This window comes from Amblyomma americanum, chromosome 11 (assembly GCF_052857255.1).
Source record: "Amblyomma americanum isolate KBUSLIRL-KWMA chromosome 11, ASM5285725v1, whole genome shotgun sequence".
Taxonomy (NCBI): Eukaryota; Metazoa; Arthropoda; class Arachnida; order Ixodida; family Ixodidae; genus Amblyomma; species Amblyomma americanum.
In genome coordinates this window covers 96,795,392-96,939,570 of record NC_135507.1, presented here as the reverse complement: position 1 = coordinate 96,939,570, position 144,179 = coordinate 96,795,392, and the positions used below count along the sequence as shown (strand labels likewise).

At 48.2% G+C, this 144,179-nt stretch overlaps 1 protein-coding gene across 1 annotated transcript; it reads right to left on the bottom strand.

The window, feature by feature from the left end:
• Positions 1-24,291: 24,291 nt before the first annotated feature.
• LOC144110677 (acetylgalactosaminyl-O-glycosyl-glycoprotein beta-1,3-N-acetylglucosaminyltransferase-like) lies at positions 24,292-131,367 on the bottom strand. Its single transcript, XM_077643733.1, has 3 exons — positions 130,652-131,367; positions 91,280-91,510; positions 24,292-24,642 (listed from the first exon to the last, which is right to left on the bottom strand). Exons 1-3 carry the CDS (start codon positions 131,219-131,221, stop codon positions 24,307-24,309), a joined length of 1,137 nt encoding a protein of 378 aa, XP_077499859.1. The 5' UTR covers positions 131,222-131,367; the 3' UTR covers positions 24,292-24,306.
• Between the last annotated feature and the right edge of the window lie 12,812 nt (positions 131,368-144,179).

Genomic DNA, 144,179 nt, shown 5'->3' with positions numbered 1-144,179 from the left:
AAGGGAGTGCCTTGAGCAGACACATGGGGTGGCGAGGTGTGTAATGCAGCGCGTATTGGGCGTATGAAACTGCCGTATCTTAATTCTGTCCTACAGTCTCCGCCGTAAGTAGTAATAAACTAGCAACCGTAAGTAACCTACAGCTGCTACAGCAGACGAAACGAAAACGAAACTTTCCCAAGTTTTCTTGTACACGTTTGCATATTTCAAATTTTGAAACAACAAAAAGAGTTTGGTGTAATGCTCAAACATCTTCTTGGATGTTTAAAGTTTAGAAGTCTATATTTAACGTAGCTATATTGAAAATATTCGCTTAATTTTCAGTAGCGCAAACAACTAATAAGTACAGGCAACTATGGGAGTAGCAAGATGGCGCTGCCCGAGTGTATGACAACCTCTTCTCCGCGCTTTACCCCTCTGTGCCGCTGCTGCTGCCGCTGCCGCTGCTGCTGCTGCTGCTGGTGGTGCTGCGGCTGCTGCTGCTGCTGATAGAAAGAAAGTAAGAAAGAAAGAAAGAAAGTAAGGAAGAAAGAAAGAAAATTGAAAGAAAAAGAAAAAAAGAAAGAAAGAAAGAAGGAAAGAAAGAAAGAAAGAAAGAAAGAAAGATAGAAAGAAAGAAAGAAAGAAAGAAAGAAAAAGTGCAACGGGCCTGCCTACTGGCCCCGAGCCGAGCCACGCTCGCTGCCGCATGATGAAAGTAGGAGAGTTAAAGGTTAGGAGAGCTAAGATAGAAAGAAAAGGCTCGCTATTATGCTACGGGACGATCCCGGAGGCAGTGAAATTACGGGCCGACCCATGCCAGAGTACTTCAAGCCGAGCACTCCGCCATATTCTAAAATTAAGTTTAAAATGTTGGGTCCAAGGACCCTCAGCAGATATTAAATTAGGTATCAGGTATCTGCGCTGTCTCCCTTCACACCTCGGTTTCTGACACGTCAGCTCTCCGCTCCTCGTGCTCGCCACGCTCTTTGTCGCCGTCGCCTCGCACACACCCTTCGCACGCGCACACGCGCAACGCTGGGCTGGCACGCGCAGAGCTCCGCTGTTCGGTGCACCACTGTCGACGCATCGCGTTCGGAAATCCTCCGAGGATCTTTTGTGCACGTCACACAGAGCTGCTCTGGGCACCTCTGCATCCATGAAGGAGAACACTAAAATTTTTCTTTTTCTCTCTTTTCAAGACGCGCTTCATGTCTTCAGTTATTTGCTTCAATTTTTTTGGCTCGAGTTCTACGAAGGCGATTTCTTAAATGCAGCTTAATCAGTCAGTTCTTTTCTGGCGATCATGCGCATCTCCTGATTACACCATGGCTTAGATCTGCGTCGGGACTTCATTATCTATGATGGCACATATTGATGGCGCAACTCGAGAAGTTTATTTTTAAAGTGTTCCACAATGCATGCACATTCTCTGTTTCCGCTAAAGTTTCGAAGATTTCGCAAGTGCATTTAAAAGTGCTATATCATTTGTACGGGATTTTTGATAGCTGTAAATGCGCCGCTGAGCGGAATTGGCAATTTTTGCGTAGTGCAAATTTTTCTCGTAACGAACAACATCGTGGTCACTAATGCCTGGGAGTACTGCAGGAGTCCTCGCTGCCATGGGAGATTTTGCGAATAACAGATGTAAAGTAATAGTTCCACGCGTAGGCAGATGGACCAACTGAGACAGAGCATAAGAGCAGCAAATTTCCAATATTGTGTTGGTTGACGCATACTGTACTCTAGAAGTAGGCCCTTGATCCCCGCAGCTAACTTCAGGAAGGTTATATTTACCCTGGGTTCGGTTGCGTTTCATGTCGTAAACAAGGCAGCGTGACTGAATTCCGCAGGAAGGAAAATGGGGCTTTCCAAGGCTAGAGCCACCCTGAAGCTATTAGGATGCTTGTCTGATTCTCACTTCATTCCGCAAAGCCTGTGTTTATTGGCACATGCAATTATATTGCCGCGAATCTTTGTCCTGATCGTTTGTTCATTCTACAGAGGAGGCGACACCACGTGGCTTTATTGCTTTGCTTGTGATGCAAGACTTGGCCAAATTTATCGCGATTGATCGCAAACAGGGGTGGGGGGGGAGGGGCGATTCTAGTTTGTTCCAGAGTGTTGCAACTTTGTACGCTGTGTCTCCTAAGTTCGCTATCAGCTATAAATTGAGCATGGTCGAAAGCGGCGGGGATTCTGTTCGACTACCGCCGAGCACGCTTGTTGCTTTCTCCACCACCGACTGATTCATTCCATTGTCGGCTCAGGTCAGCGCCAATAAGCAGTATACATTTAACTAGGTAGCTTTGAGGAGGACGTGTCGCAGAAAAGCCGGTGTCGGCGTTGCAACACGGTAACCTCAAAATAAAAAAATGTTGCGGAAATATGGGGAATTTAACCCAGGTATTTAAAATTGCGAGCCGAGGACGCGGAGAACACGATACGAATGCGTACATGAGTACTGATGCGTACATGAGTAATACGGTGGCAGCACTGCAACAGGCTGTCGCATTCAACTCTTAAAGGCGAAGCTTAAGCGTCCTCCAATTTTTATAAGCAGTTTTCGCTGTCTTTCTCACTGCTTTCACTGCTTGGACTGCCGTCACCACTGCGTGGATATATGGTGTTTCTGAGGAAGACGCATAAGCAAAAGGCAAGTGAACAGCAGCAACAAGCCAGCGGCAAGTAGCCCCTTCGCAGCTTTGCCAAAGAGACGACAGGCGGCGCAGCTGGCACTAGGCTATATGCACTAGCCATATGCACTATCCCAGAGGTCCAGAGGCAGTCAAGCGGGATGGGAAGGAGAGTCGGTGAGACTAACCGTGTAATTAGGTTAATGAGTCGACGACAAGGACACGGAGTAATGGAAGTTATCCGGGAGGTGTACGAGGTCAGCTCGCACCCTTTTGCACAGAATGACAGTCACTATACGGTGGTGCCACTGGCAAGAGGGTGGGTAATAGGATAGGTCGCCAGGCAAGAGCGTTTTTGGGGGGACCCAGAGCTCTGAGGGAACCAGTGTACACAACGATGAACGAAGGTCAAAGAGACGATAGAGCCATAGAAGAAGAAATAGACACAAGCGCCAGGGCACAGTTAATTCAGTATAGGTTACATTAACATGTAAGGTAGCAAGAATAGGTAGAAATGGGTGGAAATAGAAGAACAGTTAAGGCAGGATGAATTAATGGTATATGGGTTTCGGCAACACATCTTAGGGACATGGAGCAACCATCGTGTAACCCGGACTGCACATGGAAATATTGCAATGGAACAGAGGGCAGCAGAAATGGGGTAGAATTAGGACAATTATTCATAAAAGTATGAATTTTCAAAGGGTTAAACAGGAATGCAAGGAACATTTATGGATAAAAAGAAAAGTGGGAGGAGAGTAAACGCTCCTTGGCTTTGTATACCTGTGGACAGGAGCTAATGCCAAAGAGGAAAACAAGAAAATGGTAGAATGTATCGCAGGCGACATTGATGAGCTAGGAGGACAGGGCGAGGTAATCATATTAGGCGACATGAATGCACCCAGAGAAGACGTGGATGGGTACACAGATTCGACAGGAAGCATGCTGCTGGATATGTGTGACAGGCGTGATTACGTTGTATGCAACAGTGCCAAGAAGTGTGAAGGGCTCATATCATTAGAGACAGGGTCTGCACTCGACGGTAGATTATGCACTTAAGTCACATAGGATGTATGATAGGTTAGGGGTAATTTGCATAGATGAACATGGCTCCAAAAGTCAAGGTAGTGACCACAAACATATCAAGTTGAGTTTCAGCAGAGAAACCAATGTATGACTGAAGCGAGATGAACAATCAGAAGGGAACTTTTTCTCATAAAAGCAATTGGAAGCAGCAGCTGAAAAAATTGAGAAAGTAGTTTTCGAGGAAAATGAAACAGAATAGACTTATAGCAAATTAACTCGATTACTTGAGCTAAAGCTAGCTAAGGTGCGAGTCAAACCAAAAGGAAAAAGAAGACGCACACCCAAGAGTTGGTGAGATGAGGCGGTCAGGAAGGCCATACAGAAACGTCAGGAACCATCCAGAGAACACAGATATTCGAAGAAAAGGGGGGAACCAGAAGCTGAAGTAGACAGAAAATGGGACACTTTCATAAAGTGTAGAAGAAAAGCATAGCCTTTGATCAATGAGAAAATTGGAAGGGTGCCCAATGGATGTCAGATGTAAGTAAAAAGGATAGAAAAGCACCTTAGAAATTTTGGAAATATGTTAACTCCGTGAGTAATAGAAGTAGGCTAGAGCAAATGTTTATTGTATTGTTACAGATCAGGATATACGGCTAGAAGGGGATGAAGCAATGGAACATATAGGAGCAAGGATGGCAGAAAAAGTTAAAAAGAAAGAGATGTTGCACATAATTTATCCAAAGAGGACAGACCGGTTTCCGCAATTGTTTCGCTTGGGCAAAGAGAGTGGGAATGGGCCGGGAAGAAGGTTCCTATAGAAGCACGTCGATAGGACCAGATGGTATTCCGATTACGTTAATAAAGAAGCTAGGACCAAAATCTAAGCAAACATAGAGGTAGCGAACAAAATAATAGCAGATGGTAAAGCCCCCGATGTATGGCGATTAGGCAGGATGAATATGATAAATAAGGGAAAGGGGGACAAGGCTGACATGAACGACTACCGTCCCATAACAGTGACGTCTGTGGTTTACAAGGTGGTGATGCAGTTTATAAAGGACAGACTGCAAGCTTGGGTGGAGAACGAGGGTGTGCTAGCGGAGCTACAAAATGATTTCCGGAAGCAAAGTAGGTTGGAGGACAATCAGTTTTCATTGACGAAGTGTATAGAGATTGCTGAAAAGGAACACAGGCCCCTATGGCAAGCATTTCTGGATATCAGGGAAGCCTACGACAACTTTATTCAAGAGGGTTTTGTGGGGCATACGGAGCACATTGGAAGTGGAAGATGGAGGGATTAATTTTAAAAAAGACATATATAAAGGTAACAGACTGCTTATAAAATGGGAACAAATGTATCAAGGCCTATAGAGATACAGCGGGGGCTTAGGCAAGGATGTCCTCTGTCTCCCTTGTTGTTCATGTACCCACAAATTTTAGAGACCAAACTAGAGAGGAGCGGACTGGGCTTCAGACTTTTTTGTTTTAAATAAGGCGAATGGATTAAAGAGTCATTACCGGGACTAAGGTACACAGATGATATATTGCTAATGGCTAACAATAAGGAACATTTGGAGAAGAAGGAGCGACATCTGAGCTAGTGGTAAGGCATCATGGAAAAGTTTATATAGAAAGTTTCGCTCATGCAGGACCATCATATTATAAAAAACTCTGGCTCAAGCAGTGACCACCATATTATAAAAAACTCTCGCTCATGCAGAACCACCTCTCTTTATATTCGGCGGCTTTGTAATAAACGCCCAGTTACGAGTAAGCGCCTGTGTTGTCTTATTTACCTTGTCGTTCGTCTTGAGTGCGCTAAACTTCTCCGTGATACATTTGCAGAAGTTGATAGACATCTGCGGTACGGAGGGAGATTGATTAGGTTTCAAGTTAAGTATGGAAAAATCTGCATTCATGACATTTAACGATGAGGTCGGCGAGCATAGAATACAGGAGTTCATGCTAGAAGTAGTGGATGAGTACAAGTATCTTGGGGTGTGGACAAATAAGCGTGCGGAGTATTTGACAGGGCGTGAAAAATATGTAATGAATAAAGCAAGTAGGAATGCAGAAGTCATGAAAAGTAGGGGACTGTGGAATCATAATAGGTATGAAGTGGTAAGAGGGATCTCGAAAGGGGTGATGGTTCGTAGCCTGGCTTTCGGCAGTGTGGTCCTGTGCATGAGACCGGATGTTCCAGAAAGGTTAGAAATCAAACAACGCGGCGTAGGGAGGCTAGCATCGGGAGCACATGGCAATACACCAAATCAGGGTACAGGGTGATATGGGATGGGCGTCGTGCGAGAGCAGAGAAGATAGTAGTAAGATAGCATTAAAGAAGCGACTAAGAAAATGGGGGAAAAGCAGTGGGCTAGGAAAGTTTTCAGGTACCTGTACACAAGGAATGTTGACACGAATCGGAGAAAGTGAAATAAGTTTATGAGTTCATGGAGAGTTAACGTCCCAAAGCGACTCAGGCTATGAGGGACGCCGTAGTGAAGGGCTCCGGAAATTTCGACCGCCTGGGGTTCTTTTACGTGCACTGACATCGCACAGCACACGGGCCTCTAGAATTTCGCCTCCATCGAAATTCGACCGCCGCGGCCGGGATCGAACCCGCGTCTTTCGGGCCCGCAGCCGAGCGCCATAACCACTCAGCCACCGCGGCGGCTGAAGAGAAAGTGAAATAGAAAATTCACAAGCAAATATGTGGACAGCAAGTTGGGGGGGGGGGGGCAAATCAGCAATTATCGGTTAAGAAAAAGGTTAAAGAAACAGGGAGAGCTCTGTGGAAAACAGGAATGCTGACGAAATCAGCACTGGGAGCATGCAGTATCTTGAAGCGGGAAATTTCCGAAGAAAATATCTATGATAATTGTAGGGGAAGCTCTTTGTGGAAAATAGGAGACGGCCCCGTAGGGACGGAACAGAGCAAGTCGAGGAGCTGACGCCGCGAGCCCGCAACGCGACACCCACCCGTGAACAGGACCTGACCAAGGTCACAAGGGGCTCTCTCTCTCTTTCTCCCGACTACCAAGAACCGCTCGGGGTGCCCTCTTTTCTCCACTTCTCACTCTTCCCTTTTGTATTCTGTACGTGTTTTGCGTTCAACTTTGACCAGTGTAAGTAAAGTCAGTGTGAAAGTCAGAGAGCGTCGTTTTGTGAGGCTCCAGCGCGCGCGGCCTCGCCGCCCGAACGAGTCTTGCGCGCAGTTTTGGCTTCAATGTAATGCGACTCAGTCGTTGCTTGCCGAGGTGTCAGCGGTCACAGTAACGGAAGAAATAACATTTTTTGGTGTCGAAACCTGGGAGCAATTGATTGACTGTGATCAAGAACGCCATGGAACGACTCCACAAGAAGCAAGCCGCACTACGACAATCGGTCGACAAGTTCATCACAGCAGCGAGCACACTCCTGCATGAGCCCGCAGTCCAGAGCGGTGAGCTTGAATAGCGATTTGACCTGCTTGTCGAGCTATCAAAAGAGCTTGAAGCAGTTAATGACAGCATTGAGAAGAAAGTAGACCTGCAGGAACTCGACGCCGAATGAGATGCCGTATCTGTCTTCAGTGAGAAAATCAGTGCCACGAAAACACGCATCAAAAGAGGCCTACGTAACCAAACCTCGAGCGAAGAGAGGTCCACAACCCATCAGTAACGGGGGCTCTTCCCGAGCCTAATTCAGTCTTCAGTGAACACCGGCATAACCACGAGCCAGCTACCGTCGACAGCTACCAAACTTCCGAAGCTGGAAATCGCCAAGTTTGGAGGAGACTTGCGGTCATGGCAGAGGTTTTGGAATCAGTTCGAATCAACAGTTCACAAGAATGAAGTTATTTCGCCAATCGCTAAATTCCAGTACTTGACGAGTTACCTTACAGGAACGGCGGCCGCGGCCATCGAAGTCTATCCCATCAAGGCCCTTATGGAAAGATTCGGGAAAGAAGAAGTCATAAGCGAAGAACACATGTCACGGTTGCTCGGTGTTCGCCCGGTACACAACCTCCACGACACAGAAAGGCTTAGGACTCTTTATGACGAAATCCAGACGGGAGTCCGAAGCCTCGAGCACTGGGAGTTACATCGAGTACATATGGCGTGTTGTTGCTGACTGACTTGAGAAAGAGCGCTCCCGATCAGCTATGTCTTGAATACTGCCGGAAGAAAGCTTCCGCTGAAACAAGTCCCCGAGACGACTTCCAAGGTTTCCTAAATTCTTTAAGAATGGAAGTGGAGAACATAAAACGAGCACAGTACAGCAGCCGCCAGTCGCAGAGCACTGGTGTGAAACCGAGGGAGTCAAGCCTGAAGGGAAAGACGCCTTCTGCAGCACTCTTCGCTGTAAAGGGCAGATAGTGGCAATGCTCATTTTGTGGTGCAGAAGATCTCTTTCCGCAAGAATGTGTGGCCCCGTTCCGCTGGAATAAAAGAAAGAAATCATGGCCAAAGAGAGACGGTGCTTCAAATGCGCGAAAAAGAACCATCGGGCAGTCAAATGCCGAAGAGCCAAGTGGCTTAGTGTGCGAAACGCTCGGCCCAGCACGCTACAGGCGTCTGCGAATTAAACAGGTCGGCACCATCTCATGCAAGAAACGTCCCTGCACCTCTTGAGCCTATCGTTCAGTGATCGTTACAGATGGCACAGACTAACTTCACTCCGTGCGTGCTCCTGCAGACACCACAAGCCTGCGCAGAAGCGAAACAGAATAGCGCCTTGGTTAGAATCCTGCTCGACGGTGGCAGCCAAAGAACTTTCGTAAAAGAAGACGTTTCCCGGCGTATTAAGCTTCGAGTGGTGGGCGAAGAACGTCTCTCGCCATTCACACCGTTGGGACCACAAATCCACGCGTCAAAACTTGCAACAGAATCGAGTTGTGGTTGCGAAGCCGGCATAACGACAACATAATTCGAGCCGAGGCCCTCGAGGTTACTGAGATTTCCGGGGACTTTATCCAACCAGCGGATGCATCCGCTACAAGCCTAGCTGCCGGCCAAGGGCTCCAGCTCTCTGACCTTGTTCCTGGCGACCATTTACAGAACACCAACGTCTGTATCCTGATTGGCGCTGACCGATACCGGGACGTCATCACCGGAAAAGTCAAGCCTGTCAGCGACAAGCTCGTTGCCGTGGAGACCATCCTTGGGTCTTACAAGATACAGTGTCGAAAGCAACGGTGACAACGTGTTTAACGACCCCCACCGGAGTCATGCGCGTCTTGGTTACCACTCAGCAGGACAACGACAACCAATCCATGCAGCTGAAATAATTTTGGGAGCTGGAACACCTTAGGATAGTCGACAGTGAAGCCACAAATAAGGAAGGCGAAGTACTTAAAGACTTAAAGTGTGGGGACCTGCCCTGCAGCCCCCTGAGTTTGCTTTCCCGCGAGGCACCATGCAGCGGCGGTCTCACCTCGAGGCTGAGCGCATTCCCTTGCGAGTTACATTAACTGGCAAGAGAGGGCGCCGGCATCGCTGCGCGGAGACTGCCAAAGCCCGCGCGCGGGAGGGGGGGCTTCGGCTGGGATCGTCGGCCTGAGCGGACGCGTCGCTCGCGGCTCCGCTCTTCGCCGGCGGGGCGAAGAAGCGACGGGGAGACAGGCTCCCGTACTCGTCCCGTCCGGCCTGCGGAGTTTATATCCCTTGCCCTAGCGCGGGCGAACATTCGTTCGGAACCTTGCTGGTGAGTCGGACGACCTCGATGCATTAGCGTACCTTGTCGCTAGCTGGCGTTATTGTTGCTGTAGCAATAAATGCCTGTTTTCGTCAGCCAATGTGTCGTTCCTTTGTTCCCCCAGAGCAAGGCCCGCGGTGGTCGGCGAGCGCTCGGTAGCGTACGCAATCACGGAGTGGGTCCGGGCGGCTTTGAACCGTGTCAGCCGCGACTGAGTGGGGAGAACGTATTTATCTCCCCAGTCAAACTCCTCACCTGGCGCCCAACGTGGGGCCTGCTCTTGGAACATTGGACGACTGTCGGTTCGGTTCGGGGAACGCTCCTTGCCCGGACTTGACAAGTGCTAGGCCTAGAGTGAATTTTGATCGCTAGGACCTGCGGCATGCTTTCTTGAGTGCGAGTATTGCGCTGCAGCATGTTTGAACTTTCCGACATGCTCAGCAGATTTTTCCCTGGAGTTTCTTCGTGAGAATCACTTGGTCCGCATCGAGGGAGCGGGAGGCCTAGCGCCCGCCGAGTCGCCGAACCCGAAGCGAGTGAGTACGGAAGCCGCGTGGGTGGTCCGAGTTTCTGTATATATTTTCTCTGTCTCTTTTTCGACTCTGGGAGTCGTGGCTCAGGGAGCCGGGTGGCCTGGGGCAACGGGTGCCGCTACGAGCTCGCTGGTATTGCAGCTCGGCACCGGGCGCTCCGACACCGTCCGATACGGTGGGCGCCAACCGCTCAGAAGCTGCTTTGTGCACGGAGCGGGGTAGGACCACCCCACAAAGCTGACGTCTCCTCCCGGCTGCGCGCACATAACCCGTTTCGGGTCTTTGTTGTGGTCACGGTCGTTGTCGGAGTGATAGTTAGGCCTGAGGCTTTTCGGAGCTGCCTGCACCACGTTAAAAGAGACGCGACCACCGGACCGTGTCGTTGAGAGGGGGCGCACTTTGCTGCCCGCCCGGTTTTTTTTTTGTTTGTAACCTCGCACGAACTGAGCAGTCTCGTTCAACTCAAGAAAGGGCTTTGTTCACTCGAACTTTGCGTTTGCACAGCCACCGACAAGTTTTTCTAGCGAGTTAGGCATTGTGCCACGAGGCACTTGCGGATGCCGTTTCCCCTCCCGTGACCTACGTTAAAGGCACGTCGAGAGCGTTTCGGCAATTTTGCAGATTCGGTGGAGCCACTCAGGCTTCCTGTCCGGTGCACATCGTCTCGCTGCCACCTGCTGCGACGGAGCGGCCTGTATCCTGTTCGCCGCATCCGTCCGGGGGAGCTGTGGCGAGACCAGTGAGCAGTAACCTCCGGCTGCTGCTGCCCTGGCGACCACTGCAGGATCCTGGCCTGCAGTTTTCCCACCGGCCTTCGATTCGCGGGCCTGCGGACACGGTAGTCTGCGGGCCGTGCGAGTCGTCCCAGCGGAGACCTTCATGCCGCCTTCGGAATACCGCGGAAGTCTGCGTGGACGCTGTCGGAGTGACCTCCGCTGCAAGACGTGCCTCAAGGACATGAAGACCAGGAGGCTCCTCCATAGCATGTACTTTCAGGCGCGTGGGTCTATTTAAGGTTGGGGGGATGTGGGGACCTGCCTTGCAGCCCCCTAAGTTTGCTTTCCCGCGAGGCACCATGCAGCGGCGGTCTCACCTCGAGGCTGAGCGCATTCCCTTGCGAGTTACATTAACCGGCAAGAGAGGGCGCCGGCATCGCTGCGCGGAGACTGCCAAAGCCCGCGCGTGGGAGGGGGGGGGGGGCTTCAGCTGGGATCGTCGGCCTGAGCGGACGCGTCGCTCGCGGCTCCGCTCTTCGCCGGCGGGGCGAAGAAGCGACGGGGAAACAGGCTCCCGTACTCGTCCCGTCTGGCCTGCGGAGTTTATATCCCTTGCCCTAGCGCGGGCGAACATTCGCTCGGAACCTTGCTGGTGAGTCGGAAGACCTCGATTCATTAGCGTACCTTGTTGCTAGCTGGCGTTATTGTTGCTGTAGCAATAAATGCCTGTTTGTGTCAGCCAATGTGTCGTTCCTTTGTTCCCCTAGAGCAAGGCCCGCCGTGGTCGGCGAGCGCTCGGTAGCGTACGCGATCACGGAGTGGGGTCCGGACGGCTTTGAACCGTGTCTGCCGCGACTGAGTGGGGAGAACGTACTTATCTCCCCAGTCAGACCACACACAAGAAACCGTCAATTACAGAGATGGTCATTATCAGGTGGCCCTGCCCTGGTAAGACAATGCCTCAAATTTAGCTGACAACAAAGGGGTAGCTGCGAAGAGGCTTCAGTCATTAATCGCCAAGCTGATGAGAAGTTCAAAAGAACTTCCATTTGGGCTAGATGGTTCGTTTCGATCCAGAAAGGAAAGCAGTAGCGCCGAAAAACGCACAGACACAGTAGAAGAACGACGTAGGACGAGCGCTAGGTCCTAGGTCGTTCTTCTACTGTCTGTGTGTTTTTCGGCGCTACTGTTTTCCTTTCTGATGAGAAGTGACGACGTCATGCAAGCTTACGACCAAGCGCTGCGAGAGTACTTGGTTGCCGGACATGCCGGGGGGGGGGGGGGGGGGTCAAAGGAAATGGTGAGTCCCCAAAGGGTCCTATTTATTACCTCCCGCATCGAGGCGTTGTCAGACCGTGAAGCGAGACATCCAAGCTTAGAGTTATTTTCGACGCGTCCTCGAGCGCACAAGGTCAGCTGTCGCTCAATGATGGTCTGTTTGTTGGACCAAATTTGAATCCAAATCTCTCACACATCTTAATCAGGTTCCGAACCCACAGCATCGCTATCATGGCAGATATAGAAAAGGCATTCCTCCAGGTGCAGGTCGCCGAGAGTGACCGTGACGTCCTGCGATTTCTGTGGTAGGAACGACCTGTATGAATGACCTGTAAGTGGACGATCTAGTGGCGGGCGCTAACACCATAGAGGAGGCTGAGCGTATCTGTGAAGAATTGCAGTGCATTATGAACAAGGTCGGCATGCATCTGCGCAAGTGGCGATCGAATGCGGTAGAGCTTGTAACGATGGTATTCGAAAGTGATAACGCAAGAGGCAGCTTGCCGGAGCTCACGACGACAACGATCCTCGGTGTCGAATGGAGGCCTCACGACGACTACTTCGTGTTTGAGATCAACACCGTAATAGATTTCTTGAGAGCGCGGCAGGACACGAAGAGATCTTTGCTACAAGCGTCAGCGCGTATTTTCGACCCTTTCGGGTTCCACGCCCGTATCTCCACTACAGCGAAAAAATTTTCAAACCCCTTGGGAGCGCGGTACAGACTGGGATGAGAATCTGCCTGCAGACGTGTTAAAGAAATGGAACAGTTGGTGTCAGCAGCTTCCTGAGCTTCGGCGCATTTCGGTACCTCGAAAAATTGCCCGTAAGGGAGAGTATGCCGAGCCGGAGCTACACGTTTTCTTTGATGCGAGCCCCAAAGCGTACGGTGCCGTCGCTTACGTGAAGACAAAAAATGAAGACGCGAGCTTCATTGTATCCCTTTTGTGGCGAAGTCAAGGGTGGCTCCGTTAAAGCGCTTGTCATTACCGCGGTTGGAGCTAATGGGGCTCTAATTGGAGCCCGGTTCACCAAAACGCTTGTTCAGGATGTGAATGTGACAGCCCTTTAAGTGCATTGCTGGTGTGACTCGAGTGTTGCTCTGAGCTGGAAAAAGAGCTCTTCCTTGGGGTGGGAAGCTTTCATTGCCAGCCAAGTGCAAGATATTCAATCTCTTACGGATCCTTCAGTCTGGAGGCACTGCTCTGGAAAGAAAAACCTCTCTGACTTTTCGACAAGGGGCATCATGCCCTCCAGCTTGATTGAGAGTAAAACTTGGTGGACTGGACCCGATTGGCTGAACACTTCAACAGGGTACCCCACGGTTATGCCACAAATGGATAGCAATATTTGCGCAGAGGAGGAAATGATCGTCCAAGTGCCCAATACAGTGAGCTGCAGTGCATCGGAGCCATTGCTAGATATTGAAAACAGCAGCTCCTTGACCAGAGTCATTCGGGTAACAGCCTGGATTCAGAGCTCTCTACATAACTCTCTGAACCCTTCACAGAGACGAAAAGGAGAGTTAGAAGCACCAGAGCTGGCGGAGGCCGAGAAGTACTGGCGTTGGCTCCACAAATGACAAGCTTCTCGAAGGAAATAAGTGCACTTCAGGCGTCAACTCGACTCGACAAGAGATCGCCCATCCTAGCTCTCAACCCCTACCTCGATGCTGATGGTTTACTCAAGGTTGGCGGTAGATTTCAATATAGCGCCGAAGGGGAAGAAACAAAACATCCAGTGGTAATATCTTGCGCACACTGGTTCGCATTCTTGCTCATCGCTCGCGCGAGCACATGCGCTTGCTGCATGCTGGAGTGCGAGACACGCTATGCCACCTCCGTGAGCGCTACTGGGTGCTGAAAGGAAGACAAGCTATAAAGTCTGTCATTGGGAGCTGCGTTCTATGCCAGAGACAAAGTTGCCGTCCCGCAGCTGAATCCGTAGCCCCTCTTCCACCTGAACGTGTCACAAAGGCTGACCCCTTCAATACCACACGTGTCGACTTTGCGGGGCTGCTATTCTGCGATGAAAATGGAGTGACACGCAAGGCGCACATCGCTCTCTTTACATGCGCGACAACCAGAGCAGTCTATCTCGAGCTCGTGAGAGACCTCACATCCAACTCTTTCCTGAAAGCTCTCAGGAGGTTTGTTTCTAGACGTGGGGTGTGCAAATTATTCTGATAACGCTCCGACTTTTAAAAGAGCGTCAAAAACATTTCAGCCATGTTCAGGGCAGCGAGGGAAATAGAGGTCCAGGCGTATCTCAGCTAACGCCGAATGTCCTGAAGATTCATTGTGGAAAGAGTGCCATGGTGGGGCGGCTTCTGGAAAAGAATGGTTCGGACCGTGAGAACGTGCATTCGCAAAACACTCGGCAGAAGCTGCCTGGATTTCGAAAGCCTCCACACAGTTCACACAGAGGTCGAGGCGGTCGTAAATTCCCGTCCTCTCACATATGTCCACTCGGATGCGAGGGAGCCAGCTCCTCTAAAACCCGCTCATTTCCCTGTTGGACGATGGCTAACAGCTTTGCCATCCACGACTGCGACCACTTGACGCGTGGAACGCTGCATAGAAAATGGAAGTAGCGCGTCGCACTTGTGGATTTGTTTTGGAAACGGTGGAGGTGGGAGTATCTCTTAGAACTGAGGTCCGCTCACTACACCAGGCCTACACAGCAGCGAAGCCTACAGAAAGGCGCTATTGTGCTCGGCGAAGAACGGACGCCCTGCCAGATGCGGCCGATGGCGAGAGTCAAGGAGACCTTCCCAAGGAGGGACGGTAAAGTGCGCGCTTGCAAGATTGTGCTCCCAAACAGAGGGGAGATGCGTCGACCAGTGCAGGCCCTTTTCCCTCTCGAACTCCAATGTTGGGATGAGCTGAAGCTCATTGCGGGGGAGGATGGGGAGAATAGGAGACGGTCCTGTAGGGACGGAACAGAGCAAGACGAGGAGCTGACGCCGCGAGCCCGCAACGCGACACCCAGCCGTGAACAGGGCCTGACCAAGGTCACAAGGGGCTCTCTCTCTCTTTCTCCCGACTACCAAGAATCGCTCGGGATGCAATCCTTTCTCTCCCTCCCATTTTTCCATTTTATATTCAAATCAAATCAAATCAAACCAATTTATTCAAACATCCTGGGATGCTTAGGGGCACGGACAAAAAGCCAAAGGTGGCTTGACGAGGTCCGTGCCCCTTACAAGGCATACGGTGGAATACGCGGAATGTTTAAAATACAGGAAGTGAAATCAGCAGAAAACGGAGGAAACGCAGAAAACGCAGAAGACGCAGAAAACGCAGCTGCCCACAAGGCAGAAAGGCGTACAAAATAAAAAAAACGAAAATTGCAGATAACGAAAGGCAAACAGAAAATTGAGGTGTACGGATCATGAAAAATGTAGTGCACAAAAGTGGCTAAGAATAAAAAAAAATGCATGGCACGAAAGTGAAGTGAAGAAAAAAAAACGACAACAAAATAACACACATCTCTGTAACTGCGCTTATTTCACAAACAAAATAAAGAAACTCATAAAATTGCCACGTACATTTCTTTGGTTAGAGAAACATGCTGCGCAGATCCCTGAACGACTTGTTGATGACATCTCGGTTATCTTCACCCGACAGTTCGTTCAGGATAGCTGGCAGACGATATCTCAACATTTGTTTCCCGTAATTTGTGCGACATACATAAACTTTCCATTTTTCCGGATTTCGTGTACAATAAACAGGATAATTGGTAGCAAGTGCGGCTAGCACTGCTAAAGAATTGTCGTGTTTAATTATTTCTGACTTGTAGTGACGGATTAGTCTGTAGGAATATAAAGATTCTATACCGATTATGTTAAATTTCTTAAATAATTCGGCTGTGTGTGAATAACGAGGAACTTTTGCAATAATGCGGATAGCACGTTTCTGTAAACGCAGCAGTTTATTAGTATTATTAAGCGTAGTGGTTCCCCAGACAAGCGCGCCATAATTCATTACCGAGGAAAAAAGGGAATTGTATAATAATACGTTAACTGATATAGAAAAAGATGAACCGTAGCGACGCAAATAGCCAGTCGTACGCGAGAGCTTCCCGGAGAGGTAGGAAATGTGGTCGTCCCACGACATATTTTCTGAAAAAATGACCCCTAGTGTTTTAAAATGGCGAACCACTTCAATTGTAGTGTTTATTGCAAGGGATGGAATACAAATATCTTTTTGACGGGGATGAAAGATCACTGCTTTTGTCTTTGCAACGTTCATCTTTAAGTCATTCTCCGTTGCCCAAGTATGTGTTTCTGTATGTGTTTGTGTGTTTGTGTTGAACTTTGACCAGCGTAAATAAAGTCAGTATAAAAGCGAATGCCACCGAGAGAGCGTCGTTTTGTGAGGCTCGCACGCGCGCGGCCCCGCCGCCCGAACAAGTCTTAAGCCCAGTTTTGGCTTTAATTTAGTTCGGCTCAGTCGTTACTTGCCAAGGTGTCAACGGTCACAGTAACTGACGTTCAGAAGAAATAACACTCTGCTTTTCGAGGCCAAGATGTGATTTTTGCGGATTAAGACATAAAGAGTCAGGTACCATGAGATGGACACGTTGTGCGGTGCGTGTGGAGAGACTTTTCTGTAAAGGGCTTCACCCTACAGTGGAAAGCAGCGGGGCTGATTTATTCAAAGCATTGGGGTTTAAGGGCAGTGAAGGAAAAATAGATTTTAAGCGGGTAGAAATGACCAAGCGAAGGTTATCAGATTGGCGGCTAAAATCAAGGCAAGAGCAAAGTTTACGAGTCATGGCTAGGTAGGTTGAGCCACCGCCCGATTTAAAGAGTTCAGCTTTATCCATTCATCCATTACGGCGTATACAATCCGTCTGCCGTTGCTTTGAAGCATCGTGCCCAGGATGCGTACTTTCTGTACTGCAGGTACCTGGAGGACGGTTGACTGTGACGCGGATGATGGGGTTAAGGAAACCTTTCGGATGGGTGGCAGCTGGGTGAAGAAGCAGGAGCTCGAATTTGGCGGAAGAGAGGCCGATAGAGGAAGCATGCGCCGCCACCGTGCCCACTACAGCTTGGAATGTGTCTTCCATAGCGCCGACATTGCCCGTGGTGGTCCACAGAGTGAGGACCTCCACGTAGGAGGAGTGGGAGTGGTTGGGGATTTGCGCGAGCTGATGCGCAAGGGGGAGCAGTCCAATATTAAATAGCAGCGGCGTGAGCACTAAGGGTTGCGGTGTGCCTCGTCTGCCGAGGAGGAAGCAGGGAGATGTGAGAGAGCCTAGGCTGAGCTTTGTCGTGCTGTTGCGGAGAAAAGCGGCGATGTAGGAGCGGGTAGGCAGGAAAGTGCCTCCACTATTGCCGAGTTATGCACATGTTGTTGTTGTTAGCCTATCAAAAGGTGGCACATACCCACACTGTGGGATCGGCCAAGAATCGGGTGGCTATTCACCTGAACGCAGTTAATAAAAAGGAAAATCACGTGGGAGCATGTTCTTCCTCATGAACAGAAAAGGGATGAGAGTTTTGATTTTAAAATTTTAAGAATAACAATAAAGGGAGGGAATAAGTAATAATGATTAAGTCAAAATGTAATAACTGATTGAAAAGAAAAGTTTGGAACACTTAGCAAGGCAGTCGGTGAGATTCTATCAGGAAATTTAGAACAGCGGTACAAACAGATCTGTGGCTGAACCCAAATGTGGTGGCGCCAAATGATAGCAAGAGCGGGCTGCCCAAACTAAGGCCAAGATGCTACAAGGGCTCCTCCAGCAACCTTTTTCTCAGAGAGTTTAATCGGCGACAATACAGCTAAAAATATTCTAAAGATTCAGGCTCACGGCAATATGCACAAAGGGGAGAGAGCGCCAAACCCGACTTGTGTAAATAGAAATTCGGAGAGATGCGGCAGCGCAGCCTCGTCAGTGTTATCAAACGCTTTAGTGAGAGCCAGAGCTAGCAAGGCTCTGGTGCGCTTGCGTTGTCTTGGTCCTAAAATGTCATCGAAAAGGTGGAACATAACGTTCTGGGTCGAGAGGTGGCTTTGGAAGCCTAACATGCTAGGGGGGAAGAGGTCACTTGTTTGCATGTAGATTTGTAGTCTGTTGAGAGCTACATGTTCAGAGTTTGCCGAGGCAGGATGTAAGGGAAATGGGCCTGAAAGTCTGAAGATCGAGAGGCTTTCCCGTTTCAGAATGAATGTGACTTTTGCATATGTCCACTGTGCAGAGAAGATGCCTACCTGCCAGTGTTGGCTGAAGAGGTCTGCGATGGCCTGGATGGAATGTTAATCTAGATTCCGGAGCATATTGTTGGTTATGTTGTCCGCCCGAAGCGCAGAGGTAGTGCGAAGTTTGAGCATTGCTGCGCGTATTTTCCACACCGATATCTCGGTGTCCAGCTGGGTGTATGGGTTCTCGTTGTTGGTGAGGAGTGGGGTCTTGGGGGTGGTGGTAAAGGGCTGGTCCTTAAGGGCTTGAAGTAGGTACCAGTCTTCAATCTGCAGCTTGTGGAGGATGCGCGTGACGTTGTCTGAGCTTTGCAGCCCAGTGTTGAAGATCGTCTTTGTGTTCGGGGGCAGAGTTACGGAGACGGCGGAACTTGTCGCAGTCTGTGATTTTGAGCTTCCTTTTCAGGGAGGGGGCGACCGCGCAGAGCGAAAAACGGGTAGAGAAGGTGTAGTGGTCGCCAGGCTTCTACACATTATAGAAAATAGGTAACCGATTACAAATACAACTAATCCATCTGAAATCTGACTGATTACTCTGTGGAATGACCTCCTCAGAAACTAACCGAGTAATTACAGAACAGTAATAAAAGTAACTGAATAATTACAGAACTGTAATATATTAGTACTGCGTTGCGTTCCTTTGAAATTTTTTGCGATAACACAAACTCAAACTACGACAAATCTGTGTGGCTTGCATAAGATTTTTTACACTTGTTAAAATTCAACAGGAGTTGTTTTCAAGATTGTCGGCCCTGATTTTGCAGTTTCTCCGCGCGAAGACAGACGCTACACTGAACATTTTCGTTCGCTGGACGGTAAGGATGTGTTATACCGTAATAACACCTTGCGCACCAGCTCGCAGTTGCGCAATGCTTCGTTGGCAGTTTCTACGTCATCTGTGGTGCGCCGTGCTTCGTTGTCGGTCAGCTTATGGGTATACTTTAATTCTATTTAGAATCCACAGCGATAAACTTCGGTGTTGAGTTTTATGTACAGAAGTCCGGACTATGTGCAGGTTCCTCGGTTGCTCTAGTGCTGTGTGGGGTACACGTGTCAGTGATTCACCGAAGAATTCAAGGAAACCTCATTGGCCAACATGTGAGAAAGGAGTACCACAGCGTGGATGTGTTACCTACCTTGTCTTTTTACAAGAGATGCAACCTGACAGCATGGTGACTACCACTAATGAAATCCCACAGATCTACAGCCATAGCCAGGTGGACTCGAGTTCACATGTGAGTTTCCTGCTGACCACTTGATGCACTTTTTGGATGTCTTCGTTAAGATCTTAGTCCCACGTGTGCTGGATGTTAACCCCATGCCCAAGAAAAGTGCACTGCCTTTCGACAGCGTTCATTCTATGCTGGTAAAACGGGTTGTAGGTGGCATAAACTTTCAAGCAGCTTTCAATAAATTTATCCAGTACCTTTTGAGTCAAAGCTTCGAATACCAAATGGCTCGCCTATTAAGTGCTGTTTGTACAAGTTCATTTATTTTCATCATTTGTGAAAGCCTGCTGTGGAAAACAACGAACAGAGACCGAAAAGCGAAGCATGAAGCGAACAGCCAATTTATTCCGTATTTACACAGGCCCCCGCGCAATATTAAGATGATGGCAAATAGATAATACATCAACATGGTTTTCTCTGCCCTTTACAAGCTTGCCAAGGTGTGTGGGATACTTGGTGATCTAAAGCACGTAACCTAATACTGAGAACCAGGTCTGAGAAGCGCATTACTAAGTACACAAAATGCAGAAGCAAACTTATCAATAAGATTCCCCCAGCATGCAGTACTGTTTACAATGGACAAACTGGAAGATGCTATAAAGACAGGGCTTAAGAACACAAGCTGTACTTAAAATAAATATTGCGATTTATTGGCATGCCGTTGTAACAGCTGTTGTGGTAAACCGTTCCTCAACAAACCCGAGTTCCTTGCATAAGCCAAAGACAAACTGGAGCGAGATATTATCGAAACCTTTCTTATTTCTTAAGTGCGAGAGGATTTTGTCAGTACACCCTCGGTTGCACTGCTTGAAAAAATTGGCAGTGGCTTAGCTCGGCTATGACAGGATACACGTAGCGAGAGGTACGTTTCCCTGGCTGAGCTTGCATGTGGTGGTCATTGCATGTTCAGCAATGAGAGGCATTGGGTATACATATGTTTTATTCATTTTGCTTGACAAAGACGAAGACTACCCGATGATCTGTGAAGTAGCATGCAGCAGTCTCAATTTTGTCTGTACAGTATTTCGATTTGGTATAGCCTCTTTGGTATACAAGATCTATAATAGTTCCCCCTTGTGTAGTCTGGAGGTGAGGGTTCGAAGCTAAATTAAAGTCAAACTTTTAATACACTGAATAAGAGTTCTGTTTCCTGTTGAATTTAAATCACCGAAATTCACACACAATTGTGAAACCGTGCCGTAGGCTGGTATACACATGGCCACCACATCAATCGTCTGCTTGACAGATGTTCCCGGTGACACATAGACTCCTTGGATGATAATGCCGCTCTACAGAAGCCTAATACAGCAGGCTTCACCAGTATTCACCGCGATCGAAGGAAGATGTCTGACGGCGGTGATACCTTGTTTCACGTACAGACTCCAGCGTTCTAATTTGGTTTAAGCCAACTGCCATGCGACAACCTCAGGATCGGAAGAGTTAATGTTCTCTTGTCTATACCGCCGTTTAGCCGCAACTGGATTCTACTCCTCGGCATGCATGTCAAACGTTGTGATCCCGTTACATCTCCGCCTCTTATACGCAATGCTGCGCATGCGATGCGCGGTTGGGGTGATAGAACGGCGTGCGGCGAGGCGTCGACGAAGAACGCGGCGCAGCAGTGGGGTCTCTGGCTACCATGGGATCGGCGCATGCGTACCACTGCTCATCCGCGTGACGTCACGCTCGGCTCCGACGGTGGAGCGGCCGCGCGGCCGCGGTGGCGGCGAAGCGCACGCCGCACCTTGCTCCTCTCCGGTTGGGGCGCATGCGCACAACTTTCCTCTCCCATGCACCGCGAAATTCCCAACTGGCAGCCCAGTGTAGCTCTCGCTACAAAAGAGCTGAGATTTTTAAACGAACACGTGTAGGCAGTTTCTGCGGAAGGAAATTCTTTCCGTCTCTTCTGCGATTTTCATGTCATTATTACCTTTTGCTAGAATCAATTTATTTTTCATTTTTGTCACTGCTTTGCTACGAATAGTTTTAACTGCCTGAACTGGTTCATTGTTTTCGCCTTTCCCCTTTTTATTTTGTGACGCAGCCTGGCTAAGAGATATACAATTCGGCGTTCATAAACACAGTTTATTTTTTGTTTATTCCAGGTTATAAGCCGTTTTTATAACAATTTTCTTGTTTTTGTTGTGTAAAACTATGGCGTGTGCTGTTAGTAAGCAAATGACTGCACGGAGTAATTTAGGTTTATAGCATGAGCGTGTGATAGATGTTGTGCGTGGGTGACGGTTGTGCCTATAAAATATGTCCCTTTGAATCAAAATCACTCAATTGGTAGCCAGCGCCCGTCTAGTGAGCATTCCTTCTCGTCGTCCATGCCATATCTTTGCACTGTTTCTAACAGTTCAAGGACAGAAGTTTCTTTTTTTTTACAACGAATTAGCTAGGCACGGCGCATTGCATGAAGCAGCCGTAGATGGCGCCAGCCACATCTGGAACGAATAGCGCTGAACGTGCAACATGTCTGGCAGGCATGTACACCTTCGAGCGTGGCCGAACTATTTGTCGGAATCACATCTTCACGGACGTTTCGCCGCGGTAGCCTTTTCTACAAACAAGTAACTGATTACCGGTAATCGATTACAGAAAAACAACCGATTTACACGGTACGTTACCGTTTGAAAAGTAATCAGTGGATTAAAATTTACACAAAAATGTTGTTAATTACGTTCAACTCTATTGGTCGCTACCTAGCGAGATCTGTGCGTTTGTCCATTGGTAGCGGGAGATGGTCTTGTTGAGCGTGAGATCGGAACTAGTGGTCAGTTGGACACTGTTCCCGATGCGTGTTGGGTGTAGGAGATCACTGACGAGAGCTGCCGCAGGGAAACTCACAGCAGTAATATTTCTCCTTGCTGAGAATCTAAAGGCGAAAAAAGAAAAATTCAGCGATATTTTTAGTTGCGCATCAGATGCCCCTATAAAAGGTAATGGAAAGCTGCTTCGTTCACTGAACGGACTTCAATAAATAAAAGAAACATCGCAGGTGCTTTTCTACGGATCGTTATGGCATCAGGTGTACCTAAAATGAAATTAATGCACACAACTGCGCATATAGCGTGGTTTGCTGGCTGAGCATGGCAGCGAGCGTGCATAGCGTAGCGACAAGTGAGTCAGAGCATGTCACAAATCCTTTGTGCTCCTGTTGCACCTCAAGCTAAATGTAAAGCGTCGTGTCGTACGAACAAGTTAGCAATCACAGATCTACCATTGGCGATCGGGGGGAGAAGCGGGCGCCATCTTTCATTGCAAAGCTATATGTGCACATGCGTACATTATTTTCATTTTAGGTACACCTGCGGCCTTGCAGTGCGTAGAAGAGCATCCGAAATATCGCTTTTATTTATTCAGGTCCACTGGGTGAACGAAGCCGCTTTTTATTGCCTCTTACGTTGGCAACTGATGCCACACTAAAAAGTCGGCTGACTTTTCCTTTTCTCGTGTTTCATTTCTGGACAGGGAGAGAGAGTAAACTTTATTGTTCCAATTGAGAGGTTTGGTTGCGTGCCCGGAGACTTCCGATGTCTTCCAGGCTGAGCGTGGTTGGCGCCCCTAGTCCAAGGCACCACTGTCCCTGGCCATCCGGCATGCGTGGCTCACTAGGTCCCTTTGGACCTTAAGCTGCCTGCTGGTTAGCCGGTCCTCCCACTGCTCCGCATTTGGGTCTTTATTATTTCGGAACGCTACATTGTGTGTACATTACTGCCGGGTGTTTCGCTATGGCAAATAAAACACAGTGACATCCTAGCGTCGCTCACACTAGGAACCGAAGTGAAATTCGCTTCCGTCGTTAAGGCTAATCGAGTGTGGCTGAAAGCGACAGTTCAGAAAGCGACGAAACTCGGAATATGGACCAATGCGCGTACCCGTGACAGAACAGTGGTGCGCCTCTGCATTCATCGAGCAAGCAGACTTCAGATCCCGCTTGCAAATGTCCACGTAGAGCCCGCAGTGACATGAACGAAGCGTGTGTGGCACTTTGGGCCATTTGTGGCCGGGCGACCTCTAGCCGCTTGTGGAGAGCCCTGTGGGCGTGGATAAAGTATGATTTTTTTTTGCTTTGTATATTTTGGCAGTGGTCGCTCGCGCATTGCCAGGCCAATCACGCGCGAGCAGAGCGAACTTTACATTTACAGCGCCGCTCTGGAGCGCCCGTTCGTGGGTTGAGCCGCGTCGCCGCGGTCGCTGTAACCGACGCAAACCATAGTCGCGTGACTCGAATTCGAAAACGTGGCGCCTCAAACAGGTAAGCTTCACTAGCCACTGCACTAGGGCACTAGGCTATCGCCACAGCAAATCATACCTCATGTTTAACTGCAACATACTCTCGCGCTGAGCATAGCACATTGTCGTATTCTTCAAATAACACTGCCATCGGACTAATATACAGATTCTCGGGGGCTATGCATTGCACACCGTCGTCTTTACCAACTAACACGGCTGTCGAACTGATATCGTCGCCGGATGGGCCGACGAAAAAGCAAAGCAAGACAATGAGCCTACAGAGCTTGAGACACCAACAGAGCTGCGCTCAAGTTTATGCGCAACACAAACGACGAGGGCGAGAACGCAGAGGACATATACCGTACATCAACTCTTGTACGCTGCTCTCAAATTTTGCATTAGGGAGAATCGTTATCGTCCTTTGAGTTTTTTCGTGCATTGTAAACAGATCTCACCTGTCATTCTCGCTATCGCTCCTCTCTGTACTTCTCGTTCTCCCTTCCCTGGACCGTAGACTAAGTGACACGCCCACTGGACTAGACTTCGAACACCCTGAAGAGGAAATAAAGTTCTTCACCTACTCCGTGACTGCCTATACCTTTTATTTCCGCCGGCGAAGCTCCGAAGCTTAAAATATTAGACATCATTTTCTTCCTTTTCGTTTTTTTATTTATTAAACCAACAGATACCAAACACCTCAGCAGTCAGTGTCGGAGAATCCGCTTCAAACCGCAGGCTTCTCCGCTATGACGTATTTCAAAATAGGTGGGAGCTTTCCTTTAACCAAAAGAGGGTGCTGCTCTGGCATCTTTTGTCGACACTTCTTCCAGAAGGGCTGCTCTTGTTCGGTTGAACAATTCCACGTAGTCCGTGCTGCCGAACCTCGGTGACAGGTCCAGCGTCTCACCCGCCTCCAGTCTCTGGCTCCATAGTACCAGGCCCCACTGGCTGCGACGGCCAATGCTCAGGCCGTACTCGAAGTACTCGTGCGTGAACATACAGCTGCCATTGAAGATACAGTCAGTCTTCACAGGGTCCCACTCGTATCGCTCGTGTATGTCCACGTGGCCGATGCCGTGGACGAGCGCCAGGTCGCCCGTCGCGTAGGAGTCGTCCTGCACAGAGAGCCGAGGGACAACGTCATCCCCTATCTCGCCAATCAACCCTGTCCTGTTCCAGCCACGCCCACCGTGTTCCCACGAATTCTGTAATCTCAACCACCCACCTAACACTCTGCCGCCCGCTGCTACGTTTGCCTTCACTTGGAATTCACTCCGTTGCCCTTAAGGACCAGCGGTTATCTTGCCTTCGATTTACGTCTGCTACCCAAGCCTATTTCTTCCTATTGATTTCGACTAGAATGCAAGTAACATGTGTTTGTTCCCTCACCCGCTCTGCCTTCTTCTAGATTTCTTAACATTACAACACCTATCATTTTTCTTCCCATAGCTGGCTGCGCTGTCCTTAATATAAGCTGAACTGTTTTTCGTTAACCTCCACGTTTCTGCCCCATAGGTCAGTGCCGGTAGGATAAAACTGTTGTATGCTTTTTTTCTTGAGTGACACTGGTAAGCTGCCATTCTTGATCGGAGAGAATCTGCCATATGCGCTCCACGTCATTATTATTCCTCTAGTCACTTCCTTATCATGATCCAGGTCAGTGGGCACTACCCGCCCTAAGAAGACGTATTCGTTTACCACTTTCAGCTCCTCAATAATAATTGAGAACTGCTGTTTCCTTACCAGAGCGGGAGCATTAAATTGGTTTTCTGAATGTCAATTTTTAGACGCACCGTTCTGCTCTGCCTGTGTAACTCATTGATGGGGCTCTGCAGTTCATCTCCTGAGTGAAACAGCAAGGCAATGCCATAAGCGAATTGCAGATTGCTAAAGTATTCTGCACTAACTATTATGCCCTACTGCTCCCAATTAGGCTTTCAAATTCCTCCTGGAAGCAGGCAGGGAATAGCATTGGCGAGATCGTGTCTTCCTGACACCTTTTCTTATTAGGGTTTCATTGCTGAATTCATTAAGAACTATGACAGCTTTGTAGCAGTTAGATATCTTCCAGTACATTTACATAAGGCTCGTATACACCTTGATTTCGTAATTCCTGCATGATTGCTGCAGTTTATACGGAGTTAAATGCTTTCTCGTAATCAATGAAGGGTATATAAAAGTTTTTTGTTATATTCTGCTCATTTCTTTGCCAGGTGATTGACAGAGTCCATGTGTTGTACTCTGCAGCAGACTTTTTGAAAGCCTGCCTGATAACTGATTGATTGAAGTCTAAGGTTGCCCTGACTGTGTAAGAATCAGAATTAGAATCAGAATCAGTCGTAATTTATTTGTATATTTTATACGTACATCACATCATGCAGATGGATGTCCCGACGTCAAAGGCTGTAATGGGACCTCCTAATCAAATACATCATGTAAAACATTTACCAGCTTTGACAGATGAGATGAATATGAGAAACTGAATATATACATATGGTATACAACTTAAAGCAGACTCCGCCGCGGTGTCTGAGTGGTTCTGGCGCTCGGCTGCTGGCCCGAATGAGGCGGGTTCGAACCCGGCCGCAGCGGTCGAATTTCGATGGAGGCGAAATTCTAGAGGCCCGTGTGCTGTGCGATTTCAGTCCACGTTAAAGACCCCAAGGAAGTCAAAATTTCTGGAGCCCTACACTACGGCGTTCCTCAGAGCCTTAGTCGCTTTGGGACGTTAAACCCCCATAAACCATAAACCAAACTTAAAACAGACACACGGGATAGAACAAAAACACTATTAAAAAGCTATTACAAAGGACAACCAAAAATACTGAATTATAACGAAGGTTAGAAGGCAGTACGAAATGCATGTATGAAAAAAGAATGAATTAATCACAATGAGGGCTCTTAGCAAAGAAGTGCTCATTTAAAGTGTGCTTTAAATATGAAGATGCAATTGGGATTTTTTTAGTTCAAAGGGTATAGTGTTCCAGGCAGCAACTCAGAAGAAATGAATTGCGTGTTCCTGTAATTGGTGCGTACTTTAGGTAGGACAATATTGTTACTGAGTGCAAACCGGGTTATGTTGGTGCTTACAAGATAACACTGTGGTATGAGAGGAAGAGAGATTAGATTGTTGACAAGTTTGTACACGAGAATGCCAAGAGAATATCTAACAAGCTGTGATACGGAAAGGATGTTATGTTCCTGAAGAATAAATGCTGCATCGATGTAATAGGAACTCTAGGTAAGCATACGAATGCCTTAATTTTACGTGGTTCCCCAGCATACTATGCATTAACTGATGTGTGGGTGTATAAATGTGTAACATAAGGATATTAATGTGCTTTTAGAGAAGTACGGACGGGCTCTAATAAGGCTTCTCAAATCGTATGCCATTTTCTTTATATTGGTTATGTGCTTAAGAAACTTTAGATTGCTGTCCAAATACACACCCATAAATAAGGCAAAATCATTAGTCCCTATGACATACTGAAGAGTTGAGACAGGAGGAATGGAAAGTGACCGGCGTTCATGCGAGCTGAAAACAACAAACATCGTTTTGCTAGAATTCATGGTCAAACTGTGTTGATTGCACCAAGATAGAAGGCTGTCCAGGTCATGATTAACTTTTGATACGAGATTAGTAACGCTTGAATCTGAGTTATATATTGTGGTGTCGTACGCATATAACATGCACTTGGAGGTACCGATGCACTTTGGTTAAGTGTGAATATAAATTAAAAAGAGGGGACCACGAATAGAACCTTGTGGTACGTCCAAGTTTGTAAACACAACATCAGAGTAGGCATCTGAAATAGGGATAGTTTGCGATCTATTTTGCAAGTAATATTGTAGCAATAATAACTAGGGGCCGGCAATACCAATTTCTTCGAGCCTAGTGAACAAAATTGCATTATTATTGGTGTCAGAAGCTCTAGAGAAGTTTATAAAGACGGCTCTTGCAAATTGTCCCTCATCACTGCCAATTTCTAATTTGTCTGTAGTAGCAAGTTCAATAGAATACCCAGAACGATCACCTTCGCAAATATTTTGCAGGCAACGGACGGTAAGCTGATCGGTCTTCAGTTTTTCAAGTCCCGATGTCTCCTTTCTTATGAATTAAGATAATGCTAGTTTTCTCCCAAGCTTCTGCTACGCTCGAAATCATAAGGAATTGCGTATATAGGGTGGATAGTTTTTCTTGCTGAAACTCCTGTCCGTCCTTCAAGCGATCTGCTGTTACCTAATCCCCACCAGTTGCTTTCCCCCTTTGCAATGCTCCTAACGCTGTCTTTTCTTTTTCTTTTTTTTTACTGCAGCGATGTCCAATTGCTGTGCGCTACTGCCACTCTCATTAGGGTTCTGATTACATTGGCTACTGTATATAATTGTGTAGAACTGGTCGGCTACCGTATCTTATCCATACTGCTAAACACATTGCCCTCTTTACTCTTAGCGCATATATCTGGTTTTTACCTATGTGTAGTTTTGTCTTCACGGCTTTTAGGCTACCACCATTCATTACAGCATGGTCGATTTTGTCCATATTAAACTTCCTTATGTCGGTACCGCGTGCTTATTAATAAGCTTTGAGGGGAGCAAGACGACCAAGCAAAACATATGTCGGTGCTAATGCAGGGGTACGGTAGCACTTTTCTTGTAATATACCTGCGCATTATGTGCGGCATTTTGTCGGTAAAAAACCATGAGAATACCCTCCGTGTCCCAGAAAATGGAGGTAGCGATAAATTCCTCATTTTCGATGTTTTTATTTTCACTTCAGTCTCGGTACAAGTGGTGCATCGAAGGTTGGCCTTAATTGAAGATCTGGAACTAGCATGCTTCCTGGTCGGTGCGAATACAGTTCCTTCGAATAGGAGCTAACACTACCTTTGTTGGTTTTGCTCTCTCGTGTGATTACTGAGCATTCATTTTAGGGTACCCTTCCTCATGTGCCGAACGAGATACCCTGCTAAGGAGCACGCTATGCAAAATAAGTACACTACATTTGAGAAAGAATACACAGGCGGCGCAGTCAGGATATGAAGCATAGTGCAGTCGAGAGGCCTTTCTCGGCTTCTTTTAGGCTGCCTGCTTCTGCCTAGGGAGTATGATGAAATCGCACCCCTTTGAAAGCTCTCAAAAAGGTGGGAGTCAGTGTGAACACGCTTTAAGGTGAAGGTAATAAAATCAAACGAGACAAGTGCACCGCAAATCTTTTAAGCTAAGCACATAACATCGGCATTACTGCCACCAGTACATAATAAGTCACACCTTATTTTCCTCTGTGCTCGGGAAATCTCAAGATTTTCTCTAGACAGCACATTTCTCAGCACACAACCCAGATGTCAAAACCCAGCATATATACGCATTTTGATTATGTTTGGGAACCTAAATTATTATATGCAAAGCGTCTGAATGCAATCGAATTCATTATTAACTCTCAGTTTCAGGAGGACTTCAAGACGACGGCATGCGCACATTCATGTGGCCGCGGAACATGTTTTGCTTTCGCGTCTCGCAGCTGTTACTGAATGAAGTCTTGGACAAGGGCACGGCCGGTCTCGAGGGGAGCGCGCTTTTCTTCGTACGGCCTTCGCAATGTTTCCGCCTCCCGCCGCCCCTCGGTGGGGAAGCCACTGCCCCACCGCTCCGCCGCTGCGACCGCCGTTCACTCCGAAGGAGAACGTGCTCGCTTCCAGTTAGGCCCATGTCAGTGGTAACCGTCAAGGCTTTATATTTTGCCTCTTGCGCTTTATGCAAAGACCGCGTAGTCCGCCCCTTTGCCATGGGAGAAACCTGAAACAACGGATTAATGTCTCTCCTTGAGCCCGACTGTGTATAGTCGAACGCATGCTTCGAGCACAGACGTCAACACGTTCTGGCCCCTTAAATGCGGCTAAAAAGCAAGGCTATCTGCCCCTGTAGTTCGTCTTCCGGCAGGTTCTTTATGAGTGTGTAGAATGATATGCGGCATGTAATCCTTGGATGGCAAGTTTCAAAGAGTGACGGATTCTGCAGAGCAAATATAGCTACTCAAATTTCAAGCGCAGCTGCTTTAAGTTTGCACAGCAGCGGCATGAGCAAAAATTCATGGTGCTACCAAGTACAACGGATCATGTCATTCGCCAAAGGAACGGTTATAGACGGGGCACAACCCTGGCTGCAGGAGCAGAGCACGTAGCAAGCACGCGACGCCCAAGATTTCCTCTTGGAAAGGCATTTTAGAGGTTGGCGGCGTCTCACGACCGCCCGTCCCACCCCATGACAACTCTAAAATTAAGCCACTTGCTTACAATAACTTCAAGCATGAGCTAACCTCCACCAAAGCAAAGTTAGGAACTGCGCTCTGTCTTAATAAAATCGGCATTTACGAGCGAGCAGGCTTATGAGAGGCGATGACTACCAGCTTTGCATTATTCTCCTGCAATTCTGCAGCCTCGTCATCGTTTTCGATAGACCTCCCGTGAGCATGAACTTTCCTCACGTCATTCAGGAAACAAAGCAGCACCAAAAAAACTTTTCCGCAACTTAACGGACTTAAAATAAATTAACGGCTTAACTTACTATGTAAGGAACTAAATATGAACATTTGCAATGCTTACATGTTAGTAAAAGTTCCTGAATTTAAAAGAAAAGAGGACATTGGGCACACGAGTGCATAATCTGAGGTCTTTTACAGTGATATTTAAACCAAATATTTTAGGAAGTTTCAGGACACTCCGCAGGATGAATTTCATTCATTCATATTTCTATTCATACACCGAAGTGTACAGGAGGCCAAGGTAAAAGCCGTTCTACGACGGCTTGAGGGGTCCCTGGCCCCCAAATACAGTGGCAGCGGAAATCATAAACACATCAAGAAGAAAAGATTACAGCCTTATGCTACTTGTAGGTGAACATGCACAAACATAGAAAGATTATACAGAGATTATACAGATAGATTATATACACAGGGATTATACACATTATACATAGAGGATTATGAAGTACATACATGTATGCACCAAAACAAGAACAGAAACATCTATGACGACAATCAGTTTGTAAATAGCTGTTTAAACTCAGAGTTTATTTCACAAGATCAGTGCCTTGCCTATTGTAATCATTTAGAAGCCTCGGCAAAGTATTCTTGACCATTTGTGTACCATAATTGGTGCGGCAATTTGGGATTTTTCAGTATTCTGTATTTCTTGTAGGATATGGCAGATCGTTTTGCGTCAATCCTGCGACGTCCACAAGGTGGGTTACCGAGTGTTTTGCGCTAAAATAGAACACGCGAGACAGTACATAACGGTATAAATTATGTGCTCGGTGCGCGTTGAACTGTTTAAAGAGAGGGGCAGACGATTCTGTATATTTTAGATTTGCAATTATCAGTAAGATTCTTTTTTGTAGTTTTAACAGCCTGTTTAAATTTGTCGTGGTAGTGGTGCCCCATACTAAACAGCAGTAATGTAGAGAGGACACAAAGAGAGCATTATATATCATTAGTTTTACTGATTGTGGAAGGCAGTAACGGTGGTGATTTAGTATTCCAGTGATCGAGCTTAGCTTCTGCAATAAGTTATTTACATGGTCATCCCATTGTACATTCTCTGAAAAATAAACACCCAAAACCTTAACACATGTAACAATATCTAATTTACAATTTCTAAAGGTGATATGCTGAAGGCTAATGCGTCTGACCTTTGGACTCAAGATCACTGCCTTTGTTTTTTTAGTGTTTATTTTTAGATGGTTATTGCTCGTCCAGGTATCAAGCTTTCCTAACACACTATTCGCTCTCACTATTAAATCAGTTTCACAAGCTGATGGGATAAAGATACTCGTGTCATCCGCATATATGATTAGCTTAATTCCGGGACAAATGTGGGTTATGTCATTTATATAAAAATTAAAAAGTAATGGTCCGAGAATGCTTCCTTGCGGGACGCCTGCAATAATTTGTTGTTCACTAGATATGAAGTCAATTACTGAGACAAACTGTATCCTGTTTGAAAGATAGCTATTTATCAACTTCAAGGGGAGACCGCGGATTCCATAATGGTTTAATTATCAAGCAAAATTGAGTGTCTGATGTAGTCGAATGCCTGGGTGAAGTCCACAAAGATACCAGAAACCAGCTGTTTATCCTCAAATTTCTGTAATATGTATTTCTTTTGATCCATGAGAGCAAGTTCAGTGGACATAATTTTTCGAAAACCGTTTTGGGCTTTAGTTATAACATTGTATTTGCTGCAGAAACAAGTTGTTCGCTTGAACAGAACATTTTCCAAGCCCTTTGAAAATACAGGAAGAATAGAAATAGGTTGATAGTTTGAAACGTCAAGACTATCGCCTTTCTTGAAGATAGGCAAGACACGTGCGACTTGCATTTTGTAAGGAAATATGCCGGAAGAAATACACAAGTTAAAAAGGTATGACAGGACTGGACCGATAATATTATTACGTATTTAACAGGTCTGACCTGCACACCAACAGAGTCGCAGCTATGGGAGTTTTTCAGGTTTAAAAATGTAGAACTGACTTCAGTTGCATCTGTTGGCTGCAAAAATAAATTGTTCGGATTTTCTGGTCCTAGTATAGAACAAGTTCCATGTGTTACAGCGCTAAAGTCTCGGTGTAAAAAATAGCCATTGAACGTATCGACCATATTTTGTCCATTCAACACCTGTCCAACATGAAAATTTTTGTGACCATCTTTGTATTTTCACTTCGCCCCATTAGAGAATTTAACTTGTTCCACATAACCTTTAAACGCGCCGAACAAGAAGAAAAAACACGAAAATAGTATGTTTTCCTTGACTTCTTCAGTTCTTTGTTTAGAGATTGCGAAAGTATTTAAAGTTGGCAAGATCTGCCTCTTCGCGGGTACGCATGAATTTTTTAAACAGACGGTCTTTCTTTTCAATTTTTCTCAGAAGCGCGGGTGTTATCCATGGCTTTCGACAACCTTTTCCTCTGGGGGCAGGTTTGTAAACAAAATACTTCTTGTAGACTGAAGTGAACGAGCACAGAAAAGCCTCATAAGCAATGTCCACGTCAATGTCGCGAAAGACATTGTCTAAGCATAATTAACTAATTTCTAGGCGAAAAGCATCAAGAGATGCCTGGGAAATAACTTGATAGGTTGTAGCCACAACTGGAAAACAAAATCTGGAAATATTCATATCCGTGCTGCAGCATATCGATAAATCATCGCTGACAGAATACACGAGCACGCAACATTTTAATGGAAGATGGATCACAGTTAAGTATAAACAGATCTAAGATCGTTTATGAGTAAAGGGTGATTCGCATGGTTGAGCTTATAAGATTTGCACAGCCAATACACAAGAGCATATTTTAAAATTCAAGCTTCTGTGTGCTGGTGCAACCCATGTCAATACTAAAGTCACCACCAAGAATATTCTTGTATTGATTTTCATTAACAACTGACAACAGATTTTCAAGAAAATTAATCAGATAACTCATACAACCATCGGGAGGGCGGTAACAAACAGCGATGACAAGGGCATGTACCTGTACACACACAACCCATTAATTGCGGGTTACACATGAATACTCCGAAAGTAAGGTCGCTGGCAAGGACTCAATCACAAGTAAAGACACGCCTCCTCCCCGGCGTATGGACCTTTACAAGCAGGAGGATTTCTTCCCTGGGAGCTGGAAAGTATTTGCACTGTCGGACTGCCATGTTTCTGTGAACATGAGAACGTCAAAATAACCATTTACCTTCTGAAATAAGCATTCGAGCTCAGAAACTTCGTGACTAATTGACTGCACATTTAAATGAAAACAGTTCAGGAGACCCTTTTTTGTAGCTCCAAGTGTTGCAACTAAATCGTTTAATGCTACCTGGCCCGGATGCATGGCAATTGGACAGAAAAAAAAGTATTCTTGATTTGCGAGAGCAAGCTACGTTGGAAGGTCAGATTGGCTTCGTACCAAGATAGCCCGGTCACCGTCTGCCTTTCGTAGGAAGATTTTGCCGTTCCTATGCCATGCGTAACGGTCACCGTTTTCTTTTGCCCAATCCTTCACTGTGCGAAGCAGCTGGCGGTTTTGGTTCGTCATGTTTCCTGAATGAAAAGACCAGAATTCTTTTTCTTCAGCTCATTTCTAGATTCAAGCCATTGATCCCTGACAGCTTGGCTCGCGTATAGAACAATAATACCGGGTGTTCTGTCATGCTTAGCAGGCAGGGGCTGTATAGCAGAAATATCCATTTGAGAGATGTTCGATATGCCAACCAAGTTGGCAATGCAATTTTCTTTACTAAATTTTCATTTTCTGAGACCTTTACCTCATGAACATCCAGGTTTAATCGCCGCCTTCTCCATTCCAAGTCATGTAACTCAGTCCTCAGTCGCTCACTTTCCTCGCCTGTGCTTTGGACCCTGCCTTTAGAGCTTCCACTCTTCTACGAAGCTTTTTTGTGTCATTTTCTTGTGTTGCCACGCGAGTTAGCAGCTTATCATATTTATCGAACATTAACTGCACAGCTTTTTCGATGTTAGGTACGGTTTCTTTCACGGGCATTAGGGCGTCCAATTTCTGATTAAAGCACATCAAGATAGACCTGAGATCATTTATTTCATCTGACATAGATTTTTCGGTCTTTTTTTTACGTGGACAACAAAAAATGGCGCTCTTTATGGTAGTTGAAGTCATTCATTGGACATACATAATTTCTTAAACTGCAATACTCAGTGTGAGTCAATATATGTGGCAGCTTACGCCGCTTGTACTGGTAGCTTCTGTTACGTTCTGTTAAAGTTAGGCCAGAATGACGACAAGGAAGCTTCCGTCCAACTCGAAAATTGTTTACTGGGCTAACTCGTGTCCACAAACAGAAAGCATGCAGTTCGGCGGCGCAGCGATAAAACAAGTGCTCGGTCAACGAAGGTCAGAATGACGGTCGCTCTTGGCCTTGCAAAATTTAAAGGTGACAAGAAACTTGAAACACGTTTGATGCGATTACGAGAATTTTGAACATGAAGGGATCCTTCACCTGGCTACAGTCATTCTAGAGAATTCTAATGGCCTCTCGTTTGATAAAAGAAGCGGAAATGCCGCAGGAAATTGGCTAATTCGAGCAGAGAACAATTCATAACAATGCTTCTTGACACTTGCTCGCACATTAGTAATTAGCATTATTTTCAGATATCGATACAGGCCTCTCGTTTAAAAAACTTGTGATGTATAAGAGGGTGAAAATAAGTTCTTTCAGGACGTGTGAAAAGCGATATCGGCGTAATTAAGTACTGCATACACCTCCCAGCAATCAATTTAAATGACAGTTCAACGACTCAGGTATCGTCTCAAGACACCAGCTACGGCGCTATCGGGTTTACAGCTCAAGCGTCGTAATTTTTTCCGCGATAGTACATTTTTATGGGACGAGCAAAAAACTTTCGTTCTCTGAGTTTTCATTATCTTTCCCTTAGCATTGACTTGTAATTTAATCACGGGCTATGATATATAGGAGAGGAAGTGATCAGAGAATTTTACATCTGGATTTCAAACCAAAAATGCTGGAAATAGTGGTGAGGAATGGGAGAGTGATTCCTCATTTTAAATGTCTTCAAATTTTTTGACGAAGAATCTGTGCACAAGTGGACCGTGTTGCAGATGCGCAGCTTAAGCATCTGCATTTTGTTATCTTTCATTTCGGTGCTGCGCTCACCATGAACCAGCGGGCTACAGCGCGAAACCAGGCAAAAGCCACCCGTCACCGCAGATGCAGGCGGGGAGCGAGCGGTGGGGTCGTCGCGCCTCTAGCGGCGGTGGGAGGCGTAACTCCAGGAGAGAAACTCGCATTGCTTCCGCGGCGAATGCGAAGGCCGTATGAAAGAGCACGCGCGCCCCCCTCGAGACCGGCCGTGACAGGGGTAACATTGGTTTCTGTCGTTCTGCTGTTGATTTCTGTCGGTGCACTAGACGAAAGCGCAGAGCCAGAAATAGATGAACCAAAAACCTACCCACACCAATCAGGAAACCGGTCACCATTGAATTACACCTCCCCCCCCCCCCCACACCCAAATCTTAAAATCGTGTACACCACCAGAGTAGGAAGACGGCCAGGGCTCTGGCTCTCCATCGCAAATATAAGCAGCAATCGGGTCTCATCTACGTCGATGCGGCTGAGTATCCATCTCTCCAGAGATGATTTGCAGTGGTACGGATTCCGAGAACACATGCCACAGTCCTGTCAGCCTCCATCCGTGTACGTACATCCGCAATGACTGAGGCAGCAGCCATTCCTTTAGCTATTAGAGACCTACAGGCAGATATTTTCAGTGACTACAAGACTGCCATACACGATTTCACAAGACTGCCATACACGGGACAGAATTGCACAATACACTCTTAATATTCCTGCTGAAATACCCTCCCCCGACAGACACACTGAACTTGCTTGGGTGCCGGTACACTCTGGCAAATCTGGAGAAGAGGCGGCTCACCCGACAGCCCGACGCTTAGTCAGCACGCTCACAGAACTCATAGAGCACACAAACCACCCAAAACCACCGCCTCTCCCGCAGTAAACACAGCCGGAAAATACTTGACCGCCTCAACGTTAATGCAACTGACGACGTCCAACCCACGGCGCCCATTCCGATAGGGGTCCATAGCGGCCTTGTCATCAAAGCAATCGACGAACGCGCCGCCAGCGCAAAGCCCAAGCACTAGGTGTCACATATCTTGCCGACGAGCGCGCAATAAACGTAGACACGGCACTGCAGAATGCCACCACATACGTGGCTTGAGCAGGCACGCCACAATCTACTCTCGTCCCCTCCGCCACAATGTGAGCCCACTCCACCGCGGGGAAAGAAACCGCATCGCGCTGGCCATCGCTGACTCACGTACGCGCACAGTCCTAAGCGACTCTAAAAGAGCGATACAAAATCACTAGGCAGGTTTTACCTGCCACCCTCCTGCACGCATCATTCGTGGCTGCGCTCTCGTCTATAAGATTGACCTAGCCTGGGTACCCGCCCAAGAGGAAAACTCCGGAAACGAAGAGGTCGACCGGCTAGCCCGAGGCCTAATCAACAGTGCAGCCATACGCACGCGTCCAGACGCTCTTGCCGAGGCTGCCAAGACTTTTGCCGAAGTTTCCGACCTCCAGTGTTTCTGGGTTCGAGCACGACTGCGGCGGCTGTGTTTCAATGGAGGGGAAACGCTAAGGCGCCCGTGTGCTGTGCGATGTCAGTGCGTGTTCGAGATCCCGAGGTGGTCGAAATTATTCTGACGCCTTCCCTTACGACACCTCTTTCTCTCCTTTCTTCTTTCGCTCCCTCATTTATCCCTTCCCTTACGGCGCCGTTAAGGTGTCCGCCGATATGTGAGAGTAATACCGCGCCATTTCCTTTCCCCCAAAACCATTTTTTTTTACAGAGAAACGAGACGCCGATTCCCGCCTAACCACCCCGGCTCAAATCGAGCGTAAGCCACACTTCTCCGCACGTTGCAGACACACTCGATCTTTAGCCATTATAGACTGTCACTCATCACAGACGGGGAATACGACACCACCTGCCAAAATTGCAACCAGGGAGAAATCGCCACCCAGGCTCATATCTTCTGGGGTTGCACGGGAAGCCCACCCTCATGAACCGTATTGCCAGCCCCTCCGAGGGGGGATGGAAACAACTCCTGAGAAGACTACACAAAACCACCCAACGGGAACTCGTTTCGTGGGCTCAGGACGGTGATGGTGGTGGCAACAGGCTATACAAGACAAAAATTATAGTCGGACTATAAAAAAGAACAAAAAATAGCGTCCCTGCCTGCGCCACTACAATAAAAGGGACAGGATATATGCTTGGATCAGCCCGTAAGAGTCTGGTCCTTGCAAGCACTAGGTGAAGGTACCTAGTTTGGAACCCCAGTGGTGGTGGCCACCGCGCAGGGGCGCCCTACTAAGGCTTGTTGGGTCTGTAGGTTATGGCAGCCGAGCAGGGTCGCCTACCAGTCTTCTCGGGTTGGGTTGGGACGGGGATAATAGCTTGGCTGGAGGGGCAGGCCCATGCCATGTAGTAAGTGTCCGAAGGTACCGCTCTACAGTGCGCGCAGTTGCCGATAAAGGAGGGGCCAAAATGTCTTAGGGCTGCCGGGCACAGCTATCTATTGTTGAAAAGGCCGAGAAGCAGCCGATCATCCGCCTTCTTGAGGCCTTTACATGGGCGAGGGTAAACGCGATGACTATATTGATAGTATGTTGTAATACCTTTGAAGGTATATACCGGTTCGAAATCGGGTTCCTGATCAGGTGGGGAGGAGAACAAATCCCAATGAGAGTGCGCGGGCGGCCACATCTGCTGCCTCGTTTCCTGCCAACGCCAGAAAAGGAGGGGCCCATATAAGGTAGCGGAGTGCAGGCCCGTACGTCGTCATCAATTTAGGTAGATTAGATAGGCTAGGAAGGGAGTACAGACTTGTACGACGTTGCGACAGGCCCTTTGCGAGTCGGTGATTATGTATTTGAATCGGAATGTTAGACCACGCGAGCAATCGCGACCTCTTAATGTGTTGCACCGCATTCTCTGAAGGTGAGGCCGTTATCTGTGTTGCTGTTGGTGATTACCGTGGCCGTGTGCCATCCCCGTGGTGAGGGCTGTAGGCGCCCACGTAGTACACACCTGCTCTGTTGGCATAATGTCAGGCTAGGGCTTCAGCTCGTGCCAGGCGCCGACCATTATGATCTTCATGTGACATGTCTGGAAGAGGTCGCACACGGAGGGCGCGTCTCCGCAGTTCTTGGATGCGAAACCTGTCTTCAATGGGAGTTGTGTTTTAAGTACGGAGTCGAGGAAGAAGGCGGCGACCCAACTCCGACTCCGGGAGCGTGTACTGGTCAATAAGGCGCTCCTCTCGGAGCTCCCGGAAAGTATTCACCACCCCACGGGTTATTAGACGGCTCTTTGATATAGTGATCGGGAGGTCCAGGGCACGCTTAATAATTTTGCAAAGGATGGCCTCAAGGGCGTTCTTATCTTGTTTCTGTAGGAGGAGATAAGGCGTCGAATAGAGAATTCGACTCATCACGAGTGCGGTTGCCAGCCGTAACCTCCCGCGTTTGTTTAAGTCGCCCACACCTGGGGACCACACCAGCCTCACCTGCGCTGAATCTCAACATTCTACGGCAATAAGGTTGTTTCTCTCTCTCTGCTGGGCGGTGACAACATCCGCTCTGGCTTAATGCTCTCAAATGGGCTAGTTAGATTACGGATCTCGACGTGCATAGTAACATGCTCTAAAAAGACAAGGACACATAACGAAGCGGCAGGACACACGCTCAACTTAAAACTGATATTTTACGGAGCAGTGATTACGGGACCGTCTTAGCGTGTGTATAAATATTCCCAACACGTACTAAAATAACAGTTGCAAGTTTACTGTGTATTCTGTCGGTTCCTTGTGTGTCCCTATCTTTTTAGCGCTAATTAACATCTCGGAATCCTCTCTGGGAACAGCCAGGGACAGCCTCACCATATTTCATGATCCGACCCACCACTTCCGCCTTGGAGGAACGAAATTTCCTCTTGCGAACAAGAAGCTCAATAACGAGCGGGAAATCACCCATAGGAGATCCCAACAAAAATCCTTCCCTATCATGGCAGCTCTCTCCCTTAAATCCCAAATCAATCTTCTCCCGAATGCACACTACGGGACGAGAGAGCATATATTCTAGGGATGCAAGGAGGACCCCCCACCGCCTGAATTAGGGCAGCTCCTGCTTCCAGACAACTGGGAAACACTGCTACGCAGCTCGGACCTGGTAATACAATAGTGCCTCCTCAAGCACACCTATGAGGTTGGCAGTAACCCGCCGCAGAGGCCCATAGGTCAAGGCTCACGTGTACTGAGCCGGAGTACCCGGCTTGGAACCTGACTGCGGCGGCCGCGTTGCAATGGCGGCGGTTGCAAATGGCTGTAAGTGCGGTGGCGGCGAACCAACGTGGTTGTTGTGGTAACGTGTGACCTTATGTCGTCTCGTCGGAATGCGGTTTACCCTGTCGTCAAAGGAGAAAGCGACGGTGCGATGGGACGAGGGCTCCCAAGTGAAGCAAAGAGAGGCGACGAGCGTGGAAGAGGCGTCAATGGTTTCGCATTCTCCTAATGCGGGTCGACGCAATGATCTCTAAAGTTTTTGTATTAATTGTACTATCGAGGCAAAGGTAACAAACCACGTTTAAGTTCCCGCCTGTGGTGCTGTGCGTGGGTGCGCCCCCTGACAAAGCACTTCTGCCGTCGAGTCCGACGCAGCGGGCCGGTTTGGACACTATATAGGATTGCTTTCGCAGGTGCGTCTCGACGCAGAGTGGCAGGGGTCGGAACATGGAGGGGGGGGGGGGGGGCGGATATCTGTTAGTTTCTTCTTTTATACAATGCCCTCTTCCTGAGTGACGTACATTATTGTTGTCTCGTGTGGAGCACATCTGCTACCAACCATAAGTGGATTATTTCTGCTTCAAAAAAAGGTTATTTGTAATGACCCGCCGTGGTGGCTCAGTGGTTAGGGCTGTCGGCTACTCATCCTGAGTACACGGGTTCGAACCCAACCGCGGCGGCCGCGCTTCAATGGAGGCGAAACGCTAAGGCGCCCGTGTGCTCTTCGATGTTAGTGCACGTTAAAGATCCCCAGATAGTCTAAATTATTTCGGAGCCCTTCACTACGGCACCCCTTTCTGGCTTTGTTCTCTTAGTACCTCCTTTATATCTTCCCTTATGGCCTGGTTGAGGTGTCCGCAGATATGAGAGACAGATACTATGCCATTTCCTTCGCCAAAAAAACAATTTTCATTTTTTCTTTCTTCTCTTTTCTATGCACCATTAGATGCGCATTCCGCAGCTCTTTTCAAACGTCTCAGTTTACCAACGCTTTACTCTCTGTTGTACATCCGGCTCTTGCTAGTCTACCGTAAAGACCAACAAGAAAACATGTCATACAGTAGATTGCAACCTTGGTCCAGTTGATAAAAAAATATGCCGTCACCACCTGGAAGACGCTGGAGTAACGAGCGTTAGCTGCTTGGTAGCGCAATATACTGTCCATGCGATGTATTGCCACGTGTTTAGACGAATTTTACATACCTCACGGCGAGTGGGCGCCTGCCGCCTTGAGGTCGGATATTTTGTGACCAATTTGGGCTGAAAAAGATTCTCGTCTCTTTGGAGGGCCATTTTTCCTTACATCATGGTGGTAGGCGCCCGGAATGAATGAACGAATGAATGAATGATTGATTGAATGAATGAATGAACGAATTGTAGATTGGTTTATTGGCACGTTGAAAGCGCCGGCGACGAAGACCTTAGCACACGTAATCTACGAGCCAGCGAGGCGAGAGACTGGGACACAAGCGGCAGCGTTCCAGCACGAGCATCCGACGGGCTTCTTCTTCTTTACCTCAGTAAAAGAGGGTGCGAGCGCTTCGTCGTCGTTGGCGTCAGTGCTGGATCATCTTCGTTCCAACTGCCCCGGCAAAAAAAGGGAGCCATCCTGGCGGCTCAAGGCGAGGAGACGACGAGGGGGCTGTAAAAAGCTTCAAGCGGCTGACATGAACGACGTTGCGGCCACGGCGGCGATGGTCCGAAGAAGGTGTCACCGGTTCAATAATGTATTTGACAGGTAACGTACCCTCTAAGATGCGGTAAGGGCCGATGTCGGGGTTGTAGGGAAGGGTTGTATCCGACATACAAGGAGGTTCGCGCCCGAATAAAAGAAAGAACGGGGAAAAGCCGGTGGTTGCTTGAGAGGCGGTGTTATATGCATAGGTGACGAACGGAAGAACCTGATCCCAATTAGAGTTGTCGGAGCGAATGTACATGGCGATCATGTCCCCAAGAGTCCGGTTGAATCGTTCGGTAAGGCCGTTGGTTTGAGGGCGGTAAGCAGTAGTGGTGCGGTGGACTGTGTGGCACGCAGCGAGACGCTCGCGAAGAACTTCAGACAGGAAAACACGGCCGCGATCACTGAAAATACTCGAGGACCGCCGGGACGTAGGAGAAAGTGATGAAGAAGGAATAAGGCTACATCGCGAGCAGTAGCCGCAGGAAGGGCAGCGGTCTCAGCATACCGAGTGAGGTGGTCCACGGCGACTTTGATCCAACGATTCGCAGCGGTCGTGAAGGACAGTGGCCCATATAGGTCGATGCCCGCACGATCGAAAGGGCGAGCCGCACATGGTATTGGCTGTAACGGGGCAGTCGAAGGGCGAGGTGTTGACTTCCGATGCGGACAAGCAGCACAGGAGCGAACGTAGCGACGAACGAAGTTGTACATGCCCCGTCAATAGTATATCTGGCGTAGTCGCTTGTACGTTTTCAGCGAGCCGGCGTGAGCGCTCTGAGGGTCGGCATGGTGGTGTTCGCAGATCTCAGATCGGAGATGTCGTGGAATCACAAGAATCCACTTTCGGCCGTCTGGACGATAGTTACGGCGGTACAGAAGATCGTCGCGGAGGGCAAAATGGGAAGCTTGGAGACGAAGGACCCGAGGGAAGGAGGCCACAGAGTGCGCACGAAGTACGTAGAGCAAAGATGAATTCCATGGGTCTTGTCGTCCATGGTAGTGAGCGCTGCGAGTACGGAATCAGATATTGGCGAAGAGGGCGCAGAAAAGGGCAGTGGCGAGCGTGACAAGGCGTCTGCGTCGCAGTGCTTGCGGTTCGACCGGTGAACTACAGTAATATTTAATTCCTGAAGACAGAAGGCCCAGCGGCCAAGGCACCCTGAGGGATCTTTTAGTGAGGCCAGCCAGCACAAGGCGTGGTGGTCAGTGACGACAGTGAACGGACGGCCATATAAGTATGGGCATAATTTTATTAGAGCCCACACTACGGCGAGACACTCCTTTTCCGTCACGGAGTAGTTCGACCCAGCTTTGCTGAGGGCACGGCTGGCGTACGCAACGACGTATTCAGAAAATTCGGCCTTGCGCTGGGCAAGCACAGCGCCGAGGCCGATTCCGCTTGCGTCGGTGTGGACCTCAGTAGGAGCACTAGGGTCGTGACGGCGAAGGAGAGGTGGTGAGGTCAGAAAACGACGGAGCGCAGCAAAAGCGTCGTCGCAGGCCGAGTCCCACGTAGACAGGTCGGCGGGACCATTAAGGAGTTTCGTAAGGGGCGCGACGATAGAGGCGAAATTGGGGACAAATCACCGAAAATAGGAGCCGAGACCCACAAATCATCGCACCTGTTTTGTAGAAGTCGGTTTAGGGAAGTCAGCCACAGCACGGAGTTTGTCAGGATCTGGCAGGACGCCGTCTTTGGAGGCGAGGTGGCCGAGTACTGTCAGCTGCTGGGCGCCAAAGTGACATTTTTTGAGATTAAGCCGAAGACCAGCATTGGTGCGGCAGCTCAGTACCTGGCGCAAGCGCCTGAGATGCGTCGGAAAATCGGGCGAGAACACGACATGATCTAAATAGCAGAGACAAACGTTCCACTTGAGGCCGCGCAAGATGTTGTCCATCAGTCCTTCAAACGTTGTGGGAACGTTACACCGGCCGAATGGCATCACGTTTAACTCATGGAGTCCGTCAGGGGTGACGAACGCCGTTTAGGACGGTCGGACTCAGCCATCGGGACTTGCCAATAGCCGGAACAGAGATCTAGGGAGGAGAAGAAGTCGGCGCCTTGCAAGCAGTCAAGGGCGTCATCAATATATGGTAGCGGGAAAGAAGTCTTTGCGCGTAATTTTGTTAAGCCGGCAATAGTCCACGCAAAATTGTTTCGAGCCATCCTTCTTTTTCACCAGGACGACTGGGGATGACCAAGGACTGGCGGATGGTTGAATAATACCGCGTTGTAGCATGTCGTCAACTTGCGCAGTTATGGCGCGGCGCTCAGGAGGCGACACACGGTAGGGGCACTGGCGGAGAGGAGCATGGGTGCCGGTGTCAATGTGGTGCTCGGAAGTGGTCGCACGGCCCAAACAAGTGGACTGGTAGTCAAGCGATGAGTGAAAGTGGTGCAGCAGGCAAGAAGCTGCGCGCGGTGAGCCGTGTCGAGAGCGCGGTCAATGGAACGGTCGAAAATGTCCGAAGACGGTGGGTTATCTGGAGTAGCGCGACATGGGGTGAGGGCAGCGAAGTCGGCACTGGAGGAGGTCACATCAGCGTCCAAGGAAGATATCAATTCAGCGGTTTCAAAATGGCCGATGCACTCGCCACGGAGCAGGGAGAGCGCGGAGAATGAGGTGTTAGAGACGAGAATGGCGGCAGCACCGTGGTGAATGTCGATGACGGCGAAGGGAGGAGATATGTGTCGGCGAGAGGCAAGGATGGGCGAAGGCGTGAAGAGAACAGTGGCGTCAGAAACAGAGGCGGCGCAAACTGGGACGAGGACGGAACTGTGGGTGGTGGGGGGGGTATGTCAGTGTCCTCAGCGACAAGCTTAGCAGCACGGCGAATCGGAGGCTCGTCGAAGGGCGCATCGCAGAGCGGAGAGAAGACGAAGTGCGCACGGGCACAGTCAAAAACGGCACTGTGGAGGGATAGAAAATCCCATCCAAGAACGACGTCAAGCGAGCTTGCATGGAGGGCTAAAAATTTGACAACATATAAACCGTCGGCGATGACGATGTGTGCTGTGCAAGTGGCAGAAGGATCAACGGGCTCGGCGCTGGCTGTACGGAATGAGAGTTCAGAAGATGGAGTGGTAACTTTGCGAAGCCAGCGGCAGAAGTTTTCGTGAATTACAGAAACGGGTGCCCCAATGTCCACAAGCGCAAGTGTCTTGACACCGTCTTCAAACCCATCAAGAAGATTCGGCGCAGAAAGACGAGGACTTCAGCACGGCGATGAGTGCGCAGTTCGTGCCGCAGGAACTGCGGCTGCTAGTTTTTCGAATCGGTGGGGAAGTTGCGAGCCTCATGGGTGACAGTGAGCGGCGGCGAGGGGAAGGCGAGCGGTGGGAAACGTAGGGCTGGCGACTGAGCTCGCGGTCAGGACAGATCCCATGAGGTGGTGGTCCGAAAGGTGGGCGAAAGGTGCGGTCTACATCGGGGTAATCCGGCAGAGCGTGGACAGGCGCATGAAGAATGCGTCGACAGAGACGCGCAACGTGACCCGGAAGATTGCAGGCGTAGCATATCGGTCTATTGTCCGCTGTGCGCCAGGGGTTGTAGGTAGCGGGCGTGAAGCGGTTTCGTGGAGCAACAGGCGCAGGCACTGCTGGAGGAACGTACGCATAAGCCTGCGGTCGCGGTGGTCGTGTGACAGCTTCGGCATACGTGAGAGGAGCGGGAGCGGGGGCAGGCGGCACGGCAACTGGAGGACCGTAGCTCAATGGGGCAGCAACAGGGGTTGGCGGGATCGGGAGAAGACCGACCTGGGGAGCCAAGGAAGCTGGTTGCCGATGAGTAGGGAGTGCATCAGCGACCTCCTGCGTGATGGTGTGCCAGATTTCAGCGCTGAGGGCGGGCGGTGACTGTTGTTGGCGAGATAGGAGCGAGAGCTGTCGGGCGACGTCATCCCGCACGAAGTCTTTTATGGTAGCAAGTAAATCGGGGTTAATGGCGAAGCCGGAGATGTCGGCAGGCGGCGGAGGCCGACGAGCGCAAAGACGTTTCTTGCGCAACTCGTCGAAACTTTGGCACAGGGTATACACCGAGGCAACGGTGGTGGGGCTTTTCGCCAGCAACATCTGAAATGCATCGTCGTCGATACCTTTCATGATGTGCTTGATCTTGTCAGCCTCTGACATAGCCGGATCAACACGCTAGCAGAGGTCAACTACGTCTTCAGTGTAGCTGGTTATGAGAGTCTGGTCCGTGTGCTGAGCTCGGACGCGCAAGCTTTGTACAGCGCGCAGTTTCCGCACGGCGGGAAGGCCGAAAACCTCCGCAAGTGTGCTCCTTAGAACGGCCCAAGTGGGAATGTCGGCCTCGTGGCTGCGGAACCAGAGGTTCGCGACATCGCTAAATTAGAAGATTACATTGGTAAGCTTGACGCGGTCGTTCCAGTTGTTATGACGGCTCACCCGTTCGTACAATTCCAGCCAATCTTCCACATCCTGGTCGCTGTGGCCGCTGAACACAGCGGGGTTCCGCTGCCGGATGGCACCGGAGCAGGTGACTGGCTGCGACGGGGCGGCGGGCTGTTGACTGGCCTTGGTCGTTGACATCGGGATGGTGCGGCTGAGAAGGTCCACGGTGATGGGGAATAGGGGAACGCAACAACCTCAACCAAATGTCAAAGACCAAGGCCTCTTCTTCTTCTTCTTTACCTCAGTAAACGAGGGCGCAAGCGCTTCGTCGTCGTTGGCGTCGGTGCTGGATCATTTTCGTTCCAGAATTAATGAATGAATCGAAACTTTATTGCCAACCGAGAGAGAGAGAGAAAGAGAAAAACATTTATTGAAATCTCAATGAGATTAGCGGTGGGCCGTCGTCTTCATCGTTGACGTCTGGCCTCTTCGCAAGGTCGGGCCCCTATTCCAGGGCTCCACTGAGTCTTGCTGCTTCGCATGCGTGCTGCACAAGGGCCCTTTGGGCTGTGAGCTCGCTGCTGGTGAGCAGACCCTCCCATTGCTCCGCACTCGGGGTTTTGAGTTTGTGGAATGCATAATTGCGTTTGCACTCCCATGTAATGTGGTATAGCGTGGGGGTTGCCCCGCACCACGGGCATGTGTCCTTGAATTGTGTAGGGTACATTTTGTGTAGAATGTATAGGTTGAAGAATGTTCCTGTTTGCAGTCTCCGCCAGTTCACTCTTCGCCACAAAATCCGCGGTCCCGGAGGCGGGTACGGGATGCTCCGCAGACTATGGACAAGTGAAAATTCACTACTTCTTCATGGTCTCAGCCGCTAGACGGGTGGCTTGCTTCTGTATGGCGGGGTCCTTGTTCCGCAGCAAAACTTCCCTGGCTTCTCTGCAGTTGATGTTTAAGCGGGTGCCCGGGGAATCGGCGCATTCCTAAATTATGTGATGAAAAGTGACCCTTTCACCGCAGTTCGCCATGAGGTATGAAATTGTGAGCTATCGATTGGTCATCGGTTAAATGATTATAAGCAATGAATTTAAGCCTAACTATAAATATTAACTTCATTAGTTTTTTTTTTATTTGGTGTCTTACATGTTCTAATCATCTAGACGATTCCAAATATCTAATTCGTTTTAGGATGAACTGATTAACTACTTAGAATAAGCGGGTAACCATAATCACGCGACTAGTTAATTATGACGCCACAAAATCAGCGACCTCAACAATCATTCATTAATTCGATATACTAATTACGTCACCAATCAATCACCAATTGGGTTGCTATACCAGTTTATTATGTGGGCCGCCATCTTGAATTCCTCGGACTTGGAAAATTTCACGCCGAAGGGAGGTGGTAGCAGACAACACGAAATCGAGAAAAGTGACGAAGAGCTAACGCTCTTAAAAACTGGCAGTGGCTCAACCTGACTGAGCCTGGAATCAGGCGAAAATCAGGGGTGCTTGCTAGGTGTCTGAGGCTCGTTCATGACAGCCCCGCTCGCTACAAGCACGCGACAGCCGTTCTACAAATGTGGATACAATGGGTAGAAGCTGCCCCCTAGCCTGATGCTCGGCTAGTAAGGGGTGAAATGCTTTGAAAATGGGTCTTTGGACCCCACTTTGAGTAATCGAAAAATATCTTGTCCCATGGCGCTGTTTGGCCATAGACGCCCTTGCGCCATGGTGGTGGTAGTGGTTTTTATTAAAATGTTTGTAAAAAGGAAGGAAAAGGTCACCATAAACAATCCATAATCATCATGAAATGGGGATATCCAAAGCGAAAGCCGTCGGCATTCATTGTGTCCATTGGAGTTGGCGTTGAGAACGTTCTAGACGCCGGTGATTTTGAGGAAAGGATGAGCGCATAACTTACTCCCTGGGTTAGTGCACGTCTATATCACGCTTTGACATCGCGACCGCCGCACATCAACTACCTGCCAGCCATCTGCTCCTTGCTCTGGAGGACGTGCGTGCGGTCATCCACGACCATCTCCGAAAGCATCACCCCCACCCCCGCATCGCAGGAGGTGAGCACATCGACAGCATCACCGGCTGTCGCGCACTTACGCGGTCGCAACGTGTAATGATCCTCCGCGCGCGTATTGGCTGCGTGTGGCCCGGGGAACGACGGGAGCGTCACGGAATCGTGACGAGTGATGTGTGTGACGAGTGATGTGTGTGACGGATGCGGTGCCGTGGAAACACTACAGACCCGCCGCGGTGGCTCAGTGGTTAGGGCGCTCGACTACTGATCCGGAGTTCCCGGGTTCGAACCCGACCGCGGCGGCTGCGTTTTTATGGAGGAAAAACGCTAAGGCGCCCGTGTGCTGTGCGATGTCAGTGCACGTTAAAGATCCCCAGGTGGTCGAAATTATTCCGGAGCCCTCCACTACGGCACCTCCTTCTTCCCTTCTTCTTTCACTCCCTCCCTTGTCCCTTCCCTTACGGCGCGGTTCAGGTGTCCAACGATATATGAGACAGATACTGCGCCATTTCCTTTCCCCAAAAACCAAATATTATTATTATTATTAACACTACAGCACCTGCTCCTTCACTGTGCCGCGTTCGCCGATGCCCATCGCGATATGCTTGCGGCCTATAGGGCGCTCGGCATACTACCAGACTCCCTCAAGACGCTATTGTGGCCGCAGGGCAGTGCGCGCACCTGTGAGCGAACCTTGGTGAATCTCTGCGAATTACCCAAACAGACGTCCTTGCTCCGCCAGGCAATTACACGCAGTGACTGAACGCTCCGCGAGTTCTTCCTTGGATGGTTAACAAATGGACGCCCCACTACAGTTGTAGCCAACACAGTGTTGTGCGCGTGTGTTTTTATTGCTCCATCATGAAATAATCACGCGCACAACCTGGACACATTTCTTATTGTGTAAATAGGTTGTGAATATTACCTCTCCCCATATCCTCTCTTCCTGTCCACTGACCTCTTTCATTTCATTTCTTCATTCTGCCTGCTATCCTTTATTTCCGCTGCCCCAGCTCAGGTGCTTCAGGGACTTTTCGAAAAGATTTCGCGATCTTTCCAAAAACCTGGGATGGCCGCTGCTTGAAACCAGAAGAAAATACCTGCGTTTGTCGCTATTTTATATCTTTTACTCTACAACAGGCATCGACAAAGATATCTAAAGAAACCAACATATGTATCTGCACGAACGGACCATTCCCGAAAAGTGCGTGAATATGCTTGCCGGATAAACTTACTTAAGAACAGCTTCTTCCCTCAGACAATACATGAGTGGAATTGTTTGCCTGGGGAAATTGTTTCCGGGACCCCTTCGTATTTTATCCAGGATCTGAAAAATATTCTTTTTAATGGGTCTTAGCACTGCTTTTAACTTCTCATGTCTGTTTTTCCACTTCCCATGATGCAGTGTGATTAACTGACGCAGATATCAAGACAACTACGTGTATACGTATCGTTTTCTTTTTCACTGTTTGTTTCCTGCCTTTAAAATTGCAGCTGAATTTGTATTATATATTATCGGTGCACTCATATTGTTTTTTTTTTCTTTTCCCCCTATACTAATGCCCGCAAGGACGCTGTAGGCATGTAAAAAAAATAAATAAGTATCGATGGCGGATGCCGGGGATAGCAAAAATCTTTTCCTTCCTTTTACTACTTACTACTACTTACTTCCTTTACCACTTACTACTACCACTGCTTGGCGGTGGTGCGAGAGATGTGGGCTGCCTGCATTAGCGCTGACAGCGTTGCGTCAGACATGCGGCATTGCAGCAATAGGCCCCAGCGTTCATTGCGTGACCAGCCACTCGCGAGCAACCATTAACTGCCACCCGCCAGGGAGGCAGGATGGGCGCGCTGCCATCCTATGTGCGGGACGCAATCAAAGCAGACTTTTGCAGTTGGACACCACCACCACGTGCATGTAAGCGAGATTGAGGTGTCCACTGACCCACGGAGCCAGTTGTGCGCGTTAAAATTAACGGCCTGTACAACGTCGTCAGCGCCAATGAACGCCGACGGCACACTTGTTTTCTTTTTTTACGAGAAAATGAAATGGCGCAGTAACTGTCACATCTTGGTAGACACCCGAACCACGCTGTAAGGAAAGGGATTAAGGAGGTAGTGAAATGAGTAAGGAAGAAAGAGGTGCCGTACTGTAGGTCTCCACCTAGGGATCTTTTAACGTGCACTTACATCGCATAGCACACGGGCGCCGTAGCGTTTCGCCTCCATTGAAACGCTGCCGCTGCGGTCGGGTTCGAACCCGGAGCCACTTGAAGGTCAATCTTAGTTTTGGTTACGAGGAGTAGAGCTTTTGCTCTAAAACCGTTCTTTGGCAGAATATTTCGTGCTTAGCAACGCTAAACCACCACCCATTTTTTTTCGCAGGAGATTGGAGGTAAGACGCATGTCTGGATAAATGTCATGTTGGGTATTTTAAGGTTGCCGTGGGAGCAAAATATGAACGCTTGTTTCCTGATAGCGGTCCTGTTTAAGAGCGTTGTGGTGAACTAGAGTGTTTCACTGTAGTACACTATAGCTCTATTGGTTGCCTTCCGAGCCTATGAATTATGCTGATTCCGCGGTTACAATCCAAGATGGCGGCCTCCATAGCAACGATATTGAAATAAATCGTTAAGCTCTACTTCTCGCGTTTCGGGTCACATCTTTATTGGTTATACCGCGACTCGTAACCCAGTGGTTGTCATTGTACCCTAGGTGGTTACAGAATGGAATAAAAAAATTGCTGTTGGTTAAGCTCCGGCTAAACCTAGTGTCTACGCAATAGCGAACCGCTGGTTAAACGGGTTCCTTTAGTTTGGTAAACTCCTTGTTTGAGGAGCAAGACAGTTCTCGCTTCTTGAACTCTCTGCTGACCCGCTTTGTACCATGCTACAGCTTCGTGTTCCGTCGATGTGGCTTCGAATAGCCTTTGCTGCTGTGGTACTGACTACGTGCGCTGACATTCTGCGTCTTCACGCATCGCGCATCTGACTAGGGGCCATTTTGCACCCGCTGTTTACATGCAGCCGAGAAACGGCGCGCAGCACGTGCTGTAGTTGGTGTTCTTCAGAGTTGCGCAAGGGTCCGCCATCATGTTTCAAGCTGTGCGGGAAATCCACTTCTCGTGCGTCCAAGGGCTGCTTTCATGGGCTTCCTGTGTGCAGCGCTTGGGTTTGTTTTTGTAGCGATAGCTACGCTGCAATACTTCTTCGACCCTTAAGCGTGGCACCACTTGAGCTCCGTGCTGGCGCCGTTGGTGACGTGGTTATTTTTGTAGCGACAGCTACACTACGCTACTTCTTCGACCCTTCAGCGTGGCACCACTTGAGCTCCGTGCTGGCGCCGTTGGTCACGTGGCGGTTTTTGTAGCGATAACTACACTACGCTACTTCTTCGACCCTTCAGCGGGGCACCACTTGAGCTCCGTGCTGGCGCCTTTGGTGACGTGGTTGTTTTTGTAGCGACAGCTACACTACGCTACTTCTTCGACCCTTAAGCGTGGCGCCACTTGAGCTCCGTGCGGGCGCCGTTGGTGACATGGTTGCTTTTGTAGCGATAGCTACACTACGCTACTTCTTCGACCCTTAAGCGTTGCACCACTTGAGCTACGTGCTGGCGCCGTTGGTCCCGTGATTGTTTTTGTAGCCATAGCTACACTAAGCTACTTCTTCGACCCTTCAGCGAGGCACCCCTTGAGCTCTGTGGCACCACTTGAGCTCCGTGGTGTCGCCGTTGGTCCCGTGGTTGTTCTTGTAGTGATAGCTACACTACGCTACTTCTTCGACCCTTCAGCGAGGCACCACTTGAGCTCTGTGGCACCACTTGAGCTCCGTGGTGTCGCCGTTGGTCCCGTGGTTGTTCTTGTAGCGATAGCTACACTACGCTACTTCTTCGACCCTTCAGCGTTGAACCACTTCAGCACCGTGGTGGCGACGTTGGTCCCGTGGTTGTTTTTGTAGATATAGCTACACTACGCTACTTCTTCGACCCTCCAGCGTTGCACCACTTCAGCACCGTGGTGGCGACGTTGGTCACGTGGTTGTTTTTGTAGCGATAGCTACACTACCCTACTTCGACTGTTCAGCGTGGCACCACTTCAGCACCGTGGTGGCGACGTTGGTCCCGTGGTTGGTTTTGTAGCGATAGCTACGCTACCCAACTTCGACTGTTCAGCGTGGCACCACTTGAGCTCCGTGCTGGCGCCGTTGGTCACGTGGTTGTTTCTGTAGCGATAGCTAAACTACGCTACTTCTTCAACCCTTCAGCGTGCCACCACTTGAGCTCCGTGGCGGCGCCGTTGGTGCCGTGGTTATTTTTGTAGCGATAGCTACACTACGCTACTTCTGCGACCCTTCAGCGTGGCACCACTTGAGCTCTGTGGCACCACTTGAGCTCCGTGGTGACGACGTTGGTCCTGTGGTTGTTTTGTACCGATAGCTACACTACGCTACTTCTTCGACCCTTCAGCGTGGCACCTCTTGAGCTACGTGGGGGCGACATTGGTCCCGTGGTTGCTTTTGTACCGATAGCTACACTACGCTACTTCTTCGACCCTTCAGCGTGGCACCACTTGAGCTCCATGGTGGCGACGTTGGTCCCGTGGTTCTTTTTGTAGCGACAGCTACACTAGGCTACTTCATGGACCCTTCAGCGTGGCAGTGCTTGAGCTCTGTGGCACCACTTGAGCTCCGTGGTGGCGACGTTGGTGCCGTCGTTATTTTTGTACCGATAGCTACACTACGCTACTTCTTCGACCCTTCAGCGTGGCGCCACTTGAGCTCTGTGGCACCACTCGAGCTCCGTGGTGGCGACTTTGGTCCTGTGGTTGGTTCTGTACCGATAGCTACACAACGCTACTTCTTGGTGCCGTCGTTGGTTTTGTACCAATAGCTACACTACACTACTTCTTCGACCCTTCAGCGTGGCACCACTTGAGCTCCGTGGTGGCGACGTTGGTCCCGTGGTTCTTTTTGTAGCGATAGCTACACTACGCTACTTCTTCGACCCTTCAGCGTGGCACCACTTGAGCTCTGTTGCACCACTTGAGTTCTGCGGTGGCGACGTTGGTCCCGTGGTTGGTTTTGTATCGATAGCTACACTACGCTACTTCTTCGACCCTTCAGCGTGGCACCACTTGAGCTCTGTGGCACCACTTGAGCTCCGTGGTGACGACGTTGGTCCAGTGGTTGGTTTTGTACCGATAGCTACACTACGGTACTTCTTCGACCCTTCAGTGTGGCACCACTTGAGTTCCGTTGTGGCTACGTTGGTCCCGTGGTTGGTTTTGTATCGATAGCTACACTACGCTACTTCTCCGACCCTTCAGCGTGGCACCACTTGAGCTCCGTGGTGGCGACGTTGGTCCCGTGGTTGGTTTTGTACCGATAGCTACACTACGCTACTTATTTGACCCTTCAGCGTGGCACCACTTGAGCTCCGTGGTGGCGACGTTGGTCCCGTGGTTGGTTTTGTACCGATAGCTACACTACGCTACTTCTTCGACCCTTCAGCGTGGCACCACTTGAGCTCTGTGGCACCACTTGAGCTCCGTGGTGGCGACGTTGGTCCCGTGGTTGGTTTTGTACCGATAGCTACACTACGCTACTTATTTGACCCTTCAGCGTGGCACCACTTGAGCTCCGTGGTGGCGACGTTGGTCCCGTGGTTGGTTTTGTATCGATAGCTACACTACGCTACTTCTCCGACCCTTCAGCGTGGCACCACTTGAGCTCTGTGGCACCACTTGAGCTCCGTGGTGGCGACGTTGGTCCCGTGGTTGGTTTTGTACCGATAGCTACACTACGCTACTTATTTGACCCTTCAGCGTGGCACCACTTGAGCTCCGTGGTGGCGACGTTGGTCCCGTGGTTGGTTTTGTACCGATAGCTACACTACGCTACTTCTTCGACTCTTCAGCTTGGCACCACTTGAGCTCCGTGGTGGCGATTTTGGTCCCGTGTTTGGTTTTGTACCGATAGCTACTCTACGCTACTTCTTCGACCCTTCAGCGTGGCACCACTTGAGCTCCGTGGTGGCGACGTTGGTCCCGTGGTTGGCTTTGTATCGATAGCTACACTACGCTACTTCTTCGACCCTTCAGCGTGGCACCACTTGAGCTCTGTGGCACCACTTGAGCTCCGTGGTGGCGAAGTTGGTCCCGTGGTTGGTTTTGTACCTATAGCTACACTACGCTACGTCTTCGACCCTTCAGCGTGGCACCACTTAAGCTCTGTGGCACCACTTGAGCTCCGTGGTGACGACGTTGGTCCCTGGTTGGTTTTGTAGCATAGGTACGCTAGGCTACTACTTCAACCCTTCAGCGTGGCACCGCTTGAGCTCTGTGGCACGACTTGAGTTCCTTGGCGGCGCCGTTGGTCACGTGGTTGGTCACGTGTGTTGTTCACGTGGTGCAGCCGTTGGTCACGTGGTGCGGAGCAGCTGCTGCCAGCGGCGCAGAGCGCTGCATCTGCAACAGCAGTGTGCCTGTGTCGTATCATTTGGGACGAAGAGGAAGGAACGCCCAGCGAAACGGAACGGCGAAACACTTTGCAATTCGACTGATCGAATTCCACTCGGCAAGGTGTAGGTATCGCGTCACTCCAGGTTTAACCAGAGCGAAACCACAGCCTTTTTTTCGGGACTGCGAAAGACTTACTTTGCAATTCGACTAAGCTAGTTCCACTCGGCCAGATGTAGGTATCGCGTCACTCCAGGTTTAACCAGAGCGAAAGCACAGCCATTTTTTTAACTGCGTACAAATTGCTCTAGATTGCATGTTTATAAATATAAACACCGAAAAGTAATGCCATTTGCCGAGGGTGTGTATTCAGTATGGAGAAAATCGCCAAAGGTTAATAGCAAATAGCAGTCATGACAATCTGACGAAAGATACTGGAAACGGTCTGCGATTTTTTTTACTGGAACAGTTTGAGATGAACGGGCAGTGCCGTTCCGGATGAGACAGCGTATGTACCGTGCTGTCTTCCTGCGTGCGAGTTCTAAGAGAAAAATGAAGTATAGGGATTAAACGTGACATTGAAGACGCCGACCACAACAAAGAAAAGAACACACAATAGGGTCTTCAATGTCACATTTTGATTTACCTCGACCAGACGAGCTTTAATCCAACTCTTGATTTCAAGTATAGGGTGAATTACTTTTTTCACAACTAGCACCGCCTGCCCCGTGTTTTGTGCGAGTTATGCGCAGGAAACACTAAAACGCATCTCCCTAAAACCACATTAAAATATTTCTGCAGCTTGTTGCAGGCAAGCAGATTATTGCAACGCCAATGCTTTGAACAGGGGAGTTCGACATAATGAATAAGTTTAAAGCTCAATTGCTTGCCCAGCAACATTTCACAAAATGTACCCCGTTGCTAAATGCAGTGAAATGACGATTCTTTAATGTGCCTTGAAAGTACACTTTAACGTTAATATTATTAACTTTCCTAATTTTTATTAAAAAGCATTATCTTTTCACCTTAGTTATTAAATTAGAATAGTTGTTGACCACTGTGGCAGGTATTCCTGCTTGCTTAATACTTATTGTTTGTAAAAAAAACAATTTAACGTTCCGCTTAGCACTCTTGCACTTATTCTTCGTCGATTCGGGCTTAGGTCGCAGTATCAAAACATTTAGCGGCTCCTAGGTTTTTTGAAGCAGAGGTTATAGAATCATTTGCTCTCGTTTAGCTGAAGTTATTTGCGGCATCAAGATTAGAGAAAACTTCTTTACATGTGATTTTTGCCTATGCTATTCATCAGCCTCCCACGTAATTCTTGTCAAAAGGACTTTAAGGGCATTTTTTACTAAAAACAATACTGTAGCACAGGCAAAGGAAGTTTTTACGCAGATAAGACTGGCATCGAAATGTAGCAAAACTCTGCATGGAATTTGCTTATTGAATATTCATTGTACCTTATATCTCACCTCTAACCATCACTACAGAAGGCTTGAAGCAGCAGTAGTGTAAGCAGAGCCTACGCAAGCATAGTGCTGAAGTGTTGCAGGTGCAAGCTGCAAATCTGGCAAAATTCTTATGCAGTGATACTGTTACGGCCGTGGGTTTATTCTGACCATGACGGGCGACTGAAGCCAGCTGGGGCCTACTTGCCCAGTACGAGGCGCATCCACCTCGTTCTCCTCATCTTCTGCGTAGTCGGCGATACCGACCAAATGAACTAAGCATCGCCTCTTTATGGGCGTCACACTTCCCCCTACGTAGCCGAAGCCCGCAGGGCGAGTTAAAAAGCACCGCGCGAATGGTAGGGCTTCAGCCGGACAACATGAGTCACTTCAGTTCGTGCAGAACGACGGCCGCTTGTCGTGAATAGTGCCATGCGGTAATTGAGCTCGCTAATTTGCTCAATATTTATTTATTTATTTCAAAATACTGCAGGCCAGCATTGGCCCAAGCAGGAGGGGCATGAAAAAACACAAATCACAACAATACGTGAAAACATTTTGTGTTAAACACAGCAAAAACTAAACCAAAAAGATGAACATAGCAAGAGAAAAAAATACATGTTGAAAAAAGCGGAAAGATAGAGTTTCTTCCTTTTTAGTCGAGCAAAAAGTTTTTAGCTCCTCTTCCACGTTAGGAGAGTTAAAAATCGATTCAGAGAGTGCGTTCCAATCTGCTATTGTTTGAAGGAAAAACTGTGCTTAAATGCACTTGTTTTGGCAAAAAGAGGCTGTAGAGTGCTCCGTAATATCAATCAATCAATCAATCTTTATTTTCATTCTGTCAGTGATACAGAAAGAAGGACTGTGACAAAAAGCTGTTTTTCAGAACAGCTTGACTAGGCCACAGCCCCATGGAAAAATTTCGGAGCGGTAACAGCACTACCGTAAAATAAATCAAAAATTGAAACTTAACAGACTATAGGGCACACACTAAGTAAAGTTATAACCAGTATAACCTTCGAGCTGTGGAGTGCTTGAGGAATGAAGGGGGAGAAATGCTATGCTTACCAGCTATAATTTTATGAAGGACAGAAATACGTTTAACTTTTCTGCGTGTACAGAGTAACGGAATGTTATTGTCTTTCATGAGCTGTGTTGGAGAGTCAGACCTTCTATATTTATGAAAAGTGAAACGTACTGCCTTCCTCTGGATGAGCTGTAATTTATAGATATCTTTCTTGATGTGCGGGTCCCAAATTTCAGAAGCGTATTCAAATTTGGACCTGACAAAAGTTTGTAAGCCCAAAGCTTAATATTTTTAGGAGTATGTTTTAATTTACGTCTCAAGGAACAAAGCTTAGAGTGTGGGATTGACATGGGGAGATAAGTACTTTCTCCCCACTCAATCGCGGCTGACACGGTTCAAAGCCGCCCGGACCCCACCCCGTGATCGCGTACGCTACCGAGCGCTCGCCGACCACGGCGGGCCTTGCTCTGGGGGAACAAAGGAACGACACATTGGCTGACACAAACAGGCATTTATTGCTACAGAAACAATAACGCCAGCTAGCAACAAGGTACGCTAATGAATCGAGGGCAGCAAGGTTCCGAGCGAATGTTCGCCCGCGCTAGGGCAAGGGATATAAACTCCGCAGGCCGGACGGGACGAGTACGGGAGCCTGTCTCCCCGTCGCTTCTTCGCCCCGTCGGAGAAGAGCGGAGCCCCGAGCGACGCGTCCGCTCAGGCTCATTATCCCGGCCGAAGAGAGCCCATCTCCCGCGGGCAGGCTTCAGCAGTCTCCCGCGCAGCGACGCTGGCGCCCTCTCTTGCCAGTTAATGTAACTGACAAGGGAATCCGCTCAGCCTCGAGGTGAGACCGCCGCTGCACGGTGCCTCGCGGGAAAGCAAACTCAGGGGCTGCAGGGCAGGTCCCCACATCCCCTCAACCCACGCGCCTGAAAGTACATGCTATGGAGGAGTCTCCTGGTCTTCATGTCTTTGAGGCACGTCTTGCAGCGGAGGTCACGCCGACAGCGTCCACGCAGACTTCCGCGGTATTCCGAAGGCGGCGTGAAGGTCTCCGCTGGGACGACTCGTATGGCCCGCGGACTACCGTGTCCGCAGGTCCGCGAATCGAAGGCCGGTGGGAAAACTGCAGGCCAGGATCCTGCAGTAGTCGCCAGGGCAGCAGCAGCCGGAGGTGACTGCTGACTGGTCTCGCCACAGCTGCCCCGGATGGATGCGGCGAACAGGATACAGGCCGCTCCGTCGCAGCAGGTGGCAGCGAGACGATGTGCACCGGTCAGCAAGCCTGGGTGGCTCCACCGGATCTGCAAAATTGTCGAAACGCTCTCGGCGTGCCTTTAACGTAGGTCACGGGAGGGGAAACGGCATCCGCAAGGGCCTCGTGGCACAATGCCTAACTTGCTAGCAAAACGTGTCGGCGGCTGTGCAAACGCAAAGTTCGAGTGAACAAAGCCCTTTCTTGAGTTGAACGAGACTGCTCAGTTCGTGCGAGGTTACAAAAAAACGGACGGGCAGCAAAGTGCGCCCCCTCTCAACGTCACGGTCCGGTGGTCATGTCTCTTTTAATGTGGTGCAGGCAGCTCCGAAAAGCCTCAGGCCTAACGACCACTCCGACACGACCGTGACCACAACAGAGACCCGAAACGGGTTTTGTGCGCGCAGCCGCGAGGAGACATCAGCTTTGTGGGGTGGTCCTACCCCGCTCACTGCACAAAGCAGCTTCTGAGCGGTCGGCGCCCACCGTATCGGACGGTGTCGGAGCGCCCGGTGCCGAGCTGCAATACCAGCGAGCTCGTAGCGGCACCCGTGGCCCCAGGCCACCCGGCTCCCGGAGCCGCGACTCCCAGAGTCGAAAAAGAGATAGTAGAGAAAATATATACAGAAACTCGGACCACCCACGCGGCTTCCGTACTCACTCGCTTCGGGCTCGGCGACTCCGCGGGCGCTAGGCCTCGAACTCCCTCGATGCGGACCAAGTCATTCTCACGAAGAAACTCCAGGGAAAAAAAATGTGCTGAGCATGTCGAAAAGTTCAAACATGCTGCAGCGCAATACACCTCGCACTCAAGAAAGCATGCCGCAGGTCCTAGCGATCAAAATTCACTCTAGGCCTAGCACTTGTCAAGTCCGGACAAAGAGCGTTCCTCGAACCGAACCGACAGTCGTCCAATGTTCCAAGAGCAGGCCCCACGTTGGGCGCCAGATTTGGGGTTTGACATGGGGAGATAAGTACTTTCTCCCCACTCAATCGCGGCTGACACGGTTCAAAGCCGCCCGGACCCCACCCCGTGATCGCGTACGCTACCGAGCGCTCGCCGACCACGGCGGGCCTTGCTCTGGGGGAACAAAGGAACGACACATTGGCTGACACAAACAGGCATTTATTGCTACAGAAACAATAACGCCAGCTAGCAACAAGGTACGCTAATGAATCGAGGGCGTCCGACTCACCAGCAAGGTTCCGAGCGAATGTTCGCCCGCGCTAGGGCAAGGGATATAAACTCCGCAGGCCGGACGGGACGAGTACGGGAGCCTGTCTCCCCGTCGCTTCTTCGCCCCGTCGGCGAAGAGCGGAGCCCCGAGCGACGCGTCCGCTCAGGCTCATTATCCCGGCCCAAGAGAGCCCATCTCCCGCGGGCAGCCTTCAGCAGTCTCCCGCGCAGCGACGCTGGCGCCCTCTCTTGCCAGTTAATGTAACTGACAAGGGAATCCGCTCAGCCTCGTGGTGAGACCGCCGCTGCACGGTGCCTCGCGGGAAAGCAAACTCAGGGGCTGCAGGGCAGGTCCCCACAAGAGAAAGCGGCTGAACAGATCTCAGAAATATGAGTGCCCCAGGCTAATCGGTTGTGCAGAGTAATTCCTAGATATTTATATTGGGAAACCTCTGTAATGTGGCTGTGGTGAAGGCAATATTGATAATGACTATTTTTTTTTCTCGTAACTCTGACAAGTACACTCTTATCTATATTTAAATCCATGTTCCATTCCTTGCAGCAGTGACATATTTTGAGCAAAGACTCTTGAAGCAATTGATGGTCTCCAATTTATGTTATTTCTTTATATACAACGCAGTGATCTGCGAACAATCTTATTGACACAGACGGAGGAATGGTATCTATTAAATCTGTTAAATATATTAAAAACAGCAAAGGTCCTAACACACTACTCTGGGGAACACCGGAAGTAACCGGAAGGGATTCAGAAAGAGTACCATTCACATCAACACACTGAGTTCTACCACTTACATATGCTCTGACCCATTCAATAAGATAAAACGGTATACCAAGTTAGTGTAATTTATAAAGGAGCATTGAATGAGGAACCTTATCAAAAGCTTTAGCCATATCCAAAAAAAGAACAACAATCTTTCCCGTGTTGTCCAGCACTCTAAGAAAATCATCAATAGTCGTAACTAGTTGAGTGATCGTCGACATACCGTTCTTGGATCCGTGCTGAAAAGGTGGCAGAATATTTCTTTTATTTAAAAAGTCAATTATTAAGCCGGCCACGATGTGCTCTAAAAGCATACAGGATGTAGAGATAATAGATACCGGTCGGTAATTAGTTACGAGTAACTTGTCTCCTTTTTTATGAATTGGCAAAACACGAGCCTTCTTCCAATCTTCTGGCAATTCACTGGTTTGTAGAGACAAAGTGAAAAGTTTAGCCTGATGCTCCAAGATCTGCAGCGCGTAACGCTTTAAAAAGGCATTTAGATTGTCGTCCAGACCATGGTTTTTCCGAATATTTATTTTACGCAGCAACGAGAGAGCCCCTTCTGTGGAGATAACAGGAACGTCGTGAGGATCCATGGGTTGTTTGGGGGCATCAACGACCATATCTGAAAGGCTCCCGAAAACACTTTGAAAATACCTGTTAAACTGTTGAGCTATAACCTTCACATCAGTGACGAGGCTCCCATCCTCGCTTCTAATTTCTTTGAAGGCTTCCTTTTGTTGTCCAAGTATCGCCAAAATTTGCTCTGCTCTGTTTTTTATGAATGAAGGAAAGGTGACCTTAAAGTAATGTTATTCTGATGTAGACAGTGCCTGTGCTGATTCATGTTTTAATTTCTGCAAATACTGCGAAGATAAAGAGGGATGTCACCTAAGACTTTTAAGTCTCGGCTTCATATGAATAATATCACGACTCACCCAGGGGCTCCGACGATTTTTTCTAATTTTTCGCCGAGGTACAAAATTTGTAACGAAAATTTGCGGTGCAAAAATAAAATGCCCTTCTTGAGGAGTTCCCATAAACTCTGTGTGCCACCTTCATTGGTACACATCAAACACATTATCCAAATAGTCAATAATAGAAATATCGTCAGAGCAATCAAAATCATGGACAAAGGCAACAGACAAATTTCGTGTATTTTTAACGTGATCAGTAAGACAAGAAAAAAAAGCAGCAAATGGTGATCCGAAATACCAGGCTCAATTCTCAATTCTCCATTAGAGAACAAATCACTGATAAAAAAAATCCAACAGAGCATTTTTACGGGTGTAGTCACTCAAAATTTGGTTAAGGTTTAAGGCTAACATAATGTCCATAATTACATCACAAGAAACACAGGTCCCGTAAATTAAACTCCCCCAGTCCAAGCCTGGTATACTGAAATCCCCCGTCACAATCACATTAGTTTCACGCTTGGCTAGCAGGTGATCATATAAGCTCTGAAGAAATGCGTTTTCAGTGTGAGAAGCGCGGTAAACTGCACATTATAAAAAGGTCAAACACCAACACGACACATTTAAAAACAGACTTTCATGAACAGGAATTTGGTCGAGAACAGTAACCCGCAAAAATGACTTCAAAATTACTGCGACACCCCCGCCCCTTGAACTGCGATCCGTTCTAAAGATGTGATAGGCAGGGGGAATAATCTCGTCATTACTTATTTTATCATGGAGCCATGTTTCTGAAAGAACAAGAACGTGTGGGTAGTAAGAAAGTAGTAGTAGTTCATGCGCGTCAGTTTTGTTCTTAATACTTCAGGCGTTAAGGGACAACACGCGTAGATCATGTGCTTGGGCCCGCGACCGCCATCTTTCAGAAGTCTCGCCTCCTCTTATAGGCACTGGAACACGTGAATTCGAAGCATCGTCCCACACGTAGTGGGTGTTATCAATACGCAGTTTGTCATGCAAAAGGGAAACCTTTTTGCGACTATGTACTTCAATTTTTGCAATCAGCCAAAGTAATTTACGTCTTTTAACTGTCTCCGCAGAATAATATTTTTGGATAGACACTCCGGTCCCCTCTAGCTTTCCAACACTGCTCCAAACCTGTTGTTTTTCTAACTAATCCTGAAAGTATAAGATAACTGGTGAATTCGCACCTCGGCGACCTAACGTGCGAATGCGGGCAACAGAAGTATACACGTAAGTCCAAGTTTATCGTGAAAAACTTCGTCGATCACCTTTTGGCGCAATATTTCTGCAGTGTCGTTTTCTTCTTTTTTAATTCCAAACCTACTCAAATTGCTCCTGCGACTTCTATCCTCTTTATCAACCAACCTTGCACTCTGATTTCAATGCTGCTTGGACTTCTGCTAAGCTTTCATGTAGGCCATCTATTTCCTTTGACTTTGCGGCTATTATTTTCACGTTTTGCTCGAGTTCGTTCACGCGCACGCCAAAGTTCGCAAGAGTTTTTTTCTGTCTGTTATAGCCTACTGATTACTTTGGCCAAGTCACTGCGTATAGCTTGCTGGCCTATAACAAGTTGCTGAAGAATTTCAGTGACCGAGGGATCTGGACCAGGGTTTTGCTCAACGTCTCCGCGAAGCAATAGCATCGATGTACAGAAACACTCATAAGCAAGGGTCAAAACCATATGTGGGCTCGGCATAACGACAAGACGCCTTTCGTCACTTCTGTACGAACAAACAGTACTAACCTCGACAGTAAGCAGGAATCTTTGTGTTAGCGACATGATCCCCGCCGCCTCGCCGAGCCCACTGGTGGAGTAACGCTGGGGACAGTCTTTTATAACCCATGCTGGAGACGCCACTGATGCGCGAAAATCCTGGAGTGGAACACTGCGCATCTCAGGCAGAAAGTTCGAATCCGGTAAAGGGCAGCTTTCACCGACGGAGCTATCTTTCCTGTTATCCGATCCCAAGTGGCGACACGTGCTTGGAATCGTTGACGCACTGGCTGTGGCAAACAGGGCAACCTGGACAGTAAGCAGGAATCTTTGCCTTAGCGACATGATCCCCGCCACCTTGTCGAGCCCACTACATAGGGTACGTCGTAGTGACACAGCACGGAAACCATGACGTGAGGAACCAAGACATTCTTCATGCAGGCCAAATGGTTCGGCTCCACAGTGGCAACAGACACGTCGAGAGTGGTATCGGGCAGGAAACCGGCCCGCATACAGCCGAAGGAGGAGGCACGAGAGTATCTCGGGTAACACAGAACACACACTCTGCACTGCACGAGCCTTCCGCAAGGCCAGTGGTGAAACATTTGCCGACGCTGAGCTCACCGGTGCAACAGTCGACGTTAGCGCCGCACATCTGCAAAAAGTCGAGGCCAAGAATAACGGCGTGCGTCGACCGGACGAGCGCCGCCATTTCCATGCTCAACACTTCATTAAATGAAACCTTAAAGCTACACACTCCAACTGCAGGCAACAGCTTCCCACTCACACCTCAAAACTGGACATTTTGTTCCTCCGAAACAAAAGTTTACGTCCGAGGCGACACTTAAACGCAGCAGTCGTAACTGAAACAGTAGCACCGGTATCCATAAAGCCATCACAGGTACACCATTCACTAGCACATGCACTTTGTTCTCTAACATCACTACAGGCAGGGGTATCTCTTCCGGCGGCAGACATCCAGTGACCTCAGCCCCACCAGTCGCGCCGATTAGTTTTCCGGTGGAGGGTATGCGGAGAGGCGTCGGGATGACGCGGAGCGACGAGTGCGGAGGGCAGGAGGCGGTGTCACACTTCTATCCGATGCCGGAGAACGAGTCCGCATTTGTGCAGGCCATGGGTTGCTAGAATCAGGCGGGTAGGATGGGTACCGAGATGAAACGGGTTGGTAATCCGGCCGCGAAGGATAGACAAAGGAGCCGTAACGGGATTGGCTGTCGTCGGCGGAGACAAAATCGCGAGGTGTGACCGGGTTGACCGCAGCGGCAACACACAAGAGAGGATGGATGGATGGATGGATGGATGGATGGATGGATGGATGGATGGATGGATGGATGGATGGATGGATGGATGGATGGATGGATGGATGGATGGATGGATGGATGGATGGATGGATGGATGGATGGATGGATGGATGGATGGATGGATGGATGGATGGATGGATGGATGGATGGATGGATGGATGGATGGATGGATGGATGGATGGATGGATGGATGGATGGATGGATGGATGGATGGATGGATGGATGGATGGATGGATGGATGGATGGATGGATGGATGGATGGATGGATGGATGGATGGATGGATGGATGGATGGATGGATGGATGGATGGATGGATGGATGGATGGATGGATGGATGGATGGATGGATGGATGGATGGATGGATGGATGGATGGATGGATGGATGGATGGATGGATGGATGGATGGATGGATGGATGGATGGATGGATGGATGGATGGATGGATGGATGGATGGATGGATGGATGGATGGATGGATGGATGGATGGATGGATGGATGGATGGATATGGCTGAACCCTTTACATCGGGCGGTGGCTCAAGCCACCTAGCCATGTCTTGTGAAATTTTACTCCTGTCTTGCTTTTAGCCACCAATCAGACAACCTTCGCTTGGTTACTTCTAACCTCTTAAAATCCACTTTCCCTTCACTATCCCTAAACCCCAATGCCTTGGGTAAGTCAGCCCCGCTGCCTTCGACTGTAGGGTGAAGCCCTTTACAGAAAAGTATCAAGTGTTCAGCTATTTCCTCCTCTTCTCCGCACGCAATGCACAAAGTGTCTATCTCCTGGTACCTGACTCTATACATCTTAGTCCGCAAAACTCCAGTCCTGGCCTCAAACAACAAAGAACTTCCCCTACAATTATCATAGATATTTTCTTTGACAATTTCCTGTTTAAAGGTCCGGTATGTTTCTAGTGCCGATTTCGTCAGCATCCCTGTTTTCCACAAAGCTCTCTCTGTTCCTTTAACCTTTTTCTTAACCGATAATTGCTGATTTGCCCCCTTACTGCTGTCCAAATATTTGCTTGTTAATTTTCTAGTTCGCTTTCTCCATTTCGTGTCAACATTCTCTACATACAGGTATCTGAAAACTTTCCTAGCCCACCGCTTTTCCTCCATCCTTCTCAATCGTTCCTCAAATGCTATCTTACTGCTAGCCTCTCTGCTCTCGAAAGACGCCCATCCCATATGACCCTGTACTCCCTGATTTGGTGTATTGCCATGTGCTCCCAAAGCTAACCTCCCTACTCCCCGTTGCCTAATTTCCAGCCTTGCTTGAACATCTGGCCTCATACACAGGACCGCATTCCCGAAGGTCAGGCTAGGGACCATCACCCCTTTCCAGATCCCTCTTACCACCTCATACCTATTGTAATTCCACAGTGCCCTATTTTTCATGACAGCTGCATTTCTACTAGCTTTATTCATTACATATTTTTCATGCTCTGTCAGATACTCAACACTGTTATTTATCCACACCCCAAGATACTTGTACTCATTCACTACTTTTAGCACGAACTCCTGTATTCTATGCTCGCCGCCCTCTTCCTTAAATGTCATGACTGCAGATTTTTTCTTACTATACTTGAAGCCTAATCTATCTCCCTCTGTACTGCATATGTCTAACAACTTCTGCTGGTCTTCCTTGTTGTCAGCCATTATCACTATATCGTCCGCGTATATTAGTCCCGGTAATGTCTGTTTAATCAATTCCCCTTGCTTGAAAAAAGATAGGTTGAAACCTAGTCCGCTCCCCTGTAGCTTGGCCTCCAAACCTAGCAGGTACAACATGAACAACAAAGGGGACAGAGGACATCCTTGTCTAAGCCCCCGCTGTATCTCTACAGACCCTGATACATTTTTTTCCCATTTTATGAGCACTCTGTTACCTCTATATATATCTTTTAAAAGATTAATTACTCCATTTTCCACATCCAATGTGCCCAATATGTTCCACAAATGCTCCTGAGTAACGTTGTCATAGGCTCCCCTAATATCCAGAAACGCTAGCAATAAGGGCCTATGTTCCTTTTAAGCAATTTCTATACACTGTGTCAATGAAAATAGATTGTCCTCCAACCTCCTTTGTTTCCGGAACCAGGAACCAGCAGCAGGCAGCGCCGGCAAGTAGTCATCAGACGAAAGGCTGGGCCGAAAGTTTTCATCGTATGTGGCTAGCGTAGGCCGGTAAAAGCGGGACTGGAGTTCCGGGGCCATCGCGGCATGTTGCTCGGCCGTAGCCTTCGGGGTACCCGGTGTTCCTCAACGTCCGCTGCGCGTTAAGGGCGGCTGGCAGACGAGGGCGCGTGGTAAACACAGGAGGGAGAGCTGAGGAATTCGGTGTAAGTTCCGGCGGCCTGGTAAACTTCTCGCGAACGATCGGGCGGATTATGGAAGCCACATCACATGACGATGGTGTGTCTACAGCGGCCACTGTCGTCACCCCGGCCAAGCGGCCAAATTTAGGTGTGATGTGACGCATTTTTAGTGTCTCAAACGTGCGGCAGTGCTGGATGACGCCAGACACCAACTCTAGACTTCATTTCCCTATAATAATATTATAGACGTCTTCGGCAAATCCTTTAATTATGTGGCCAACTTTGTCCTCTTCTCTCATGACAGGAGAGACGACCTTGCATAACTTGACGATTTCCTCAATGTATTTCGTACACGCCTCACCGGGAGCTCAGCCCATTGCACAAGCGATTGTTCAGCACGCTTCTTTGCGACTGAGTCGCCGAAGCACTTCTTCAGCTCTTCTACAAAGCGGTTCTAAGTCATGACAGTCCTCGTGGTTGTCATACCACGTTAGGGACGTGTACGTTAGGGAAAACACGACGTTGGCAAGTCGGGCGGAGGAGCCACACTTATTGTAGCGACTCACGCGTAGGTATTGGGTGAGCCATTCATCCACGTCGTCTCTGGTTGAGCCTGCGAATGACTGGCTCCAGGTATTGCTGCCACGAACTGCTGGGCACAGACCTCGGAGCGTAGCCGTCCAGGGACATCATGGGCACAGATAGCGGCAGACCAGCAATGTACTGAATCCAGCGATGGTGAAGCAGGGGATCCGTCTTCGGGGAACCTGTGTACCCGGCACCTCTCACCAATATGTTAGGACCGTGTGTTTATTCTGATCATGAATGTATAAAGAAAGGAACGCCGACCAAAGGTTGTTGTTCAAACGAAGACGTTTCGGCTTCCATACGGAAGCCTTGATCACTAGGCGGAAAGCCCAAAGCACCAAGCTCAAGTGCGTCGCAGTAATCGCCTCAAGCATCTTGGGTACGTAGGCGGGAGATTGCCTGCGTTGTGGTTAAGGGTTTTTTCTGTAGTTTGGATTATCAGTGATTCCAGATGTCGACGTGACAGCCCATTCTTTTCTCTTGCGATTATTGATGCTTCTTCCCAGGCTATATTGTGCGACGCGGCTTCCACGTGTTCCGTGAGTGCATTAGACGCAATCTTCTTGTTCCTTGCGTCATTCTAGTGGTCCCTCAATCGCTTTTAGAAATTCCCGCTCTCGCCGATATAGCAGTAGTCGCAGTCTGCGCAGGGAATCTTATAGATGACGCCAGGAAACTTCTCTTCCTTTATCTTGTCTTTAACGGCCACCAGCTCGTGCCTCAGCTTGCACGCGGGAACGTGAGCGATGTGCACACCATAAGTGCGCAGAACGCGAGCCGAAGACTCGCTCACGCCCAGCACAGAGATAGCTGCTCGGGCTCGGCAAGGAGGACCAACTGATTCAGACGGGCGTGATGACCGTAGGAGGACAGAATCCGTGAAGTGCTTGGGGTAGCCGCATTCACTCAGTTCTTGGCACACTTTGCGTAGGTCAGCCGCCCGATCTTCTGGCCTCGGGCAGATGTTTTTGGCACGTCGGACGAGGGAAGCCACGACGGAGCGTTTGTGGCAAACAGGGTGAATAGAATTAAAATGAAGGTACCGGCCTGTGTGGGTTTCCTTTCTATAAACTTTGAGAGTCGGTTGCCACGGCGTTCAACCAAAACGTCCAGGAAAGGAAGACAGTGGGCAGTCTCCTCCTATACAGTGAACTGAATGGAATATTCCATGCTATTGATGTGATCTGTGAAAACACCTAACGCTTCTTTTTTGATAATACTGAAGCAATCATCGACGTAACGTACAAAAACCTTTGGGTGCGGCTCGAAGATAGCCAGTGCGCGGGCTTCTATTGCTTTCATGGTAAGGTTTGCAGTTCCTACCGATATAGATGCTCCCATAGCGGGAACAGACTTTAGATTAGATTTCGTCAGACTTTATATTACATTACGCTACGCATGGCCAACCTTTCATCACTCAAGTGCGCCAGTACGTTTCGCTATTCATGCGACTCTCTGCTTTCAAAGCCCATCAGGATTTTAACCTCATATGCAAGGCTAGGAGCCTCATTCCTATATCCCTCCGTCTGCTGCGACCTGTTGACACGGCGTTTGTGCACAGAGTGGTATCCAGAGCGGAACGGCAACTGCTTCAAGCCAGGATCCTACATTGCAAAGCCTCTATCAGGCAACTGCAGAACGACGTCTTCTTTGCTCGTCGCCGCCTCGAGCACCAGTGTCCCGAGGACTTCGCCAGCATCCAGTTACATGTTAACTACAAGGTGAGCCTCCAGTCCCGCCAGCGAGAGTTGTCCCATCAAAGGAAGTTATCAAGGCTGCTGTCTTGCGAAAAAGTGTGTGCTCCTGGCCCATCCACTTCCACAGTCCACAACCTGTCTTCATACAGGCCAACTCGAGAAGAACTCGCCGTATTTGAGCTCGGCGAGATCTGTGGCGGATGCAAGAAAAATGGTTTGTGCTGTCGAACGCGCTGTAGGCCTTGTAGATAACAACCGCCGAGATGAGGCCCGAACTTGCGCAGTCAGCATCCTTGCCAAGCTTCTGCGACACACTCCTACCCCCCCTTCTTTCCGAGGAGCGAGATGCTATCAAGAGACTGCGTAAAAACTTGGACATTATTATACTTCCCGCTGACAAAGGCAACGCCACCGTCATCCTGGACAGCAACGACTACGTTGAGAAAATGACTGACCTTCTGCAGGACGACAGTACGTACTTGCCGCTGAAGCGGGACCCTACGCTCAAGGAAGAAACTTGCAGATTCTTTTGACGGACGTCTTCCAATTTATTCCACCAGAGCACAAGTCACTTTATTTCAAGATCCTCGGACACAATGGATTAGCTCCCGCCTTGTATGGTCTCCCGAAGTTCCATAAGCCAAACGTCCCGATGCGAACAATAGTTGACTTTACACGGTCGCCCTTGTACCGCTTGTCGGGCTACTTGCACAAGGTTTTTGCGCCACTCGTTGCAAATGGCTCGACTTTCATACGTGACTCTTTCGATTTTATTGAAAAAGTACGTGACGTCACGGTGGAGGACGACGAGATCATGGCGTCCTTTGATGTGAAGTCACTGTTTACCAGCGTTCCTGTGTATCTAGCTGTGGAGGTGTGCCGCTCAGCGCCGCAGAATGACAACGGATTGTGTGAAAGAACCCCTATCGAGGCAGCAGACCTTCTGAAGGTTTTGCAGTTCTGCCTTGAAAACACGTATTTTATTTTCTGGGGTGCAGCCTATAGACAAGTTCATGGCACCGCTATGGCAGCATCTATATCAGTAACAACTGAAAACCTTACCGTGGAAGCAATAGAAGCCCGCACACTGGCTACCTTCGAACCACACCCAAAGGTTTTTGTACGTTACGTCGATGTTTGCTTCGGTATTATAAAAAAAGAAGCGTTAGGTGCTTCCCCAGATCACATCAATAGCATGGAAGATTCCATTGAGTTCAATGTATAGGAGGAGACTGCCCGCTGTCTTCCGTTCCTGGAAGTTTTGGTTGAACGCCGTGGCAACAGACTCTCTTCCAAAGTTTATAGAAAGGCAACCCACACAGGTTAGTACCTTCATTTTAATTCTGTTCACCCGGTTTTCCACAAACGCTCCGTCGTGGCTTCCCTCGTCCGACGTGCCAAAAACATCTGCCCGAGGCCAGAAGATCGGGCGGCTGACCTACGCCAAGTGTGCCGAGAACTGAGTGAATGCGGCTACCCCAAGCGCTTTGTGGATTCCGTCCTCCAACGGTCATCACGCCCATCTGAACCAGTTGGTCCTCCTTGCCGAGCCCGAGCCGCTATCCCTTAGGTGCCGGGCGTGAGCGAGTCTTTGGCTCGCGTTCTGCGCACTTACGGTGTGCACGTCGCTCACGTTCCCGCGTGCAAGCTGAGGCACGAGCTGGTGGCCGTTATAGGGAAGATAAAAGAAGAGAAGTTTCCTGGCGTCATCTATAAGATTCCCTGCGCAGGCTGCGACTACTGCTATATCGGCGAGAGCGGGAATTTCGAAACGCGATTGAGGGACCACAAGAACGACGTAAGGAACAAGAAGATTGCGTCTAAGGCACTCACAGAACACGTGGAAGCCGCGCGTCGCACAATATATACTGGGAAGAAGCATCAATAATCGCAAGAGAAAAGAATTGACTGTCACGTCGATATCTGGAATCACTGACAATCCAAACTACAGAAAAAACCCTTAACTACAACGCAGGCAATCTCCCGCCTACATACGCAAGAAGCTTAGGGCGATTACTGCGACGCACTTAAGCTTGGTGCTTTGGGCTTTCCTCCCAGTAATCAAGGCTTCCATATGGAAGCCGAAACGTCTTCGTTTTAACAACAACCTTGGTCGGCGTTCCTTTCTTTATACATGAATCTTCTACCCAACCAGAGGAGTTTTTGTCAGACTTTAGATTTCATTCTGATCATAACGGGTGACTGAAACCAGCTGGGGTCCGCTTGCCGACCACGAGACGCATCCACCTCGCTCTGCTCAACTTCTGCGTAGTCAGCGATATCGACCAAACAGACTAGGCGTCGCCCCTTCATGGGCGTCACAATATTTTACAAATACTGCTTAGAGGAACAGGTATAGGCTCAAATTGGTGTCCATGAAAGGACACTAAAGGAAAGATACAGACAAACAAGATTTTCTTTGTCTCTTGTTTATTTGAAAATATATGTAACGAAGAAAAAAGAGTGATTTGATCAATGTAAACAAATTTCAAGGCATGCAGTTTGCTTGTTTGTGAAAAATGTTTTTACCAATGTAGTTCTAATTCCGCTGTCGAAACAGGCAAATGTTGGTTGTGATGGCACTAGTAGAGCTTGGAACATGTTAGAAATTTTTTATTTATTGATCAATAACGTAAGCCTTTCACAGCAGCTAACAGGTGACGGCACACAATAATGCAAGGATCATTACAGAGGAATCTTTTGGTAACAAGCAGTAATGCAGCAGCATCGACATTGACAATACAGTAAAAACACACGTCAGTACCCTAAGTATGGAAACACAGGTGATAGGTAGGCCACAGTGAAATGAAAATAATATTCGGAATCATTGTGCTCATGATTAGAACCTGCCACAACACTGATATTTCGTTCAGGCAAAGACTGCATATAAAATTCCTACCCTGAGAAAAACGCCTCAGCAGACTGTGCATTAGCAATGTTGATTGACAAACTTTTGCACAATCCAACAAGAGAGTGAGACAGGCAGAAAGGCAGGGAGGTTAACTAGGCAGCGCCCGGTATGCTACCCTACACGTGGGAAGGGGAACGGAGGGAGAGAGAAAGGGGAGAGAACAAAGGGACATGATCACTTTTCCACAAAAACAGAAAAAGGAGTAGTTGTGACTGTTACATTGCGACAGAAATGGTAGAGCTCATTTAGTGTGATTCGCTCTACGAGAGTGGAGTATGGCAGGGTTTAAGTAGCCATTTTTATTACTCTCTTTGTAATGCAGTTGGAAAAAAACTTCAAACAAGGCCACTTTCGCCGAGTAGCCAGTGTAGGATATTTCACTTGGCTTTGGAGGGCAGTGACTCTTTGACAATTGCAATATTTGGAGTACACAAATCTAAGTGTCATATTCTGTTCCTTTTCTTATGCCTCACCAAGGCATACAAGTACTAAGGCAATGTAATACCCATCTGTTATCTTCCTGTAACTGCCGATCTTTCAACACGCTATCATGAACAGCTGATGTGCATTAAAACCACTGTTATTTTATGCCTCATGTGCTCTCAACCCTAAATCCTACTTGTGATTCGTTTATGTGGTTTAACGTCCTCAAGCAACTTACGTTATTCTTAGCTTTTCAGCGCTTGTGGGAGTTGTCATAGAAGCAAATGCGAGCGATAATTCTAAAGCAGCTATAATCATGCACTGGAGTGCCATTCATCAGCACGCACTGAAGAACTGCATAGAAATAGGAAAATAAACGTTATCAAAAGATACCGAAGCAGACGTCACAGCAATTAAAGCAAAGTTGCATTAAACAGCCCTAAGTTATGCATCGAAGTACAGGGTGTGTATTGCGCAAGACTACCGGGAAATGAATATACCTTTGTCCGTAAAGTTCCGAGACTGAGTCCATTAAAAAAATGCGTTTAACATTGAAATCCTTTGTGCAGCACCCCATCGAAATAGTCTTCCTTGCAGTCTATACACAGCTTCCAACAATTCCTGAGGTGTTGGAAACAGTTGGAAAACGCCTGTTTTGGCAGGGCTGTCAGCTCCTTTGTCGTGGCGTCTTGAATGGCCTCCACGCTCCCCATTCAGCAACCCTTGAGGATTCTCTTCGCAAGAGGAAACCTGAAAAAATCGCATGGGGAAAGGTCAGCGAGTATGGCTGATGGGGAAGTACAGTAATGCTATGCTTGGCGAAACATTTTGTCACGCTGAGAGCAATGCGCGGGCTTGTGTTATCATGGAGAATGCTCTTTTGTTCGGATGCCCATAAATCAGAGCGACGGCATCGCAGGGCATTTCGCATGTGTTGGAGCACGCGGATACAAAACTCCTGATTCACCGTCGGTCCTTGTGGGATGAATTCATGGTGTTCATACCTCTTGCATCGAAAAAAACTATCAGCATCGTCTTTGTTTGGTCTTCTCTCGCCGCACCTTTCTCGACGCCGGACAGCTTGTGGACCGACATTCGGCGCTCTGCCTCTTTGAGGACCGTATTGAAAACACCATGTTTCGTCGTCAGCAATGATGCTGTCGACGAATGCAGCATCCTTCTCTGCCTCGGAGAGCCAATCAGCGTTCGCTCATGCCCGCGTGTCCTTCTGGTCCTGTGTGAGGGAGTGCGGCACAAGCCTAGCATTCAGCTTTCGTTTCCTCAAGTTCTCACGCAAAATTTGGTGCGTGTTGTCTTACTAATGTGGAGAGCATCTGATAGCATGCGGACTGATTAGGCGCGGTATTTCTGTAAGATTTCCTTGATCCGAGCCACGTTGTTTTCAATCCATGAGGTTTAAGGTCTCCCCTGCCTTGTGTCGTCTTCCATCGATGTTCTCCCCAAAACGAACCCGTTGTCCGATTCGAAAACTCGCGCCCGAGATAACCTCTCGTTGCCGTAAGCGTCACGAAGGAGTTCATACGTCTGTGTGGCTGTCTTGCCAAGCTTCTCAGAGAAATTTCTGTTTACACGCTGTTCGAGGTGGACGTCCATCTCTCCACATTGTAGAATGCGCAGACAAGCTTTATAAACGGTGGCGCAGACGACTAGTGACAACGTATTTTACATGTAGTGCCATCTAGCGGCTGCCACATCTAATAACATAAATAGCTCAGGTTAGCCCGAATAGATGGCGCTACAAATACGCACCTACTAGCACTAACATTTGGTTTGGGGAATCATTTCCAGCGAAGGGAATAAATCAGTCTTGAAGCTTTAAGGACAAAATTTGTAGAAGACCTAAAAGCTTGTCCTATACTTTAATGGTTAACATCTTAATTTTATACCTGTTAAAGTAATCCATCACCATTATCTTAGCTCGTCAGTGCTTTTTCAGGTAGAGTGGTATTTGTTAAACACTGCTATTGCAATCCTTTCTTCGAGAAACACACAACAGCTTGTTCTCCGTTGTCCCTCGTTCAAGACGCACTGGCGACTTTGCGAAAAACACCTCCCACGATGTCCTGCACGTCATGCGCGATAGCATTACACTAGGTTATGCCAGGTTCTCGTATACATAGCACAGAGTCCAAGTGCCTGTCCCGGCCAAAACATTGAAGTAAATATTGGAAGCCATGACTAATCAACATTACAACTTCATACCTTTCCACCTGAAGGCCCTCTGTGGCTTTGCATACTTCCTTTATCACTTTTTAAAAATTACCACTCAAATTGGTTCTCTTCTAGAGGCAAATGGATGCACACATGTTTACCTGGAGCCTTTGGGTGGTTGCTAGAGCGCCCAAAAGCATGGACGTCTCAACACTGACGTTTCTTTTGCCTGTGCTACATAGGATCAACATACTGTAATTGGTTATTGCACGCCATTTCATTAGCTAACCCCTCAATTCTGACTGAAATATCATTTTATCATTTGGCCATGGTGTTTGCAAGATGTATATGTTACTCGAAAATTCCCATGAACTCTGGGATGTCAACGCACATTAATGACCTCAGGTAACCAGCTCCTTGCACAACCCTGTACTACGGCATTCTTTTGAGTAGACGCGCCGCCTGAGGATGTTGAACCCTAAATACATTGTGTTCCGAGGGCCTGCGCTTCTACAGATGTTTTTAAAATCTAAGTTGGACAGGAAGCTAGAGAACAAAGTTTCTCTGCAACCTGGAAAGCTACTTAGGAGATACATAATCCCTCACCTGAGCCTTCAGACAGCCATTGCTGAATTATTGTGTACGGAATGACAAGGCTAGCTGACAATCTGGCTTAGAATGCGCATTCCTACACATTATAAGCCACACTTGCCAGGCTCGCGCAGTTTCGACAAAAGTTTTGCCCCCCTCCCTATTCCTTTCTTTTAAGGCGAACCTCATTCTGCTCAAAAAACACGACTTATCGCTTTTGATGCTATATTGTGACACTTGGGAAATGCGCTGAGAGACCCGCAGTTGCCTTCAACGGCCTTCTTCGAGCTCTCCACAGTCCACTCCAAAAGGCCAGCTTGATTATCCCGAACGAGCTGAGCGCAGTGCGCGTGCAGCAGCTTCAGAACAGGGTCCGAAGGAACCTTAAGTGGGTTTCGCCCTTGAATTGCATAACACTTTATGGTTTGGTTTGGCTTATGGGGGTTTAACGTCCCAAAGCGACTCAGGCTATGAGGGACGCCGTAGTGAAGGGCTCTGGGAATTTCGACGTCCTGGGGTTCTTTAACGTGCACTGACATTAACGGCCAGGGCCACCAGTTCAGGGACCTCCGAACTTTGCTTTACAACACTGGCAAGGCACTGCTGACACAGCTTATAGTTGTGTACCACAGCCCATAGAACATAACCATCAAATTATTATAGGCTGTCTTCCTCCTCTTTACACAACTCTAGCACGTCATCTAGACTCATGTCCAACATACTGTCAACAGACGGCTCAGTTTCCTTCTGTCTACTCATCAAAAAAGGTAGGAGGTCATGAGAGTCGTAAGTTGAGTACGTGTCAGGGCGACTACGGTCAGAATATTGTGCAAGAACAATTATAATGTGCCCTTGAACTCTATTGTCCATGGAATCGGTGACTTTAGTCTCACAGTGCTGAAAAGGTTTTCGAGAGCATCCTGCCTCAGCCTGCTCAACACAAAGAGCGTAAAGCTATGCTCCACAATGTAGTTTTGCCTCAACGGCAAAGCACACAACGTTGAGGGTACAACACCTGTTTGAGCAGGCCTCCACGACCTTTTCCGAGCTTGTCCATGATAGAAAAATATGAAGACATGACCAGAAATTCAGAAAGGAAGGTTTTAGCTTTATCAGCTGCCTGGGGGCAGATTTCATTTAGAGCAGTTTTCGTTGACCGTGAGCTCATGATGGTAAACCACCTGAAAACCTGCTCTACGAAAAAACCTGTTGTGAGGGCTTCCTTGAGCAGGCGGTCATTTTGCACTAGGTACCGCAGGCCCGCAGCAGTGGCGTGGTGCTAAAGGGCATGTGCTGATGCCACATTCATTTTTTCAAATGATTTGGGTTCAAGTCACGCAGTTTCAAATTAGGCATCAGCTTGATCTTGTGTTTGGCATCAATTTCGCACGCCTGTTCACATACGCCATACAGACCTGCAGAAACCAGGAAAATCCCGATGGTCCACAAAACAAAATATGCTTGCATGGTTACACTGCTGCATTTCCTACTACGGAAATACTTCTGGGCTACAAGGTAAGTTGTCGGCCGAGTTGGTTTCGATATTCCATGACTACAGCGCAACGAACGGCACGTAAAAGAAGGACACAGCCAGGAACACAACGATGTGTTGTGTCCCTGCCTGTGTCCTTCTTCTACGTCCCGTTCATTGCGCTGTAGTCATGGACTTCTGGGCTCCTTAGCTGAAGGTAAAGGTAGAGGTCCACGAGTCTGAGCAGGTGCATACAGTACGAATAGCCTGCTACAAAAGAAAAGTCAACATTTATAACACAGGAAATAATATATCTGCATTTTGCGCTTAGCTTACAAAAATGTAAGAAAAATAGTAGTTCTTATGAAATTGCCTTTTTTAAAACCTCCTTTTTATTGCGTACTCACCCATTCAATTTTCCCAGCGAACACTCCAATGTGAAGCAATAGATGTTCAATGTATTTGAAGCAAATGAACTGTCATACAGAGCACCATCTGCAAAAACATTCAAGTTACTCTGTAATTTTCATTAGTCGCTAAAAGAATAACTTTTCTGCACGCGATCGACTGACACTTCTTTGTGGACTGTGCTCCTAACACCTAGCAATCCGCAGCTCACAATATACCTGATAGCACATCCTTCTTATTATTCCCGCTTTCTACAACTACGATGCTTGCTTTATCGTGTGTCAACGTAGGCATTCTACAATTCCAATTTGTGCTGCCTACTGAAGCACGGAAGTAATGTGAGTGCACCGCGCCTTTAGGAGCATCAGCTAATATATCTGAAGCTGAATGGAGAGCAAAAGTCAGAACATAAGATAACGAACAATGACTTGTGATCTAAAGTGTAGAGACTTGTGCTCGTCAAGGCGGAAAGCTGGGATATTGCTGTTCGAAAAAGCCTTTACAGCCGGCAACTTCACTCTTGCACAAATTATGAGCCTCGACGCCCATGTTTGGCGTGAATCTCTACACTTGAATATTATTAGTGCTTTATAATCATCTTAACACGCCATTTATTGAGTACAAAAAGCTGTTTATCAGCGGTAAGACAGTGGCGAGATATGAGGACGAAATGCCAGTGATGTGTTGACATGGAATTAACGTGTGTTGCGAAATGAAGTAAACGAAGTCTCAAGAAAAGCAGGAAGCCACATTACGGCGAAAGCCTTTCTTTGCTGATCAGTGTCCACAAGACCCGTCTGCAGGAAACGTGTAGAAGTGTTCGATCCACCTGGGAATCAACCATGTAAAAAAAATAAATAATAGTGTATAAAAAGTTATTTACAAAAATAAAATATAAAATGCGCAAAATAAGAAAGACAAAATAAAAGCAAATGTATAACAGGGAAAGAACAAAAAAACTTGGCTTGGTTTATGGGGGTTTAACGTCCCAAAGCGACTCAGGCTATGGGGGACGCCGTAGTAAAAGGCTCAGGAAATTACGACCACCTGGAGTTCTTTAACGTTCACCGACATCGCACAATACACGGGCCTCTAGAATTTCGCCTTCATGGAAATTCAACTGCCGCGGCCTGGATCGAACCCGCGTCTTTCGGGTCAGCCAAACTACTGGCTGCAAGAAAAACATACTGCTTCACTCATATCTCGTGGAAAGCGACGAACAAGTTCGAAGAAGTCGACATGCGCCAGCTAATTGACATGCATACGCTGTGAACAGCAAGCACTTGAGCTGCAGCTTACACAGCACAGTGATATTATAAAGCAGGCAGGGTTTTCACAGGCACCGCTTGAGCTCATGCGCTGCTTCATACCTACACGAATGATCAAAACGCGAGCGCAGTGCCCGCCACAAGGTAGCTGCGATATCTCGTTAACCATCCCTCTGCACACTTCTCCCGCGCTCGACGAGCCTGCTCATCTCTCTGTACATCATTTGGTAGCGCGACAGTTACTCACTAAAGTCACTTAACGGAACAAGAACAAAAATATTACATTCCTAGTAAATAAAACGAACTGCTTACCTCGCATATTCGAGTTCCTTTCGGGGCGCGCTTATTGCGGCCCATTCCCAGAAGCCATTTCAGCCGCCGACGCACTTCACCCGCCGACCTTCCACACGGCGCCGTGTAAAACGCTTTGCCGTTTCCACTGCGGTTGCTGCAGTTTGGCGCACTGCCTCCAGTCATAGCTGACGACCGCGTCCGTTACTGCCATTGGAGAGCACCAAACATGGCGCCACAGGTGTGCACGAAAAATGTATGAAATGTAACTGACAGCGCGGGTCCACACTAAGCATCGAGCTGTCGAGGGGTGCAGTCGCCGAAGACAGGTTCCCCTCCATGGTGTTCGGAGCGGCGAGGGAAAACAGACGCGCAACTCCGCTCCTGCGGGATCATGTACAGGAATGCCAGTTCTACTGCGCATCGCGGTTGTGAAGTCACGCAGGGCAGAGGAGCGGCGGCGGCTCCGGCGCAGCGGAGAAGCCGGCGGCGGCGGCGCTCCTGTTGCGCGGCGCTGCCGCAGTAGAGGACTGTGCCAGGTACGACGAAATCGGCTTTACATGGCGCAGCGAAGTTATCGCTTCTAATCGCTTCAATAACAGGCGCCAGCGTGGTGCCCGAGCACCACAACGTGGAACATAACTGTTGTTGTTGCGACTGAAGGAAGAAAGAAAAGGAAAGTGCACGGGGGCCTGCCCACTGGCTCAAGCTGAGCCACTAACACTGCCACGTGCAGACATTAGGAGAGTTAAGAGATATGAGGGGAAAGATTGTCAGAAAGGGGTCGCGCGTCGCAAACACCGCGTCATCTGAAGCGACGACGACGGTTTAGCAACAGATGCCCCCGGTGACAAGGAGCCCTTGTCGCATGTTTGAGAGCCCCTACATCACGACCCTCTAAGGTCAAGATGACGTGTTGGTCATCGCGAGATCGATGACCCGTTGATTGGACATCGTTATTTGGAAGCCGAGGGGGCGCTTATAGATTTTGCGAGGGATCACCTCTAGGGCGTTCTCGTCACATTTCCACAAGCGGAGATAGGGTGTCGAGTAGAGTACCCGGCTAATGCATTGGCCAGCCTCAGGGCGTCTTTGCATCGTAACCATCCCCATTTGTTAGATACCCGGAGGACAACACCGCCTACCTGGTCTCCAATCTTGCGCAGCTTCTGCGGGGTTGTATCAATCTTGCGGTTGCGGTGGACAAAGAGCCTCAACACTCTTACTTCATCGTGTTCAGGGATAGGGCCGCTAGCAAGGGCGAGGTCAACTTTGGTGATACACTTCTGGTTGGGCCGAGGTGCATGAATTTTGATTTGGTCGGGGAGCATTCCGGGCCACTGGGGCGAGTGGATCCGTCAAAAATAGTTGCCGCTTGTTTCAGGTTGGCCTCGATCTGTCCCAGTGACTCATGTGTTGCACAGAACGTGATGTCAGCGGCATACAGGGCATGCCTGATGCGTGGGGCAACATTAACCAGTAGGGGTGGTAAGCCATGGCGACATTAGAGAGGAAGGGTGAAAGTACTGCTCCCTGTGGGGTTCCTCTTGTGCCGAGGGAATACGGGCCATGCTTCTGGTCTTGGATACGTATATAGGCCTTCCGATCAGCAAGAAATTATCGGATGTATCTAAACATGTTGTGGCCACAATTCATGTGACAAATGTGTGAGGATGATGTCGCTGGTCACGTTGTCAACTCCACCTTGAGGCCTGAGGCGAGGACCACTTGATCGTCACTGGGGTGCTCGACTGGATCCAAGAGTTCCTTGTGTAGTTGGAGCAGGACATTCCTGCGGGGTCGGTCTGGGCAGAATCCGTATATGGTGTCTGAAAGGTGTGTTTGGATTCTAGACATCGATATCAAAACAAAAAGGAGAGCCTAGAATAATGCCTCTTGAAAACTTACTTTTTCCTCTTGAAAACTTACTTTTTCAGCTGCTTTTTGCCTCATACTCAACATACTTATCCGTGACATTCTTGTTTTAATTAAACTGAAGAGGAATTCTGAGAAATTGCACACACATTACAGACATGTTTAAATCAATTTTGCCTACATCTTCGTGTACACAGAAATATCTTGAAAAATTCGAAATTTCCGGACGAGATTGAGAACAGGAGAACAGGTAGCGTGGCAATCGTAATGAAAATTGTCATCCGTGCACGAGAAATAACATGAAAACAAACTTTTAGGCTTTAACAGTCAGGGTAGTTAAACACAGAACAACTGCTCTGTACATATGCCACCAAGCCTCACAGTTACTATCCACAAATTGGAAAGCCTCTTCCAACAACTATAAGAACTATGTGTGGTAGTTCGGGATTTCAATCCGCACTCACACTTTTGAAAGAGTGAGCGCACAGACTCCAGAAGCCAAATAATTGAAGACCTTATACTTACAAATTTCATTTACCTAATGAATGCAGGAAAAAAGACGAATTGCTCCCCCAGCTCAGGAAAAAATGTGCTGCCTTGGTTTAACCACCCTATCACATAAGTTTTAATGAATTTATTTGGAATGTTATAATGATCCTCGAGCAAGTCACCACTGACCAAGAGTTTTAAAATTATATCCTGAATTTAAATCATTACAACATGACCTCATAGCTGGAAACTCCAATATAGCTGACTGGTCACTGTTGCCACAAATGCCTCATTACATAGAGATTTCAATTATGGACTAGGCATAGCAGAAAGGAATGAAAAATTTACGACCTGTATAATTTCTTCTGTCAAAGATAGCGATTCCGCAATCATCAGGACAAATAAGGAAAAATCGCAAGGTTTGGTAGACACAGGATGCATACTAGTGAAGATGGAACAAAGAAAGCATGTGGAATATTTTGAAGGTGCCCTAGAACGGAGAACTTGTTATTATTTAAAAGGACAAAGTCCAAAGCGCGTCGTATTCGTATAAATGATGAAAGAACGTCTTGGAAGAAACATGCATACAAAAACCAGTTCACTACTGTCCAAGAATTGTGGGATGAGGTCCGAAAATTCAGTGGCGACTATTCTCCCTACACTTTTCCACTTCTGTCCACCCTGTTAAACAAACAATATTAGAACAGGCAGACATAATAGGTGAACCCTTCGCTGCTGTTTCCAGTTCTTGCAACTGCACAGACACATTTCAAAAACACAAAGCCATAGCAGAAAAAAACTTCCCACAGAAGCAGGCATGAATGAAGATTATATAGGAAAATTACAATACAGAAACTAAATAGAGTACTATCTGCAGGCAAACAGACAGCAACAGGCCGAGATAATACGCAGTACATCATACTTGCACAACTCTCTGAGGCCACCATTGAGGCACTTCTAAATTTCAATAAAATCTGGCTTTTGAGGGAAGATAATTGACACATGGAAGAAATCTATTGTAGTTCCTTTCTTGAGCCCTGGAATACCATCATCAAGTAATGGCAGTTATAGACCAATTGTACTTACCAGCTGCTTAGAAAAAAAAATAAAAAATTGGCAGTGGCTTAGCTCGGCTATGCCAGGGTATACGTAGCGAGAGGTATGTTTCCCTGGCTGAGCTTGTTGTCGTCACTGTATGTTTAGAAATGAGAGACATTGGGTATACAGATCTATTATTCATTTTGCTTGACAGAGACGAAGACTACCCGATGGTCAGTGAAGTAGCAAGCAGTGGTCTCAACTTGGTCGGTACAGTATTTCAAGTTAAGAGCCTCTTTAGTATACAAGCTCTATTCAAGTTCCCCAGTCTGTAGTTTGGACGTGAGGGTCCAAAGGTAAATTAAAGTCAAACTTTTCTTTCATACACTGACAGAGAGAGTCCTGTTTCCTGTTGAAATCACCCAAAGTCACACACAACTGTGAAACCGTGACGTAGGCTTGTATACGCTTGGCAACAACATTAATCGTCTGCTTGACAGATGTTCTCGGTACCACGCAGACTCCTTGGATGGTAATGCCGCTTTAGAGAAGCCGGACACAGCAGGCTTCACCATTATTCGACGCAATCGAATGGAGATATCTGACAGCGGTGATACCTTGCTTCACGTACACACAGACTCAAGCGTTCTTATTTAGTTTAAGTCAACTGCGAGGCGACAACCTGAGGATCGGAAGAGTTGATGTTCTTTTGTCTCTACCGCCGTTTAGCAGGGGCTGGACTCTCCTCTGCATGCATGTCGAAAGTTGTGATACAGACGCCCACTACATCTCCGCCTTTTATACGCAATCCTGCCCACGCGACGCGGGGTTCGGTTGATAGAGCGGCGCAGCTGTGGGGTCCCTGTGGTTACCATGGTATCGGCGCATGCGCACAACTGCTCATTCGTGTAACGTCACGCTCGGCTTTGACGGCGGAGCGTGCGCACGGACGCGGCTACGGCGAAGCGCACACCGCACTTTGCTCCTCTTCGGTTGCCATGGCAACGGCGCGTGCGCACAACTGACCTTTCCCGTGTACCGCGAAATGCTCGACTGATAGCCCAGTGTAGCTCCCACTACAAAAATTTGAAAGTGTGGTGAACATCCAACTGACCTTTGTTCTTGAATCTCGCCAGCTTCTCGACATACTTAAGCGCGGTTTCAAAAAAATATGCTCCACCACAGATCCGCCTTGAAAACACAATGCGGGAGGCGTTCATACAGCAGCACCATTATCTTGCGGTTCTCTTTGACAAGCAGAAGGCGTACGGCTCTACTTAAAGGTTCGGCATACTCCACGATTTAGCAGATCTATGCATCCGGGGCAGGATGCTGACCTGTTTGTACGACTTTTTAGCAGACCGTTAATTTTTATTTCTTCATTTGCTACCTGCGTCACCTGTTCAGGTATTCCTGCAGGAGGTAAAGATAGAAATAGAAATAACATGGGCTCGATAAAGTATTTCACGTAGCAGCTTGTATTGAAAGTCCTCGTTCAGCAATTGCCATGGATTTGAGCAAACTGGGGGAGCCAAAGTTTATTTTGTTTTGTGATGAACTGGGTATTGAGATCGGGAAATGCGACCGAAAACCGCAGCTGATTGAGGATATTGAGGAATCTAGTGCTGAGCAGGACAAAATTTCGGATACCTGGGATGTCATCCAGGAAGGGAATCAGGAAGACTAAGGAGGAGGCCGACAGGGTTCAGAACGAATGCCTTTAGCTCAAGGAAGCCGAATGAAAGCAACTTGCACTGAAGCGTCTGGATTTGCAAATCGCAGAGGCGGAGCGCATCGAGTATAGTTCGACTTAAAATCAGGAGATTCTGGTGGACAGAAAAATCAAAATCAGCCTTACTAAGTAAACGTGGACATCGGGGCGCTCCTTGTAAACTTTGAGAGGGTTTGCGAGGAGGAAAGAGTTCCACGCGAATCATGGCCTCAGAAAAATTTTCATGTGGTGCCATGCAAATCGGCCAAAATTATTGCAAGTTTTTCGACAGAAGACGCTTATAATTACGGAAAAATCAAAGCAGCTCTTCTCCAGAAATACCAAATGTCGGCGGATGCATTCCGCCGCCTCTTTAGAGATGCCAGGCGAAAACAAAGTGGGACATTTCATGAGTTCTCGTACAAGTTAGCAGCCAATCACATTGAGTGGCTAAAAGGAGAGCAGGCTTATCAGAACCGCGACAAGGCCGTTGATGCAGTCTGCCTGGAACAGCTTTATGGCTGCCTGTGAGAGGAAATTCGCAGGACAGGCCCGAGAAAACGACCGTACAGCGCTCGGCAGAACTTGCTTTCGAGTTCGCGATCCGCCGGGAATCGGAGAGAGCACGCGTTCGGCACACGGATAAATGTGAACAAGATAGTCGGGCGCGCTTTCCTGCAAATGAGAGAACGACGAGCTCCGCGAGAAACGCGTCGTCGAATAGCCCTTTTGCACTGAAAAACAACGCTGCCAGCAGCACGATGGAAGATGCTAGGAAAGAAAAAGCAGCTGAAGCAAGCCTCTTTTTTTTCCAATGCAATGCCCGTGGACTCCAGTCCAGAATTTCAGACATGCGGCAATATGTTTGCGTAAACAAGTTCCCCTTCCTTATCATTTGTGAGCCGAATATACCAAAGATATTGCGATTGTCAAGCTACAGGGCGTTTGCACTTCCCACGCACCGAGGGAACAGTAAAGTCACTGTCGACATTCGGCGTGAACTTACGCTTGTGCTTCATCCAGTTCCCCTCCCCCCCACTAATAACGACAACCCGTACGTTTTCCTAACAGTGAAGAGGCGTAATCTCATGTTTACGCTTGGGGGTGCGTATCTGTCGCCATCAAGTTGACTTGACGTCGCACGATTGAGTGATTTGATTTGACGCTACTCGTCACCCCGATGACCCTTCGGCTCTTCCTACTCTTCACCGCGCTACCGCACGGGCGCGGCGCTATGCAAAGCGGCTAGGCAGGCAACGCTGGGCTGCATGGTGTGCCCGCCTGTCCTCTACGCAGGGCAATCGACATCTTTGGAGAGTGTTTCACGCCATGGAGCGCCCTTCTCAGGTTGCAGATTACACAGAGAGCATTCGCCTCGCGCTAAATGTGGATGAGGACACATTTGCACAACAAGCGGCCCGTCAATTTTTTCCAAACCATGACTGCACCGCTACGTCTCCACCTGACTTATCGGTAACAGAGCCCCCCGATGGGATTACTTCTGACCTCACCATGGCAGAGCTGCTGGCCTCCATTGACCGTTTAAAAATTACTACTACTCCCGGGCACGACGGCATACCTAACTCCTTATTCCGTAACTTGGAAGGGAGGGCTTTGGAAACCCTACTTGATACTTTTAACGAAGTGTGGCTTTCTGGCATCATGCCGGGAGACTGGAAACATTCTATTGTGGTTCCAATCCCCAAGTCAGGTCAGCCTCCAGTATCTCTCTCGGCCCTTCGTCCAATTTCCCTTACCCCTACCATCTGCAAGCTTTATGAAAACATTCTAGCCGCACGCTTATCATGGTGGCTGGAATCCCATGATTGTTACCCAGATTCCCAAATTGGTTTCCGCCCACATATTGGAACGGAGGACGGCCTTGCTACTTTGGCTGCTGACGTGCTTGACCACTCTCCACAGAGTCACCTTGTACGAACCGTAATCGCTACAGACATAAGAAAGGCATATGATAACATCCTTCACTCTGCCATTCTTGCCTCCCTTCAAACTCTTGGTCTCCCTCACCGGTTCCTCCTCTCCATTCACGCCTTTTTAGCAAATCGAACCTTCAGCGTGCGTGTCCACGGAAAGCCCTTTGGTAATTTCACTTCCAATAGAGGAGTGCCGCAGGGCTCCGTTCTCGCCCCCACATTATTTAATGTGGCTTTAATTCCTCTGGTTCGAGCCCTAGAGACCATCCCTTCTATCCGCGTGCTTGCATATGCCGATGATATCACCTTGTGGTGCTGTCATCCAGATGCGTCTATTCATCAGTCGGTCCTTCAACACGCGCTGGATGTATTGACATCTCGCCTCCCACCTTTGGGTCTAACACTCTCTCCTACTAAATCATGTTTCATTCGAATTGGAAATAAAGCCGCCTTACGGAAAGCTCCCCCTTTAAATTTTACGGTACATAATTATCTGATTCCTCAGGTAGAAACTGTTCGTATTCTTGGTCTTCTCCTCCATACATCTGGGACTGGCACCCCGTGGCTGACAGCCACCCGTAAATCGGCTCACGCAACTCTAGGTCTGATTCGTCGCATAGCTATGCGCTCTGGTGGCGCACGTGCTCATACGGCCCGCCAGCTTGTGCGCTCTATCCTTCAGCCACGGATAGTATATCAGGCTCAATTTCAACGTCTCACCCGCAGACAGTGGGACTCCCTTGAAGCTATCAATCGTGAGGCTATGCGCGTCATAACATATCTGCCTCGTTTAACACCCATACCTGTGCTACAGGAGTTCGCCCAACTTAATACACTCAGTGAGATCATCGACCAACGGGTGGCAAATAGAGCTCGAAAACAGTCTCTCAAACTTCATCGTTTAAAGACACTTCCACCGTGGTCCTATTGCCAGCTCACTGACAATCGCCCCACTGTTTCCCCGTCGGTATCAGCAGCGTATCTGCCTGAAGGGTGCATATTATACACGGATGCATCTCATTCTGCAGAGAGGGGAGTTACTGCTGTGTATAGTCCATCTCATCCGCATCTCAACTCTCGCGCGACGTATACTGCGGATACGTGCACTCCCCTGGCATTGGAACTTCAAGCCATTTACAATGACATTGCTTCCCTTCCGCTCGTTCCAACATTCAATACAGTTCACATTTACACCGACTCCCGCGCCGCCCTTAAACAGCTGAAGGCTGTTCGACGAACGTTCCAGATTTCACAATCTATTCATGTGCTCTGCGCAAAGTATCCATGTCCTGTGCGCATACACTGGATTCGCGGCCATGCCCAGGATCCACATAACATTCAAGCGGATGCTATGACTCATCTTCATACATTAGACGATCCGCCACCTTCCCCTCTTCCCCCAGATCCGTTCCTGTCCCACGTTTCCGATTCCGAAGTTCTGCGCCAGCGAACACGCGCTCTAATTCCTCCGTGTTCGCACCCTCTCCCCCGTAGTCTTACTCGGCAGGAGGAGGTATCCGTGCGCCGGATTCGGGCAGGGGCGGCTCTGACACCATCTGTCCGTCATCGGTGGCGTGCCAAAGATCTGCCACTACCTGACAGGTGCCCTCACTGTGGCGCTGCACCGGACATATGTGATGTGCGGCACTTGTTGTGGACGTGCCCAGCGACGGCTGCTATCAGAAAACGGCTCCTCAGGGAGGTTGGCCTGCGGTGGAACCGCGAAAGTGACTTCGTGAAGTGGACAATGGACAACCGTTTCATTAACAACCTCTGCGACTACCTCAGCGCAACGGTTCTTCACTCCTTCTTTTAACTTTCAATCCCGTGCATTCCTTCCCCCCTTTCCTTTTTCAACTTATGCCTCATGGCACACTTCTCGAATAAAAAAAAAAAAAAGATTTGATGGCGGTTACACCCGGCCTTGGGGTCGTCATGGGTGACTTTAACGCTCATCACACTACGTGGGGAGGCGTTAGAATGAACGTTAGGGAACGAAAGCCTGTGTCCTTCGCCTCTGACTATGGCCTTCAGCGTCTAAATGACGGCTCCCCAACCTATATTGGAGGGACAACTTACAGCAGCTGCCTTGACTTGGCTTTCGTTTCCCGATGCCTTATCAGCAACGTCTGGTGGTTCTCGGATACTGAGACCCGTGAAAGTGACCATATCCGTACATATCTGATCATTACTGGCCTTTCCACATGCACCTCTGCCACACCCATGCGACGCACAGATTGGTCAGCGTTTCAAGCACTCATGCAAGATGCTTGCAGAGAAGGTTCCTCAGCTGGTTTGGAAGGGAAAATTAAGGAGGCCATGGAAAACGCGACACGACTATTCGCCTCAATTACAATGTACACGGGAACGATATGCAATTGCAGTGCCTGCGATCACTGCGACGGAGGGCAGAGCGTAGACATCGACGCAGAAAGTCGAGCCTTGGCATGAGGGATGCGAGGCGCATGCAGAAGAAAATTCAACGCAGAATTCAAGCCCTCCAGGCACAACGTTGGAGGTCATTGGAGACGGCCGTCATCGCCGGGACCTGACGGTGTGCCATACTCTACACTTGCAAACCATGGACAAGAAGCTAGGCGTGTCCTTTTGGAATATTACACAAATCATAATATAAGGGCACAGTTCCAGACGGGTGTAAGTCCAGTCGTCTAGTTCCGCTCCTGAAACAAGGAAAATTTCCACTTGACCTGACATCATACCGTCTAATTGCACTGGCTAGCTGCGTTGGCAAAGTACTGGAAAGGATTCAATTAACAACGTGGTCGACCTGGTGTCATCCGTTAGCGCCAAAAACCATTTCAAGCGCTTGACAACGGCATTGTTCCTGGACATAAAGGGCGCATACGACAGTTTAACTCATCAGGGTTTTTTGCACGCTATGGAAGCTGCCGAGCTTGATGGCTACGTGTTCTGCTGAATGCGCAGTTATTTATCCAACAGATCTCTCTTTGTGCAGACTGAAGATGGCCACACATCTTTTCATTTCACTTCCCGTGGAGTCCAGCAATGTGGAGTGCTTAGCCCAACACTCTTCAACCTTACACTTGTCGAGCTTGTCAACATACTACCACAGTTGGCGAAAATCAGACCTCTACTTCGTGTATAGGATAATTTTGAAAACTTGGAAATACTGGACAGCCTTCCTGACGTCGCCTGAAGGCACTAACCACTTCCCCCAAGATATAGCGTTCCCACTGTATGTGGTTTTGCGTTAACACGCCCAAAAAAAAGCCCTCTACGTATACACATTCTACAGGAGTACCAGGCACTAGAAAACAAAATATTTGAACTACACAGAAGTTAATTCTGGCAGCTCAAAAACAACAAAATATGTCGTCATCTCGGTTGTAGAAGAAAACTGGCAAAAAATAGTCATCGTCGTCATCATTAGCCTGACTACATGCTCTGCAGGGCAAAGGCCGCTCCCATGTCTCTCCAATTAACCCTGTCCTTTGCCAGCTGCGCCCATTCTATGCCTGCAAACGTGCTAATCTCCTCCGCCCACCTAAGCCTCTGACGCCACATTCTACAATTTCTTTCTCTTGGAATCCACAGCGCTACCCTTAAGGACCAGCGATTATCTTGCCTTCGCAGTTCATGCCCTACCCAAGCCAATTTCTTCCTCTTGATTTCGTCTAGGATCTCATTAACACGCGTCTGTTCCCCCACCCACTCTGGCCTCTTCCGGTCTCTTAACGTTACACCTATAATTTTCCTTCCATGGCTCGCTGTGTTATTCTTAACTTAAGCTGAACCCTTTTCTTTAGCCTCCACGTTTCTGCCCTGTAGGTGAGTACCGGTGAGATACAGATGTTGATATCTTTCCTCATCAGGGATATTGGTAACATGCTATTAATTAAATGAGAAAAACCTGCTATATGCGCTCCACCCCATTCTTATCCTTCTAGTTATATCCCTCTCATGATCCGGATCTGCTCTCATTACCTGCCCTAAGTAGACGAATTCATTTATCACTTTCAGCACCTCATTTCCAATTGTGAACTGCTGTTCTCTTGCTATAGTAGAACATTAATTTGGTTTTCTCCATCTTAATTTTTAGACCCACTATACTGCTCTGTCTGTCTAACTCATTGATCATGATTTGCAGTTCATCTCCTGAGTGACTCAGCAAGGCAATATCATCAGCGAATCGCAGATTATTTAGGTATTCTCCATTCACCCTTACCCCCAAGGGTTCCCAATTCAGGCCTCGGAATACCTCCTGTAAACTGGCGGTGAATTGGATTGGCGAGATCGTGCCTCCTTGCCTGACGCCCTTCCTTATTGGAATTTTATTTCTGACTTTATGGAGGACTATGGTAGCTGTACAGTTATATATATATATATATATATATATATATATATATATATATATATATATATATATATATATATATATATATATACCATAGTCCTCCATAAAGTCTTTATGGAAGACTATGGTATATATATATATATATATATATATATATATATATATATATATATATATATATATATATATATATATAAAAATATATATATATATATATATATATATATAACTGTACAGCTACCATAGTCCTCCATAAAGTCAGAAATAAAATTCCAATATGGAAGGGCATCAGGCAAGGAGACACGATCTCACCAATCCAATTCACCGCCAGTTTACAGGAGGTATTCCGAGGCCTGAATTGGGAACTCTTGGGGATAAGGGTGAATGGAGAATACCTAAATAATCTGCGATTCGCTGATGATATTGCCTTGCTGAGTCACTTAGGAGATGAACTGCAAATCATGATCAATGAGTTAGACAGAAAGAGCAGTATGATATATTTTTTGACATAAGGCTCATCTACACCCTGATTCCGCAAAGCCTGAATGACTGCTGAGGTTTCCACTGAGTCGTATGCTTTCTCATTTTTAATACAGGCTTTATATAGAGGTTGGTTGAATTCTGCGTATTTCTCTTTCATCTGATTTATAGCGCGAGTATGATCCATTGTGGAATATTCTTTACAAATACCGGCCTGATCATTTGGTCGATTAATGTCTAAGGTTGCCCGGACTCTATTAGCGATTACCTTAGTAAGTACCGTGTAGGAAACGGACAGTAAGCTGAACGGTCTGTAATTTTTCAAGTCTTTGGTGTCTCCTCTCTTATGAATTAAGATTATATTTGCGTTCTTCCAAGCTTCTGGTACGGACGAGGTTAGAAGGCAATGCGTTGCAAAAAATAGTTAGGCTTGCCAACTGTGCATCCATTTTTGCTGCTGAATGTCATTCAGTCTCTGCAACTGTAGGCAAACTAATAAATAACAGCATTAAAAACAGCATAATCTACACTGATTCTCTAAGCGTGCTCACGTTATTACATTCCACAAATGCAGGCTAATCCTTAATAGGAAACATATTACACAACATAGAAAAAGTCAGGGCACCGCTACATATGAATGCCAAGCCGTCTTGGACTTGATGGCCGCTAGATGGGATAGATGGACTATATGGACATAAGAGCCAACTTATGCGCTTCACAAGCTCGCAGCCGTGAAATCAGGAAAGTCAACGTACCTGATAGTGACTGTATTAATAAGCGCTAATTTGAAAGCTAAATGCCAGGATACCTAGGACAATGAAGTAATAAAAAACTGCATTTGGTGATGCCCATACTGGGTGAATGGAAAACATGTAGTCACAATGAACGTTTCACGGAAGTAATTTTATGCCATTTCTGTATGGCACATACACACCTTACAGACAACTTTCTAGTAACAAAAGAAGTTAAATCTGTTTGTCAAAAATGCTGATATCAAATTACACTAATTCACGTCTTATTCTCATGCACATAACTTGAATCACTGACCAAAACATTTTGTTCTATGCTACATGAAAAGACTCTATTCCTCCAAGAACTATTTTAGCCGAAGACACACTAATTGGTATCATAAGTGTTATTAGCTTTTTAAGGAAAGCAGCTGTCCTTGAAAACCTCTGAATTCTAAACCAGTTCCTTACTACATATGGCGATACACATCAGCCACCTTCTCGTTCCTGAGAAAAAGGCTGAGGTTTTTATTTGATTTGCTGGGAGCCTCGATATCCTTGCCGAGGCAAGGATGGTTGCTGAGGTTACCTGACCTTTAAAGCTTTCACTAACTGCCCTTTTAAAGCTCTTTTTTGCCATTAATAAGAATTATGAACTAACGTTTTAGGCCATCGACACCACTGATTGTTTTTTTACAGATTTGTAAAATTGAGCAGGCGACAATTTTCTTACACCTTGAGCTTGGCGCATGATAACGTTAGATGCTTATGCGCCACTAAAGCCAACACTCTATGTCCTGAGGATCCCTTTCAGCTTCCCTCTAGAAAGCGCTATGCGGGGACGTCAATCCGTGTAAACGATGACGGTAACCATAATGTAGACAAGTGCAGGCCAAAAGTGTGAATGTCGTACACTCGTGTGGCGAGGGATGAACGAGGCCGCCCGGAGGAGGTCGCGCATCACATCGAAGGTCATGATGATTGTGCGCCCCGAGCAGTAGGCAAAGAAGGCGTCATCCGGGAATGATTCGTAAGTTTCGAAGACCACGCTGCTCGGGTCCCGGATCACGTGCATCCGGCGCCAGACGTGGCAATGCAGCGACCGTGGCTGCAGTGGCACAGCTTTTTTGAGGTAGTCCTGCAGCTGGAAAAAGCATTTGAAAATTCACGCACTCTGCCAAACAGAGAGAAAAATTTGTAGGCGTTTTTGGAGTATTCCCACGTTACGACGCTATGACCCGCACTCACGAAGTCAAAGGAACATAGCCGCAGCAGACATTTTGTTGCGCGACGTAGTGGTTATAATGCAATAATATATTACCGACAATGAGGCATCCACTTCGGCGCAGAAATCAGAACCAGCGGCGGATGCATAGCCAAACGGGATCTAAAACACCTTCCGAGGAGAGAACATCAACTTTCTCAATCACTGCAGTGTCTTTTCATGAACACCTGAGCCAAATAATACAGTTCTACAGGCAGCAGAGAACCCAAAATCACGCGCGACAGTTGGCGAGCCCTTCCTGGCGACCTTTTCATGCTCGCACCCTTCACTGTCGCTCGCATCTACGTATACATCTTGAGAGATGGCTATTGGTTAGATTCTTTCAGACGTTAGGCAGCTGCCAAGGCCGCGGCCAATAAGCCGCGTAGCTCCGGTGGGTCAGGAAGCTCTCTCCCGGAGGTGGGGCCGGCGGACGAGCGCCGACCTTCAAGTGTACAAAAAGTGACGAGAGGAAAAAGAAAGGCGCGAAGACGCTGAAATTCAAATTTTGACAAAAGATAACTCTGTTTCTACAAAGCGGATTAAAAATTCTTCGTGGCAATATTCGTGAAACGGCGTGCTTTAACATTCCAGCCATACTGCAACGTTAATAGAGCCTCTTTCGGAGCCTCTTTAAAGCGGATGGTTAGAAAAGGCAGCCAAGCTGTCACGTCGAGAACCGAGGAGCCGAAACAAAAGACTGCTCTTTTGGCCACACCAGCACGCCACTCGCACGTGGCATTCGTCAGGCCACGTTTTTCTTCAGGTAGGCAAAAATTGTTTTTTGGGGTGGCAGTTCCGACAGTGAAAAGGTAACTATCTCAAGTGCCATATAAATAATTGTTGTGTTCAATTAGCCTTTCATTTAAACAATGGCCTGTTTGTCCGATGCAAGTTTTGCACCAAGATAAAAGAGTGGAATAGGCCACGCCCTGCTAACATGCCACGAAAGGATCTCTATGCCGCGTTGTGGAACCCATTTTCTTCTTGTTTTCGTTAACCTTGCCGCAAAATTTTGATAGCCGGAGAGGGGCTGAGAAAGCTGTGTCCACTCCTGCTTTGCTTCCAACTTTCGTAACTTTATGTGATATCCGGTGCATGCAAGGTAGAACCCAAGCAGCACAGGTAACCTGCCCAATATTCACAACGTATTGGAAAAGACGGGCCCGACAAAGGATCGACCAGAGTGAAACCATTAATTTCCAATATTAGGCCGATTAGCTGTGCTGCTTGGGGTTCAGCGACATTTTTGCTTCCCATGCACGCTTCATCTGGGGCAGCTACTTTTTCAGCGACAGACGAGAGAAGGGCTTGCGAGTATCCTCACTGCGTCAGCCTAGACACTTGGCTCGAAAAGCTGTCCTCTAGCCTATGCTGACCTGACAGAGTCAAGGTGTTAATAAAATTTGATTTAATGATGTTACGTTTCATTAGTTCTGAATGGGATGGTAATAGGAAGAATGGGCTTTTTTCCCCTTGTTTCGAAGGCCCAGCAAGTGTAACGTGGCGTGAAAAAAACCATGAACTCCAGAAAGCGTATCACAACTTGTTTTGTAATTTGCGTGAAGCACTTCAAGATGTGCTAGTGTTTTCTTAAATGCACTCAAAACTTGTGGTACTTCCGTTAGAAAGAAAGTAACTTCAATTCAATTCACCTTTATTTTCAACATCTTATAATGCTGACGGCTTCCCAGGCAAAAAGCGGTAGCTTGAAGGGGCCTGGGCGCCGGCGGCGCGCAACAGTGACAGCAGTGCAAGAAAAATCTGTAAGATATCTATTATTCGATAAAAAAGCGTTCACACTGTATCCTAATTTTACAAAAATAAGATGTGAAGGAAAGTGTAAAAAGATATGAAAGGTGTTAAACAAAGAGAACCGTTTACATGCACACAATACAGGAAAACCGATAATCGAACAATCTTGCTGCTTACTTCTATAGTCGGGTACAACTTTAGAAAACAGGACAGGCCCCGCCCAGATGACCGAAATGCAGCAACCAATTGCCACCGCGACTAAAGAAATAGCCCCGCTCAAAAAATTGTGACTGCTTCTAAAACGCGTATTTCTCGGTATAAATCAGATTTGTGTATCTTGTTGAGTGGTTTAGTAAAGCTATCAAGATGTAAATGCTACAGCATATGCTGGATCGCGAGAGAAAAATAACTCCGTGCCTTCTACAACGCTGTGAGTCGTCTGCTACGGAACAAGATCGATGGCATGGAGCGACACTCGAACGACGCCCTGTTAGACGCTCGGCTATCTTACCATACTGCTGCCAACGGTTGAGGAACTTGTAGGTTGGTTTGATCCGCGCACGCTTTACCCATTTATCCTGATAATGGTTTTGCTCCATCACTTCGCCACGTCCGACGAGAAAGGCAGGGGCACAGTACACCAACACACCAGCCGCTCACAGTGGGTACCAAACTTTGCCTGGCAAACTCCCCTCGCCGCAACTTCACTTAAGAGCAAAACAAAACACCATAGAACCAACACGCGCGATGTTTGCTTGCAGCGGTGTGTTGCCGCGGTATCCTGTTTCCAGACGAAGCGCAGCGCAGCGTCAGCGATGGTCGCTGTTATCTTTTTCGTCGGCTAACGGCTCACCCCGCCGCGGTGGCTCAGTGGTTAGGGCGCTCGACTACTGATCCGGAGTTCCCGGGTTCGAACCAGACCGCGGCGGCTGCGTTTTTATGGAGGAAAAACGCTAAGGCGCCCGTGTGCTGTGCGATGTCAGTGCACGTTAAAGATCCCCAGGTGGTCGAAATTATGCCGGAGCCCTCCACTACGGCACCTATTCTTCCTTTCTTCTTTCACTCCCTCCTTTATCCCTTCCCTTACGGCGCGGTTCAGGTGTCCATCGATATATGAGACAGATACTGCGCCATTTCCTTTCCCCAAAAACCAATTATTATTATTATTAACGGCTCAGAACAAACGCACGCGGCACTAATTGTGCATCGTAAGCTCGCAATAATATTTCCGGCATGACAGACGCCCACAAATACTTGGAATTCACTCTGACGGAGGGAGACGTACGCAGCTGACGCGACTCGGTCCAGTTCGAAACGAGGGCGGCCATGTTATGGCGCGTTCTCACTTGAACATTCGGCGGCGAGAGCAAGCGAAATCCGCTGCCGCCGAAAAGCTGCATCGTTCACACTGCCCGGCCACCGCGTCTCCGCTCATCGCCTGTGTGTCGTCTGCTCACAGCGTTCACAGATATGGTAAGACGTTAATCGATGCTGTCTACGTACCATAACCGTATGCACACTTACGTACGCTAAATGCACCTATTTTGCCGGACGTTACGCCATTTCTAACATTCTCGCTTTTAAAACTGTAATTTTAGCCTAGTGGCGCCATATGGTGGTTAGGACGGGAACTACTGTTATCAACAAACCGACGCCCCTCTTAAGCCTAAAAAGGGAAGAATCGTCACCCGAAATAAGAAGTAAAGCAAATTTATCACTCAAACGTTTTCTTATGGGCGAGATGAGACAAAGCGAAAGACCGCTGGCTCTTTTATGGCCAGTGAACGCGCTGAAAAAGGCAGTAACAGCGACGAATTCAATCCGAAGCGAGGCCTCCTGCATCGAAGGGCGCCGCCATGTTTGTGGCCGCGGGTACTCGCCTTCCTATTGGCTGACGAGATTCGGCGTATTTTTTTCCGGTGGCAGAATTCGGTCCTGGACCGATCGGCCTTTCCGCTGGGTATTTCGGTGGAATCTCTGTCGCGGCAGCGGATCCCGCTCGCTCTCGCCGCCGAATGTCCAAGTGTGAACGAGCCATTAGGCGTGTTCTTCGTCGGCGGGGTCACCGGCCGTCCGGCTCGTGACGTCAACTGAAGTGCGCGCCTATTGGCGGATGCTCGTGTGCATCCGCCTTTGAGGGGTAAATGCCGCTGCTATAGTGTCCTAGACGGGGGTAGTGGGTTCAGGGAGAGCCCGCGGATGCGCCATCTCACGTCGATAGCGCGAGATGGCGCCACCGGAGCACCGGCTGTAAAGGACCTGCGACATACCCGCGATACGCGCTGCATTCGCAGCGCCGAGAAAGCTGTGTGCATCTGGTGCAACGCCGAAAATCGGATGCCTGCAGCTCCAATGCATTTTTCTTAAAACCTAACTCTCAAGGCAAAGAGCCCGGAAAAGGTGGAAAGGCGGACATGCCATAAGTTTGTGCGAAGATAAAGCCGACCCGACGAGTGCAGAGACAGAGCCGCCGTACGACGATCCGGTTGCATTTCTGAACGCAGACCTCAAAAACAGGCCAGAAGTAAAATTGTGGTTAAGCAAATCGCTTAATTTTCCATCAAAATTTTCGATGCACGTCCAGACGCAATCACATTCACTGTTAAAGTTAGCTAAACAATTGCGGCACGCGTACTTACGCATCCTGAACAGAGAGATCCCGAATCGACGAGGCTTTGTTTCATCAAGTTCAGCTTTTATTTTACAAAGTACACATTCACTGAAATCTAGAGAGATAATTCCTGCTACGGTGATGTCATTAGTAGGTGGTCACGGTGGTTCCTGCAATGCGCGAAATTTCGTAATACACATGTAAAAAAGAAAGTACGGGAACTAATGGTAGCAAACAAGTTTATTGGTACAATAAACGGGCAGCCACCTCTTTTTCAAGGCACTGCTTACGGCTGCTACGAGAGAGGCACTATAGACAACGCTTATCTTCGTGAACAATTTGTTTTTCCGCCGTTCCTGTTGCGATTGGTTCCGCCCTTTTACATAAAAGTGCAGCCTTGTCAGTACATAGAACTTCGTCAAACCTGTTGTGAGCGCATCTGCCTGCTGGCTGCAACCTAAGGCATAACGGAAATTTGCCTTCACAAGCAGCATTAAATCTACTATGCTGTCACTGCAGAGTTATTGCGACTGAAGAAAACAGGGAATACGTTTTCTAACTTTTTCACTGCCCGGAAAAGTTCTTGCTAAAGATACAACAACTCTCCCTTGTCACATATCACTGTGAACTAAGAATTTCTGCCTTCCTTATTGGAGCTTTCCAACAGAAAGGCTTTGCAGTGCTTGCAGTCATAACGTTTAAAAAACTTTCGGGCAACATACCCTGCCATATAATGTATCAGCCGGTCGTCGCTCTTCTGCTCTACATACTCTCTGTGCTCAGCAGAAATACTCTGAAGCATGCGCTCGGATGAAGCTAGGTTGCCTTTCTCGATGAGCTGGTCTATTGCAGCAACCCTGTCTTTAGCAGGAGCATCGCACGCACACTGGAGATAACTTATTTTTCCACTACCTCTATTAAGGTCAGCATTTCCTGAGCGCACTGTCTTGGCAAGATTGTAAAACTACAAGCTGTTGACGACAATTAGAAACTGTGTGGGGGTTGGGTGGTCGTTGGACCCGCCGGATTGCCTGGTTATGCCAAATAAATTTTCCAGTGGATCCTGGCTCAATCTGGATGTCATGATGTACTGGCAAATTCGGCGTCTTTCCTCATCTTTCGGCACGGTAAAAAACGACGGCCGCTTTCCTCTAGTCCACTTGTAGCCGGTTTGACACCCGGGAGCAAAGCAGTGTCGTTGCTGTTGACGATTCAGCATTCCTACGTTTCCCGAATGAAGAAGGCAGCCGGCGAAGCAAACTAAAATGATGCGCTGAAAAAACGGATAACAGCCAAAGCCGCAAACCATGCGTGAACAAACATGCGAGAGGCAGCACATGGGCACCACCAACAGCCAGCCCACGCGACTACAGCGCCGCCGCTAACATCCGGGTCCCGTCCGCACTCGCGGCCTCGCCGCAATGCATGGGGCGCGCCGGCTGCTGAACCCACTACCCCCTTCTAGAACACTATACCGCTGCCTTCTAAAGTTGCACCCGACTATAGGGTCCTGCCTTTTCGATCGCCTACTGGCCCCGATCACCTGGCCGCCTGCCGGCTGCATGCCGGCTGAACGAGCAGCGAGCAACGCACGGCGCAACAACTGAGCCACGAGCGTGGGCGGGTTAGCGATAACATTGTCGCTTGATGCCCACTGGAAGCGGTGTCAATTGATACATGTAACAAAACTGATTGAGGAGATTAGCCAAGAGATTGCTGCAGTCTTGGGCCGACTTGAAGAGCTGGAAAGAAAGGTAGACAGACAGTGCACGGCAACAGGGATAGAAGCATCAATGGAAGCCCTGTCGCATAGATATTGTCACGGAGTGGTGACTGTAGTCAGGAGAGCATAAAAGCTGTAATAAACGGTGTCTAAACAAAATTATTTATTTGGGCTGACTTGCACCCAAAGTGGACTGAATCATTCGGCGGCGGCGTAGCAACAAGCGTGCTCGGCGGTCGTCGAACAGAATTCCCGCCGCTGTCGGCCGTGCTCAATTTAAAGCTGATAGCGAACTTTCGAGGTAAAGAATGAAAAGTTACTAGCACATTCTTAAACAATGTAGAATCAGCTCTGCCTGGATGCGATCAATCGAGATAAATCTGGTCGCGTCTTGCATCGCAAACAAAGCGATAGATCGGCGCGACGGCAGCTTTTAAGAACGAACAAGCAAACACTGCCAAGACTCGGGCCATACTCCCCTTTCAAAGAAGCATCGACCCGATGCATTAAAGCAATTAAGGCGACTAGCAACAAATAAAACGGATCGTGCAAAAATAAACACAGAGAATGTGGAAACACAGAGTCATTTAGCGCACATAATAGGGCTTCAGACGGACGACATGGACAACTTCTGTTCGTACGCGGCGTCGCTGGGATGCAGTCATTGCGTCAGGGATGACTTCATAATCCAGTTCATTTAACGGACGAAGAATCTTGTACGGGCCGAAATAGCGGCGCGAAAGCTTTTCACTCAATCCACGGCGGCATATGGGCGTCCAAACCCAGACTTGGCCTCCTGCCTGTATTCCGCATTGCGTCTTCGTCGGTTGTAGCGTCTGGCGTCGGTCCGCTGCTGGTTTTTGATCCTTAAGTGGGCAATTCTTCCGGAACACGACATCCAGCATAATTTTCACTGGTAGCCCATGAAGAAGGCTCGAAGGCGTCATGCGAGTGGTGTCTTGTGCCGTATTGTAGGCGAACATGACGTAGAGAAGTAGTTCGTCCCAATACTTGCGGTCCACGTCGACGTACATACAGAGCATGTCTGCGATGGTCTTATCTATTGATTTGTTCCTCAAAGGTCCTCAAGGGACATTACATGAGGGGTGGGCTGAGAAGGCAATTAGCTTGAATGCAGAAGATGATCTTCGATGGCCGTTTTGAATTTGCTGAAGTGGATGATGGTTGCCACTTCGGATGGAAGGTCATTCCAGTCTCAGGCTCTTTTAAGAAAAAAAGAGAGGTGACATGTTTCAGTGAGGGATTTCGCAGGGAACACGGCGTTAGGGTGACAATAAACGGGAAATACGATGAACTCGTGCGTTAAGAATGACTTCGTCATCAAAGTTATGGAAAAATTTATTATATAACGAAAGACAGGCAATCTTGCGACGACAGGCCAATGTGTGGAGATTAACCTGAAACTTTAGTGCGGAAACGCTAGTGTGGTATGAAAAATTGGAACAAATGAATCAAGCAGCGCGATTCTGAATGGATTCGAGCGTGTCAATGAGGTTAGCAAAGTTAGGATCATAGGCGGCGCATGCAAACTGAAATTTGGACTGTCCAAATGTTAAGTAATAATAATAATTGGTTTTGGGGAAAGGAAATGACGCAGTATCTGTCTCATATATCGGCGGACACCTGAACTGTGGTAAACAAATGTTAAGTAAGCAAGCAATTTCATGCAACGCGGTGCTAAAGAAGGGATACGGCGACGGTACCCTAAAACTTCATTAGCTGAAGTGATTACATGGCGAAAGTGTTGCGACCAGGTCCGATCTTTACGTAAATAGACACGAAAATATTTATAGGAATCTACTGATTTAATGGGAAGGTTGTTAATTGTATCAATTGCATCCTGGTGGTTGCGCCGACGGTGCAATGAAAGAAGGGAAGTCTTAGCAGAATATACTGACATTAGCCAGAGGCTCCCGCCTGAGCCGCCTCCTCGGACCCCAGACGGCCTGCACGACTCTCCACGCATCTGATGTTTACAAGCCCAGAGGGCTCGCCCTCTCGACGCTCTCGTCCCTCCCGGCGCCCTCGACGCTCTCGAGCCTCCCGGCGCCCTCGTCCCTCTCGACGCTATCGTCCCTCCCGGTGCCCTCGTCCCTCTCGACGCTCTCTTCCCTCTCGACGCTCTCTTCTCTCTCGGCGCTCTCGTCCCTCCCGGCGCCCTCGTCCCTCTCTACGCTCTCGTGCCTTCCGGCGCCCTCGTCCCTCTCGACGCTCTCGTCCATCACGGCGCCCTCGTCCCTCCCGGCGCCCTCGTCCCTCTCGGCGCTCTCGTCCCTCTCGACGCTCTCGTGCCTCCCGGCACCCTTGTTCCTCTCGACGCTCTCGTCCCTCCCGGCGCCCTCCCCCCCCCCCCCCCCGGCGCTCTCGGCGCCCTCGTCCCTCCCGGCGCCTCTTTCATCTCGACGCTCTCGTCCCTCCCGACTCTCTCGTCCCTCCCGGCGCCCTCGTCCTTCCCGGCGCCCTCGTCCCTCTCGACGCTCTCATGCCTCCCGGCGCCCTCGTCCCTCTCGACGCTCTCATGCCTCCCGGCGCCCTCGTCCCTCTCGACGCTCTCGTGCCTCCCGGCGCCCTCGTTCCTCCCAGCGCCCTCGTTCCTCCCGACGCAATCGTCCCTCCCGGCGCCCTCGTCCCTTTCGACGCTCTCGTCCCTCTCCACGCCCTCGTCCCGGTGGCCCAGACCCTCCCAGCAGCTCTGCCGCTCCACGTCCCTCGCTGCACCCCGAAACCTTGGCCGCAGCGCCACAGCTAGAGTCGTCCGCCTGAGATCCGTCCTCGGACCACGGATGGTCTGCACGACTCTGGATGCATCCGATGTTTACAAGCCCTGAGGGCTCTCCACTCCGCGGGAGGGGGGGGGGGGGGGGCTGATGTGGCGACACTTACTGCGCACATTTCCGCGCAGCCTCCGCCTTGTTATATTCCGGTCCAGTGTAACACGGCCACAGGCTGTACTGGGTTGCCGATAAGACACAGCGCCACCGCTGCGTCACCCGAGGCATGCCTCATCGACGTTGGCTACAAAGAAAACTGCCCGGCTGGGAAGAAATCTGTTTTCCGTCCGCTACCCAGACGAGCGTAGCGTCGGTATGTTCGTTCGCTGCTGTCCCTAATAAGCCGTTATGTTTTATGTTGGGATTTTTAAAGCGAAATTCATTGCCCCAGGGCATCAATGATGGGTAAAGGTGCGATGAATGATGTATGTTGGGGTCCGTCTTTCGATACAATGGCAGCCCACAATTGTATAAATTGCATCCTGGTGGTTGCGCCGGCGGTGGAATGAAAGAAGGGAAGTCTTAGCAGAATTTAATGACATTAGCCAGGTTTTGCACCACTTTTGGATGCGTAGCAGGTCTTCTTGGAGGATGGTTATGTCGGATTGGTTGACTATTGGGCGATAGATGACACAATCGTCAGCAAATAGCCGTATGTTAGAAGTGATGTTAGTGGGCTCGGCAGACCAGGAAGCAGCATGTGGCCTTACGCACCGTTCTTTTGTCTAACCCAGGTTTTTCTGCTTGGTCATGCCAGAGCGGTCTATCAGCCCAACATTCATCAAGAGCCTGATGACGTCATGAATCTAGTACGGGCGTCACACCTACAGCGCTGCCGCATCAGCATGTGACCTCACCGGACATTCCTTTAAATTGCCGACCGCAAGAATTTCACTTCAGTGGACTCGGCAGACCAGGCAGCAGCATGTGGCCTTACGCACCCTTCTTTTATCTAACCAAGGTTGGTGCCTGTTATTCATTTAAAAGTGATTGTCGTGGTATCCTGGTTCTGCCTTTCGCCCAACAGTGCATTCGTATCGCATGTGATATATACCTAATGTGCGAGTTGATGTTGTGCGGCGACGTCGAACTGAATCCTGGCCCCGAGACAGACTCTGACAGTATGAGTGCGCAAGAGATGTTGAAGCAACTTATTTGGGGACAGCAAAAATTGACAAACGAAATGGCAGCATTAAGAGCGCACAACGCGAAGATGGAAAAAAAATATTGTGCGAATTGATCCAACAGCTCGGTATATTAAAAGACTAATCAGCCCGCGTAGAAAACCTGGAAAGAACAGTCACCTTCCTACGCAAAAAAATTATCGACTTGGAGGGCAGAAGTAGGCGTTCAAACTTAGTTGTGTTCGTTGTACAAGAAGACAACAATGAAACAGAATCTGTCCTTAAAGAGAACGTTATTTCAGAAGTTTTTCAGGAGAATCTTGGTGTGACATCCAACTCAGTCGCCAGAATCCACCGTATTGGTAGAGCTGGGAAAAACCGTCGAGCCATATTGTTCTTCCAGGACTTTAATGAAAAAACAAGAAGTAATGTGAAATCGCGCAAGCTTAAAGGGACACTGAGGAGAAATTGAAGTTGGCTTCTATGGATAGAATAACAACTCTTGATCACAAAAACGCCGCTCTTACTGAAAACAAAGCTCTCGTAAGGTAGAAAATAGCAAGAACCAAAATACAGGTATCGCCGCCACAGGCCAAACTCGCAAGTACAAGCGTGGTGACGTCGTAGGACAAGAGCCGCCACCTTGGAGGAATTTTCCTTCCTACATAGGGCGCGAATCTATGAGGCTGACAAAGGAAGATTGCGCGGTTCAATATTGAATTAAGTTATGTTTCAAAACCGATAGTGCACTTTTATCACACAAAGAAGGCAGACAAAAGGCAACCTGAATGTTGGAAGCAAAGAAAACCGATGCTTGGCGGCGCCACAGGCGGCCAGGAGAGTTTCAATTTGTTAAGGCGCTTCGCGTCTATGAGCTTTGCGGGCCCCGTGGTTTTGTTTTTGACGCGCCTCGATTTACAAGCGCCGAACAGCAGAGGAACTCCAAGTGCCGCTTCAAGTGCTAGTTAACCTTTGAAGGAGCCTGTTAAAGCTTGCCAGATGATCGCCACGGTCGATGAAAAACTATGATGGCACGATGGTCGGTAATCGTACAAGGCAGCACTTGTGTCTTCGCACGCTCGCCCGGCGAAACATTCCCGGCTGTGCCAGTCAACTTCAAACTACTTAACGGAAATCGTTTATTAGGGACGGGAGACAAGGTACAAGGCAGTTCAGAAAAATTGCTGATGGCCTAGCTCTGTTAGGCCAGGATATACGTAGCGAAAGCGCGGATATTTCTGCATCGGAAGAGTGCATTCACTAGAAGCGCCTTTAGTGATAGTTACTACTTGAGCCGTCGTGGCGGTGTGGTAGCGTCTCCGCCTCAAGCGCCAAAGGCCCTGGTTCAATTCCGAACTGCGGCACAGGGCTTTTTTTTATTCAGTGAGTGGGCGGGGGCTTTCAGTGGCTCCTATAGATACCGCCGCCAAATACGTTGGTTAGCGGTTAAGCGCAGGCTCTGTTAAGGCGCGTTTATGCACCGGCGTAACACGCGCGCACCCGCTGCACGGCGACGTCACGTCGGCCAAAGGGAGAACCTCTATACTCCAACTGCGCTTGACCGCCCACCCGTTCGGTGGCTTCGGCGCACTTCGACCGCACTGGCGGGGAGACTTGGACCATGTCTCTATTTCCCGCCGAGTGCGCCAGCCGCCGTCAGCCCGGCCAGACTGATTCGGCTCCGCGGCGAGGTGCACGTTGTGACGTAGTTCAATAACTTCGGCAGTTGGGCGGAGCTGTTCTTTTAGAGCTCTCGGCTAATTTGATCCATTCACGGTACACATATGATGGTACTGTACATGCAAGTGTGCGAGAGAGCCCGATCCAGTGGACCCGTTGGATCTAGCGGAAGCCGTTGAAGCGTCGTGCGTCGGCTTTAGTTTCAAGGCGCCCACTTTAAACGCGACCGCCCTTGAGCACCTATCCGTTTTTTGTGGCAATAAAATAAATAAATAACTTGGCCCTTGCAACCGTGGGAGACCTCGACGCCGCCTGCTGCCCCGTGCAACCGCGCCGTTCAAGGAATCCCAATCCGTTGGGCCCAAAGCCACAGCCAGCCTCAGATGGGCGCAACGCGCCGACCTTGTCCTGGCGCCTCGCGACTCCTCGCACTGGGGTTATGATAGATAGTTTGCAACGGCTGCTCGCTGAGGAAGGGGGAAACGGCCCGCCGGCGCCTAACCTAACCGTGCTCCCTCAAAAGCATCGCACGCTTTGTGGGGCTGAGGTCGCTGAAATGCAGGCCGGAGATTTTGCGAGAACTACGTCGTCGGGTTCGGGAACGGGATCCATCGCAACGCTGGCAAGACGGCGGTGCAAACGTAAACAGAGCGACGGTAGCGACCCCCGACCGATGCATTCAACGTGCGGCGGCGGTAGCTTTCATTTCGGCAGCTGCTAGACCGCACCGCTAGCCGTCAGAAATCACGAAGTCTCCGTTTGCGTCACGTTTCACGTCACTCTATCCTGTGACGTCATAAGAGTTCTCCATGTCGTCATAAGAATTCTCGAGTTTGAAGCAAAGCGGCGGGAAAAAGTTTTTCAACTTCGAATCCAAATTTTTTTGAAATAAATGCATCTTTCGCTGCAGGACAAGCCGCAACAAAGCCATGAAATGCCGAACTATCAGATTTTGCTAACAAAAAAAAATTGATAGGGTTCTCCTCAGTGTCCCTTTAAAGGAACCAACTTTCTGTGCAAAATAACTATTCACGTGACACCCTCAGAATAAAAAAGCTCTCATGGGATAGTAATAAAATCGGTAGGGATCAAGGCCAGAAGCCCATTCTGGTGCACGATAAACTAAAAATGGACGGCCAGGTTTTCGCGTGGGATGAGGCCAACAATTGCAAAATCAAGATACGAAGTGAGCAGAGTAAAGAGTGACTCGCTTCACCGCCTATCAAGGAACTCAGGCTTCTAAACATAAATGCGCGCAGCGTGGTAAATAAAAGCGATCATCTTGAATCCGTAATTATAGGGTATAAGCCACATATTGTTGTAATCACAGAGACTTGGTTGCACGAAGGAACTGATGAAGATGTCACCCCCCCCCCCCTTTTACCGGTTGTTCCGTCGGGACAGATCTACCAGAGGAGGCGGTGTTGCCGTACTCGTAAAACATGGCATCGACACTTCTTTCCTAGCTCAAATTCAAAACCATGAAAGCCTCGCGATAAAAATTTCTTGTCGGGGACGGTCATTTCTACTATTTGCAGTGTACAGATCCCCCATTCCCCTCCGCAGTTTCTACGTGACTGTCTGATTTCATTGATGATTTTCATCACGACAGAATCTTAATTGGCGATTTAAACCTTCCATCAATTAACTAGGCCAAGCCCTTTTTCAATCCCGATCATGCTGCCCATGAAGAACACATATTTATTACGATTTTGAGACACGACTTGCAGCAAGTAGTGAGGCAGCCAACACGTGTACATGGCTGTACTTCTATACTTGTCCTTGTTGTAAGCCGAGCTATTAGTGACTACCATGTTTCAACTGAGCAGAAAATCTACGATCATGATATGATCTATTGTTCCTTCTCTATCCATATTGTTTGCAAAAAGGCTGTGGCCAAAGTCTGCTATGTAAGGGACTTCTCGCGTGCGAAAGATGCGAGCGTGTTGGATTATTTAGATTTCTGCCTCAGCAGTTTCCGAGGCAGTAATGCTGATGAGCTATGAAATAAGTTTAAAATACTGTGCACTCACTGCCTTGAAAATTTGTCCCTAATAAAATAATAAAATCTCGCAAAGCCTCTTCCTGGATCACACGTGAAATCCTGCAATTGAAAAAAAAAGTAAAATGTTTGAAACGTGGAGGTGCAGTCGTTCCATTATTCAGCCTTTTCAACTGTCCTTTAATACAGCTGTGAGGCCCGCTAAACGACATTACTTTGAATACAAACTGCCTAATTTCATTCGAACTTCACCTGAAAAATTTTTGAACCACTTATGTCAAAAGAAAAACCTATTGACCGAATAATGCACGACGGCAAACCTCTCACAGATAAAAATGATATTGCTACGCAATTTAACCGCTACTTCCACAGTGTCTTTGCTAATGCAAGTGGTGAACATTGTTCTTTTGAAACGTCCTGCACTATGCCTTGTATTACGATATCAAGACCTGGCATTGTTTAATTGCTCCTAAACCTGAAAACTAAAGCGTGGCCAGGACCTCATAAAAATCCGAACGGTTTATTGCACCGGTATGCCGTGTGACGTTCCTTGTGTGTGCTACGAAGGGCCTCGTTTCGGCGGGCCTGGCCCCGTGACAAGACGGCGGGCATCATCAATTACCGAGCCATACTCGTTGAGAGTGAACGACCAAAACGAAGGGGTTTAAGCACAACCGGACCCCCTTTCCATAGTGCCGGCACGTGTCGAACGCCGCCGCCGCCGCCGCCGCCGCGGGGAGACGGGCGTTATCTTCCCCAATTGCCGTAACCCTGCCGGGGACAAAGGGCCTCGTTTCGGCGGGCCTGGCCCCGTGACAAGACGGCGGGCATCATCACCAACCCTCCCGAGCACATCCCAGGACAAGGGACCACTTTCCCGGCCTTTTAGTGACCTCGCGTTCCGGCCTTGAGTGGCGAGTGTCATTTGATGGAGAACGGAGGTCGGTGACCCGCGGGAACCGTCAGCGGGCCAGAGACCATCTACCACAGCCGACGCTACCTCGACGACAACCTTCTTTCCCTCGGACTCAACACGTGACGAAGGCGAGACCATAAGTGCGGTGGTGTGTTTGTGCGCCCAAGTGAAAGCCCTAGGCCCCTCCCACTCCGGCGTGGGCGTCCTCAACCTAGGGAATGTGGGGATAAGAGGATATAAAAATCGACAAGCAGTACGGAAGAAACAACGCTCAGGACGACATCGTTCGCCAAGGGGGCCTTAAGCGCCGAAGCCCGACGGCGTGCAGCTTCTGCCAGCAACCGTTCAAGCTCAACTCCGGAGCCCCTCCATCGTCCCCATGAAGTCGTCGGCACGTAAGCTCGGACATCCCAGCCTATGATGTATTATCAATAATCATGTATAATTATTGAATATATCTGTTTGTTTAAACTGAGCCATACGGTGTCTCTTTGCCTCTAAGTCCGTGTGGAGCTGCGCATTATGGGGGGTCGTCACAGCCGAAAAGCTTTCCGAGTTTCTGGCTGTCATTTTTTGCGTGTCACTTTCATCAGCTGTCATTCCTTCAGAGTGGAAAACTGCACGTGTTGTTCCTGTTCTTAAGAAAGGGGACGCATCACTGATATCGAATTATCGTCCCATATCTCTGACTTTAACCTGTTGCAAATTACTGGAACACATCATCGCCAAGTACATCATCGGTTTTCTTGATGATAACAAGATCCATTCTAACGTTCAACACGGGTTTAGGAAGGGCTATTCTACAGTAACACAACTAACATCGGTTGCTCATAGCTTCACATCTATAAATGATAAATCCGGCCAGGTTGATATTATTTTTATAGATTTTAGTAAAGCATTTGGCCTCGTCTCCCATTCTAAATAATTGAAAAGCTTAAACAAGTTGGTATTCCTAATAATGTAGTTAACTGGGTTTCAGCTTACTTATCTAACCGATAGCAGTTTGTTAGTATTGACGACCATTATTCACACAGCCTGCCTGTCTCTTCTGGTGTTCCCCAAAGAAGCGTCCTCGGTCGCCTGTTATTTTTAATATATGGGAATGACATTGTTATAGTAGTTCCTCATCCCGTTCAAATCCGGTTGTTTGCAGATGACTGTGTTTTGTTTAATGTAATTACTTGTCGCGAAGACCAACTATTACTCAATTTGAACCTAAAGAATATTTTTTATTGGTGCAATCAGTGGGACATGAAACTTAACGCTCAGAAAACCGTTTTTATGAGATTAACAAAAACAGCCTATTAAACCCCTACGTTCTTCCTTCATTTCCACTTTCGGAGGTAACTGAATATAAATATCTTGGCGCGAGGATAATTAACAATCTAAGCTGGAACAAACATATAAGTAACGTATGTGCATCGGGTTTTTGTAAACTTTGTGTCCTCAAGCACAAACTGAAGAATGCTCCTGCAGACTTCAAATTGTTAGCCTATTCTTCATTAATCAGACCCAAGTTAGAACACACTTCCATTGTGTGGGACCCATTTCCTAAAACTAACCTTCAAGCACTTCAAATGATCCAGCGCAAGGCCATTCGATTCATCGTTTCAAAATACCGTTCAACCGACTCACCTACTGCCATAATGCGATCACACCGAAATCAAACATTGCAAGTAAGACGTAAAATTCTCAGATTAGAATTTATTTTGCTTCTAAAACATAACAAGTTGCAATGTGCCGGGATCCCTATGTCAAGCCATTTTTCGCTCAACGACCAACAAGACATCGCCACTCTGATTCACTAATTCCATTCACCGCCAGAACTAACCTATTTAAATACTCCTTCCCTCGCACCGTTACTGAATGGAATGCTATACCTTTAACAGCACTACGTGACATATAATCCATTGAAGGAATAGAAGACTGACACCATCAAACTTATTTGGCTTTGTGTTTCGAATTTTCTTTAGTGTTTTTGTGCATATTCATGTTGCATTGTATTGCCCCTCCTGCTAGGGCCCAGAAGGACTTGCAGTATTCTGTAAATAAACAAACAAAATATAAACAAGAAATAGAAGGGGGCCTAAGGCAGATCCTTGCGGAACGCCAGAGAGAACAGGGGAAAGTGATTGCGAATGAGAATTAGAATGAACGAATTGATAACTGTCCGTTAAGGAAGCACGGATCCAACGGATTAAATACAGAACCAAAGGATGAATGTTTGGGCATGAAAGTTTTGAATGAGGCGTGCATGAGGGACTTTCTCAAAATCTACGAATATGGCATCTGTAGGAACGTAATGATCTAGACATGCATGTATGTCATTAAGGAAGAGAGCAAGTTGTGTATCACACGAGCGACCTTTGCGGAAGCCATGTTGATTAGGATGAAAAAAATTATGTGTGTATTTAAGTGGTGATGATCGGTTAACTTTTTTGTACACTGGAATGACCTTCCCGAAGCATCAATCGCGTTGCAGGCCGGACGAAGAAAGCGACTGCTGAAAAATTAGAGATAATATGACACTGCAAAGAACTTTAGATTTTTTCAGGATTTTTGGATTGATGCCGTCAACACCAGCAGATGATAAGTTGGTAATGATTCTATGATCTTTAATATTGCACTCGGCTCAAAGATGCTTTCCATAGGAGAATCATTAAGACAGTGAACTTCAGGGAGGTTATCGAGATGTTCATCAGTGAATACAGAGTAAAACTGATCCTTTAGGATATCTGCAATATCTAAATCAGAATATATAAGGCCAGAATGATCAGTTAGTGAAATTTCGCTAGATGTAGAGGCAGGAATAGTTTGCCAGGAACGCTTTTGTTTATTATGCATAATAGTAGGCAAGGTGTAAGAAAAGAAGTTACCCTTAACTTTGGCTATTTCGGCGTCATAGTTAGCGGAGGCAGTGAAATATCTGTTCCGAGCGTGCGCCATGTTAGTAGCTTAAGCTGTACGAAATAATCGTTTCTTTTTGTTGTTTAATCTTTTTGATGTTTTATTATACTATCGGGAACTAAGTCGCTCAGTTATTGTGATAGTAGGAATGTGTTTACCGATAAGTCGTTGTATGTCGAACTTAAAAAGTAATCAGTCTGTTTCCAGTGAACGAACTTGAAAATCTGTGGTAAAGTTATCGTGGAAAGCAACGAGGTCATGATTAAAACTGCTGTAATCACCTTTATCATATAGGGTAAGTGTTTTCCTTTTTTATATTCTATAGATGACATGAGAAAGTAGCATGAATAGCCAGGTGATCGCTAAGCCCTTCTAGATAAGTTATAGGTGAAAAACTACCACTTTGGAATGTCATTACAAGGTCCAAAATGTTAGCAGAAAGATTTGCTATTCTATTTGCTTGATCTGTTATTTGTTCTAACCCTAAAGTAAGACAGGTCTGAACAAATTCGCTATCAAGATTATTTTTATCAGAAAGTGGATGCAAGGTCAGACCAAATTATGGAAGGAAAACTGAAGTCACCGAAGAATAAAATCGACGTATTTAGATAAAGGATTGCTCATCTGTTCAAAGCGTAATGAAGCAATTTACCAAATGTAGAGTCATGGCTAGGAGGGCGATAACTAACTCCGATCAGAAAACGTGGGTAATACTGATCGCAGCAAAGCCAGACCATCCAAAGGGCTTGAAATGTTTATCTGCGAACAATGTAACGAGCAATCAGTGGCTATTAGGACTCCCCGCCTCTCATGTCTCTGCGATCTGATAGAAAAATATCAAAGTTAGGAAGAGAGGGTAAAATTTACACGTCGTGGATAGTAGATGTATGCCAAGTTTCGATTGATAAAAGAACATTAGAGGAACATGATTCAACTAAGCTGCTTAAAGCGTCACGTTTGGAAGTAACACAGCGGATATTAGTAAAGAGGAAAGACAATTGAAAACGGTGATCCTGTTTTGGACTGTTTCTGATGAAGTGATTGCTAGGTATGCTGTTCAACTACAGCGTTATTGACGCGATCGAAATAATAAGTTTTGTTTCTGGATGTCATTCTGTCATGTCGTATTTTAAATGTGAGGCCCTGACTTCTACCTAAATCGTAAAGGTGCTTCCATGCAAGACGGGAACTTGGTGAATAGTTCTCGGACACTCTGTAGCCAGTATCTTTAAATTTGCTACACACGGACAAAACCTGGTCTTTTATCTCTAAAGTGAGCGAATGCGACAATGATAGGGCGAATTTTACCGGAACGAAATGAGCCAAAGCGATGGGCGCTTTAATGCTTCAAGGCTCAATGGATAGATTTAGATACTGGCCGCAGTGATCGATCTCTTTTTTTTTGGGATCTTGTCAGAACACATTACTTGCATCTTTCAGACCGTAAAAAAACTAGGTTGTTTCCTCGTACTCGATCGTCCGCATTGCACTACCGGGCAGCCATTTTTGCAAATTGAGCCTTGAATTCGGCTGTTGCAGACTTAATATTGCCGCACTTAGTTTAGCCATCAGGCTACCGGCTCCCCCGTGCGGTCTGTCTTCGACCTTTGTCGCGCGCCGGACTTCGTCCTCTTCTGCTCGGTGCTAGGCCCTGCCGGCTACGCTCTGCGCAGTGTGCTCGCCAGGTACTGTTCTGCCGGGGATTGAACGTCCTACCGGCGTCCGTGACATTTTTGGCGCAGCTGCTGGGTACGATCTATGTACGAAGAGGTCCCAGGAACCTCCAGCGCTCAGCCACACCCCCTGGACATGACACCTGTCCACAAGTCAAGCCGCCGCTTGAAAGGCTTAGTTCCCGAGTACAATCCCCTCGCCGCGCCATCCCGCAAGATGACCTCTACGGTGGCCAGCCAGACTTTCCAGCAAACTGTGAGTTCGCCCCCGCTGCTTCTTCATTCGCTTCGTACGCCCGCGCCGTTTCATGGTGACAAGTTTGAAGATGTGGAGGACTGGTTGGACGGGTATGACAGGGTCTCTGAATTTAATCTGTGGGACGAGGACCGCAAGCTTCGGAACGTCTTCTTTGCCCTCCAGGACGCCGCCAAGACGTGGTTCGAAAACCACGAGTCCGCCAGCCACACCTGGCAATACTTCCGGCGCCAGTTGCTGGATACGTTCAGCAGCAACGAGCGGAGGGAGCGTGCAGAATTGGCCCTGCAATCGAGAGCGCAGCAGCCAAACGAGAGCGTGGCGATGTTCGTGGAGGACATGACCCGGCTTTTCAACCGCGCTGATCCTTCGATGTCGGAAGCCAAGAAAGTGCGCCATTTGATGCGGGGCGTCAAGGAGCAATTGTTCGCTGGGCTCGTGCGCGATCCTCCGGCTACAGTCGCCGATTTTGCAAAGGAGGCGGCAGGCATGGAGCGCGCCCTGCAGCAGCGGTTTGCGCACTACGGCCGTTCCTCAAACATCACTGCTGTGGAGTGCCACATGCCGAGGCCCGGGGATGAGAACACCTCCCTCCGAGAGCTCATCAGGAGCATCGTTCGCGAAGAGGTGCAGAAGCTTCGCTCTGTGGAGCAGCCTCCTAGTGTCACCGCCATCTCGGAGGCTGTCCGTGACGAGATACGCCGCACGGTGCAGCCCACTCCACCACCGCCACCGCCAGCGCCCTATGTGATGACATACAGCGAGGCATTGCGAAGACCTGTGCCACCACCGCCGGCGTTCTACTCTCCTGCCCCTACCGCGCCGTCCCACCGATTCCCGCATACGACAGCGCTGCCAGACGACCGCCCACCCGTCACGAAGGCAAACATGTGGCGAACGCCGAACAACAGGCCCCTGTGCTTCCATTGCGGCGAAGCAGGCCACATCCGTCGTCACTGCCCGTACCGCCGGATTGGCCTGCGCGGCTTTTCGCCCGACGCACCCCTGCCGCGCTATGGTGAACGACCCCGCGAGATCGATCAGTACCTAGCGGCCAACGTCCCACCTGTACCCACTGCCCAACGTCAGTCCAGGTCACCGTCGCCTCGATGGTTTTCTTCCCCAGTTCGCCAGTCCTACGTCCGGCAGTCCTCCAGGCCGCGCCGGGAAAACTGAGGACGGCGACCCCCGGAGGTAGGGCCGCCGTCACCGGACATAATGACGAACATCCTCCTCTCACCGACGTTAGCATGCGACCCGACCTCCGACCCCACGCCGCGACGACCTTTCGACGCCCAGAGACGCCTTCTTCGCTTGACGCCTCAATTGGACAATCTGAATGACCCTTAAGTCCGACGACTTTTCGACGAACGGAGACGCCTCCGCTTGACGCCCCAACCCGACCGCGAGAACGATCCCCTAGTCCGACCTCCCTCACACAGCGTTTTTCTGACGGTGACCAAGCTTCGGCTGAAATTTCGGTCATCGTTGATGGCCGCCGCGTGACTGCTCTCGTAGATACCGGCGCCGATTTCTCCGTCATGAGTCGTGGTCTGACGCTTGTCCTGAGGAAAGTACTGACACCTTGGCCTGGAACACACATCCGGACAGCTGGAGGCCATCTGGTGACACCGCTTGGCGCCTGCACCGCTAGAATGGAGATTCGTGGTGTCACCTTCACTGCCTGCTTCGCTGTGTTGGCTCATTGCTCGAAGGACATCATCCTCGGGTTAGATTTTCTTCGGGAACACGGTACGATAATCAACCTCCGCGAACTTGTCGGGACGTTCTCACCTCATTGTGCCATAGCCGACAGCAGCGACCCCGACAGGCCTGTTTTTCGCGTGTTTGATGACAATGTCACGCTACCACCACGCTCCAGTTTGTTTATTACGGTGGAATGCTCCAACCCACGCACTCCTCACGGGGTTGCGGAAGGTAACCTGTCGTTACTGCTGAGTCAACAAGTCTGCGTTGCGCGGGGTGTTACTTCCCTCCGCGGACTGCAAACGCAGCTTTTTGTTACGAACTTTAGCGCCGAATACCGCCACTTGCCGCAAGCAACCGCCATAGCCTATTTCGATGAAATTAGTGACTCAGTCTCCCACTGCGCCTGCTCCCTCAACGATACCCATGCATCGACGTCTGACGCCCCCGTTATGACTGACGTGAACCCCGACCTAACCGCCGATCAGAAACACCGCCTCCACATGATCCTCGACTCTTTTCGTGACTGCTTTGCGACCACTTCTAAAGTTGGACAAACATCGGTCGCTAAACACCGCATTGTAGTGGATGACGGCGAGAGGCCTATACAACACCACCCCTATCGAGTGTCTGCAAAAGAACGGGAGGTGATTCGGAGGCAGGTTGAGGAAATGCTCCGCGACGAGGTTATCCAGCCGTCAACAAGCCCGTGGGCTTCGCCCGTTGTGCTGGTCGCCAAGAAGGATTGCAGTCTCCGATTCTGCGTCGACTATCGTCGCCTCAACAAGATTACTAAAAAGGACGTTTATCCGTTGCCCCGAATTGATGACTCGTTCGATCGCCTGCGTCATGCCCGATACTTTTCCTCTCTTGATCTACGCAGTGGGTACTGGCAGATCGAAGTCGATGAACGTGACCGTGAAAAGACCGCGTTCATAACGCCTGACGGTTTGTACGTGTTCAAGGTGCTCCCCTTTGGCCTGTGTACCGCTCCTGCCACCTTTCAAAGAATGATGGACACTGTCCTGGTTGGCCTCAAATGGCAGTCGTGTCTCGTCTATCTTGATGATGTGGTTATTTTCGCTGCGACCTACGAAGAACATCTCAAACGCTTGAGTGCAGTATTGACGGCCATCCGATCAGCCGGTCTATCTCTAAAACCCGAAAAATGTCACTTCGCGTACCAACGGCTTAAGTTTTTGGGCCATTTTGTGACACCTGAGGGTGTCAGCCCCGACCCCGACAAGACGGCTGCTGTAGCTGCGTTCCCGACTCCCGCTGATAAGCGAGCTGTGCGCCGGTTTCTTGGCCTCTGCGCATATTACCGACGCTTCGTGCAAGACTTCTCCAGGCTGGCTGAGCCTCTCACACGGCTGACAAAAGACGATCAGCCTTTCGTCTGGGCACAGGAACAGCAAGACGCCTTCGAAAAGCTCCGCAAACGCCTACAAACAACGCCCATTCTTGCACATTTTGACGAGGAGGCGGATACAGAACTTCACACCGATGCCAGCAACATTGGCCTCGGTGCAGTCCTCGTCCAGTGGCAAGATGGTGTTAAGCGTGTGATTGCTTACGGCAGCCGCACGCTGTCTCGGTCCGAGGCCAATTACTCAACCACTGAAAAGGAGTGCCTCGCTGTTGTGTGGGCGATAACGAAGTTCCGGCCCTACTTGTATGGTCGCCCGTTTCGGGTCGTGAGTGACCACCACTCACTGTGCTGGCTCGCGAATCTTAAAGACCCCTCGGGCCGGCTAGCTGGTTGGAGCCTTCGCTTGCATGAATTTGATGTAACAGTTGTCTACAAGTCGGGCAACAAACACAGCGATGCAGACTGCTTGTCCCGTGCTCCTATCCCGTCCAGCTCTGATGACCTCGAAGATGACTCCCTCTTTATTGGTGCTCTGACCACGTCCGACCTCGCTCAACACCAGAGGGACGACACGGAATTGCGGCCACTCATCGATTATCTTGAGGGTACCGCCTCGTTACCGCCTCGTCTATTTGCGCGTGGCTTGTCGTCGTTTTGCTTGCGAGATGGCGTCCTCTACAAACGAGATTACGCCCCGACGGACTCTGGTTACCTGCTCGTGGTTCCAACGGCGCTCCGCACTGACGTTTTGCAGGCATGCCACGACGAGCTTCCTTCCGGCCACCTCGGGTTTTCTCGAACGATGGCACGAGTTCATCACCGTTATTACTGGCCCAGGTTTTCTGCGACTGTCAAGCGTTATGTACGTACTTGCCGCGAGTGTCAACGTCGGAAGAAACTACCTTTCAAGCCGGCTGGCTTGCTCCAACTCATTGCTCCGCCGAGAATTCCTTTCCACCAAGTCGGCATGGACTTACTGGGCCCATTTCCCATGTCATCATTGGGTAACCGGTATATTGTGGTTGCCACCGACTACCTCACCCGGTATTTTGAAATGAAAGCCCTTCCCCGCGCCACTGCTGCTGAAATTGCTGACTTTTTCATCATCAGCTTAGTCCTCCGCCATGGCGCCCCTTATGTTGTTTTAACTGACCGAGGCACAGCGTTCACGTCCACGCTTACTCAGGAAGTTATGCGGCTCAGTGGCACAAGTCATCGTAAGACCTCAGCTTACCATCCTGAAACCAACGGCCTAACCAAGCGCCTCAATAAGACTATCGCTGATATGATTTCTATGTACGTCGACGACGACCATAAGAACTGGGACGAAATCCTTCCGTACGTCACGTTTGCCTACAATACTGCCCTTCAAGAGACGACGGGGTTCACGCCATTTCGTTTGGTACACGGTCGTGAAGTCGTGACTATGTTGGACACGATGTTGTTGCCCGATATTGCCCGCCCATACGTTGCCGACGCTGATGCATTCGTTCGCCATGCAGAGGCTGCCCGCCGGCTGGCTCGGCAACGAACCTGCGTGCGGCAAGAAGTCGATGCTCACCGCTATAACCTCCGTCACCGCGAAGTCATTTTCCAGCCTGGCGATCAAGTGTGGGTTTGGAGCCCCATCCGTCTGCGCGGTCGCTCCGAGAAGCTTTTGCGCCGTTACTTCGGCCCCTACGAGGTACTCCGCCAACTCAGCGACGTTACGTATGAGGTGTGCCCGCAAGGGAGTGTTCGTTCTTCCAGACGCCCGCCGACATCCGAAATTGTGCACGTCGCAAGACTCAAGCCATACCATGCCCGCTAGGACAACTCTCACCACGTTCGGTGCCTGGGATTCTGTTAACACCAACACGTGGCTCCCCTCACTGTCAGGCATCGAGTCGATGCCTTTCCAGAGGGGAGGGGCAATGCCGCACTTAGTTTACCCATCACGCTACCGGCTCCCCCGTGCGGTCTGTCTTCGACCTTTGTCGCGCGCCGGACTTCGTCCTCTTCTGCTCGGTGCTAGGCCCTGCCGGCTACGCTCTGCGCAGTGTGCTCGCCAGGTACTGTTCTTCCGGGGATTGAACGTCCTACCGGCGTCCGTGACAATATCTTCTACTTGCAATTATTTCAACGAGAAGGCAGCGCAATCTAATTAGTTCTTCGAGAGGGGGTTGTACACTTCAGTGAATGCTTTCACATGGCCAGATCGTGATACTTTGATAGATTTCAGCTCGGCAAGTAAGTTTAACTGTCCGGTCTGAACTTCTTTGAGGCGTTCCGTCAATCCATTGGTTTGACGGTGATAGGCCGTCGTTTTACGATGGTACCGCCGAGGCAGGTAATCGTTTCCAAAAGCTCAGCCGTAAACGCAGTTCCTCTGTAAGTTACAATGAGTGCCGCGACGCCATGCCTGAGGATAATATTATCAACGAAGAACCGAGCTGCTTCGGCGGCGGTACCCCTGTACAGAGCCTTTGTCTCCGAGTAGCGAGTTAGATAACCGGTGGCGACAATTATCCATTTATTCCCGGCAGTAGACGTTGGAAATGGTCCCGGGAGGTCCATGCCAATTTGCTTGAAAGGTGTTTTTGGCACCTGAAGAGAGTGGAATAGGCCGGCTGGTTTTTCAGGGGGTGATTTACGACGTCGGCAGTCTACGCACGTCCGTACATAGTGCTTCACTGTCGCCGGCAGTTTCGGCCAGTAGTATCCACGCTGCACTCTAGCCAACGTGCGGGTGTAGCCTAAGTGACCAGCGGTTGACTCGTAGTGGCACGCCTGCTGTTGGAATTCAGGTAGCAGCATCCCACCGCTGCCACCAGTTGTTGGGATTCAGGTAGCAGCCTCCCACCGCTGCCACCAGTTGTTGGGATTCAGATAGCGTGACTTGGCCGGGGAAGAGACGAGGATGGTTGGAGGAAGAAAACTTGGAAAACTTTATACAAGGACTATTTGCATAATGTACAAGTACGGGCAACTGAGCAAGCTTCTCAGTAAACAGAGCTTCTTAGCAGTCGGGAGTCTCTGGTATCTCTCAAGAGGGGGCTCTCCTTTGGTACCAAAACAGCAGCTCCTTAAATACTCTTCGTATACCCCAGATCCCTAGCTGGGGAATATAGTTCGAAGAATGATGTCCAATCACACGATGGCACTGATGTTACCGCCCACGGCAGGGCGGTCCTGATGTTTCTCGCAGCTCGGTCGAGTGAAAGGGAACAGGACCCTGTCACCTTGTCGTCCACGCGGCCTCCAGGTGGGCGCGCACGTTTGTCCGGACCGCGCCCATGTTGACCCGGAAGGCGCCTGCATAACACAGGGATGCAGGCTGTCTCCCAGCAGGGTTTGAAAGATCTTGTACTGATGACCGGAACGCGGAACCTCTGTCGAAGGCGCGGTACTGGGGCAATTGTTCAACCCCAGCGTGACCGAAGGGGACCACACTGATCCCGCACTTCGTCGTCTGAGGACCGGAACGAATACGTGAGGACGCTTTCGTCGTCGCTGCTTCCGGCTTTCCTGAACGAATACGTGGGGACGCTATAGTCGTCGCTGCTTCCGGCATTCTTGTTCGAACACGTGGGGTGCTATTATCGTCGGTGCTTCCGGCATTCCTGCAGCCACGTCTCCCCCAGAGGGCTCACCCATCCTCATGGTGGTCTTCAGGTATTCCTCCCCATGCCCAACTTCGCCAAACTCAACAGCAGGAAGGAAGCGCGAGCACAACACTGCAAGACTTCCGTACGGAGAGCTGTTGGGACGACGAGTAGATGACTGTTCTCCTCAGAACGGTAGTTCTTCCTGTAATGTACGTCGTTTTGAAGAAAGAATCAAGAGAGGCTGCGTGCGAAAATCTTAGGCACAGCCGCAATTGCGTCATCGATGTCTCCTAAAAAAGCAGTGTCTTCATCGGTCAAGGTGGAGGGTTCGACCGGTGCTCGCGAAAGACAGTCAGCATCCGCATGCTTCTTTCGGGACTTGCAAATAACCGTCATGTCAAACTCTGGTAACCGAAGGCTCCAACACGAGAGTCTCCCTGAAGGGTCCTTTAAGTTCGTCAGCCAACAGAGAGAGTGATGGTCGCTAACGAATTGAAAGGGGCGAGCGTACAAGTAGGGGCGGAATTTCATAACCGCCCATACCACTGCAAGGCATTCTTTTTCTATTGCCGAGTAGTTCGCTTCTGCTTTATACAGAGCCCTGCTGGCATAAGCAGACACTTTTTCCACAGCATCCTGGCGCTGCACCAATAGAGCACTTAAACACGCATTGCTCGCATCGGTATGAAGCAGGGTAGGGGCGTCGTCATCAAAGTGCGCCAGGACAGGTGGTGTCCGTAAACGTCTCCGGAGCTCATTAAAAGCTTGGTACTCTTCTTCACCCGAGCGAAAGACATTACCAGACATTAGGTCTGGTTTTTCCATTGATGTAGAAGATCTTTTTTACTCGGTTTCGCATCAACATCTCTTTGCTGCAGTGCGTGATTGCATTGATACGAATGGAGCCACGACTTTTCAAAACGCTTCTGGTTTGAATGTGGACAAATTCATGTCATTACTTGAGTTTTATCTGAAGGCCACTTTTATTGATTTCAATGACCAAACGTATCTACAAAGAAAGGGCATTTGCATTGGCTCGTGTGTCGCCCCGGTACTCTGTAATATATTTTTATCTGAAATTGACCGCTCCTTGAGTGAAGCACTTGACACGGATTGTATAGTCCACGTTTTTAGATATGTGGACGATTACCTGGTTTTGTTGGCAGATAGCGATTTTAGTTTTGACGAAGCAGTAGCTGATGTTTTAGGTACGTTTGGTCGAAACAGCATGGGCCTCACCTTCACTCACGAACTGCCTAGCAGTAATAACCAATTACAGTTTTTAGACCTCACCCTAACCTTTCACCCTTCACATGTTTGCTGGCGATACTGTCCACGCGCCAAGAAATATTTGTTGCCATTTCATTCAAACCATTCTAAGACCGTTAAGAGGGCTATCGCTTCCCAGTGCCTTGCGTCCGCACTAAAGAAGTCCTGCCACCATGCCATGCACGCCAGCTTTGCATCTCAGGTGTCCAGGTTGCAGAATGCAGGCTTCCCGGCTCCCCTGGTTCTCTCCGTGACGCTGACCTTGCTGAAAAAGCTGAAGGGCAGCAATGAAAACAAGACCTCAAGAAAAAAGGCTGGAAAGGCCGGAAGTTGTACCTTACGTACACCACACCTCTCATAACCTCAAGAAGGTGGCCAATAAGTACGGCGTCAACGTGGTATTTTCAGCGCCGCGAAAACTAGCCAGAATGTGCTCACGTATTGGGAGAAAGGAAATGCAAGAGTGCGCCATCAGACACCGAACGCCACTTGTTGGCTGCAAGAAAGGAGTGGTGTACGAGTTCCCGCTTACATGCGGGAAGGTGTACGTTGGACAGACCGGCCGGTGTCTTAATGAGCGCCTGCTTGAACACAAGAATTCTTTGAATAAGAAAGGAGCCCATCTTCCAGACCACTGCCAAGCATGCTCGAAAGAGAAACGTATAGTCTGCAAGCCCCGACTGCCTGAATGCAAAGTGCTACTGAAAAGCCGTGATAAGACCGAACGTGAGCTCGTGGAAGCCTTTTATATCAAAAACGAGGGGACAATTGCATCAGTGATACCTCGGTTATTATCCGGCACAGTGAAATGATGTTCCTTGAGGCATATCTGTGAAAGGTAGATGTTTATCAAATTGAGATTAAGAGCATGGATAAGGTCAGAGGCTATATATACGCTCTTCCCTGAATAAACCCTGTTGAAAGTGTAGCGCTCGTCCTGTTCCCTTCCTTGTCCGTGTTGCCAGTTTGCGCTCTTATGTCTTTCACGAATATGCACCAACAAGCCCAATTGCAAGTACTTCTTACAATAGACTAGGCGTACTAGAAATGCGGGAACTATTTATTACACAGTGCTTACCCCTCATTACTTTACAAATGCTTTAAAAATGTCCGTCAAGAAAAACGCTAGCTTAAGAAAGATAGAAACTAATATTAAGGCAGGACGCTTTGCACAATATGGGATAAAGATAAGGAGATTTTATGTGCCGCAAATATTCAGTGAACTTGGTCAAAAGTTTTTGCATTTTAAGAACTAAACGTAAAATGACTAAAGCAATAAGAGAGAGAGAATGAAAAGGAAACGCAGGGAGGTTAACCAGATGTGAGTCTCCGGTTTGCTACCCTACACTGGGGATGGGGGATAGGGGTTAGAAAGATGACAGAGAGGAAAACGCAAAAAAAAGTAACGTGCACACATGGAGACACACACACACAAGGCGTTCCAGTTAAAGTCTTTCACACAGGCCGGTAGATTGTAAGAAGCGCCAAAGCGCTTGCACGGCCTTCTTCTGCGACGGTAGGTCCTTTCGATGTTGTAGAATTCTTTTTTCGGATAGCGGTTGGTCGTCCAGTTGGTCAAGTTCGCGGCTAAGACATGCCCTCTGTGGACTGTACTGCGGGCAGGAGCACAATATATGGCCAATTGATTCTTCATGACCGCAGTGGTCACAGGTTGGGGTGTCGGTCATCCCTATGCGGAAGGCATAGGCTTTAGTAAAAGCAACACCCAACCAATAAGAAAATGGTGCTCAGTCTTTCAGATAAATCACTGATAAAATCTTGCATGCTGTATTCTACTTTCCCAGTTTTACTTCAGATTTAAGATTTGTTTAGATATGGCCCATTTCAAGCTCTTAAGATGTGCTCTGTTCATTCCTGTTTTTTCGAGTTGTATTCCTATTTGCTCAATATGTATACATAATTGTTTGCATAATACGCATACATCGCACAGCAACCGGGCACCTTAGCGTTTTGCCTCCATAAAATCGCAGCCGCCACGACTAGTGTGCCTGTTATTGTTTTGTGTGTAATTGTTTGTACACATTCGGTGAATCGCCGTACTCCCTGAACAACCAATGAGCACGCTGTGCTTAGGTTGGACAGGAAAAACTCATTTACTAAACAAAGATGAATAAATTTTGGTCTGATTTGATTTCATTTCAGTCTATAAACATTGAAGGCAAAGCTTGGCGTGTTATTACAGCATTACAAAGACTGAATACATTGCACTTATATAGTAACATTGGCATTGTGTAGCTTATTGACTGGAGAAGGTAATTGGTTCAGTGGTGTGGAATCGCCCATTTTTTAGGGGTACGTGTTCGAGAAGTATTGCAGCGTAACGCTGCACCTGAGGACATCATTAGAAATTCTTTATACTTTTCATTAGCAAAATGAATGTGGTAGAGGACGCAGTAGCTATAAAGAGACTAAGTGTTACTTATATGATGCTGGCGAAATAGCTCGGCTGGAGGATGTATATATGGTACATTGCTCTTACAACGTATGGCTTTTTTTCTACCCGCAGAAGTGTACTAACGGTCATTTTAGTAGCCGTCTCCCATACTAGTGTACAATAGTTAGGCCTCTCCTATCCTCCGAACTTCACTAAGCCCTATCACATCCAATTTAATTCCCGCTAGTTCCTCGAACAACACTGCTAGCCCTAGCTCACTAGATAAGGCTCTAGCGTTAAATACTGCCAGGTTCAGATTCCAATGGCGGCCTGTCTGGAGCCAGAGTTTCTTAGCACCCTCCGCTGCGTCACAGGTCTGACCGCCGCCTTGCTCAGATGCTCTGCAGTCTCTGCGAACTAAGGACCGAGGGTTAATTGATTGGTTCCTTTAAAGTTGTGGCCATGTATTACATGGTATTACTACACCAGTTTGGCCAAATCCTGTTTTGGTGAGGGAGTGCGTAGTCGGTTCTGGTCATCGAGGCCATACCGCGCCCCAGGCCTAGATATGCAATTTCATAAACAAGTGGTGTCTTTATATTCTTTCCTAACTTGGTGGAGAAATGCGCGGAACCGGGATTCGAGCCCCGGTCCTGCTGCACGCGAGGCGGACGCTCTGCCTCTACGCCATCGCTGCATCGCTGCAAAAGCTGGTAATATGATACAAATACCACACATGGGACAATTACGAAATCTTCACCCACACACGTATACACAAAGAGAGGCTTGTTATTTTCACTTTTATTGTCTAAATAAACTTATTATATCTTAGTTGTTAACGTTGGGATGTCAATCTTTAGTGTGCCATAGTGGTTTAATATTGTTGGCAATGTACGCTAAATTCTCCTCCGCCCGTACTGTGTGCGCGAAAAACGAACGTGCCAACGTGGTTGATAGAGAAAATGTTATGTTGTAGGGGATGTGTTCAGGTTGTGCGATGTCGAGAAAAACATGTAATGTGCCATGAACCGCTATCTTATAAAAATATAATAGTGTGTAAGTGCACTAATCCTGGAATCGACTGATTCTGTGCTTTTCAAAAAGAGTATCCGCGTGTTCTAAATACAAGGAATTTCACGCCACGCAGACAGTCTTTTCTGCCTTACAGTGAGTTTTGCGTAGGTTTTCAGCTGTAGTATTACCCAAAACGAGTAAGCATGCTGAACTACAAACACAGCATCCAACGCGAGCGCGAGCATACCATATCTCAAAGGCCAGTCTGTCTTGCCTCAGTAAAGCTTCACTAGCAATTCACGCGAAAGAGAATACGCTCTAAACGCGATGTAGCTGACATAGGAGTGAAATGGAAGTACGCTTTCATCTAGCGCGCTGCCTTTTAGAGGCACTGTATGCTGATAAAACCATCCAGCACAGATTTTTTTAACAGAAAGAAATTTTATGTTCAAAAAATGTGAAGTTCTAGCAGTTGCGAAGGTTTTAAATCTCCACGTTAGGGCAGGATAGGTGCACCTCTGCGCCGATAGCGGTGTATGCATGTATATATTACATTGTACATGCGTCAGTGTGGTGCTCTAGTGTATATAACAACCTTATATCTAAATTCATCAATATCAATACCCAAATTTTTCAATATATGTGCGTACACTATGCATGTGTACATACTAATGGGGCTAGTGATGCCGACAAAAATATTCGGCACCTGGCAGATCCTATTCTCGTACGGAAATTGTCGTCCTAGAATGTTCGTAGACATATGTAAATTGTTCATCGTGTTTAGGTGTTTATAGCGTTTGTTGCGTATGCATGCGTTACAAAAGTAAAAACTGCATAAAAAATGTCAAACCTCCAGCACTCCGGCGCAGAGTTTAGAAGCCTCCTCCCATTGCCAACTGCATCTAGTTACTATCTTTTGCAGTGGAAATAAGCCTCTGTTGCCTAGAGTAAGCAGGTCGTATATTTAGTGATCTTAGCGTTATCTGGTGCCATGTAAGGTTGTTGCGCAATATTTCTTTAATTTCCTTAAGAATTCATCCGTCATTTCAGCGCTGTGTGTGTCGTTTCATATTAGTTCATTCTGAATTATGCGCTGTAGTTTATGCAATCGCTTAAAGACCGCCGAGAAGAAGTTCAATTTTAAATTATTTATTCATCGTAGGGAGAGGGCGATGAAGGGATCAGCGCATAATAGTTGCTAAAGCGTTATTTGTAAATAAATACGCTAGCAAAAATATGGAATCTCTAATTTTAACGCGCGATGACGCTGTTACCCGTTACTTGGCCGTTACTTGGGGCTGTGAAACCATGACGCAGCTAGTTGCTGGGAGGTGAACCAAAAGACTGGTGATTGGTGAACGGGGAAGCTCTCGCCGAGTCGTAGGAATTACCTAGCAAGGTTAAGCGGTGGTGAATTTTGCCCCGCCGTTTTTTTTCCGTATGTTGACGACGGTTAATAGCATCCCAGTCGAAATCAAGAAGAAGAAATAAGCTTGGACAGTGCATGTAATGCGAATGCAAGACAACTGATGGTCGTTAAGGGTAACAGACTGGATTCCAAGAGAAGGCAAGCTTAGCAGGGACGGCAGAATGTTAGGTGGCGGATGAGATTGATAAGTTTGCGGTGGTTAGTAGGTGGCGCAGTTAATTTGACGCATATGGATTGGTTAGGTTTGGCTTCGTTTACAGGGATTAATGTCGGAAAGCAACTCTGGCTACGAGTGACGCCCAAGTCGAGGATTGTGGGTAGTTACGACCATCTGTGGCTTTTTAGCGTGCACTGGCATCGCAAAGCAAACGGGCTTCTAGCAAAACGCGGCCGCTGCGGCCGGCATCACGTCTTTCGGGTCAGCAGCCGAGCACCATAACAACTGAGTCAGCCGGGCGGCTAACTGGAGTGATGTATGAGACTTCTTTGTGCTACATTGCGTGTAATCCGGCTGATGATGATTATTTTTGCACTGCGCACTATAAGCTGCGATCAGCCACCCAGACGAGAAATATGGCTGTTTCACTACCATCGAAACTTAATGCCAACTGTTTTCTGTGCAACGCCCCCTAGGCACCTCAACAAATGAGCGTACGCGAGGTTGTCGAAAATTGAGAGCATTATATCTCTCGTTGCAGTCTTGGCGTAAAGACCCAGCATTCGCATTGCGTTCAAGAGGACCGCGTTTCGAACACTGGCGCTGCGCAATTCTTCACCAGAAAAAAAGGAATTTAGAACCAAGTCTGCAACCGAACCTGAAAACCTATACTAATCAGAGTCTTATCCAGTTGGACTAGCCAAGCCGTGCTGTTCGGCGAACTAGCGGATATAAATTGCGATATCACAGCGCTTAGGCTGGGAGGACCGATGAACATCTTCATCAGCCTAACAACACACACTGCAGGACAAGGCCTCTCCCATATGTCTCTAATTAACCTTGCGATGTGCCAGCTGGGACCAAAGAATCCTTAAACTTCCTGATCTCGTCCGACCATCTGCCTTTCTTGCGTCGACGGCTAAGCTTCATTCTTCTCGGATTATCGAATATATTACGTTAACAAAACTCGTTGCGGGTGTAGTTGGTTATGCATTGTTTTTGAAAAAGCAATGCAGCGCTAAATTTCAAGACGACGACAAAGAAAGAACGCGGCGGCACAGGCGCTGTACTCCAACAATTTTGACGGAAGCAGACACACGTAACATTCATACGGAATGAAGATACTGAGCCCATAGATTAAAGAGAGCCTATTGCATATTATTGCCTATATAATTATCTGAACTCACTGGCCCGCAAGGAGATTGGTGTGATGCTGACGCACGTGTCGAATCTTTCCTTGAGAAACAATTGGCGGTGGTTTAGCTCTGGTTAAACCTGGAATGGCGCGATAGCTACAGCAGGCCGACTGGAAATTGCTCATTTGATTGTCAAAGTCAGTCTTTCGTCGCTCCGCTCCGTTTCGCTGGACGTTCCTTGTTCATCTTCGTCCCACTTGAAGTGGCGCGTGCACACAGCCGTGGCAGCTCGGTTTCGCCGGCGTGCCGCGCCGCCGGTACCATCAGCTGCTTCGCACCCCGTGGCTGGTCACGTGACCAACCAGGTGACGAACCACGTGAATAGCCAAGGCGCCTCGCCGCCGGCAGCTGCCCCGCACCCCGTGACTAACCAAGTGACAGCGGGTTGGCGCCGCCACGCTGAAGGCTCGAAATTCTACCCTAATGTAGCTATCGCTACAAAACGCTTCTCAGAATCCAGTCCTTACTTCGACTAGAATTTCGATTCCCTCAAGTCGTGGCTCACAGTTATCATTTTCATCTTTGCAAGGGCGGGTATGGACGGGTAGATTCGAGTACGAGTACGACATGTTATCTAGTAATCGTTCATGCTTCGTGGCACGTTCGTTGACATAGCGGTTAGTTTTCCCGACATATAATTTCCCACATGAAAGGGGAACCTCATAGACCACGCTGCCTTGGGACACATCTTGCTCAATTCTCCTGGCGCTGAAAGAGTCATCGGTACGCCGTACTTTATGCCAACCGTGTTCAGGTAGTGAGACACCCTATGGATGTGCGAGAATACCACTGGTCTGGCGCTCCTACGTTCCTGCCTCCGTGTTTTCTTCGGTTTCTCCTCAAGGTTTTGTAAGAGTGCCTTGGCGACGGCTGCAAAATTCATAATCATAGAACCCTGCTTGGCGCATTCTAGGTACCCTACCCTGAAAGCTCGCGTGCATCATACAAGGGCATGACTTGATGAGTGTGGATTCCAGCGGAATGGTCACTGTAGCTCTCTTGAGAGTTTTTGACCTGGCCGAAGCAGAGGGCAAAAAATCTTACTCGGCTCTAGGGCGGTAACACAAGCAAACACATCTTTCTTCGAGCTTGATGTTGAAGTGTCTCTTAGTTTTGCAGCCCTAAAGCCAATAAGGATTCTTTGCCCTCTGATATATATTTTTAAGCTTGAAGTTCAGTTTATCGCTTAAAACTCAAGAGAAAGGCATGCATAGGCTGAATAATGAAACAGAAAGAGGTCCCAGAGCAATATGCTGTAATGGGACCGCTTATAATGAAATGGATAAGCTAATGACATTTTTTAGCAGTAGCAACCGCGAACAGTAATGAGTTAAAGATCAGGTAAACACTATATTATATTAGATAAAATTGCTTACTTATACACAAAACCAGAGAGGAAACACAATGAAGTATGCACAAAACAGTTGAAAACCAAAAAACAGTTAGCCTAGCTGTTGGAAAGAAACATATTAAGTTGGCATTTAAATGATGACAAAGATAGAGCTGTTTTAATATCCAAAGGCAATGAATTCCGAAGATTGACGAAGGAATATTCAACTGTATGAATTCCGAAATTTGTGCGAACTTTCGGAAGCAAAAAAAAATATGCCGATTTGAGAACACTTGAATTCTTGATGTCCTTCATGAGTATGAATATCAGAAGATTATGATCATTAACTGCTCTAAAACCAAATACACCAGCATTTAACTTAAGGAGATTATTAATATTTAGTATGTTAAGCTCCTTTTACAAAGGTAATGTGGGAAAATACCGGTTATTCGATGTCAGAATTCTGACAGCTCGGTACTGAATAAGTTGAAGAGGCGATAAATGGGAATGGTATGTCAGCCCCGAGAAGTAATGCAATAATATAGATGGCGATGAATAAACACTTAGTAGATAGTGATTAAAGTACGCAAGTTAAAGAAACGACGAACTTTTAGCAAAACTCTAATTACAAATGAAGTCTTTTTCTGTAATGCCTCTATGTGCCGGCCAGATTTTAAACCAGAATTCAGAACTAAGCCAAGGAACACACACTGATTAGTTGGACGGAGAGGATGGCAGTTAATAGCATGTTATTAGTCGTGGTGTTCTGGTTAGTGTAGTGATCTTTAGATCTCCAGGAATATGGTTCGAATCTGGTTGCGGTGCATGCTTTCTTTTTGGCCCTTCCACTTTTTTATTTTTTTAGTCCTTTATCTTGAATGGCAGCAATTCTATGGTTCACTCCTTTTTACTTCCAGCCCGGCGTTTGCCTTTCCTAAGATTAGTGTACGAGATATATATGGCGTGTATGACATACGAGGATACGTATGGCGTATATGGACACACATATGAGATATTCCATAGATTCGCTTGAACGACACACGTATGACACATATACATACGATATATTTCGAGTACAAATGTCTCCTCTAATTACGGGCTTGGAGCTCAAGTATCCTCAAGTCATGCCCTTATATGACGCACTCGAGCTTTCAGGGAGAGCTAGCTGGACTGCGCCAAGCAGGTTTCGCTGACCACGTATCGGCAGTCGTGACTTCGGCACTCTTAAAAATATTCTGGGGAGAGCAACGAAAACACGGAGACAGGAACGTAGCAGCGCCAGACCGATGGTAACGTCGTACATCCATAGAGTATCCCACAACCTGAAAAGAGTTGGCAACAAGTACGGCGCGGCGGTAGCACTTTCTGCGCCAGGCAAACTGACCAAGGTGTGCCCAGAGCTCTGGAAAGAAACACGCAAAGCCGTACTCAAAGTTGTGACAAGGGCGCGGTCTATAAGATCCCGTTGTCATGAGACAAAACGTATGTCCGCCAAAGTGGCCGCTGTGTCAATGAACTTGCCACGGAAGTTGAACTACCACTTTATAAGATTTCACTTGCACACCCGAATATAGCCGCCAAATTCCGCTCTTGAAAAGCTGAAAACGATTGTAACTGTGAGCTGCGAATTGTGGGAATCAAAATTTGGAGCAGAAGTGAGGACAGATAGAAATACGGAAAGCTGAGCAAGTTGGTTACTACTTGGCAACATAAGCAGACGTGCGTCCCATTGCTTCATCAGACATCCGTCATCTTCAAATATAAAGATCAGATAGTAAGGGAACTAGTAGAGGCATATCACATTGACAAGGGGGGTGCAGCATGCATTAGCAAGCCCACATTATCACTGGCTAACGACGAAATCACCTGTTTGGAGCATGTTTTTGCAGCAAGGTAGATTTAAGATGTTCAGTGGTGACGCAGTATTTCTTGAATATTTTTTGTTCTGTTCAGTGTTTGGCGGGAATAGTATATGTACACACATGCGTAATAAATCACCAGTTGAAAGTCAGCGCTCGTGTCGTCGTGTTTGTTGCGTCCTCGTGTTTTTCCGCGCCGTTTTACAGTGGATTGAGGACAGATTAACTAGCGAATTGTCAGATCCGTTTTTTTTTTCAAGGAAACAGGCGACACGTGCGTCAGCGCGACATTAGTGTCTCTGCGAGCCAGTGAATTGAGATAATTAGGCGATAATATGCAGTCTTCTCTATTTCATCATCATCATCATCAACCTAATGACGCCCACTGCAGGGCAAAAGCCTCTCCCATGTCATGTCATCCCTGTCTTTTGTCAGCTGCGGACACTATTCACTAAAACTTCGTAACTTCATCCGCGCACCTGTCTTTCCGAGAGCCCCCGCTACGCTTGCCTTCTCTTCGAATCCACTCCGTTATGATCAAAGACTAGCGGTTGTTATCTTGCCTTCGCATCACATGCTCTGCCCAAGCCCATTTCTTCCTCTGGATTTCGACAAGGATGCGATTAACCCGCGTTTGTTTCCTCACCCACTGTGCCCGCGTCCGGACTCTTAACGTTGCACCTATCATTTTTTTTTCATAGCTGACTGCGTTGTCCTTAAGTTCAACACTTTTCGTTAGGCTCCACGCTTCTGTCCCATAGGTGAGTACCGATAAGATTAATGCTGTATACTTTTCTTTTGAGGGACATTGGTAAACTGCCATTCAAGATCTCAGAGAACCTGCCATATGCGCTCCACCCCATTCTTATTCATCTAGTTATTTCCCTCTCACCACCCTGAGAAGCGGGCACAACGTGGCGTGTGTAGACGTATTTCCTTGCCCTCTTCCAGCACTCGGCCACAAACTGTGAACTGCTGTTTCCTTGCGAGACTGTTAAACATTTCTTCGGTTTTCTACATGTTACTTTTAAGACCTATCGTTCTGCTCTGCGATTATGCTTTGCAGCTGATCTCCTGCAAGGCAAAGTCATCAGCGAATCGCAGATTACTTAAATAATTACTCTGCGTCGCACTAAAATTACTCTCAATGAACACTTATACCCAACTGTTCCCAATCCAGGCCTCGGAACACCTCCTCTAAACAGGCGGTGGATAGCATTGGCGAGATCGTGTCTCCCTGCCTGGCGCCCTTCATTATTGGAATTTTATTGCTTACTTTATGGATGGCTATGGTAGCTGTGCTGTTGCTATATATACCTTTGAGTATTTTTACATAATGGTCTTCTACATCCTGATTCCGGAATCAGAGGTTCCCACTAAGTCAAATGCTTTCTCGTAGCCAATGAACGCTATTTGTAACGCTTGGTTACATTCTGCGCATTTTTCAATCATCTGATGGATAGTGTGAATATGATCTACTAGATTTTTTTTTTGCTGGCGTCATGAATGTGCATGCGCTCAGCACCTTCATGCTGTACACATGTAACATGCGTCTGCTTGAATAAAAATTTGAGTACACCGCAAATCCTCACAACATTTTCAATGTGCTGAATTACTTTTTCAAAAACAAAATCTTGCCATAACAGCACATACACCGCTGACATCTATTTCTTGTGCTTTATTTCGGCTATGATGAAATTGGCTCGAGTTTGACCCCTGACCCAATCTAATCTCTTCCGGTCCCTTAATGTTACGGCAAATATTTTCCTTTCCATAGCTCAATGCACCTGCTGCGAAACGCGGAGAGCGAGGAGAGAGTTATACATGAGAGCGTTGGACAGGAGAGGAGAGCCAGTCGAAAACGACTCTGCGTGGAAAACTAGAAAGAGGTCTCTAGACCTATAGAGATACGAAGCCGTTCTCGTATTCTCTACGTCGACATATCCTGAAGAAGCCATGCCAACAGCTGCCCCTGAATCACGCGGTAACCATTCAGGTGTTTTTTTCTTTTTCTTTCTAATTTTTCTTCTATCGTAGAAAGCCCCTGATATCAATTTGGTGTCAAGTAACGCCGCTGCTTTTATACCGCTCAGAAGGGCGCGCTGGAGCGACATCATGCATGACCATACTGCACTTGCCGTCTCAGCGTGGTGCGTTGATACCAGAACTTAGTCGGCGCCACCTCGGAACATGGAATGGTACGCTTAACAGCTCTCGCCGTGAAATCACCACAGACACGCACAAAATCGACTTAGCGTGAACTGCACCTGAAACGGCTGGATGAGGACGTCGTCGTCCATCTTGACCACGTGCTGGACCCCAGGGCAGTTTTCTGCTGCCCAACGCATTGCGGCCACGAACTTGATTGACATGACGGCGAAGGTGTCCTCAAACGGGAACAAGACCAGGTCTCCCGTCGTGTCCACCTCTAGGTCCAGCCAGACGTCCACATTAGGCTCCGCTGGGCGTCGTCCAGTGAAGAACACCGCGGTCCAGTTGAATCGCTGCGCAGCCACCTCCTCCATCAGCGTGTCCCTTAACTCAGCTCGACGGCTGCGGCCTGCCGGTGCCGTGTACACGAGTAACAGCACACTTAAGGGGTGGCGACAGCGTTCGATCACCGCCCAGCCCCCTCGCGACGTGAAACGAGGCTCGGACGAGCGCTCCACCATTCGGCCGTCGACTTCCTCGTGGGCCCAGTCCGCATGCCGCATGGTCTCACGGGGACCTGCTGGTGCCGCCACTATCTGGGGATCACACATGTACCAAGCCAGAAATACATAAGCGCACAGATATACTGCGACGAGCGTCGCAAGTAACACCTTTAGACACTCCATTATGACACCAGGCGTTTGCACAGTCAGGGGGTTGAATGAAGACAAGCTTGCACTTGACGCCAACGTGACTATGACGAGGAACGTGTCCACAGAATGCGATGTCTCTGCTGCTTATGACGATGATGTCCACAGGCTTAATGGCTGAATCTTACTCCTTTTCTTCTTCCTCATCTTAATACATGGCACATACCCACACGGGAGGATTGGCCAAGGTGTAGTGGCATAAACAAGAAAATTTCCATAGGAGATTACGACAAAATTGTAGCACCAAGCGTGAATTTTGAAAAAATGCATCAATAAAAACGCCAGAAGAATATTGAAAGTAAAATAACAGACAGCATTTCGGTGAGAAAAGAAGGGCTCGAAGAATTTCAAAAGAATTTAATCTGCTGTGCCTTACGGTCGTCGTCTTCCTACTTCTGGGTATTGCTGTGGTTCTATTGTCGTTAAAAAAGCAAAAAAATGCGCACGGAGCACCAAGAAGCAAATTGAGCGACAAACAGACGCTCGCTAGCTGCTAAAGCTTTTTCATCTCGCAGAGAATTTATACATAAAAATGACAAAATTATCCCTTGTGCGCCTCGCCCAGACAGCCAAGAGACTAAGAAGACATGCGAAGATGAAAAGTATATCAAGAAATAAATATCAGTATTGCACAATGGAATCGAAGGCTAACACATTCATTCTCTCGTTTTGCAATCAAAACTGCTTCAAAAATTTAGCGTACCGCTTTGTGGTGAATGGCGGAATAAAATTGACACCATTTACGCCTTGCGGCGTCAACGGCGTAATTCAGAGAGAGCAAATCTAAACCTTTTAATTTCCACCACTATAACCTGTTCCTTACTTTTAGATAGAATGTTACTGTGTTGAATTTTTGTTTTTTCATCATTTTTTATTCTGTTTTGCATACACCCCAACCTGTACGCACGTTCCATTTTTATTGCGTTGGAAACATTGAGGGACTAACAAATTAAATTAGACGAAATCCCTTCACAGTACGATCCAGGTCTCCACCAGCCATGAGACATCATTCTCACAGCCGGTTTGACCCTTGCTTCGTCCCTTACGTCGGAACAGCATTTGATGGAGGCAGAGTTTTTGGACCGGTTACACCCGGAAATCGAGTGGCTGGAGCAGTAGGCTCTCACTCTACACTTTTTTTCTGCCCTACATCGATAAACGCCTGCTGCATAGGGACTGAGGGCTGATGCCGGTTTCTTTTAATTTCACAATATACCCGGTGCCCCAGCTAAACGCGGTCTGCTGCGAAGCTTTGAGTTTGCAAACATTAGACCATGGAGGAAAAAACTCAGAAGGCAGCGTCCGGCGATAGCCTTGAAGCCTAGCCATAAAAAGTAAAAAGGAGCGAGTCATTATATCTCCACGCTAATGTCAACACGCTTGAGTTCATGCTTTCGATGGAAATAAAGTGAATTTGAATTTGAAAAACCAGAGACATGGACCTCCACAAGCTTACACTCAGAGCTGAAAAGCTCGGGTCCGCAAAAGAATAAAGGAAGGCTCTTTACGAGAAAGAAAAAAAAACGAGATACAATGAGGAAAGGGAGTCGACGCAAAAGGAGGCACTTGAAGCTCAAGAGAAAGCGACGTGGATGGGAGAATCAGAAGATAAGAGAATGGCAAAGGAGGAAGAAGTTCTCTAGATCAAGTTGCGTCTTACTAATACTAGCGCTGAGTCGGTGCCAGAGGCGACAGGTTTTTATTTGGGTGTTACAGTTCCACGCCCAACAATTGTTTGCCCACGAAAGCTGCTGGCTTCTGACTTCTGATGGCTTCTAGTGCCTACTTGCGTCGCTCTGAGAGAATAACTGTAAGACAAGGATGGGGTAAGAGCGAGTGGGCAACAGAGCCTTTGTCTGGCGGGCGAGGTCTTAGTAGTTTTCGACAGAATGCCCGTACCAGAGCCGACAGACTATGATAACGTGAAGGAAACACTTCTACACAGGTTCCGCTTAGCCGTAGGTTTCAGTGTGAGCTTTCGAGGCAGCAAACCAAACGATGCGGAAAGAACTAAGAAGTTCGCATCGAGATTGTCGAACTACTTTGAAAGACAGCTGGAAAAGTCCGAGGTAGAGAAATCATACGAATAGGTGGAAGTCTTCATGGCGCAGAGCAGTTTTCGTCCTGCTGTCACCAAGGTTGACCGTATTCGTAAAAGAGAGGAGGTTGAATACAGTAATGTATTCACAGAGTATGCAGATCAGTTCATGCAGGCTCAAGGCAATAGAAACCTAGGCAAGGATATAGAAGACATCGGCAGATGATCAACTCTGGAAAGCGAGGAGTGCAAAGTTACACATTCAAGCACACACCGAGGGGTTTCTTGAGAATGGCATTGGACACCGCGCCGCGGGCTATAGGTTTCTGGAATCAGCAAGGAGACCTGGTTAATCTACCAAAACTGCAGTAAAAAGGGTACCGAGCAGAATAACGCAGATTTCTAACGAAAAAAAAGGCCGCGTGTATCTTATATCCCATGATAAGCTGACACGAGCTCAAAGGGGACACCGATCACCGTTTTGAGAGACAGTGGAAGAAACACTGTCCCGATGAGAAGAGGCCTAGTTAAACATAAGGCTCTTAAAGGTCAAGTGGCGTCAGTCTTACTGGTTGACAGCACGGTTCGCTAACTTCCCGAGGCAATGATTAGCAATTCTACCTCGTACTAGTCGGGACCGGTGGTGTCACAATGCTCAGATGAACATCTGTATTACCTGGTGCTGGGAAACATCACGGGCGTAAGAAAGGTTGATGATACCGAAGCCGGCTGTACCTCTAGAGATGTGAGGAGGAAACACATGAAAAGACACGCGTGGACGTAGTTTCACACGAAATAAAATTTGGCTTTGGTTTATCTCTGGTTAACCCTAGTTTAATTGCGAAAGCGTCGTTTATTCCGCACGTAGTCTACGCAGCGTCTCATTCCGACGCTATCGAGAACTCAAATCGGTCTCTTCCGCAGTTGAAGAGTCAATCCGGGACGTAGCACGACTTCTAGCCGCATCTTCGTTACGACGCTTCTGGAGTCGTCCGGCGCGTTCTACTGTCGTCTCTTGGGCGCGTTGTCTCTTCCTCGCTTAGTTCTGTCGTTGTCGCCTCTCTTTCGCGCTCACCATACCGACTACAATGCACTGAGGTGAAGCGCATATATGTATACCCCCCGCGAGGCGGCACCTCCTCTCCCTCTACAACAGCGGAGCACATCTGGTGGAGCGAACGTCGGCGGCAGCGCCATCTGTTGGAGCGCGTCTGCGGTGTTGCTAGGCAACGGAGTCTAAAGGTCGTTCGTCGGCCACGGCATACGGCTGAAGTGCGCGACGAGCCGAAATGGCTCGCTGGCTGGCGTAGTGTTGCTTTCGCAACAAAAAGCGTTGAAACGCCAATGATTTCCTCCGCTGCACGGATCAGAGCAAGAAAGGCAGCGCAGGGAAAGATATCCAAACTGAGAGTACCTGCGGCGGAGCTCCTGACGGTGACTCGCGAGAGTGTAGCGCAAGAGCAAAGAAACGACGGGTCACTGGCGGATTGTTTCAAGAAGGTTGTGATAATTCTAAAAAGAAAAAATGCCGAACGACTGTTCAATTTCTCATTCGAGACAGCCCATTGTACAAAAAAAGGTAGACGGACTCCGTGCGCTAATTTATGCCCAGTCTAAGCAACTCGTCTCCTTCTTTCTCGACCGACTTATGTGCAACCAGTGGCAAGGGGTACTCTCTGACGTGTAAGGGCTGCTCGGTGGTCAGGCGAAGCTCGCTCTCATGAACAGTGTCGTAGCTTTCGAGACGACGCCTACGTTTATCCTTTTTTTCTGCATCTAGGGAGGGGTTAAGCACCGCGGCTTCTCGTCCGGATACCTTTTTTGTATTGAAAGTTGGCACCTTCCCCTCGATCTTGCTCTTCACTGATGACCATACAGGCGATCATATGGTCGGCATTATTGCTCCTCTCTTCATATCTGTTCAGCTCATTTATGTGGAAGATATTTTTGTTTCCGTTCGCTAGCAGCTCGTTGTCTAGTTCCATCTCTCCCGCTACTGAAAAGGGATCCTTCCTCTGCCTTTTTCTTGTCACTAGGCAGCAGGATCAAGACATTTTTCTCCGGGCTTTAGCTGTGGATACACCAATTGTCGGTTACAAAATTTTTTGTACATCTGCTTTGCAGCATCATGGTTGCGTTGGCAATCTCGCAGGTTTCATGCAACCTCTCTCTCATTGCCAGCACTTAAGTATGTCTGGTCTTCTGTTGGCTTTCCAGTTCTTTATTTGGCCAAAGCTCTCGAAGGATAGTTAATGGTCGTCTGACGGATCTAGTGTAGAGCATTTCAAATGTCAAGAGACCTAAACTTGACTGCGGGACCTCCCGATATACAAATAGCAGTGCTGAGAGGTACCCATCCCCACCAGCAGGTCTTGGCCCATTTTTCTCAACATGTGCTTGATTGTCCCATTGATTATCTGCTTCATTGGCATGAGACTACTCTATTCCTTCATCAGGTCTGAAGTTAAATTTGATCCCGATCTGTGAGCATCTCTTTCGGTATTTCGTATCGCGAGAACATCTCAAGGAACGTTTCCGCAGCTTCGAATGTATCAATAGTTTTCAGTGCAATGGTACCCAGGTATTTTGTCGCCATGTTCACCAGGGTGATGGCATAGCGATTTCCTTTCCTGGAGGAGGCGGTTTTAGGTCCAATGATATCGGCTGCCACTCTGTGGAAATGCATTTCAATGGTAGGCATAGTTCCAAACGGCGCTTTCCCTACTTTTCCTTTCTGTATCGTGCTTTAGCTTATATTACCTGATTTGGCATATCGCTTCACGTCGGTTTGGAGGCCTGGCGAACAGAATTCTCAGTTCTTGTGTTGACTTTGTTCTTGGCACCTTGGTGGCCAGCCGTAATCAAATCGTGGCCTACATACATGACAGCTGGACGCAATTTTTTGGGTATCACAAGCTGCAGGACTTCTCTTTCTGAGGTACATAAAGAGTGGCCTGCCGGAGCACACGACACAAACGTAACAGCGGCCACTGTCTTGCTGATATTCCGAGGGAGCTCGGCTGCTGTTTTTTTTTTTTTGCCGTACCGGGCCGTTTCGCTGCCCCAGCTCGCCTTACGAGCGCCGACGACGAAACGCGATCCCGGTCAAACCATCTGCGCTCGAAAACTGGGAATGTCCCCGCAATTTACCAGTCCCCTTTGGAACCCCGTAACTCTCACGAGCATAGAAACACACGCACAAGCTCAAAGGAGGGCACACGGGTCACTAAAAAATATAACAGGCACGAGTAAAGGATGCCTTTCGTGGAAGACGCACTCTGCCTTCACCCCCTCCCCGAAAAAAAGAGAATACGCAATAACCTCCTGGCCACAGCAGTGGCAACACTGCACACAAAACTCGAGGAGGTAGAGAAGCTGTACCGGCCTTCGCAATGTGGATTCCTTGGGCTGCTTCATAACACCCGCTCGGACTTGGTTATCTCTTCCGTAGATCTCTTTGCCGGCCTTCCCCAGCTCCAATATTTGTCGCGGCGCCTTTTCATCGAAGATACGAGCTAAATCTCCGGCCGAGGCCTGTCGAGCCAATTGTTTGTCGCAAGTCTGCGCCGACCTTTGCTTGAAAAGATACTCCTTCCGCTGTCGCCTCCAATATTGCTCCAGCTGCTCGTTTTCGGTGCATCCACATTCGTGTCACACCTTCCGAGAGCGAACTGCCATCTTGACACCGCGAAGGTAGCGCCGTTAGTGTCTTTCCTGTCAGGCAATGCGCCAGAGTAAGAATATTGGGGTCTTCTGGCGATGAAGAAATGTAGGTTAGGGGCGCGATTCAATCCTTTCCATCTCCTGCAGTACTGTGGTAAGCTGTTGGAAGGTGAGTCTTGCCTGGCTGAGGATTTTACGGAGGAAAACTTTCCCACTCCTCACCATCCTTTCCCAGAATCTACCCCACCATGCTTATCTCTCTATATGATGAATTTCCATTCGATGCGTGTCTTTGCACAGTTGTCGTAGAAAGGTCACTCAGAAAAGGGGTCTCGGAACGCTGTCTTTTCTTTTGATGCGCTCTGAAAGGTTTCGCCGTTGACAGTGTACATCACTGGTGCCATTCCTCGTCGGGCGGTAAATCGTCGGAAAGCCAATAGGAACATTTCCCATGATAGGTTACAGATAAGCTCTAGACCGACTGCTCTCGTAACTGCGCAAGAGAAGAGAGCAGTGTGATATTTGGAGACCGTGTCCTTCCTCTTAGTGAAGTGTGGCTCGGCGAGAAGTCTATGCCAACCACTTGAAACGGTTCAGACTGCAACCTATACTATTTCGTTTGGTAAGGGCGCTGTGAGAGCTTGTCCCGGCTTCGCGCGACCTTTGAGACAGACGTTTACAACCTTGTTTACTTGTTGAAGTCCGCACGGGATCGAAAACCTTTTCTCACTTCTGTGAGGGTGTCTCCAAAGCCGCCGTGTAATGTTCGTAAATGCGTGTCTGAAATAACGAGCTCCGTGAACGGATGACTTGCAGGAAAGAGCAGAGGAGGCTTCAAACCTTCATTCTCCTCAGAGAATTGCAGCCGTTCACCCAGTCGTAGCAATCCTTGAGGTCCAAAATGGGCTGTATCTTCTGTAAGCTTGATTGAGATTTCAATGAGAGCCCTTGACCAAGACGGGATGTGTCATCCGTCTTCCTGAACGGCGTTCGATCAGTATGCTTCGGCATTTCCTATCTCCAGTCGCTCGAAAAAATGAAAAAAAAAACTACTGTTTTGAGCGAAGTCCAAGGTCCGCATAAATGTCCTTTCTTGCAACACCTTTCCTTTTTTATTTCTTTTGAACTTTCCTCCCTCGTCGGGAAGTAACTATTAATCAGAGGTGGTCAGAAATCCTCTCTCTCTGAAAGGTATGACAGTCGAAATCTCTACAATCTGTCACCTTGAAGACTGTGTAGAGCTACTCCACGTGTTACACGTGCACGACCTGAGGGTTTCTGTGAACCGAGGCAATGCCTTCATTGGTCTTTATCTGTGCAGGTTTGAACGCCGATCACTCTGTTTCTCACAAACAGGTGCCACTGCAAAGGGTTTTCTTTCAACCAATGAAGGGTAATGGTAGACTTTCCAGTAAATCATTTTCAGCCGACCGAAATACATCATTAAACAGCGTTGTAGAAACTTGGCTACTCTAGCACCTAGCAGTGCACCCAATAGTTCAAGTCAAGGGAGAATCATACCTTTTAGGGGTGAAACTCTCGCCTTCTCAAAAGCTAGTTCCATATAAACGCTGCCGTTGGAGTTCTGAAGTCGTAGGTAGGCGCATGTCTGCTACGCTCGCTGACTGGCGTCGCAGATGTGCAACTGTACACTCTGGGGTTGAACTACCGGAGCAGCCCGGGGTACGGTCAGTGAACAAAGCTCTATTTCCCCCACTTCCACCCTTCCCACTTCCTGTCGATGTCATTGGGCAATTTATCATCCCTACCAATGTGTCGTTGCAAAAATTCCTGAAACAGTGCCTTGGCTTCTTTGGTAAATGGCACTAGCAGTCCAAGAGGATCAAATATATGAGGGATGGTTTGTAGAACAAGTGTTTTGCAGTTGTTTTCTCTCTCCGAAACGCTTGAGAGGGACTTGATGGTCACGGTGATCGTGTCCTTTGCAGGATTTCAAAATTTTTGCTGTTCCAATTGAGTCATTCAGTTCCTTTTCCGACGCAAATAGCCTTTGCAAGCGCTTTGAGTTAGACGAACAATTTCAGAGACTCATTCCGCAAGCTCCAATATTATCGTTCTTTTTTTGCCTGCGGGAAAATCTCCTCCGAATCCTTTTCCCTGTCTGCTAGAACCAACAGGTCATCGACATAGAATGACTCCGCCAGAAATGGAGGTCCTCTTTGCTTTTGCTCCTCAGCTGCCTTAAGGTGATATTAGATAATGCCATTTAGCAGGAAAAAGTTAGCGTTGGTGCCAAAGGGCACATGCATCATTCGCCACTCTTCTATTCCAAGGTCAGGTTACTCGTTTGAAGGCAAGCCGTTAAACCAGAGAAAGCGGAGGGAGTCTCGAATTTCTTTTCGGCCCCTGATTGTCAAGAATGCCCTTTCAATGTCAGCTGTCAAATCCATCTGATGAAGTGCAAAACGAATAAGCAGCTGGAAGAGATCTGTAAATGACAAAGCCCCTTCTCTAAATGTTCGTTTTGGGAAGACGTTCTTTGCTCATGTGTGGAGGCGTCAAAGACTATGAGTAGCTTTGTCGTTATTGAGTTACTGCGCAAAACAGCGCAGTGTGGCATTTAAAGGACCATAAAGGGCGGCTTGGTCGTCAGGTGTTACACGTTCGGCTTAACTCATATCTGTGTAACTCCGCGCTGTACTTTTATACTCCGCGTCAAATTCCGGAGTGCGTCGAATCCTTTTCCCTAGGCCCTTGAGTCGCTTTAGTGCCTTGGAGCGGTTGTGACAAAGATGTCCGCTTCGTTCATTCCAAGGAAGGGCGACATCGTAGCCGCCGTTCATTCTGATGTTTGTTTCAAACTGACCAACAATCGCTTTCACTCCTTATTCGGCCCTCTGGAATGATCTATAATACCAATGTTTTCCAAGTCCCAGAAGCCTTTCACAAGTCGTTCAGTGCTTTCGAGGACTGTACTTACCATCAGGACACAGAAGTTGGCTGAATCGTCAACTGAGGTATCAACTGATATCGGACCCTGAAACATCCAGCCGAAGACCGACCCCAGGGCAACCAAATCAGCGTTTTTCTTGGAGGGTTGAATTTCGCCTGTCATGAATTTCCAGAGGTGTTCAGCGGCAGTAACGAGACCAATTCTAGGCATTCCTGGCAAAAGAAGCTAATCCGCGATAGGCCGTCCTATCTCTTCTATTGCTCTGACAAAGTCGTTTTCGACTATGTCTTTGCAGATGAAAGGTACCTCAATGGCCTCTGTAATATGTTTCTTGTCATCATATTGACTGCGAACAGGCACCTCTACCAGGCGACGGATTTGTGTTGCTAATGCGGATGTCACAAATGTATTCGGTCGGGAGAGGTCTTTCCACTGTTTTCACGCATAGAAATTTATAGATGTCATCACGGATGAAAGGGCCGTGACTGCCCCCATCCACGATCTGTAACCGCGCCTACATCATCCAACAGCCTAAAGCCGGCAGGATTGCAGATTACTTTTATTGTTGATGAAATTCCGGCTGCTTACATGCAAGCTGTTAATATCCAATCTTAGAGTCGACTCTTCTTTCTTCGGCTTTCAGTTTGGGCCGCACACTCATAGTACATGTCTGTCGCTACACTTTGCGCATTTGAGTCGGTGGCGGCAGTCTTCCGTACGATGTTTCTCAAGGTACATCGGAAGCAGCGGTTGTCACTTTTAAGTCTTTGCAGTCTTCCCGATTTATTCACTGTCGCAATCCGAAGCGTTGTCATTAAGTGAGCTGCAGAATAAAGCACTGTTCTCTTCACTGTGAGGTTGCGTGCAGTAGAGCCGACATCGGCAGCAGGGATACAGATTTCCTTTAGCTTTCCAGTCTGACTCGTTTGTTGTATCTATTGCTGCCAATACCGCTCTTTTCCCGGCTCTCAATTTCGACTGTCACTAAAGTCAGAAGTTGTTGCAGCTGACCGTCTGTAGAACACGTGACAGATGTACCCTCACCGTTCTGAGTGTCGGTAGCTGAACGCAACCACTCCTGATTGTTGGCCAGCCGTTTATAATAGCCAACAGCGGTGTCGGTAGGTAGGGTTTTCAAAAGAATGTCTATCATCATGGTAGAATAAGTGGTCGAGCTCACTATCAATCCATTCAGTCCGCGCACAGGGTGTTGAACGTGATCCACAAGCTTCAGCAGGCCTCGCACGTCGTCCAATGATGTCACGGACGCTAGTAATCTCAGATGGGCAAGGCGCTCCTGCATAATCTGTCGGGTGTTGCCAAAGCGCGTGGACCGAATGATTACAGCATCGTCGTACCACTCCCCTGTCGCCTGTCATCCGGCTATCCATGACGCTGCTGCTCCGCTAAGAAGGCTTCTCAAGTGATGAAACTCTTCTCCCTCGGAAAGGTTTCTATCCTCATCAAAGGCTTCATTAAACTGCTCCCAAAAACCGCGCCACTGTCGAAGCTCCCCGTTGCAAGTCTGCAGCTGAACGGTGGGCAGCTTGACTGCGCTGCAATGAACAGCTTCGCAACCTCCATGTTGGCTTCCTCGCCGTGGTTCTTCTGGCTGTCTAGCCAAAATGCGAGGAGTTCTCAGGAGTTCAGCTTCTTTCGTCTTGAACTGTCCAAGCATGCCCCTGGCTGCGCCCTCGTACCGCATAACCGTCTCAAACTCAGAAGCGAAGTCTTAATAAAAAACGCAATATTCCAATTCGGCGTTCAGCTTAAGCAATTCGTCATTGTTGGCTGCAAGTCTTTCAATTAGGAAGCACAGTGTTCCGATGTATGTTCTGCCCAAAGCTGCCTTGGCCTCGTTGACCAGCTTGGTATTTTGTAGTCGACACGTTGTTCTCTTTTCTTTCGCTCTCTCCAAGATTGCGTAGAACGCGGACCGTGGCGTCACTCACTTGGCCGTTAGCGTCGCAACCTGGTTCCAGCTTTGAGAAGTTCTCCAAGTCGTGGAGATTGCAGTTCCCAGGTTTTGGCACCATGTTGTGAAAGGTGACAGACCGGAATCGTGCGACGGTGAATATTGAGGAAACAGTGACGACACGGAGACGCATTCTTCAACAGACAAAAAATGAAAACTTTATTACCTTTACGGTACGGATACACAAACAGTGGTCAGACGCGGGACACGACACAAACGTCTCTCTTCCTTGCCATCGAGAAGGTCCCCGTCTTGCCCAGAGCCAGAGGGGGCCCGCCCGCTTTCAGTTGCACCCGGCCCTTTCGCTGCCCAAGTCGCCTCACGTGAGCCGCCGTCGAAACCCGATCCCGGGCCAGCCATCAGCGCTCAATAAATTGGGATTGTCCCCGCACTGCTCTGGTCCCTTTTGGCACACCGTCGCGCACATGAGCGTAGGGAACACACCCACAAATTGAAAAGAAGGGCACACGGTCGACGAAAAACACATACAGGAGTAAACGATGCTGTTCGTCGAAGACGCGCTCTCACTTCACCCAAAAAATAATGCACAACAGACCTCACGTGGTCCGTAAAAAGGGCGGATAGCAAAAACAGTTTTCATAAACCATAAATTTGTACAGAGATATAGAATGAATGTTTTAATACACGGCACAAAACATCCATACAGAGAGTCACTAAGATACATTGCGAATACATATACGAGTATCACACAAAATGTAAAGGTGTTTATTTATGCGAAATCATTACTTGGCTTTGTTCGCGGTTTCGAGTCTTGCAGAAAGTGGACGCAAAGCACATATCGGCAGCGCTTGGATTGTTCTAGGAACAGTTAGCAGTAAAGGAATGAAAATATGATAAAATGTCTATGCGAGTCAAGTGTGGATGATGTGCAGTAATTAGTTAATTAGTTAGAGGCGAAAAAGATGATTTGACGTCGAAATATTCGCGCATATCGATATAGTCGGTGGACAACGAAACAGTCGTGGACGTCGAAATTGTAGAGAAATACGCACAAAGCCGGATGAAGCTTTGAGATGGATTGAAATGTGACTAATGAACGATAATTAATCAAACAAAAACATTGGTTGATGTGCAGTAATTAGAGGCGAATAAAAATCATGGATGTCGATGTAGTGGGAGGATGTCAGAGAAGCCTAGGACATAGAAAGAGTATAAAACGAAAAAAGAAGAGGTTCATAAAAGTAAGCCAGGTTTAACAAGTGTTAATTTATATAACAGTAAAAATAAATTTGTAAGTTACGGAAAACATGCTGAAAAACAGAAGCGAACGACGAAAAGCGCTTAGACGTCACAAAACTGAAGCGAAGAGAGGCGATGAGTGTGGAAAAGGCGTCAATGCTCTCGCATTTTCCCAATGCGTGTCGACGCAGTGATCTCTTTCTCGAAGCGCAGTTCCGTGGGCGCTGGACGAAGAACTGCACGGTGGACACACTAACAGGCGTCCCTGAGTATCTTCGCTCCGCTTCGTCTACCTCTTCGCTGCGCTCCTTGAACTGCTGCCACTCGATACCATTGCAATACATGTAATCATAGCATACCATAACATGAATGAATGAACTAATGAATGAATGTTTATTTGACAGAAATACAAAGGAACTCTGTCGAGGATGGTGACAAAAAGCAACGAATGCCTGAATAACGGTCAGTCCCCTTTCCGAATACACAAAACACTCATGCAAAACATAGATGCATGTAAACGGTATCTAAAAAACGTTAATGTGTAAGCATTACTAGTGCCGTTACAGGAAAAGCCGGCGGCGTGCATTATTGTACTCAAAGAGGTTCAGAAAACCTGCGCATGCCGAGCACCGCCATTTCAGTGTGTGTGTATGTGTGCGTGCGTTCTCGCATATATATATACATATATATATATATATATATATATATATATATATATATATATATATATATATATATATATATATATATATATATATAGGACCAGGCTGGTCCTCCAGCCCGAACGTCGTGAATTAAATCCTGTTATGTTTCTTCAATTTTTGGTGATTTTATATTATATTGACCAAATCAGCTGCCAGAAATCACTTTTGGTATATATATATATATATATATATAGCAGACAAGGTAAGGGAAATGAGGGGCTCATTTTAGCAAATACGTGAAGGAAACCAACAATCAAAGAAACCAAGGTGCATAGGAGATTTTTCTTAAATATATATTGCGGATTAGTGGGAGAATAATACTTCGATTATTTATAATTTCGATTCGGTTCGATTTTGTACTTCGATTCGCCTTAAGGTGACGTTTCACGTCACACCCGCGGTAATACAGGACGTGCTACGTTCGCAGCTATGAATGAGGG

Coding starts and splice junctions, on each gene's coding strand:
- LOC144110677 (XM_077643733.1), bottom strand. CDS start 131,221: ATGGAGTGTCTAAAGGTGTTACTTGCGACGCTCGTCGCAGTATATCTG. Junction 91,511..130,651: donor TCCTCATCCAGCCGTTTCAG/GTGCAGTTCACG, acceptor TGCTTTTTCCAG/CTGCAGGACTACCTCAAAAA. Junction 24,643..91,279: donor TCATCCCTCGCCACACGAGT/GTACGACATTCA, acceptor CTCTCTGTGCAG/GACGACTCCTACGCGACGGG.